Here is a 107475-nt window from a genome sequence, read left to right on the forward strand (position 1 = left end):
GTTTAATTTATGTTTTTGTTGCAAATGCTGCTTATATGATGCTATGTGCCTGTGATGCTGCTGCAAGTAAGCTTTTCATTGCACATCCAGACTGCATGGTCCTGTGAAAATTTTGTAAGTTTCAATTTGATCCTCTTTCATTCTTCTAGGCTCTAGTAAACTCTATTCTACTAATCACCTTGAACTTGCTTCTTCTGGTTTAAAACCCTTCTGCCAATGGATAAAATTTCTCTTTATCATGACCAGACCTATAATGATCTAAACACTTCTGTTAATTTAACTCTCAATATTCTCTGTGGAGAACAATCAGCTTCTCCAGACTAGCTACATAACTAATGGTTTCATCCCAGGAACAAAATCTTTTTTGCACCTTGCCCTTTCCACCAACCTCCTTTTACGTTTATCACTATCCTCCTCACTGTTACCATGTCTCAAAGGATGGTGGAACCAGATCCAATCATTGCTTTCAAAGGGAAATTGGATTGCTATTTGAGAGGAAAATTGCAGGGACATATGGATGGAGTTGTGGAATGAAACTGTGGATTGCTTGTGCCGAGAGCTGGCATGATCTCTGTGCCCAATACATTACTTCTATGTGGCCGTGATTTTAATCTATGACCAACTTCTCAGTCCTAAACTCCTCATCAATTAAAGCTTATATATAAATGAGCTCATTGCACCAATCAGAAACATCACAGTTACTTCAAGTGAAATAAATGATTTTTAAAATGCAGTGACCAAGTCTCACAGCAAACCCCTAAAGATATTAATGTGATGAATAACCAATTGCTTTTTTTTCTGATGGACTTTACATCTTTAGTATTGATGGCAACATTGAACCAAAACTTTATACCCTCATGGATAGAAAGATCATCAATGGGACCTTTCCCTTTCTCAAAAGAATACCTCGGCTCAACTGCTGGAAAGCTGAATGGGTGCTTAATTTATCCTGGCCTTCAGAACTGCAGAATCAGAGAAATGATAAATACTGGTAAAATTAATCAAAATATAAAGGAAATCATTGCTTTTGGATATGTGAACATTATAGAAGTTTGACATAATAATTATTCAAATCCAGAATAATAGTGCTCCCTCTTTACCTATGGAAGTACTCCAAATGAACTAAAAAGGTAATGGATGAAATATAAGACACACCTGCTGGTCTTTGATTGTTTTGATTTTTTCTGCATTCGATATTTGAAGAGTGGTCCATTTTTTCTCCTTTTCTTCCCAGAAAACATTTTCAAAATTGCTTTTCATATTTTCCAATCTATACAGGTTCTTTATAAGTAAGAGAAAGTTAACACTATAAATGATATTACTGACAAAATACAGAAGTGCTACCTAAGTTAATGTTGAGGGCCTTAAATGCAACTGGAGTTTATCATAATATAAAATTAAGGTAATTTATCAACTAAAGAGGTTTTATAAACCAACCATTGTTTCTGGGACAACTAATCAGCTTATAAATGAAGATTTCAATTAGTCATATTAAGAAGAACATTTTCCTGACCATCTACAGTGTCTGCTTCTTTGTCAAAGTTAAAAATAGCTAGGTGGCTTGCTAAGCTATTTCAGAGGGCAAGTTAGAGTCAAAGATATTGATGTGGGATAGAAGCTACAAGGAGGCCAGACTACTTTTCCTCTGCTAAAAGAGATGAATAAAGTAGCTAAGTTTATGATGATGTAATGACTTGTTTTTATTTTCCAGGGAGAGGTGCCCAGCGATCTCAGGGGAGTGAAAAATCTGTGCCATCAACCTGGGTCCACATGATGCTACTCACACAATGCAGAAAAAGACAGAGTATTTTTTAATCTCAGTTGTTAACTGAAGTAGCCAATCTTAACCAGGAATGAAAATCAAAATATAACTGTAGAAGCTGGAAATCTGAAATACAACAGGAAATTATGGAAACATTCAGCAGGTCTGGCAGCGTCTGTGAAAAGAGATGAAAAACACGATGATCTGGAGGAACACAGCAGGCCAGGCAGCATCCATGGAGAAAAGCAGGCGGTAATGTTTTGGGTCAGGACCCTTCTTCAGATAGGAAAAGGGGAAGCCCAACATATAGGAGGGGAAGGCAGAGCAGTGATAGATGGACAAAATGTTGACCGTCTGCTTTTCTCCACAGATGCTGCCTGGCCTGCTGAGTTCCTCCAGCATCATCGGGTTTTTCATCTAGATTCCAGCATCTGCAGCCCTTTGTTTCTCTGTGAAAAGATAAATTGTTCTGGTGAAGGGTCTCAGACTGGAAACGTTAACGCTATTTCTTTTTCCACAGATGCTGCCTGTCCTGTTGAGTGCCTTAACAAAAAAAAACCAAAAAAAAACCTCTTTATAGGATGTGGAAGTGTTGGAAAGGGTGCAGAGGAGATTTACCAGGATGCTGCCTGGACTGGAGAGTATGGATTATGAGGAGAGACTAAGGGAGCTAGGGCTTTACTCTTTGGAGAGAAGGAGGATGAGAGGAGACATGACAGAGGTATACAAAATATTAAGAAAAATAGATAGAGTAGACAGCCAGCGCCTCTTTCCCAGGGAACCAATGCTCAATACAAGAGGGCATGGCTTTAAAGTAATGGGTGGGAAGTTCAAGGGAGATATCAGAGGGAGGTTTTTCACCCAGAGAGTGGGTGCATGGAATGCGCTGCCTGGGGTAGTGGTGGAGGCAGATACGTTGGTCAAGTTCAAGAGATTGTTAGATAGGCATATGGAAGAATTTAAAATAGGGGGATATGTGGGAGGAAGGGGTTAGATAGTCTTAGGCGTGGTTTAAAGGTGGGCACAACATTTTGGGCCGAAGGACCTGTATTGTGCTGTATTGTTCTATGGTTCTATGGATGTGTGAAACAGTGCAGCAATGTTCTCATTGTACCCTCTATGAGTACCCAGTTAAGCAGAGTCAGATAGTCTACTATTCAAATAGACCACCTGGGAACAGTAGTAGGGCTGCTATCTTGAGAAATAAATGAACCAGCCTACAGACTGAATTCAAAAAGGGTTTCAGTCACATTGTGCTGCCTATGCTAATCAATTCATTCAGAATTTAGGTTTGTCTTATATACAGTTGACATTACAGACGAAGGATGGAACAAAGAAAAAAGATCCAAGTTCAAAACTCAGACTGCTAATTCTAGCCTCTTGTGCATTGCTGATTTCAATCACTCTGCTGTTGGTGGCCACACCTTCAGTTGCCAAGGTCCTGAGCTCTGGAATTCTCTCCTTAAACCGCACCACTTCTTTCCCTTCCTTTCAGGGTTCCTCAACATCCATCTCTTCAACTAAGCTGTTGATGATTTGCTCTAATATTCCCTTAAATGATTTAGCATCTATTGTTCTTTGTTTGGCAGTTTTATATGATACAGGGGTTAAGTAAATGAAAGTTATTGCTGCTAAGCAACAACCCCATTGTAAAGATGTGTTTGGAGTCATCATCCCATTCTATGGGCAGCTGGGGATGGTCAATAAATGTGACTGCCAGCATCATTCATATTCAGTTGACATGTTTTTAAGAAAATTGAGCTAAAAATACAAATTTAAATTATTTTCATCTTTCAGTAGTTCCTATTGAATACTCACCTTTTCAAGATTCAAAAATCTCTCTTCTATTTCTTTCCGAAGCTGACCTTCTTTCTGAAATAACTTGTTGCTGATATCTTCTATGTGTTGAGCTACTTTGTCCTGAAAGAAAGTGTTAAATTGTCAACAAAGCAACACTAATTAAGAAGTACCAAATGACATAAAATAACTTGGCTAACTAAGCCTGCTCCATCTGCATGCAGCACAACTTTACCTATCCCCAAAATATATTACCCAATGAAGAGTTCTGTTCAATACCACCTTATTGATTCACAAGAATGATCCTGGGAATGAAAGGCCCAACGTATGAGTGGCTTTTGATGGCCCTAGGCCTGTACTCAAGGGAGTTCAGAAGGATGAGGAGGGATCTCATTGAAACCTAACAGATACTGAAAGGCCTGGATAGAATGGACATGGAGAGGATGTTTCCATTAGCAGGAGAGTCTAGGATCTGAGGGCACAGCCTCAGAATAAAGGGACGTTCCTTTAAAACTGAGATGAGGGGGAATATCTTCAGCAAGAGGATGGTGAATCTGTGGAATTCATTGCCACAGAGGGCGGTGGTGGCCAAGTCATTGGGTGTATTTAAGGCAGAGGTTGATAGGTTGTTGATTGGTAAGGAGGTTAAGGGTTACAGAGAGAAGGCAGGAGAAAGGGGTTGAAAAAAAAATCAGCCACGATTGAATGGTGGAGCAGACTTGGTGGGCCAAATGGCTTAATTCTGCTCCTACACCTTATGAAGGAAGTACGACAGAGCAAAATATTTTATGTCTCGGACAAGTCAAGGAATGATACATGTCTTTTAGTGGAGGTGAATGTACAACAAAGAGTGATAATTAAATTTTGCCAACTTTACCTTTCACAGGGAAATAAATCCCTGATCATCATGTTTTATAATAAAGGAACAGATATCTTGATCGATTCAGATTCTTTCATTGATGTTTCAAATTCATTATTCTTGTTATTCTCTCATAATAATCTCTCCAAAGAAAATATCTGAAAGTGACTACCACATTGTTGTTATGGGCTCACTAATGATGTACAATGATGTGTACTGATGTATTTGCTGATACAAAATAGATAATTAAGCAAATTGTGTGGAGATCACAAGGAGCTTGCAAAGGATATCGATATGGTAAGTGAGTGGCTAAGAAGTTGACAGATGCTGTAAAATATGGGAAAATGTGAGGATAGCCACTTTGGAAAGAAGATTGAAAAAACAAATTCTGATTTGAGTGTTGTGAAACTACAATATGTTTTAGTATAAAGGGACTAGTACATGAAACACAAAAAGTTAGCATGCAAGTAGCTAACTAGGAAGGTTAGTGGAATGTTGTCCTTTATAGCAGAGTCTGGAGTATAGTGGTAGGAAAGTTGTAATGCAATGTTACAGGATACTGGTGAGACTGCACCTGGAGTGCTTGTATAGTTTTGATCTCCAGCTTAAAGGAATGATATACTTGCATTGGCAACAGTGCTGAGAAAGTTCACGAGACTGACTCCTGGGAGGATGGGGTTGGCAGGTGAAGAAAGGTTGAGCATGTTGGGCCGATATTTATTGGAATTTAGAAGAAAGAACGGTGATCTTACTGAAACATGTAAAGTTCTGAGGGGGATTGACAGAGTGAATGCTGAGAGCATTTTTCTCCTAGTGAGGGAATTTAGAGCTAGGGGACATAGATTCAAAATAAGAGGTCCGACCATTAAGATGGAGGTCAGGTGAACTTCTCTCAGAAGGTCAGGAAGTTGTGGAATTTTCTACTACAGAAAGCTGCAGAAGTAGTGTCATTAAATATAGTCAAGACAGAGACCGGACAGGCATTTACACTAAAAAGGACATCAAGAGTTATAGAGAAAGCTCGAGTAAGTGGTGTTGGACGCCAAGATTGGATCAGCCATGATCTTACTGAATGGCAGAGCAGACCTGAACTATAATCAAAAACTCTTATAAAGCATCCTGACAATTAACAAAAAAAAATCAAAATCACAAATTACATATTTCTGAATAATCGACCCATGTTTTTATTCCTTCACCTATTCTCTTCCTCCCAATTTCCTTCCTCCCAAATCATATTATGCCTTTCCTGATATCTTCCACCATTAATCTGTTATCAATGTGTGAAATACTTTTCCCTGAATTCTGTGTTTCCTACATTGCTATTTTTAAAATTAAAACTTCAAATTATAGCTATTTGTTATTTTGGATAATTCATGTGCCTATTTTTTTAAATGTCCTTGATAACTTTCAATTTTGAAAACATTACTGGATAATTAATAAGCATCTTCTTCTCCTCCAATTAAAACAACACAAATATCCTTAGTTTGGACTCTTGAAATCCAATTGCAAAATTTAACATTGTTCAACTTAAAGGCCTAGCTTTGCTGCCATCCCAAATCGATGAGTTTATTTTTGCTTCTGAAAGCTGCCCCACAGATTCTGCAATCTCAGTGGACTGGATGTCAATGTTCCAAATGTCACTTGTTGTGAGGCCCAGTTCTTTAAGATTGTCATCAAGCAGACTAACCAGCCAATCATTTTGAAGAATTCTCACATAGAGAAACCATAGAAAAAAAAAGTTTGATTATTATTTTAATGATTTTGCAGAGTATGGATGAAAAACTGGAACAGGTACCAGATTCAAGTTTAGGATGAAGTATGAACAAATTTACAAGGAAAATAATATTAAACTTATTCTTAAAGCACCAGCATTGTCCTTATGACATCCTACATTTTTTTAGGAACAGATTTATCATTAACGGTAGTTATTAAAAACTCACTTCCACCTCATCCACATTTTCAGGGCTTTTTTAATAATTGATATTTATTAATATCAGCTTCTTGTCAGCTCACTGATTCTTGAAGATTATGCCCGTGAAAGAACTAGAAATCATCAATACCAATTTCTTGATGAACACTTTAAACTACATATTTGCATTCTGCAAGAGTTGCAGTTTTTTTTAAGTATTGTTACAGCAAACACTGGCTGTTTCACTGACATTACAACTGCAATATTTGGTCCAATATAATTTCTATCATCCTGCTTCATCCTATCTCTAGTTCAGCCTGTTTCCATTTCCTTAACATTGTCCAACTCTGGTCCTGCCTCAATTTATGTTGATAGAATCTTCACCTATGAATATATTTCCTCTAGAAATGACTATTCCAATAAATTCCTGGTCAGCCTCCTTCATTCTACCCTCTGTAAACTTATCCTAAATTTGTTGTCGATGTCCGAACGTGCATTAAGTCCCTTTCAACCACTACTCCATGCCAAATTGAATTCTTTATCTCTACCCAATGAACTGCTAATTGGTTTCTACTTTTTTTTTCATTCTGTTGCAATGGAAAATAAATAGAAATCCTAGGAAACAAATTATGAAATAATCCACTGATCTCTTGAAGGATCTGCTTGATTTTTTTTACCCTGCATATGCTTAATTATATATTGCCATACAAAAAACAAATAACTAACATTGCATGGTATACAAAAAGTTCCCTTAAAATAGCAATGTTGTATAACAACCGAGACTGACAGATACATCACAGTTATGTTTGAGGATTTAAGATATACACGCAGGGAATCATTACTTATGCAGCTACATAAATGTGATTAGTAAAGAGTGCAATGCAATTGGTAATTATCCAATTTATAGCAAAAGTGCAGCCAATGACAGAAAAATACCATTGATACTTGGTACCTGAGTTATTATGGCAACTAATAACCTGAACGTTGACATTATTCTTTGCTTTTTGTTTAAAAAAGTATTGCTTATTTTACTCCCTAGTTTTCTTTGGGTCAGACTCTTACCAAGGTAAAGAGGCAGACAAACAGTTTTCTCTCTACCGCATGTCTAATGACATTTAGAGTCAGCTGCCAGGAGATGCTTGATGGCAATCAATGGATTATTTCCTGTTGTTTTTATTTCACTTATGTGACTCACCTGGACTCCATTTATCAATCCGTCATAATACTATGTTCCTCCCTGCTTACAGCAGAGTAGGAGATTAAATCTAGATCCCAATATCCTTTGGCAAATGTTAGCTATCCAAAAGGACTGCACTACCATATATGATATAGTGCAATGTTAAAATACCTGCACTAACATACAGAATCATAAAATCATTGTGGCACATATGACCCATCAGGTTCATGCCAGATTACTGTAGAGCAATTTACTCTTTCCCTTTCTCCTGCCCTTTCCCTGAAGTCCTGCAAATTATTTTTTAAAATTTTTTTAAAAATTTTATTTACAGCGTGGTAACAGGCCCTTCCAGCCCAACAAGTCCGTGCCGCCCATTTTAAACCCAAATTAACGTACCCGTATGTCTTTAGAATGTGGGAGGAAACCAGAGCACCCGGTGGAAACCCACGCAGACACGGGAGAATGTACAAACTCCTTACAGACAGTGACGGGAATCAAACCCCGATCGCTGGCGCTGTAATAGCGTCATGCTAACCGCTAAGCTAACGTGCAATATTTATGCAATTCTATTCCACCACCCTTACAGGCAATGAGTTCCAGATCATAACTACTTCTGCATAAAAATATTTTTTCCTCACATTTCCCCATGTCTTTGTTCATCAATTTGAATCTATCCTTGAACCAACTGCCAATGAAAAAAATTCTCCCTAATTACCCCACCTAAACCCATCATAACCCTGTACACTTAGATCAAATTTCCTCTCAACCTCCTTTACTCCAAAGGGAATAACTCTTACTTAGTCATAGAATTATCGAGAGATACAACACAGAAACAGGACCTTCGGCCCATCTAGTCCACACCCACCATCAAGCACTCCAGGTAAACCTGTATCCAAAATCCTTCATCCCTAGAACAATTCTGGTACTGCATCTGGATTCTCTCTAGACCCTTCACATCCCAACTAAGCTGCGGTGACTAAGTTAGTCCAGCAATTCCAATAGAGCCATTATTCTAGATTCTGTTTTAGGATTTTTCTAGGTCCTTATTAAAATGTGCAAATATTTAAAAGGAAATATATTATAATTTTTTTTGTAAGTAATAGCACAACAAAGTTCAATACGTTTGAAGTTACCTGTTCACTTTCTGTTGGATGGTTGCTTTCCAATGCAGTCGGATGCAATTTATACAGATCTTGCTTCCTCTTGTGGTCTTGTTGAGCTATTGCAGTAGTCAATTCAGTAAGCCTTTGACATAAAGAAACAGAGTTTCCTTCAAATTGTATCCAAAATGCAATGCACCCAACACTAATTCCATCCATGCAGAGTCCAACTATTTTAAACTTCTCCCTGTAAAGAAAAAAGAAAACCTACTCAAGGTGTATTGGAAGTATTTTGAGATTGTCTGCTATGGAGAGCCAATTACCCAAGATGATCAGTTATGTAACTTTAAACTGGATGTCAGTTATCTAAAGCTTCATCAGTCTTTATGCTCTTCTGTGGCAGAGTGATAGAATTAACTTATCACTGATCCAAGAGAGGCTTTTGGAAAATAGCAATATGAAAGTCAGAAGCACGCAGCCGCTCCTCCTGTTGGTTCCCCCTGCCAGCCAGTTCTTGACTTTCTACTTCAGTTCCCAGTGTACAAGTCTGTCCTTGCCCAGATGGAGTTGGATTAGTGTTTGATGAGGCCCTCAAGGCCTCCAAATCCCTGATGTCATAGGACTAAAATATCTCAACAGTCAGTGCATGAATCTAAGCAAATTGGCTTTCCCTTTGGCAAGACCACACACAATTTCGAAGAAAGTGAAAAAGAGGAAATTAAATTGGCTTAGTCATAGAAGGCAGGGTAGTAGTGATCTGTTACCACAAGGATCAGTACTGAGACCTCTGTTGTTTGTGAGATCTATATATTATGATGAAAATGCAGATAGTCTGATTTGTAAGTTTACAGACAACACAAAAACTGCTGGAATTGTGGATAATTAGAAAGGTTGTTAAAGAATACAGATGGAAATTTGGGTGGTGAAATGGCAGACAGATTTCAATCCAGACAAGTGTGAGGTCAAATGCAAGAGAAAAGTGTACACTAAATGGCAAAACCCCCTTGGGAGCATTGAGGTACAGAAGCATCCTAGATGCAGGGCCAAGTCCATACCTCCCTGAAAGTGGCAACACAAGTGAATAGGATGGTAAAGAAGGTATACAGCATGCTTGCCTCCATTGGTCAGGGCATTGAGTATAAAAGCCACAAAGACATGTGCAGCTATATAAAGCTTTAGTTAAAGCCACATTTGGAGTATTGTATGCAGTTCCGATTGCAACACTGCAGGAAGGATGTGGAAGCTTTGGAGAGGGTGTCAAAGAGGTTTACCAGGATGTTGCCTGGATTGGAGAGTATTAGCTACAAGGAAAGGTTGGACAAACTTGGATTGTTTTCTCTGGAATGTCGGAGGCAGAGGGGTGACCTTTTAGAAATATATAAAATTATGAAAGTCATAGATAGGGTAGATAATCAGAGTCTTTTTCCCATGATGGAACTGTCAAATACCAGAGGGCATAGCTTTAAAGTGAGAGGGGGAAAGTTTAAAGGGGATTTGCAAAGTGAATTTTATTTTACACAGAGAGTGACAGGTGGCTGGAACATGCTGCCTTGGGAGGTGGTGGAAGCAGATACAATAGCAACATTTAAGAGGCATTTAGTCAGACACATGAATAAGCAAGGAATAGAGGGTTACGGACAATGTACAGAGGGGATTAGTTAGATTGGCATCATGGTCAGCGCAAGACATGGTGGATGGAAGGGCCTCTTCCTGTGCTGTACTGTTCTATGTTCCATGTTCTAAATAAGTTATAATTCACCAACAGATGTAATTCATATAAGAATAAAACAAAATCCTAAGTTTTCATATTGCTACATAAATGTCAATGTTAGCATCATGTAAACACCTTGTGCATTATTGTATGCTGAGTGCCAGCTTGGTTTATGATGAAGGTTGATGCATGTTGGGACCCATTGGACAGTTGGATATGTGTGTGAAGGACTGTTTTATGAAAAGAAAGGGAGGGGGGTTTTGTTACTTATTCTGTTTGGAAGAACTGACAATCCCACATCTTCATATTTTTCATCCTCTTCAATGTATTCCTTGTCCAGGGATCTACTGAGCACGTATGGTTAGGTTATTATCCATCTATAATCTCTGCTGTGCCATGTGAAGTATGACAGAGCACACTACTACTTGATGAGTACTGAAAATACTTCCAGATTGACCCAGGAACCTGAAGCACAACCTCAACATGTCAATAACTGCTCAGCAACACACCTGATGGTCATGTGCCTGTCACTATAAATCTCTTACACCTAACAACAGTCATAAACCACATATGAGAGGGTACATTATGTAACCATTAGACAGCTCTTTCTGGACTACAAGTGCCTCCTGGGACATCAGCCCCTCAGTCAATCTCCTCCCTGAAGTTTTATACCTCTTCCCTGTCTACCTGTAGATTACACTCTAACATGCCATCATTGCTATGGATACTTATTGATACTCTCATAATGTAGTTACAAAGAAATCCATTGCACCCCTTGTCTTCCTATTGTCCATTTTAAAGCTTCCAAACTTTCCAAAAATTTCAATATTGACAAGAGTTGCTACTTAAATCTTTACCAGAGGAAACTGTCAAAACAGCTACAACTACTAGGCTTTCACTGAGAAATCTTAACCTTGAAGTCAATCATGAAGTGCAGATCAACCTCACTTCTTTTTCACTAATAAGATTTACGAATGCTAGGAAATCTGTTGCCAAAGGTATTAAAGACACCTACGTTGGACTATTGTTTATGGACTACAGCTCTGCCTTCAATACAATAATCCCAGGTAAGCTTGTCACCAAACTCTGAGACCTAGGACTCAACACCTCCCTCTGTAACTGGATCCTTGACTTTCTAACAAACAGGCCGCAATCAGTGAGGATAGGCAGCAATACCTCCGGCACGATTATTCTTAACATTGGTGCCCCACAAGGCTGCGTCCTCAGCCCTCTACTCTACTCCCTATACACTCATGACTGTGTGGCCAGGTTCTGCTCTAACTCCATCTACAAGTTTGCAGATGATACCACCGTTGTAGGCTGTATCTCAAACAGCGATGAGTCGGAGTACAGGAAGGAGATAGAGAGCTTAGTGGAATGGTGTCATGACAACAACCTCGCCCTCAATGTTAACAAAACAAAAGAGCTGGTCATTGACTTCAGGAAAGGGGACGGTGTACATGCACCTGTCTACATCAATGGTGCTGAAGTCAAGAGGGTTGACAGCTTCAAGTTCCTGGGACTGAACATCACCAACAGCCTGTCCTGGTCAAATCACGTAGAAGCCACAGTCAAGAAAGCTCACCAGCACCTCTACTTCCTCAGGAGGGTAAAGAAATTTGGTTTGTCCCCTTTGACTCTCACCAACTTTTATTGATGCACCATAGAAAGCATCCTATCTGGATATATCACAGCTTGGTATGGCAACTGCTCCGCCCAGGACCGCAAGAAACTGCAGAGAGTTGTGGACATGGCCCAGCACATTACAGACACCAGCCTCCCCTCCTTGGACTCTGTCTTTACCTCTCGCTGTCTTGGTGAAGCAGCCAGCATAATCAAAGACCCCACCCACCCGGGACATTCTCTCTTCTCTCCTCTTCCACTAGATAGAAGATACAGGAGCCTGAAGGTACGTACCACCAGACTTAAGGACAGCTTCTACCCCACTGTGATAAGACTATTGAACAGTTCCCTTATACAATGAGATGGATTATGACCTCACGATCTACCTTGTTGAGACCTCGCACCTTATTGCACTGCACTTTCTCCACAGCTGTGACACTTTACTCTGTTCTGTTATTGTCTTTACCTGTACTTCATCAATGCACTCTGTACTGACTCAATGTAACTGTGTAATGAATTAACCTGTACAATCAGTTTGTAAGACAAGCTTTTCACTGTACTTCGGTACAAGTGACAATAATAAACCAATACCAAATTTTAAAATATGTTTTTTGTTTCAAAAGCATTTTAATGTCATTTATCTGTAATTTCATTTTCATGAAATTACAGTAAAATTCATTTTCATGAAATTACAGATAAATGACATACTATATGCCTATTTTAGAAGTCCTGCTTCCCTCTCTGGCAGAATTTCGGTGCCCTTTTTACCCCGTTCTCCTTTGTTGCTTACTTAGAACATAGAACATAGAACAGTACAGCACAGAAACAGGCTCTTTGGCCCACAATGTTGTGCTGAACCAATTAGTAATAAAATGCACAACTAAACTAATCCTTTCTGCCTACACAATGTCCATATCCTACCATTTCACTCACATTCTTGTGCCTATCTAAGAGCTTCTTAAATGCCCCTGTTGTATTTGTCTCCACCACCACCCCATGCAGCACATTCCAGGCACCCACCACACTCCGTGTAAAAACCTTGCCCCACACATCTCCTTTGAACTTACCCTCATCACTTTAAGTGCATGCCTTCTGGTATTAGACATTTCAATCCTAGGGAAAAGACACTGGCTGTCTACTCTATCTATGCCTCTCATAATCTTATAAACCTCTATCAGATCTCCCCTCAGCATCTGCTGCATCAGAGAGAACAACCCAAGTTTGTCCAACCTATCCTCATAGCACATGCCCTCTGATCCAGGCAGCATCTTAGTAAACCTCTTCTGCACCCTCTCCAAAGCCTTCCTATAATGGGATGACCAGAACTGAATGCAATACTCCAGATGCAGCCTAACTAAAGTTTTATAAAGCTGCAGCATGACTCTTGAACTCAGTGCCTCAACTACTGAAGGCAAGCACGCCATATGCCTTCTCTACAGACCTGTCAATCTGTGTAGCCACTTTCAGGGAGCTATGAATTTGGATCCCAAGATCCCTCTCTCATCAACACTGTTAAGTGTCTTGCCATTAACAGTGTACTGTCTCTTTACATTTGATCTCCCAAGGTGCAACACATCGCATCTGGCCGGGTTGAACTCCATCTGCCATTTCTCCACCCATATCTACAACTGATCTATATCTCGCTGTATCCTTTGCCAGTCTTCTACACTATCCACAACACCACCAATCTTCGTATCATCTGCAAACTTACTAACCCACCCATGTACATTTTCATCCAGGTCAGTTATATACATCACAAACAGCAGAGGTCCCAGTACGGATCCCTGAGGAACACCACTAGTCACAGACCTCCAGCTAGAAATAAGTCCCATTGATCACTACCCTCTGTCTTCTACGGGACATGTTTCTTCTTTCTCCTTGGGCAGGCACGGTAGTGTAGTGGTTAGCGTAATGTTATTACAGCACCAGTGACCCAGGTTCAATTCCGGCTGCTGTCTGTAGGGAGTTTGTACGTTCTCCCCGTGTCTGTGTGGGTTTCCTCCAGGTGCTCTGGTTTCCTCCCACATTCCAAAGACGTACAGGTTAGGAAGTTGTGGGCATGCTATGTTGGTGCTAGAAGCATGATGACACTTGCGGGCCGCCCTTAAAACACTCTACACAAAAGATGCGATTTACTGTGAATTTTGATGTACATGTGACTAATAAAGATATCTTATCTTGTCTTATCTAAAATTCACAATCACGCTCAATTATCTTTCCTCCACAACCCTCTGCAGTTTCAATATGTTTCAGAGAACTATAACAAGTTCTATCCATTGTTTTGGGCCCATTCAGGATTCTATCTCTCAGTATTTGTTGAACCATTGCTCAATGCCCAGTACAATCACTGTTTTCAACAATTTTATCGCAGTAATCTCAGTCTGCAGTTCCACTTTTGTACCTAATCCAAAATGTTCCCGGTTTTGTTCATCAGCCTTTCAGTAAAAAGGATCACAAGCTTAGCAACTCTTCCCAACTTCCCACTCAATCCTTCTCCTCACTGCTGTCTTTTCACTATCTCCTCCACTGTTTCCCATTCTGTCCTTGAACAATTATCCCTTAGTAAAAGCCTCAACTTCATGTCTTTAACACCCACCTCATTGAAATTTGAGGTTGGCATACTCCTTATCTCTGTAATGACTTCTTTGGCCATGGTTCTCCATTGGAAAGCTGATCCTTTCCCCATTGTCAGACTTCTCATTTCCTTACATCATCCTTACTGAACGTCTGTCATGACCCTCAAAAGACTACACTGGATAGTGTTCTTTTTCTGTAATCTTTGCTGTCGGTTTAAGATCGGGGTTGTGTTCACTAATTACTTCTTTCAGATTACTTATGTTCTGTTTGATTTTCTTGCTGGCTAGGTTCTCCACCTTCTCAATTACTCCATAATTCAATCAATGTATTTAGCGAATCAAAAGCTTTTATCATAAAAGACATTGGCACTTTCCCTGATAGATTAATAACTGATTGAGTATCTGCCTTTAATCATGGGTGCTGCTGTCCCACAATTTTGGCAATTTTAAATGCCAGCATACTTCCTGACCACTTTGACACATTTATTATTGAGTATGTTAATCTTTTTCATCAACCCTATAGATATCAGTGACCAACTATACCCATTGCTCCAGAATGTGAAATTGGTATTTTCCTTTGTATTCGATTAACTTTTTTTCTTTCTTTTTATTAGTTTTCAAATTAATACAGATTGATATATAGCATCAATGTTTATACATGTAATACAAAGAGATCAGGATAACAATGATGGCATATATAATCATAAAAAACAATAAAATATAAAAAAATCTGTAGATCCAACGATCTCTTAGTAAATGAATATAATATAAAAGAAAGGAAAAAAAAAACAAATCAATAAGAAAAATTATAAACAATATAAACTAAACTAAACAAAAAAATTTCAAAAAAAAACAAACAACAAAAAAAAAGAAAAAAAAAGACTGGGCTAAAATTTCTCAGTAGAAACAGAGCAATATTATGTCGTCAACTCCGTTCCTCTAAATTGGAAAGTTATTGAAAAGGGATCTACATCATGTGAAAATATCGAATAAATGGACTCCAAAATCTTCAAATTTAAGTGAAGGATCAACAGTACCACTCCTAATTTTTTCCAAGTTTAAACATGATATAGTTTGAGAAATTAACTTTTTTTCTGTGACTAATTTTGGACTAGAGTTGGTCCACTCTGTATTTTTTAAATTTTTACTTCACTGATGAGGATAGCTTTGCTTTCAGTTTTCTACTTTACAAAATTGTTTGATCTTATTTTTGACTATATATTGGAAAATCTTCCCTCATGCACTTTAATAAGTTAATTATAATTTATGATCTTTGGACCAGTTTCATTGGAATTTTTTCCAATTTCAATTAAGCATCATCTCTAATGCACTTGTTACATAGGTAGCACATATTTTCCTATATTGATAGATTCCCTACATATTTTCACACCAGCTGCTCCTTCCTTGAGAAACATGGCTTTGATTTTACCATCTCTTACATGGATGTTTTTATTGAATAGGATTAAGATGTCCCTGCAGTGCCATATTCAAAAGTCCTCTCTTTGTCTTCCATATTGTACCATGACATTGTGTTTCATAGTCATGATATAAACATACTATATATGCCTGCACCATGACTTTGAAACACAAACAGGTCCTTGATTTGCAATATTCTATACAGGTATGAATATTCATTTGACTTATCTATTAATATCTCAGGCTTTTTTATTATCTACCTTCTCATACACAGATTATGTGCCTACTAATTTTTAATGTGCAGTAAAGTATTGACCAACATTTTAGCCGTTCAGTTCTCTGATATATACATCACTGCATGTTACCTCTATTTTTCTCAGTTTTCCAAAACATTTCCTATGAGTCTCAAATGTTGTGGATATTTTAAACATTTTCAAGTAAAAAAATATTCCATTAAAAAAACATTCTCAGGAGACTGAGTTTATTCAAAAATCAGTTCATTATCAGACTAATCATTCATTCAGCACAGTTTGAACGTAATGTGAAAGACATTGGAAATAATTCAATGTTGGTAATCCATGACTCACAGGATTTCAGAGATCATTTTGAGGAGCCTTTGATAAGGATCCAAGCTCCGATTTTCTTAGACAGAACTATACTGTGACAAAAAAAATTACCTCACATCAATCCTTTGCTCCAGAATCTTTTCTTCTGATTCAAGAAATGTTTGTCTATTCTGAAGGTAAGACAAGATATCTTCAATTTGCCGCAGCCTATAAAATTTAAATACATTTCATTATTGGTTTTTTGAACTAAGTTAATCAGGTCAAAAGAACATATGAGAAAATGTGTTTACTTTTGGAACACTGAATAAAATGGCACCCTGACCATAATTTTACTATGCTTGGCCACATCAAGCTGGCTTCAACCTGCTGGAATTATAATAAAAAAGTTTTCAAATGTCTTCAGTAATGGGGAGGAAATGATTTTAAAAACATTTTAAAAACATTGATGAAAAGCACATTAATACATGAAGAAATAATTAAGATATTATAATTAAATAAAATAAATTAACTTAAAATAAGTAAAATAAAAACACTTAAATACCTTTTTTCCTCTTACTTTCTGGGACAGGATTTTCCATTGAGATAAATTTAGACTCTGATCCTGTGCCAGTCTGAGTGACATAGGATTGGAGAAGTCCACTCCCTTCAGTAAAGCTATGGGAAGTCCAACAAAACAAGATGCCTCTGTTGCTCTCCACCACTAGTTCAGTGACACAGTCAGTACCAGATGCATTGGCATCTATTGCCCACTGTATCCCAGACTAACAGCAATCAATGTGGATGCCATTTTTATTGTCAATTAATTACACCATTTGCTGCAAAGCTTAATGAATGTATTTTATTTTCAGGTTCTTCAAAAAAAGGTATTTTCACTCAACGACACTATTTTTTGCTCTTGAACAAACTTAATACATGACTACACAAAGTAATTTGCTCTTATTAAATGTGAAAAACAATTCAAACAGCTCCTACTATTTTGTCCATAACATTTGTTTCCAAAAAATATAAATATATATATATTTATAGAACAAAATGAATATTAAAACCAGACAGCAGGAGAGACATCACCATAAACATAAAACCAAGAACTTTAAATTTGCAAGCTTCAGGATGATTTTATTTCAGGCACTTTACTTCTCAACTTTGCGCTGTGTCTCTTGGAAGAGAGCTTGCAATCCAGAGTTACTCTGTGGTAAAATAAATTTGAGCAATGAGAGAGAAGGAGCTGTTCCTGTTCATGTTTAGTTTTTTATTTGCATGACAATAGAAATTTAAAATGATTACTGGCTTCATTGCAAAACTAAACAAGATAAAAACATAAATAATGGGAAAGGAGAAAGGTAATATTTTGACATTGGAGACAAAGATTGGATTGCAATAAATTTTTATGCTCTTTGTAATATTTTTGTTCACAGACACTGCAAGGGAAATTAAGTGGTAATTACACATATACCTGTGTTCAAATGTAGTCTTTATTTGCTTAATTGACTCTTCAGCATATATTTTGGCTTCATTTTCTTTCTGTATGCTGGGCAACTGTAAAATATATAAATACATTCTTAGTTTCTTTACAGAGGAAGCCCATGTGAAAATTACAAGATCATTTTTCACTGTCATGGTAATTATAAACCATTTCTAAATATGGATATTTACCTGGCAAAAGAATGTTTGAAACTCTTCAAAACATACAAATAATTTATATTTACTTCCAAAGTTATACATATACTGGTACTGTATTTATATAGCAATTAAACTAATCAAAGTAAATTTATTTCAGCAGAAACATAGAAAAAACTACAGCACAATTCAGGCCCTTCAGCCCACAAAGCTGTGCCGAACATGTCCCTATCTTAGAAATTACTAGGCTTACCCATAGCCCTCTATTTTTCTCAGCTCCATTACCTATCCAACAGTCTCTTAAAAGACCCTATCGTATCCGTCTCCACCACCGTTTCCGGCAGTCCATTCCACGCACTCACCACTCTCTGAGTAAAAAACTTACCCCTGACATCTCCCCTATACCTACTCCCCAGCACCTTAAACCTATGTCCTCTTGTGGCCACCATTTCAGCCCTGGGAAAAAGCCTCTGACTATCCACCCGATCAATACCTCTCATCATCTTATATACCTCTATCAGGTCCCCCCTCATCCTCCGTCGCTCCAAGGAGAAAAGGCCAAGTTCCCTCAACCTGCTTTCATAAGGCATGCTCTGCATTCCAGGCAGCATCCTTGTAAATCTCTTCTGCGCCCTTTCTATGGCTTCCACATCCTTCCTGTGGTGAGGTGACCAGAACTGAGCACAGTACTCCAAGTGGGGTCTGACCAACTATATAGCTGCAACAATACCTCTCGGCTCCTAAATTCAATTCCCCGATTGATAAAGGACAATACACCATATGCCTTCTTAACCACAGAGTCAACCTGTGCAGCCGCTTTGAGTGTCCTATGGACTCGGACCCCAAGATCTCTCTGATCCTCCACACTGCCAAGAGTCCTACCATTACTACTATATTCTGCCATCATATTTGACCTACCAAAATGAACCACTTCACACTTACTTGGGTTGAACTGCATCTGCCACTTCTCAGCCCAACTTTGTATCCTATCTATGTCCCTCTGTAACCTCTGACAGCCCTCCAAACTATCCACAACACCCCCAACCTTCGTGTCATCCACAAACTTACTAACCCATCCCTCCACTTCCTCATCCAGGTTGTTTATAAAAATCACAAAGAGCAAGGGTCCCAGTACAGATCCCTGAGGTACACCACTGGTCATCGACCTCCACGCAGAATATGACCCTCCAACAACCACTCTTTGCCTTCTGTGGGCCAGCCAGTTCTGGATCTGCACTGCAATGTCCCCTTGGATCCCATGCCTCCTTACTTTCTCAATAAGCCTTGCATGGGGTACCTTATCAAACGCCTTGCTGAAATCCATATACACTACATCTACTGCTCTCCCTTCATCAATGTATTTAGTCACATTCTCAAAAATTCAATCAGGCTCGTAAGGCAGGACCTCTCCAAATGTTCATAAATCCTGCCTCTCAGGATCTTCTCGATTAGCTTACCAACCACTGAGGGAAGACTCACTGGTCTATAATTCCCTGGGTTATCTCTACTCCCTTTCTTGAATAAGAGAACAACATCCGCAACCCTCCAATCTTCTGGAACCTCTCCTGTCTCCATCGACAGTGCAAAGATCATCGTCAGAGGCTCTGCAATCTCTTCCCTTGCCTCCCACAGCAGCCTGGGGTACATCTCATCTGGTCCTGGCAACTCATCCAACTTGATGCTTTCCAAAAGTTTCAGCACCTCCTCTTTCCTAATATCTACATGCTCAAGCTTTTCAGCCTGCTGCAAGTCCCCACTACAATCCCCCAGATCTTTTTCCGTAGTGAATACTGACATAAAGTATTCATTAAGTACCTCTGCTATTTCTTCTGGATCCATACACACTATCCCACTGCTGCACTTGATAGGCCCTATTCATTCACTTCTTATTCTCTTACTCTTCATATACTTGTAGAATGCCTTGGGGTTTTCCTTAATCCTGCCCGCCAAGGCCTTCTCATGTCCCCTTCTGGCTCTCCTAATCTCCTTCTTAAGCTCCTTCCTATTAGCCTTATACTCTTCCAGATCTCTAACATTACCTAGCTCTCTGTACCTTTTGTAAGCTTTTTTCCTTTTAACTAGATTTATTATAGCCTTTGTACACCACGGTTCCCTTATCCACTCGTGACTCCCCGTCTCATTGGAACATGCCTATGCAGAACTTCACACAAATATCCCCTGAATATTTGCCACATTTCTTCCGTACTTTTCCCTGAGAACATCTGTTCCCACTTTAATCTTCCAATTTCCTGCCTGAGAGCCTCATAATTCCCTTTACTCCAAGTAAGCACCTTTCTAGTCTGTCTTTTCCTATCTCCCTCCAGTGCTAACATAAAGGAGATAGAATTATGATCACTATCACCAAAATGTTCACCCACTGAGAGATCTGACACCTGACCAGGTTCATTTCCCAATACCAAATCAAGCATAGCCTCTCCTCTTGTAGGCCTATCTATATATTGTGTCAAGAATCCTTCCTGAACACACTTAACAAACTCAACAAACTCCACCCCATCTAAACCCCCCACTGTCTGGAGATGCCAATCGACATTTGGGAAATTAAAATCCCCCATCACAACAACTCTGTTATTCTCACACCTTTCTAGGATCTGCTTCCCTGTCTGCTCCTCAATATCCCTGTTATTATTGGGCAGCCTATAAAAAACACCCAGTAAAGTTATTGACCCCTTCCTCTTCCTAACTTCCACCCACAGAGACTCCGTAGACAGTCCCTCCACGACGTCCACCTTTTCCGCAGCCGTGACACTATCTCTGATCAACAGTGCCACTCCCCCACCTCTTTTGCCTCCTTCCCTGTCCTTTCTGAAACATCTATAACCCAGCACTTGAAGCAACTATTCCAGTCTCTGAGCCATCCAAGTCTCCGTAATGGCCACCACATCATAGCTCCAAGTATTTATCCAAGCTCTAAGCTCATCCGCCTTGTTCACAATACTCCTTCCGTTAAAATAGACATATCTCAAACCTGTCTGAGCACGTCCCTTCTCTATCACCTGCCTATCGTACCTACTACTAGCTTTCTCTATTTGAGAGCCAAACACCTCTTCCCCAGTCTCTCCAGTTCGGATCCCACCCCCCAACAATTCTAGTTTAAACTCTCCCCAGTAGCCTTAGCAAACCTCCCCGCCAGGATATTGGTCCCCCTGGGATTCAAGTGCAACCCGTCCTCTTTGAACAGGTCATACCTGCCCCAAAAGAGGCCCCAATGATCCAGAAAACTGAATCCCTGCTCCTTACTCCAATCCCTCAGCCACGCAATTAACCTCCTCCTCCTTCTGTTCCTATACCCACTGTCACTTAGCACAGGCAGTAATCCGGAAATTACTACCTTTGAGGTCCTGCTTCTCAACTTCCTTCCTTATTCTCTATAGTCTTTTTCAGGACCTCATTCCTTTCCCTACCTATGCCGTTGGTACCAATATGTACCACGACCTCTGGCTGTTCTCCCTCCCCCTTCAGGATATCTTGGACGCGATCTGAAACATCCCGGACCCTGGCACCTGGGAGGTAAACTACCTTCCAAGTTTCCTTCCTGCGTCCACAGAATCACTTGTCTGCCCACCTAACTATAGAGTCCCCTATCACTAGTGCCCTCCTCTCTCCTTCCCTACCCTTCTGAGCCACAGGGCCGGATTCTGTGCCAGAGACACTGCCACTGTTGCTTCCCCCAGGTAGGTTGTCTCCCCCAACAGTACTCAAGCAGGAGTACTTGTTGTCAAGGGGTACAGCCACAGGGGTACTCTCTGGTAGCTGAGTCTTCCCCTTCCCCCTCCTGACTGTGACCCACTTGCCTGACTCCCGTGGTCCCGGTGTGACCACCTGCCTATAACTCCTTTCTATCACCTCCTCATTCTCCCTGACCAGACGAAGGTCATTGAGCTGTATCTCCAGTTCCCTAATACAGTCCCTCAGGAGCTGCAGCTCGACACACCGGGTGGAGGTGTAGCCCTTCCGGAGGCAGGGAGACTCCGGGAACTCCCACATCTGACACCGAGTACAGGAAACCGCACTCATACCCCTTCCTTAACTCAAGTCACCTACCTCTCCTCGCCCCTTTACGCCGAAGCCCCTTGAGCCAAAGCCCAAAACACTCTGCTACCTCTCACTCCGCTGCCCACTCTGAAACTGAGTAATTCGATTAGTTAAAATAGTGCAATCAGGGAAAGCAATAACATTGACCACCACTACACAAAGACCCCATGCCAGAAACAAATGTACAGATTTCACCTCCAAAGCGCTCACGGGGAAGGCTCAATGATAACAATCAGGCAATGACACCAACAGGTTCCCAGCTTTTGTTGAATTGTATCCCATTAAGAAAGTCAATACTACAAGAGAGGTGTTGAGGATTAGTAGGGTGGGATATGCAAAATTTGAAAGGCAAAATGATAATTACACCTACTAGTAGCAGCAATAGATAAAGGGTGCTTTTGGTCATTTCACATTATACGTAAATAGAAATAAAGACAATTTTATTCATTGTGCAAATAATCTGAATTTACTATTAATACATGACATTCAGCATGACTATTAGCAGCACTTTGCAGTTTATACAATACCTTGAACTTAGAAAAACATCCCAAGGAGCTTTACAAAGATTTACACAAAGAATTTGTCAATTTTTTTCAAATAACTCTCCTTTCCTCCCCTCCACCTTATTTACATTTTCTGTAATTACTTAAATATTTCTCTTGTTAATTTTTTGCAATCCCAATTCAAGATCATTGATTTAAAATGTTAACTCAACTTTTCCCTTCCAGAGTCGCTACCTGACCTCATGAGTATTTTTGGTATATTTTTAACAAATAAAAATATAACATTCTAAAGATACTCAGCAGACTTCCAGCATCTGCAGATCTTTACTTCTGAAATATTTTTATTTAACTCTGTGTTTCCTCATTTGGAATAATTTGAATGGTACAAAAATTGGATTATTGGTTTAATGTATAAAATAACCACATATTATCAATATGTTTTGATTATGGATTGACAAAATGAATGCAGGAACTGGGATTAAACTGGATAGCTCTGTCTTGACTAACACAAACTCCATGGGCCAAAATGCTTCCTATATCATATATTTTCTATAATCCTATGAATTCAAGGAGCAAGCAGCATTTATCAAGTGAGCAATTAAGATCATCATGATTGTAGGATGAAATTAGCTTTTGCTAAATCAGTATAACTGGAAATGAAAGTTGCACATTTTAGTTGGTAAGAAGTCTTACATAAACTTCAGCCAAATAATTTGCATATAAAAATGAATTAAGTAAAACTTGAGTCACCAGAATTTTTGAAAAGTATTTAGCATACAAATTTACTCATCAATGAAAATTCTGCAATTTTAAGGTTTAAAGCATTTGACATAATCCTAAAATTTAAAATATAATTTCAACAATACTGACTGTGCCCTTGGGATCCTCAGCCATTCTCTTGGAAATATGTTTAATCTCTTCTTTGATTAGTTTAAGTTCAGAGTCCTGCAGTTCCATTTTATCCTTTTCCTGTCCTAGATCATTTAGCAAAGTAGAAACCATTTTCTCTGTCTGGACTTTTTGATCTTGAATGTCCTGCACCACAGTTTGTAATCTTGCTAACCTAAACAAAACAACTCATTTTAACAGAATAAAATTGAAATAGGCACCTGGGATTAAAAGTCACAAAAGATCTTAAAAAGAAAAGCTTTATAGAACTTCATTGAAATTTGGCAAAAAAAATCACATTAAGCAAAGCCAGGCAATGTTATTGAAATGTTTATTGGTGTCCCGTTGCAAGGAATAATCTGAATTACCTAACCCACAGTTTCCCAAACGTTTCTGCAGAGCTCCCTCCAACCAGACGAAGGGATGTGATATACTCTTTATATAAACAGTTCCATCAATAGTTCAAAGATATGTTTTGGGGATAGTGCAAAATATATGAAATATCATTTATAGCATGAAATTTTGAGTCTACAGTAGAGATTTAATTAGGTTCAGCATTAACAGTAATGCCTATAACTGAACAGTGCAAATTCAAACACCATGCAAGTTCAAAGCAGTATACTGCTCAATATCTAGTTAAACAACTGTATAATGTGAGGATTATAATAAAGGCCTCATGGGATTGTGATATTACAGCTATTATGGAAACACAGTTGAGAGATGGACAGGACTGGCAACTCAATGTTCTGAGGTATTGATGCTTCCAGCGAAACAGAGGTGGAGGTAAGAGAGGAGGGGGAGTTGCACTATTTGACTCGGTAGAACATCATGGCAGTACTGGATATCCTGGGGGAAACATCCAGTGAAGCCATATGGGTAGAACTTAAGAGAAAAGCTTGACAGAAATTTTAGAATTTCTCAGAAGCTACAAAACAGAGTGGAAGTAAGTCATCCTCAATACTGAGGGACTGCCAAAGAAGAGGTATTAGTAAAATCTGCAATGTCGATAAAGTTTTAATACTCTAACAGAGTATGCATTCTTTAAAATTAGAGGCACTTCCCTCATCTTAACAACTATTTTATCATGTCAGCTATGGTTTGGGGCAGAATAGATGCCAAAACATCAGAAGGTTATGGGTAAAGTCCCGTTCTACAGACTTGAACAGCAATTTAAGTTTCTACTTTAGTGTTGCTCCAACTAATGAACATTTTAGAATTGCTTCGTCAGAGTTGCATTCTTAACAACCATGCTCACCTGCACTCAAAATTATTCCTTTGTCTTTTCATTTCTTCTTCAAGGCCAGTGACAGTCAGATCTAACTGTTTTGTTTGATTTAACAATGTAATAATTGACAATTTCTCAGAGTAAAGCGTCCCTTCTGCTTCCTTTAAACGTGACACAATCTTTGAAATCATGTTGTTGCTTGCTTCAATATTGTTCATAATAGCTGACCATGAGTTACTCTGCCCTTGGAAATTGGTAGCTTCAGTTCCTATATGGCTGAGTTCATTTTGAAGTTTTACGATCTCCTTTTGTAAGGAATAATTTGCATCTTCTACTGATTTCACTCTGGATTCCAACAAAGGTATCATGGCACTTTTGCCATTATTGGGTAGAGACTCGGCCTCAAGAGAAGGCAGCTTATTTCTGTTACTGTTCTGGATATTGTGCCCTTGTTTAACTCCATAATTCTGTTTCTGTCTGTTTGGATCTGACATGTGGATATTAGGGAGAATGCCAACCTGAGGAATATCTTCATCAGACAACCTAAAAAGGTATTTAAAAGTCACCTTTAAAAACGGGTTACTATAATTGTAAAATGTTTTGAAAGGAGACAGAAAATTGTATTTACTGCTTACTCGACGTGAGTTGATAAATGGGTTTTGTATTTTTTATATAAACTTGTGAATGCATTCCAATGATGATGTAAGTTAAATGTGTTCTAGCTTTCTTTTTTAAAAAGAACTCCCGATTCTATCTGCAGTTGTAATATATAGCATATATATTTGATTATGCAAATTTGTTTCACAGTGAACTTTTGAAAAACTCATTAGTTATGATTAAACATTATTCTATGGGGAAAAAATAGGCAGCACAGAGATGTAGCAATTAATGCTCCTAACTCACAGCTCTGGAGAACTGAGTTCAATCCTGACCCCAGGGGCTGTCTGTGTGAAATTTGCATTTCCTTGAGACCACATGAGTTTTCACCAGGTAATCCGATCCCCTCCCAGATCCTAGTGTTGTTCTGATAGATTAGCCTGCTACTATAAATTATTCCTTAATGTAGTTAAGTGGCAAACTAAGAGAATAATTTGCAATTGGTAGGGAAATAAGGAGAAGGATTTTGGAACTGATGGAATTTCTCTGAGTTATAAGAAGGTAGTAAATATTTATGAGACTATGGGATCAAATTTATTGAAGCATTATGATCTTCATAAAACCAAATGAAACAAAAGATTAATATTATTGTTTTGTGTGTGAGAAAAAAGCTGAACATGAAAATACAGCTTCTAATGCAAATAAATTAAGTTTCTTTACCATTAAGACATAAGGAATACTGCATGGGTTACATTATTTCTAGAAAATGTTTTGTCAACTTGCAATCTACTTAGTTTAAAGGTTCACCTGCAAGATAATTCAACAACTAAAATACAAATTTTGAAATGACATAAATTTCATTGTGTCCATTGTTTCCATTTCCATGCACTATTTACCAGCTAAGAGGTCTAACCAACGCAGTTAAACTCCAGATCATCACTCCTGAAATGCAATGCATTAGACTGGAAGAAGTGCAACTGAATCGCTACTTCACCTGTAAGGACTGTTTGGATCCCTGAACAGTGGGAAGGGAAAAGGTATAAGGATAAGTATTGCATCTCCTGCGCTTTCAGGGAAAAGTGGGATGCGAAGTAGTTGGCCAAAATGGATAAGCAGACCAGGAAGTCACAAAGGCATCAGTTCCTTTGCAATGTTGAAAGGTCTGATGAAGGGAATATGTGTCTGGTGGTGGAATCTCATTGCTGGTGGTGGAGATTGTGAAGGATGATTCATTGAATGCACTGGCTGATGGAATGACTGTTCTCTGGTCCTTACAGGTGCCTGCAGTTTGTATGGTATTAACAGCCTCTCCAGTTGAAAAAGACAAGACCAACAAAGCCCTGGTCCAACAATCACCTCATATACCTCTGGAGGTCAAACACTATGCTAACTGGGTCATGTACCTCTCTCCTTCATGATCCCCAGGTCGATATTGTGGATTTCTTCATCTAAACAATGTCACAGAAGGCCTGCAACAGTTCAAAAACTGCATCACCACCAACATAACCCTACTGCATATCCACCCCAACCTCCCATCCAACTGGCTTTCTTGAGGCAATTAGAAGTGGCCAATGAAAACAGTCTTCACTGAATCCTGGGAATCTCTGCCCCCTGACTCTTCAAAGTGGAGTTGGATTGGGAATGGTATTGATGGTATTGGATTGGGAATGGTACAGATAAGGGAATTGGATTGAATGGTATTGATAAGCTTTTATGCGTTCCTGATCCATGAATCAGGAAATCATAAAAGCCCCATGCAACCGGAGTGCACTACACAACAAACTACCAACTCACCCAACCCATCAGGAATCTCCTATCCCATCAGTCACCTCAGAACTAATGGGATGTCAGGCATGCTTGATCCCGAGGGGCTGCCTCAGAAGAACATTTTGGCTATGCATCCTATTGTTCATTGAAAGCGCTATTGCACCTTGAACAATTGCAGCTTCCAGAAAAGCGAGCCATTCTCTAAGCTGCAGAACGTGACGGTGGTCCGTAATCCAATGTCTAAACCCACCACCTTCACTACAGGAGCCCAATCCTCCCCGCAGCAAGTTGCATGGGGTGGGAGGGGTCGGTCCTGCACAATGCAAGGGGGATAGGTACCGTTCATTGCAGCAATGGGTAAGTTTATCATCTGCCAGAGGGAGGTCGCACATTGTCGCGGTAAGCGGCTAATGGTGGCACCAGCCTGTGTTAAGCGGCAACCCCTCAGCTCCCCTGCTACACAACGACGAGGGCAGCCAGGTTACCTGCCGCCACTCATGGCGCCCCAGCTTTCCGAGCATCGCCTGCGGCGGCCTGGCGTCACAATGGGCTCCCCCAACGTGCATAAAGGCGCCCCCAGATGGTCTGTCCAGGCGTGTGCAGCTGGCTGCGTGGATCAGAGAGGTCAGGAGCGCTGGGCAGATAAATCTCTGCTCGCCCCATGACTGTGTGTTTTCAAAAATAAATCGGTTTTAGGTTTTGCTTCCATTACACTCCCTTAAATCTCCAAGTGAGTGAAATTATTTTCCTTTGACGAGCTTAGAATGTCATTTAATTATCCATTTCCCAACCAATTCCCCGGTTTGTTAATTCGTTCACAGAATGTAGGTTGCACTGGCAAGACTACCATTTGTTTGCATCTCTCATTGCTGTTGAACAGGATAACAGCTGAAGGCGGAAACAATTTAGAATCAACCACGTTACTGTGGGCCTGGAGTCACACATACCAAACCAGCTGCACGAGTAAAGAACACCAAGTTGCTGTCTTTACCACTAAACTTCCTTCACTCAGAGATTGATGAGCCTGTGGAATGTGGATTTGAACCCAGTCCATTTAATCAAAGGTTCTGATTTTGGCTGGTCAAGAGTTGTAAACAAAAATCTGGGAAATCTAAGTGTAGAATCTGGACAGCTGCAGATCTCATTCAGAGGTCACAAGATTGGCTGTTGTGGGCACTAGGGTATCATTTGGACAGCAGGCGAGGAGAGTGCAGGATGGAATACTCAGTTGTGATTCTTGCTCAAACACCAATCTCAGATTGCAAAATTTCAAATTAGAAAAGATTTATAGCCAACAGTCCCAACACAGGCTTAAAAAAAAACTGAATATATTTCATTGTTAAAACTTATAAATCTATATGAACACAACCGAATAGATTAAAAACTTAAACATTTATTTGTGCATGAAACAAAATTCACAATATTCCTTGAAGTTCATGAGCACAAAGATATCTTAAAACTTGAGAGAAAATATTTAAATAGTACCCAAGACTAAAACATGTTACTGTTTCATTCATATAGCCATCAAAGACTTAATGGTTCAGATGTTCATAAAGCAGAATAAAACAAAAAGTTAAGTATGATAAAATACAAGTCACCATAGATGGAAGAACATTGATTAGCTACAAAAGAACTAGTTTTGTCAAACCTTTTGTTGGTTAGTGGAACATTATTTTACTTTTTACTTGTGCCCATTATGTTGTGTCATTTATTTATTAATATCAATTTTTATGTAACATAACAAGTTAAATTCATTTGATCTTGTGTTAAGTGAGGTGTGCATATCAGCAGTTTGCCACAGCAAAATTTGCTGCAGATCAACATGATCACAGATAAGCTAATATCTTCTGTACTTACTCATTTTATCACTGCACAATTACATCTTCTACTACAGAAGTCCAAACTCTTTAAAAAAAAATTGCACTCTAGAAAACTCATCTGCCATCTCTTTGTACTTTTCACATCTTCTGACACAAGAGATTCATAAAATACAAAGTTAGATAATAGAATCTATGATCTAATGATTAAAATTGTAAATATAAATTCAACCCAATAAACACAAAATCTGAAAAAAATTTACAATGTGCTCAGGGTTAAGAGTGGTTTTGTGTAAATGCAATTTCTGGTGGCCATTCATACTTGTGACAAATACCCCAAAAGTTAGATTCTGATCTGCTCCCATCTGTACAGCAGCTAAGCTGTAGGAGATTCTTGCTAGGCCTTTGCCTTTATTAGTTGCAGTGCAATTCCAACTTGGTACATATATGTATTTTTAGAATCCACTGCTCACTTTTAGATTGTCTTTACATATTCATGTTTGGGAAAAGTCAGTACTCCTGCTTGGGGTTATACAGGAGAACTTATCATAGAGTAGAGTTCTGCAAGAATATGATAACTGCATGCATAGAGCTCTCATTTAGCTGTCCTTTGGCAAGTTGCACTTGCAAGATAATTACATTCTGTTGACCATACATCACAGATACCTTGATGAAATTCGTAGCTGCAAAGTGGAATCCAACTTGGCACCTATGCATGCACAGCAAGCTGTTATTTAGGCAATTGTTCCCTCACCATCTCCATTGCCTCCTAACTATTTGACTCTGAATAGCAGCAGAATTTTCAGAAAATAACAGAAGCTCCCCAAGACAAATGTTCCATTTCAACTAATCATATAGGAGACACATTATACATGTATTTTGCATACTTAATTCCCAAGTCCTAAAGTTTACAATGATCCAGAAAGAACAACAGAAAGCTGTGCAAGGCAAACATTTGTTCCAGTTAAAAAATATACAACTGTACAATTTTAAGTTACAACAAGTTACAGTGCAAACGATCAATTCTGGCACCCTTCCAGAAAATATCCTGGTGCACGAGGCTCCATTCACATGAAGTGCAAAAAAATGATGGCTGTATAAAAAATGTTTTAACTAGAATTTTTCAAAAGTTAAAATTCCAGCAAGTCAGAGTCTCCGAAGCAATGCATGCCATGAAATCACGTTTGTGCCATTTCAAGTTCCTCCAGTTGTCCTTTATGCAAACGATATCTGGCAAGATCTTTTCTGGTAACAATTCCAATTACCTATATGCAAAATATTTAGCACATTAATTTAGGCATTAAATCTGTTACTCAACACAAAACTGATTTATCAAACAGACTGATAATGGTTGACTTAAACCTTGAATTATATTTAATTAAAATACACTCCCAGGTTGTCTCTTTTGGAAGATATTTTAGAAAATTCTGTTACAACTCCATTTTCTTAATATTAAAAGGCATTTTTCTTTTCCTAGTAAACCTGATATCGGGTCTTAGATGTTGTCTAAATGCCGATCACTTTTTTTTAAACAGACATTTTCCTACTTCTTAATTCCCCAACTGAATCACAAACAGAATGCAGAAGGACAACAATATTTTTCTCAAAACTTATTTGTTTACGAGATATGGATGTCACTGGCAATGCTGACATTTGTCTATCCATGAATGAGGAGGCACTTAATGGTCCAGACTGAGTAAGGAGGGCAGATTTCCTTCCATGAAGGACATGGACGAACCAAATTTATTTTTAGAAATTACAGTTACTGTTAGTTACATTACAGTTCATGTTACTACAAATAGCCTTTAAAAAATATCAGAATTATATAGTTACTCGAATTTAAATTCCCCTGCTGTCCTGGTAGGATTCAAACTCTGTCTCCAGATCAATGACCCATAACTCTGGCCGCTGGTACAGTAACTTATTTATCACACTACCATACCGTATCTACCTGTATCAACATGCATCTGACATTTTTTGAAGGCAGTTTGAGAAAATATTTGAAGGGGTTCACTATGAATTAATAAGTTCATTATTTTACAAATGAACATATTAAACAAGGGACACATTAAGACTTAGCTAAATCTGGAAGTTTTTTTTTGACATTTATATATTGGGTAAGATTCTGTGTTGGGTAGCAAACAGCACCTTCAATTTAAAATAAAAGATCAACTCAGCTGTCAGTTGTGTCAGTGGGAAGTTGCAGAAGCCACTGGGAGGATTTTCAGAGGCAAGGCCTTTGCATCTTGAAAAGACCTTCTATGTCATAAGGGATGTGATCCATGATGGCCAGAACAAGCCCTGCCTACAGAAGACGCAAATATAACTGACAGGAGACACAAGAGACTGCACATGCAGGAACCTGATGCAACAGAAGAGGCGTTGGAGGAACTCAGCTGGTCAGGCAGCATCATGGAGGGAAATGGACAGTCAACATTTCGCGTCAAGACCCTTCATCTAGACTGGAAGAAAGGGGGAGACAGCCAGTAGAAAAAGGTGGAGGGAAGGGATGGAGCATGAAATGGCAGATGATAGGTGGATCCAGGTGAGGGGGGTGAGGGTGGGAATGATGTCAGAAGCTGGGAGGTGATAGGAGGAAGTGACAAAGGGCTGAAGATGATGGAGTATGATAGATGAGGACAGTGGAGCATGAAATAAACAGAGGGAGGTGAGGAGGGGGATCGGTGGGAGGAGTGTGCGGGTGTAGGCAGATGGAGAGGGAGAAGATGGGGGAGGGGAAAGACACATGGTGATGGGAGCCAGTTGGATCAGGAAGAGAGAAAAAGAAAATAAAAGGAAAAATAGGGGAAAGGGGACAGAGGGGGAGTGGTTACTGGAAGTTTGAGAATTCTATGTTCATGCTGCCAGGTTGGAGAGTGCCCAGGCAGAATACAAAGTGTTGTTTCTCTATTTTTCGTTTGGCTGTGACCTGGCAGTGGAGGAGGCCGTGGACAGACACAAATCTAACCAACAGCCCGCTACACCTTAGGCCTAGATATTGCCTGAACTGTCAAACAATCAAGAAGTGAATGTTTGACTCAGAGACATTCAAAAAGCTTTGGAAAACTTAAAAACTGAAAACCCTCCTCAAAAATACTTCAAATGTGTTTAGGATTGCCATAGTATTTTTTAAAAAAATATAACAAGCCAATTAGATATTGTTTAAAAGAAGAAAAATGTGGTAAATTAATAATTAACACAAGTATATTTAAAGTAGCATACTTTTGCCCGAGGCTCTCACAGTTGCTCCTTTCCATTCAAATCAATGGTAGAAGACCTCTTGCATCTCTTTTGACTGGACACAAAATTTTACAAGTGTAAAACCCAGGTTTAGGATGCTTGCTCAAGTTCCCCCTCCCACTTTGAGGGTTTTTAGGGTAGAAACAACATATTACCCAGCAGCAATTCACTCACAACATCTGTGAGATTTCTACATTCACACAGCATACCTAGAGATCCCAATGTCATGACAGAGAACGTTAAGAGTTTATCCCACAAAGTCCAGGTCAACAATTATACTCTCGCTTTTGCCTCCTCAACCTGATGAATGTTTGTGTTCATATCATTGCATTTAAAAACTTTTCTCCCTTGAAAACTCTTTCTGCATCTGATTGCTAGGGTATTTTAAAAATCTTCCTCTGCTCTCCTCAAGCATGTCCTGGCATTCAATATCATGGCTGATCTAATCATAACCTCAACTCCACTTACTGCCCATACCCCATTACCATTAACAATCCAAACATCTACAATCTCTAGCTTAAATACATTCAATAACTCAAGTTCCACTGCTCTCTGGGGTACTGAATTCCAAAGATTCACTACCTTCCATGTTAAGTGAACCACCCCTTTTTGGAAACTATTTCCCCTAATTCAACATTCTCTCAGCATCTACTTTGTCAATTCCCCTCAGAATCTTGTATGTTTTAATAAGGTCACTTGTAGCGGCCCGGACCCGCAGAACTCGAATCGCCATCAGCGGCCATGTGCGAGAGTGCGACATAGACTAACTGCAGGGCGGGCCTTCTGGCAGGGACCTCACATCACATCCGCCGGAGAGGCTCTTGGTTCCTTTTTGCGAGCGCGCGCGTGCTTTGTTTCAGTCAGTAAAGTGTGCTCCAGTCCAGCCTTCGCATCTCTGCGTTTTACTTTTCCACCACTCGCCACGTTCGGCTACATTTGGTGACCCCGATGCTCCCAGACAGCATCTGGAACCCGAGACATGAACCTCGACCACTCGCACACGCAGTCTCACTCAAGCTCCCGACTTTCTGGGCTGCTCAACCCCACATTTGGTCCGAGCAGGCTGAGGCCCAGTTCAGTATCCGAGGCACTACAGCCGACGCCACACGGTACTACTACGTGGTCAGCGCGCTTGACCAGGACATGGCAGTCCGGATCATCGACTTCCTGCACCATCCACCTACGGAGGACAGGTACACTAAGATCAAGGCACTCCTCCTCCACACTTTCGGACTCTCCCGCCGCGAACAAGCCACGCAGCTTCTGCGCATGGACAGCCTGGGCGACCGCAAGCCATACGAGCTGATGGACGACATGCTGGCGCTCATGGATGGCCATAAGCCCTGCCTCCTAGTCGAGCAGCTGTTCCTCGAGCAACTGCCAGAGGACATTCGCCTCCTCCTCGCGGGTGAAGATTTCAGTGACCCGCCCGGCCTCTCAGCCAGGGTGGACATTTTGTGGCAGAGTAAGCAGCAGGGAGCAGCTTCCATCTGCCTAACCACGACAGCGCAGCCTAAGGCCAAGACCTCACAACCAAAACTGCCGAGACCCACGGGGGACAAAGATGAGGGTTCGGACCAATGGTGCTTTTACCAGAGGTGGGGGTCAAACGCGCGCCGCTGCCGTCCACCGTGTGCCTTTCCAGGAAGCACCAGAGCCGGCCGTCGCTAGTGGTTTCGACGGCTGGCCATCGCGACAGCCTCCTGTTCCTCTGGGACCGACACTCCGGGCGACATTTCCTGGTGGACACTGGGGCCGAGATCAGCATCCTTCCCCCCTTAAACATGGACACCCATACCGTGGCCCCAGGCCCCGACCTCACCGCCGCAAATGGCACCACTATCCGGACATACGGCTCACGTACCATCCCACTGCGTTTCGGCCCCAGCTGTTTTACCTGGACCTTCACAGTAGCAGTGATGTCGTGGCCGTTACTAGGGGTGGATTTCCTATGGGCCAACCGTCTTCTGGTCGACCTGAAAGGCCAGTGTTTGGTCCAAGCCGAGACTTTCACAGTGGACTGCCTCAAACCAGCGCATTTGGACATCAGGCAGCCTGTGAAGGTGCCCTCACTGCGCTGGCAGGGCAGGCCACCCAAGAGGGACACACAGACTGGGGGTCCCACACCCCCATTGGGCAGTTCTTGGGGGGGGGGGGGGGGGTTGTGGCCCAGACCTGCAGAACTCAAACTGCCATCAGCGACCATGGGCGCATGCGCAGGAGCACGACGTAGACTAACCGCGAGGCGGGCCTTCCGGCAGGGACCTCACGTCACATCTGCCGGAGAGGCTCTCGGTTCCTTTTTGCAAGCGCGCGCGCGCTTTGGTTTCAGTTAGTAAAGTGTGCTCCAGTCCAGCCTTCGCGTCTCTGCGTTTTACTTTTCCGCCACACACCGCGTTCGGCTACACACTTCCCATTCTTTTAAATTCCAATGATCAAAGACCCAATTTGCTCAATCATTCCTTATCAGATAATCCTTTCACCTCAGCATATGCTTCCTTAAATAAGGAAACCAAAACTCTATGCAATACTCCAAGTATGGAATCAACAACATTCTGTACATGAGAAACAAAGGACTGCAGATGCTGGAATCGAGATGAAAAAAACAAGATGCTGGAAGAACTCAGCAGGTCAGGTAGCATTTGTGGAGAAAAGCACACGGTCAATGTATTGGGTCAGGACCCTTCTTCAGGGGAAGCTCAATAAATGGGGGTCCTGACACTGTACATTTCTGACAATACTTCCCTACTTTCGAATTCAATTCCTTTTGCAATTCAAGGCCAATATTCCATTCACCCTCCAAATTATTTGTTGGACCTGCACACTAACTCTGTGTTTTGCAGACAAGATTGTCCCAGGTTTCTCTGTAAGGCAGCATTATGTAGCCTCTCCATTTAAACTGTATAGCTTTTCAGTTCCTTCTACCAAAGTGGATATCTTCTGATCTCCCACATTATATCCACCTGCCATATTTTTGCCCAAACCCCTTTGCTGACTGTGGATCCTCTTCATTATCTTTGTATTGTCAACATATCTGGCTACAATATATTCAATTCCTTTATCCAAGTTATTGATGTAGACTATCAATATATGGGGCCTCAGCACTAGCAGCTCACCAGTTATGGAATCAAGGTTACTCAAACCTCAGTAGTCAAGCTGCAGCATGCATAAGATGCATGCATTTGGGCAGACTTCAAGGCCGAGCTCCCAACATATGACAGAGTATTCCTTATACTCAACATCCAAAAGTCAAAAGCTCTCCATCAACCTGCCTCTGTTTTGCCACACTGTGCTACAACAATAAATTTTTGTAGCGAGAACCTGGAAAACATGGATCACTTTCCTCAATACTAGGGATGTTGATTTGGGATAGGCTGCTGACATTGGGTTTGCTTATCATTCCATAAAATATGGAAGATTTCATTATTTCGGGAGGCATCTCTCAGTGAAGGCAGATAAAGAGGGTGAAATTCACCAACACCTTCAATGTCCCAGAACAACCTGAAAACTCACAAAACTAAGTGGAAGTAAATCATCCTCAATCCCAAGAGATTACCCAAGAAAAAAAACAATTTGCCAATCTGAAAATAATTCATTAAGCTCAATTGTGTGTTTTCAGTTAGTTGGCCAATTATCTGTGTTAGCATATTACCCCAAATCCACAAGTTCTGTTACGTAACACTTCAGCCTGTGTTGTTTAGAAATCCAAATACACGATGCCCACAGGTTTCTCTCTATTTGTAGCTGAGTATCTGAGACCAGGGAGTTACCAATACCAAATGGAAGGTATTGATTGATGAGAAGCAATCCAATATTGTTTATTGCTTATCACTGATAAAACAGCACTGACATATGACCATTCTTCAGCTAGGTTTTTTACCTCTGAATTAACTCTTAACACAATTTTAAAAGCACATTTTCCCCCAAGTACTTTCAGCAGAAATTTGTCACTAAATTACCAAACATGACACTCCAGTTAACATCTTTTCCAGTATAATTTAAACCACTCACCCCATTGGATCCATCACAAATCACCAAGTGTCTCAAGCCAAGAGCACGAAACAATCTGAAGACCCTAGGCAGAGATGCCTCCTTTTAAAAAAAACAAATATTGGATTTAAGCTTGTAAACCTACTGCTGAATTTGAGCTTCTTTGTGAGCACCCTAACCCAGTGTGAACAAGGTTATATTGAAATTATACGTAAACTGATAAAATAGGCACAAATCTGCATATTGGGGATGATCTTCCATTGGCCTGTGATCACCAGACATCTTCTCAGCAAGGCTCCAGGCACAGCCTTCTGCTAGAAGGTCAGCAACCAGCACACCAGAGAAGCTGCTCTAACAAGAACAGCATAGATAGTGGTGAGCATTTCCTAATGATAGTTGCCAGGCTAAGTGGGCTATAATTTCCTGGTTTTGGTCTCCCATTTTCTTGAGTAAAGGCATTAGATTTTCAAATCTGCTGGGTTCTTTCCTGAATCTAGAGAATTTTGGAAGGTCACAACCAAAGTATCCACTATCTTGACATACCACTTCTTTTAAGACCTTAAGGTTTAGGCCATTAGGTCCAGGGATGTCAATCTTTAGTCCCATTAATTGACTTCTCCAGCGATGATGATTGCTCTAATTTCTTCAGCAACCCAACCCCCACTTTTTTTGCTCCCCAATTTTCTAATATTATTGGGGTGCTTTATTTCATTGAGTAGATACGAAAAAAAATCGAAGTTTCTGCCATTTTCATTTCTCCCCCATTATGAATTTTCCAGGGAAGAACACTTAGTCTAGTTTCTGGAGATGCAACAGTCTGCAGATGCTGCAATCTGAAGGAAAAAATAAACTGCTGGAAGAATTCAGGTCAAACAGCATTTGTGGAGGCAAAGGGATGGTCACTATTTCGAGATGAGTCCTTGCACCTTGACTAATAGAATGATAGCCATATATAGAAGAGGGAGGGGTGAGACAGAGGCTGGTAGGTGATAGGTGGAACCAGATGAGGGGACATGATGGGCAGATGTAACCAGGTGGGAGGGAAGGAGGGGGGAGCGTTGAGACAGAGGTTGGTAGTGATAGGTGGAATCACATGGGTGTGGTGGTTTAGAAGACCAGGCAAAAATGGAACTAGGTGAGGGTGGGATAGGGACAGAGGCTGGTAGATAGAATCAGAGAAGGGAGGGATGATGGGCAGATTGAACTAGGTGGAAGAGGAGGAGGACAGAGAAGGTGAATCAAGGAAGAAGAAACCCAGGTGGCTAGGTATGTGGGTGATGAGCAAATTGAATCAGGTGGGGCAGGGTAATGAGTCCTGGTTTGAGGGGAGGAGAGATGGAAAAGGTGAACAAAGGGGGAGTGGATTACCTAAAATTAGAAAATTCAATGATCATACCTTTGGGCTGTAGGCCACCCAAGTGGAATATGGGGTATTGTTCTTCTAGTTCAAGTTTGAACTCACTGTGGCAGTGGAGAAGCCTGAGGATAGGCAGGCCAGTGTGGGAATGGGAAGGGGAGTTGAAATGACATGCAACCGGAAGCTCAAGATGGCTGTTGTGGACTCCGCAGAAAGGTTACCTAGTCTACGTTTGGTCTAGCTGATATAGAGGAGGCCACATTACAAGCACCGAATGCAATAGTCCAAGTTGAAGAAGGTGCATGTGCTTCTCCCTTGGTTCACATTTTTATCCCCTCCCCATTTGTTTCCAACAGCCCATCTCTTCCCACCTTCCCCCACCCCCCGGCTTATCTGTTTCCACCTATCACTTAGAATCCTGTCTCACTTTTCCCTCACTTTTATATACTGGCTCTCTTCCGTCTACAATCATGATGCTGCCTGACCTGTTGAGTTCTTCCAGCAGTTTATTTTTTTGTTTAATCTCTGCCTTTTTATATACCCTCAGGAGCACTTGCATTCTGTTTTCTATAATTATTTTCTCCTCTGTTTTATTAAAATGCAAGTACAGAAGTAATGCAGTGATCAAATACAAGAATTACAAATCTGGTGTGAAAGATGTAGAGAAAGAGGACGATGATAGCAATTGCAGAAGGATTAGGATCAAGGAGCAAATTTCAGTTCAATATCTAATGTGTTGGACAATGGTCAAAGAGTTATGTTAAGTATAGATTAAATGTACTTGAATTAACACAGGAAGACTTAGAAAAGCACCCAAGAATAAAAGGTAAGCAAGATTCTTTCACTGCCTTAATAAAAAGTCAAAGCACTTTAAGAAAGATTCATCAGCAACACAAGTCTGTAGAAAGTACAATTACACTCATTATATGGTGCACTGGCAGTTTAAAGTTCTTATAGCTAAAAGCAATGCAGTGACAAAAGAATAACAACCAAACCTCTTTCAAGTGCAAGGAGTGAGCTGTGAACAAAGATCAATTTTTATGTCAAATATTAATAAGTCAGCATATCTGCTTTAACAAAAATTGCAAAATCTAATGATTAGAGTACAAGAAAGATGAGCCCATTGAGAAAGAAGCGCAAATTCAATTCATCTCGAAGGTCAACGTAATTGTTGGGTGCAGGAACTTAAAATAACACATTATTAAACTATGACAAAACTTTATATAACACATTGTTAAAAAAGTATGATTTGAAAGATCAACTAGACAATACAAATGTAAGACAGCAGTTTAAGATTCATTACCCCAGGCACACTATATGGGGTTGGGTTCATGAATTCTGTCAAGTCCATTGTACAATGTCGCTCATCCTGCGATACATGTATAGACTGGATAGGAGGGAATCTTGGGTACGCATCTCTGAAATCCTTAAGTTGAAGCTTCCTTTGTGTCAAGTTTGAGTTTGCCCTTTCCACAAACACCTGAAATAGTGAAAATAAAATTAAAGCCAAGTTTTAATCATAATTGTTATCTTCAGAATTATAGACATTATCCTTATTAAAAGAAAATAATAGTTAGATTAAATTAAAATGAGATCAGCATTTCCCAGAAAGCTTCATCATTCAGAAACTATAACTTAAGATTAGTTGTACTTTATTTCTTGAGAAATTTGGGTGAAAATAAATTACACTGGATTTATGCCAAAATATCATTGAGTACAATATTCTTCCTTCACATCACCTCAGAAAGTTTCTTGAGGTTGCACTTGTTTTGAATGGACATAAATTTACACCTACAACTTCTGGAACAGCAGACCCAAAGTCACTAGTTAGGATGTGTGGTTTTGGAAACTTGGCAGCAAGACAGAAATCAATGATGTTCCATATCTCTGCTTTCCAGAAAACTACAGGCTGGTGTTCCTGCTCTTTTCTATGCTACATCAGCCAAGTTCAGCTGGTAGCTTGCCCACTTGTATCAGGTGGCTTTGTACAAGATGTTGGCGAGGCTGCACTTGGAATATTGTGTTCAGTTTTGGTCACACTGATACAGCAAAGATACCATGAAGCTGGAAAAAATGCAGAAAAGATTTACGAGAATGTTGCCAGGACTCAAGGGACTAGGTCATCAGGGAAAGGTTGGGCAGGACAGGACTTTATTCCTTGGAGCATAGGAGACTGAGGGGTGATCTTATAGAGGTGTATAAAATCATGAGGGGCATAGATAATGTGAACATAGAACATTACAGCACAGTACAGGCCCTTCGGCCCACAATGTTGTGTCGACATTTTATCCTGCTCCAAGATCTATCTAACCCTTCCCTCCCACATAGCCCTCCATTCCTGTATCATTCATGTGTCTATCTAAGAGTTTCTTAAATGTCCCTAATGTATCTGCCCCCACAACCTCTGCCGGCAGTGCATTCCATGCACCCACCACTCTCTGTGTAAAAAAACTTACCTCTCACATCCCCCTTATATCTTCCTCCAATCACCTTAAAATTATGCCCCTTCGTGTTAGCCATTTTCACCCTGGGAAAAAGTCTCTGACTGTCCACTCGATTTATGCCTCTTATCATCTTGTACACCTCTATCAAGTCACCTCTTGTCCTCTTTCTCTCCAAAGAGAAAAGCCCTAGCTCACTCAACCTATCCTCATGAGACATGCTCTCCAATCCAGGCAGCATCCTGGTAAATCTCCTCTGCACCCTCTCTAAAGCTTCCATATCCTTCATATAATGGAGGCAACCAAAACGGAACACAATACTCCAAGTGTGGTCTAACCAGAGTTCTACAGAGCTGCAACATTACCTCACGGCTCTTGAACTCAATACCCTGACTAATGAAGGCCAACACACTACAGGCCTTCTTAACAACCCTATCGACCTGTGTGGCAATCTTGAGGGATCTATGGACATGGACCCCAAGATCCCTCTGTTCCTCCACACTGCTAAGAGTCCTGCAATTAACCTTGTATTCTGCCTTCAAATTCAATCTCCTGAAGTGTATCACTTCACACTTTTCCAGGTTGAACTGCATCTGCCACTTCTCAGCCCAGGTCTGCATTCTGTCAATATCCTGTTGTAATCTACAGCAACCTTCTACACTATCCACAACACTACCAACCTTTGTACCATCAGCAAACTTACTAACCCACCCTTCCACATCCTCATCCAAGTCATTTATAAAAAGAGCAGGGGTCCCAGATCCCTGTGGAACACCACTGGTCACCAACCTCCAGGCAGAATATGCTCCATCTACCACCACCCTCTGTCTTCTAATGAGCAAGCCAATTCTGAATCCACACAGCCTAAATTTCCCTGGGTCCCACACCTCCTGACTTTCTGAAGGCACTGTCTTTTTCCACAGGATTGGGGAAATCAGTAACTAGAGGGCATTGGTTTAAGTTGAGAAGGGAAAGATTTAATAGGAACCTGAGGGGCAACTTTTTCACACAGAGCATGGTACATATATGGAATGAGCTGCCAGGGGAAGTGATTGAAGAAGGTACAATAGCAACACTTAAATGACATTTGGACAGGAGGAGGGATATGGGACTAGCTTAGATGGGCATCTTGGTTGGCATAGAAAAAATGGTGTGAAGGGCCTGTTTCTGTGCTGTACGACTCTATGACACTAAGATTTTAGCAGACGATCTCTGTTGACACTAATAATGCATTGTTGAAGTGGCTGAGACACTAAACCATGACTGTTCAGGTGGATATTAAGTGATTTGCTTGGAATTTTGCTAATACTTGGACAAGACAGTTCTCCCAAACACTACCTTCAAGAAAAAAAAATCTAGTCATTTAATCTCACAGATGTCAAGCGCATTTTACTCTTAATAAAAGATGCCTGTTGCATTCATCAATGCATAATTCTTGAACTTCAAATTAATCCATCTCAAGTACTCTTGCCCATCTAACAAGTCAACATGGTCCCATAAGAGTGCATGCCTTTCACAGTCAAATAACAAATATTTGAAAAGAAAAACAATTTTTTTGTACATTTTCATGTGATTTTGACTCCAATATTGAACAGAGCACAAACAAATCAACGAACCTGCGATCTAGGAATAGCAAGTCAGCTGCTGAGCAGATCAAATCACTGAGTTCTAACATGCAATAGCCCTAACTACAGTACTTTCTTGGTTTCAGTGTGACTGGTATGTGACTGAAGTTATTCTACTCTAAAATTTGAAATTAAGACAATAAATAGCACATTAGAGCTTTAATTTGAAATAGAGTAGAATCTGACTACATTACACTAAAACTGCTCCATCTGACTGCTGGAGAAACATTTACATCCTATGAAAAGTGAATGCAACTCTATTCATTCTCTCTTCCACTCTGTAAAACAATCACATATTTGAAATACCACCATTTAACAACTGACATTTTAATCCATGTTTAATTTGGGTAGACTTGCAAAAATACTTAATACTTAAAGGTGAATTATAATCACAAAAATTCTGAAGGATGTATATACTCCATCCTCTTCTAAGATGAAAACAAATCAATGTATTTCTAGCATTTCATTTTCATTTCTGATTAGTAATATTTCCAGTTTTACTCTTTTTGAAAGATTACCTTATGTTTTAGGAGGACAATTAACTGGGATCGTAATATTAATCCGCATAGTCTTCCAACATTATCATATTCAGGCTGAAAAATGAAAGCATTTCATAATTATATACAGTTCTGTGTGGAAATTTAAATTAGTGAACAAGAACAGCAGTTCAAAACACTATTTATTACTCTCTTTTCCAGTTTTCAGTGGTGTTTATGAGAAACAGTAACAATATCGTTTATCTAACAAAATGCCGGATCATGAATTTGTATTCCATTTCAGCAAAATGAAAGTAGGTCCAGAAAAATAACCAGCTTCATAGATAAAGAAATCAAGCTATGTGGCTGCTAGAAACAAATACAGAAAGAAGTAAATTGACAAGAGAGTCAAAACACACTTGCATTGGAAAAACAAACAACCACTCTCTTGGGTACATCAGGTTTTCCATATGAAGTATCTCAATTTCTCTGGATTTAATAAACAGGTGTCACATGAATTGTTAAAAACTTGAACTACAGCATATCCAAGATGATTCAATTGCATTTGGCATTACAAACAGTCCTACAAAATACCTAATGTTACCATGCAGCAAGTTGCTGCATCAAGCCAAGAGGCCAAAAGAAAGCAATTTTCTTTCATCAGAGGGAGGAGACAAAAAATGCAAAATAATTATTCTGGTCACTCCAGTCACAATCCTTGATTCCCTTGCATCACAAAGATCATCTGGGTGTGAATTTACCATCAAAATAATGTACAGTATCTTAAGGAAAAGGATATCAAGGTAAGGATGGAAAAAGGGAAAACCACAGCTGTTGATCTTGTGCATTTACAAGGGCTTAAAATAATTTGAAAAGGAGTAATTAATTACAGACAGATGTTGATAACTGCACACCAATTCAACAACTTAATGAAGGATCTCAATAATGATTTTATTCAAAGACTTGGCTTGCTTAAGAATCAGGACTCCCTCTTAATGTGAGACATGACTCTATTCTTTCAGTATATTTTGCTTGCACATATTAAGACACCATTACTGTTACTCAGTTTTATAAAATTAGATTGCTACATCACAATTAAAGGCATTGTTTTTTTATTACATTCATTGTTTTTTATTACATTCTAGTCATCACTATGTACCTTTTTGCATGCTCTGTATAAATTATGTAAAGCAAAATCTATAATATTTTAATATTTGCATACCTCATGATTCTCATCAACCACTGGAAATCCATTATGATTAGTTGTCGTGTCACTGAGAATGTCCACAATGCGTCCAACCTTCTCTAGTCGTTTGAAACAAGTGACTGGGTAACTCATCACTTCACTAAAATTGAATAATGCATTTGATATTAAAATGCACTTCCATTATCATTTTATCGTGCGACATAATTCACCTCATATACAAAATTGGAACTAGAGCAGTTTTCCTTTCCCGTCCATGAAACCAACACTAACAGGATTTTAGTATGCAATAGTCTAGAGTATAAAATAAGTAAATAAAAATAAACAAACAAAAACAATCTAAAACCAAAATGAAAAACTGAATATTCAAAATTTTCTCTATTCTCAAGTATCTGGAGCAAAAATAGCTCTAGGCATTAAATATAAAATGTGCATTTAACCCTACATTTGTAGTTCACATTAAAAGTACAATAATATCATTAAGTATTATAGAGAATGAATGAACCAATAGAGCACCCAAAAAAGGAGCTTCACATTGGACAAGAGAATCAGGACAACTTCATAGCCTTTTTGCCCATCAAAATGGATGTGCAACATTAACTTGGAATTTGCATCCAAACATTTTAAAAATTTCACACATGAAATGCTATTGAATAATGTCTACAAGTTTTTTATAAATCAAAAGAACAAGGTTTAATGTAACCACCACTAATCTGCAAGTCAAACATTATTAATTTGTTAAAATTCTTTGAAGAGACAATTAAGAGCCATCCAGCAGATTAAATTTGGTTGTACACATGGAAGGTAATTGATAAAGTTCTGTATGCAAAGTAAAATTAGGTGAATATACTGAAAAGGAGAAAAAAGAATAGTAGGCAAAGAAGGACCTCCCAAATTAACTTACAGCCAATTTACTATCTCTGCTGTACATCAGTGCTGTAATGTAATAATGGTTAACAAAAGCTAAAACTAGCTGAAGTTTATCCAGTTTAATACAAAGCATTTTTCATTTAAGTGCTTCACAGATACCAAAATACTTTAATGGTGTAATCACTAGTTTAACATAGGTAAGTGCAACAGCCAAATGTTGTTGTTTTTGGAAACCTGCTGTGCTATAAAACTGATCAGGTTGGCTGCTTTTGTGATGTGAGACAGACAAACGTTGACATGATTGCTACCTTAAGTAGCATCCTGAGAAAACAGGCATGACATCAGATTATTATATCTGAAAGACACCATTTCCAATAGTGCTACACTCCATTGGTGCTGTGCTGTTCAAGTTTAATATATAATGGGATAAGAAAACTAAAATCCTAATCAGATACTTCCCAAAAATATAATAAACATTTTTGATAAGTAATTTATGCATATGGTTCAAATGCAAATGAGCATCCTAGCTATTAGTCAATATTTTTCTTACAGTCTAGCAGAGATATTTACCCAAATCCACCCATCCAGAAACCAGGCACATTACTCCTATATTCCTACTACCCTCAACTACAGAAAGCCAATGCAGGAATTTGCATCAGTTATCTTATGGAAAAGAATAGGCAAGATGTAGTGAGTGCACATGCATACAAGATGAGAAATATTACATTAGGCATACAAAAATTTGGAAGATTTTGTCAAATTTTAAATTCCATGCCCCCACGTCTTCAAGAAAGAATACTTTTCGGACAAACCTACATTTACATCAATTAGCTGATTGTATAGAAACAACATAACACTAGATTCATAAAAGGTTAAAATTGCAACTGGTTCTAATAACCTATCTTTGCTGCATCCTCAGCAACTGTATATTTCAATATATACCGCTTAATTTCATTAACAGGACTTTAATAACAATGAGAAACCACTGATTCTTTTTTATATAAAAAAAAGGATTTTGACAGAGCCCACTCCTTGCTTTTAAATTTAAAGAAAATACAATACTTGAAACAAGGATTCAAATGACAGCACAGAAATATTCAGATTCACAAATTATTTATGCGAAATGTGAAGCAGTAAAGCCACAGATATGTAACTGACAGTTCTCGCTATTGATGATGTAGGAGTAACTCCTACTACAAGGGACAAACTGGCCAATCTTACCGTGCGGTTAAAGTATGAGATTTTTCAGGAGGCTCCCAACCAAGGAAAGGGACACTCTGCAGCTTAATGTGAATATCATACAGTCCCTAAGACCAAAAAAAAATTTAGTTGTTAAACTTTAATTTATACAACCAAATTCTACTTTATAGCGATGGAGCTCAAATGTAGGATTAGTTATTGCATTGTTTAAATCATCGCGCACCTCCTTAGTTTGTTTAAGAACTGCAACACATGCTTTCAAAGTTAATCTTTTTCTGCCAAGTCTTCCAAGGCCAATACAGAGGCAAAGTACTGCAAATGTTGCAAATCAGAAGTAAACTCAAAACACGGAAACATTCAGGAGGTCAGGCTAATTCCTGGGATGAGAGGGTTGTCCTTTCAAGAGAGGCTAGACAGTTTTGGTTTGTATCCCTTTGAGTTTAGAAGAATGAGGAGTAACCTTATTCAAACATGCAAGATCGTAAGGGGGCTGAACAGGTAGACGTTGAGATGTTGCCAACAGTGGGAGAGACATAAACAAGAGGACATAGCTACAAAATAAGGGGCTGGTCATTTAGAATTGAGGTGTATGGAAATTTCTTTTCTCATAAAGTAATGAATCTCTGGAATACTCTGCCCTGCGGGTGGTAGAGACCAGATCATTAGATATATTTAAGGTGAAGATAGATAATTCCTCGATCTTTCATGTATTTAAGGGTTGATGGGAATGACACAGAAGAATTGAGGCCAGCATAGATCAGCCATGATCATACCAAATGTGGGGCAGGCTTGAGATGCCAAGTGGCCTACTCCTGCTCTTATTTTCTAGAGTTCTCGCATCTGTCAACAGAGAAATAAAGCTGAAATTTCAAACTAATGACCATTTATCAGAACCTGTTCGATTAAAGGTCACTTAATCGAAACAAGTGATTTGAAACGATAACACTCTCTCTCTTCACATATGCTCCCAACCTACTGACTAATTCCTGAATTTTCCATTTTTTTTAAATCAAAATTTCCTAATTAATGCAATAAGGTTTAATTTTTACATTCCCTGCCATTCAGTATGATCATGGCTGATCTATGCTGGCCTCAACATTTCTTCTATGCAGTTCCCCATAACCCTTCAGCACAAAAGCTTGTCAACAAGCAATCAGTGTTGCAGATACTAATTAAAATACAAAAGTGAGATATCAAAATATAATTTAACAGCATTAACATTAAATTCAAAGTCAATGGAACACATAAATGAACAAGCAGCAAACTTTCAAAAATATATTGTTAGGTGCAAGGAAGTAGAAATTACTGAGTGAATTTCAAGACTAAGAAAATCATTGTCAGGAGCACTAAAGTAGAATATAATTAGGAAATTAAAAAAGTGGTTTTAGCCCGTAAAAAGATGACTCATGCTCATTGGTTTGTAGGATTAAGATGCTTGCCTTCCAAATAAAAGCCATCAATTTTTATTTAATGTTCGATAACAATTCATTTTTAAATCAGAAATAAGATAAGTCATTATGAATTAGAGAGAATTCGATAACTCTGGCTGCAATGTAACAAATGAGATAAAGAGAATCATTATGTGACTTGCTGGACCATTTCAGAGGGAACAGTCAGCCTTAAGGATTGGGAGATGTACCTAGGTCAGAATGACAAGGATGGTAGATTTTCTTCCCTAAAGGATGGATGTAAGTGATCTACATAGGACTTTAAGTTGATCCAGTAATTTCACAATCATCAATTCTAGTTTCAAGTAAATTTAATTTCTCCAGCAATTTTCTTATAATACAAGAGTGACTACACTTCAAAAATAGTTTATTAGCTGGAGGCAAGCAGGGCATCTTAGAAGAAACCAGAGAAGTTTTTTGTTCTTCTAAATGTTACCTTGAAATTGATTAACAAGAAGCTCCATAACAAAATATTATCAAATACCAGATATTTGAGGGTAGCATAGACCTTCTATTGTTTTGTTCCATTATGGACTAGGAAATCCTGAGACCTGGATGAATGATTTAGACACAGGTGTTCCAATGGTAGCTAGAGAAAGCCATTTAGTTCAACATAATCAAAAATGGGCAATGAATGCTTGCCTTGCCACAGATCCTCATATTCAGTAACTAGGGGGAAAAATGGGAATGATAATGACTTTAATTAATAAAATGTGGAAGTAGTAACCAAGCCAAGGAAACATTTAGTAAGGCAAATCGTTAAGCCATTTAATTTCACAGCAAGTATATGATAGGAACTATGGCTATAGTTAGCTTCACATGCTCAAAAATCAGTTCAACTTGTTTTTATATATAAACATAATGAAACAAATATGCCACACCTTCCCATTTCGGTAGGTCATCTTACTTCATTTAAACAGAATAATTCTAAATTGATTTTTGGCTTTTTGGCTTACCAAACCCAAACTTTCCATCATTGCATTCTGCTCCCCATGGTCATTTTTAAATTGTTTTCATAGCAAAAAGACAGCAAGATTTACTAAAACAATGAATGTTATTTTTTTTTATTGACTGTTGAAGCAAGACTGATTCACTATTTACTGACCTTGACGAAACAACTTTGCAGTCAACTTTCCTTATGCCTTTTTTGTTTAAATATGTGAAAAAAAAATGCGCTTTATAACACAGAATCAAAGAATAGTACAGTTCCTTGATAAGGTCATTTTACTATATCAACTCTAGTGAGCTAACAGAAGTCACCCCATCCCAATCTTTCCCCACAAATTTGTATTTTTCTCCTTCAAGTATTTATCTAATACTGTTCTGAAGGTTATGGCTACATTACTTTCCCTGACCTTTTCAGTGCAATAGCAACTTTCTATTGAATGTGTTTCTCTCATGCTGTTCTTTAACTGATCAGTTAATCTGTGTTCTTCAGTTACCAAACCTTCTGCCAATAAAAACAGCTTCTCCTCATTTAAGCCATTAAAACTATTTATGATTTGGAACACTTCTATCAAGTATTCACATAACCATCTCTGGGCAAAGGGCAACAACACAGCTTCACTTCATAAGCTCCTCATTATATTTGCCATAATGTTAAATCTCTCCTGAACTCTCGAGAAACAGTACAAAAAAATGTTTTTCCAAAATACTGTCTGTAGAAAAATATTCAAACTCCAAAATATAAAAGGAACATTAGTTATAAATAGCAACAGTAATTTATCCAAATAAAAAATATTAAATACTTTGAAAGATTTAAAATGATATTATGCGCTAACGTTCAAGGTGTTTTCTCTAAGTAGTGCTGAAAAAAAACTAGAATTCAAACCAACATATACTGCTCATTTACAGCAACACAGCTTGTGTGAAAAAACTAATTAACAAAGCAACTAGTAATTGAGAAATAGTAAAAACTTACAAATTAATAGAACCAACATGATCTAATGCCTGGGCATAAGATTAAAATCCACTGACATGCCAAGTAATGCAGCTGAAGTTGAAAACATTGCTACAATGAAAAATGACAGGGACCTGAGTTAAGCAGCTGCAACTTATCAAGTGCTCAACAACCAAGGTGAGAGTCCCCTTAAGTGAATGAGATCAATGTGCTCCCCAAGGAGACGATGGATTCCACTTCCAAATGTGATCTTTATTTACTTTCAATTGTTAGTATTGGGATAAGTATTTAATTCACACTAATCCTGAAGCAAAATTCAATACTTGACAGATTGTGTTGATAAATGAACCACTCAGCACAGAGGTGAAGCTAGTAGAGCTGCTGCCTCACAGTTTCAGCACCCATGTTCAATCCCGAGCTTTGGCACTGTGCATATGGAATTTGCACGTTCTGCCTTGTGGCTGCATGGATTTCTTCTAGGTGCCCTGATTTGCTCCTACATCTCAAAGATATGCAAGTCAGTAGGTTAATTGGCCATTATAAATTACCCCTAGTATGTAGGTGAATGGTAATATCTGTGGGGAGTTGATAACAGTGTGGAGAGAATGGAAAGAGGGATTAGATTCATGTAAATGGATGCCTGATGGTCATAGGGCCCATTTCCATGCTGTATGACTATGATTAAACTGTAGAACAGCACTATTTTCAGGAGTATACATTTACAATTTAAAAATAAACCTGCTACTAATTTTTAAAGCTTTATTTCCCAATCCTTAAATGGTGAATACATTCCTTTCAAACAGGATAGAAATAGACATTTTATTTATGGTCACATGCACTGCAATACTTTGTTTATTCACCAGGATGAAAGTCAAAGCCAGTTCTAATTTAGTCAGATTTTAAGTTGTGCCGAGCATGTCACTCAATCACAATTGCTTAAATTGTGAGAGTTTTTTCAGGCAGCAAATCATCTGTGCTCATTAAATCAGTTGTGTTCAATGTATTCACCTTTGTTTCAGATATTAAGAGAACTGTTGTACATTTTTACTGATTTCCAGTTTTTCCACTGGGGAACTATGGAGTGCCCATGACATTAATAGAACAGAATTTCAAAACTTCTCCTCAGGCTACGTACAAATGTTCATGTCCTGGTTACAAAATACTAAACAGATTAATAGAGGAAAAGAATCAGCAGCTCATACTTATGTATTCATGAGAGAAAATAGTAGAAAAGGGAATAATAATGAGAAAAGGCCAGTGAATCCACTTGAATCCCATTTAGTCATCCCATCTATGTGACCTATTGTGAGGATTAAACATTGCTTTAAGTGTAGAAATGCCATAAAAAAAACTGGGGAAAGAGGCCAACATTTAACCACGACTGCCATACCTGTAATTCTGCTATGTACTGAATTACGCTGAGGAATACTTGGGAAAAGGCTCAGAACTCTTTACTCTTAATTATTTGTCAAGAACATAAACCTATACAACAAAAAACAAGAAGTATTTTTTCTCCTCCAAGAATAACTCACCAGGTTGATGCCTCACAGTAAAAGGCAGCTACTCATCCGACTTGCTTGTTACAACATGCAAGGAAGCTATTAAGACCACTGGATGTATGTTGGCTCCCAGCAGAACAATCCCATTAGTTCCATTCCCCCCCTCATTTCCCTGTAGCCCTACTTATTCTCTCTTTTGCATGCTCATCAATTCCCTTTATATTTCCTCCCCCCCCCCCCCCCCCAATTAAGGGGCAATTTACAGTCACCAGCAGAAAACTACATTGTCACAGAAAGAACATGAAAACTTTTTAAAAAAGTAACATCGAAGGTCAGTATCAACCCTGGTCCTTAGAGTTATGAGGAAGGCTGCAGCACCAACTGCTGTGTCACCACACCACAATGGTCCAATCTGAATTAGACCAACCTCAAGAGTTCTATCCCATCCTACATTGAAAACTGAAACATTTTACTTCTGCTTTGTTGCAGAACACTATGGACATTATTCCCAGTGTTGTTTAAATGACAGCACAAATGAACCTATATAGTAGAGCTTGGTACTTGACCTGAGCCTGACAGGATCCAAGTATGGTCAGGTCCGTGTTGTATTGAGTACCCAAAAAAAAATTAAGTCCATGGGACGTGGGCTGGATCAGTCTAAGCCGGTTCTTTTTAAATAAGATGTGACTGCTCACAAACAGCCAGGAAAATCAGGTAGCACAGGAAACAGCTCCCATTTCTCAATATATTACTTCACTGTACAGCATAACTGTCTAACTTGAAACGAAATTGCACGGGTTACGTATTAAAAACAAAACTAACACAACTCAAATCTATGTCCTTGGGCCTGGGTCATGTTTTAATTTGATATTCGACCACAGCTCTACCATACATATTGCAAAGGTTCTGATTGAATTTTCTTAGCATTCAATGAAAGCAATCCTCAGGTGCAAAAAAAACAATGTTTACTTTTCTTTACAAACTGAGAAATTCATTGAGAAAATTTTCACTGTGTTTATGTGACCCACACACAAACATTTGAAATATTTTTTAAAAAATAGGTACCTCAATACAGTAATCCCCAAATATTTTGGCAGTCATCAGCACCAACATGATGGGAAGTCCGTATGTCACATTTCCAGTAGCCTCCACAATGATGACCGTTAAGCTCAGTGTCATTCGTACAATACCTCCTGCCAAAGAGAGTGACAGAATACAAGCTCAGCTGCATTTTGTACGAGTTTATATACATTCACATATACAACCATACTTGGCTCCTGTCTGATTCAGCTACATTGTTATTTGGATCCTTCTTTAGTCAAAAGTGATAAAAAAAAATGACGTTTCTCTTTCATCTGCTAGACTTTTAAGCTTAGTAACTGTATGTAATTTTCTGTTCCCATGGACGAGATCCCAATTAGAACCAATTAACATGTTTCTTTGAAATAAAATCCACATTGTTCTCAAAATTAAAGAGTTTAAACATTTAATTGTTTCTTTCTTCACACTTCCATAATTATTTATGAAAATGTTCATCTTTTACAATAGCATTGAACTTCCATTTTGATAATGACTATTCTACTTATTAAAAATAATTGTGATACATGATATTTGTTTCAATTCAGACAGAAAATATATGACAGTGCTGAGAAATATTTTACCTAAATTATTCAACGTTCAGGTTGGGCAAACACTATTCATCCCAGACTAGTACCAACTGCTGACATTCAATGGCATTATCATTGCTAAAATCCTGATTATCAACATCCTGAGTGTGGGGTGGTGTCACCATTGATTAGAAACTCAACTGAGAATCTCAACCAGCCAGCCACATAAATGCAGTGGCTACAAGAGGTGGCCATCAATTGGGTTTTGTTACATGTAATCCACTTTATCAAAGCATTTCTAAAATATTTAAGGTGCAAGTCAGCAGCATAATGCCCTTCACTTAGTGTAGCACCAACAAACTCAAAAAGCTCAAACCATCCAGAAAAACCCAATCCACTTGATCACCGTCCCATTCAGCACCCCTAAAACATTTGCTTGTTAGAAGCCTTTAAATAATTTCGCTAATGCTCAATAGAGAACCTACAACATTTATGGTAGAGAGGTCATTCAGCCCATTTTTGTCATGAGCCAAAAGTGGATTTCAGGGTAATTCTAACTCCCAGATCTTGGTCTCCAGCCTTGCAGGTTACTGTTCTTTAAACATGCTCATCCAGGAACCTTTGTTTTTTTTTAAAATATGAAGAGGGTTTCTGCCTTCATCACTCTCAGGCTCACAGAACTTGTTGAATGAATTATTTTCTCAATTCCTCTCTAATCTTTTTACCAATTAACTTAAATCTAAAAATAATGAAATAGTAATCTTTAAGGTGTAACATAATGAAAAGACTAAATACTGAAATGCCAGGTTAAAAAAATATAACACAGCACATACTCTGCTCCAAGAATTATAACAATATGAATTCAGGCCACAAAATAGTGTCAAAATAGAAGTCAATGCACAAGGGATAAAGATGTGGTCAAGGCTGCTATTAAAATAGAGATGGGAATCTCAGGCTTTTAAGTCACCAAGAACCCTGCTATTCACAAGAGGTATCATTTCCTTTCCTAATCATATAATATCATAAATTCATAGCCAAGATCAATTATTCCACAAGAAACCAAACAGAAAGATGATAAGCGAGCGGGATTATGAAATAACCAAATAAGGCATATGATAAATGTTACAGACTAGGTTACTATTGGTGAATGTCCCTTTAAGATAGAGCATAGTGTGTGTGTGTGTGTGTGTGTGTGTGTGTGTGTGTGTGTGTGTGGGGGGGGGGGGGGGGGGCGCGGTTACGACAACAGAACATAAAGGATGTAATGACGTTTTTGAAGCAGTCAGTCTGTGGGGGGGGGGGGGGGGGGGGGGAGGGGGAGGGGGAGAGCAGCCTGCTAGTCCCTATCGATGGATGAAAAACAGTATCTGTGTCTGTCACTACAATCCACCTATGGATTTTTGGAGTAATCCGGTAGAGTCCACTTTGTTGCTAACCTGTAGAAGGAAACAGGTATTTGTGTGGACGGCCACAATTCGAGTGCCTTGTCGGGGTGAGGCAGATGCGGTGGAGTGGTCACTGCTGAGTAAACACTGAGGTGTTGTTTGGGTTCCAAAGTGGAACATTTGGATTTCGTAATTACTCTCTACTTTCTCTCTACATTTTGTCTTCAGTCAACGGTGGTTGTTGAAGAAGCCTTTGCTCACGTTTCACCTTACGGCTTGCTGAACTAAACTTCTGAGAACTATTCCTGGACTTGGAGCTTGGAAATTTGCCACACACACTTCGAGTTTAGTTTTTGGGGTTAATGTTTAAGATTTAACATTTTTACTTCTAACATTCTAATATTCTAATATTTTTACTTTTATTTTTCTTATTATCATAAGTAGTTATTAATAAAGTAGTTTTTAACACTTATACATGACTCTGTGTGTTTCTTTTGTTGCTGGTTTGTAACAAAAATAATTGTGCACATTGTAAGCATCAAGATGACCTCTAATTGGGAGCTCTTCCATTGGGGCAAGAGATAGCGTTCTGCTGCTTAAAGGCTTCCAGCATGTTAAAGTGGCACAAATCATTACACTAACTTCTGAGCCAAGGAATAATCCTGGGAAGGATGTGTGGTTAGGATGTGAAACTTGCTATCAGAATAAATAATTGAGGCTAATGACACAAATACCTTTTAGGGAAGCTAGATAAACACACAAAAAGATAAATAAAAAGGATATCATGATGGTGTCAGAAAATTAATAAGAGAAGTGTAAATAGTTAAATGGAACTACTGACTGAAGGGCTGCTTTCAGAGCTCGAAATATTATTGGATCATGCAAAAACTAGCAAAATAATTTTCTCTGTCCAGTTAGAATCCTCGGTTCAGATTACACTAACAGATTTTTATAAAATATGGCACGATGGGATTAATGAGAAATCTTTCACTGGCAACTAATTATCAATATTCCTGCCCAGCTCAGGAACCACACTTACCAAGCTGAGCTGCTGCTCCCATCAGAGCATACTTCCCTGGGTCAGCCCAAGTCTGCAGATTAAAATAAAAAAATTAACACCCAAACAGTCACAGGGAGAATATGCAAACTTCAAACAGACAGCATGGAAGATCAGGATCAAACCGAGATGCTCATGCTGTGAGGCAGCAGCAATACCTGTTGATTCACTGTATACGTTAGTAAGAAAACAAAATCAAGTAGTTTTTGTAATCCCTCCCTCAAATTTCAATCAATTTGCTTCAGCTTTCCCTTGCATCTAAAGGCTAGTTATATTGCCACAGATAATGGATTTTTACACAATATACTTTTGTACAATTGCTCACTGCTGCAGTATGATGTTACATATACAAACCACGGTTACATTTACTTGATCTTTCCTTAAGATCTACAATCAAAATTATGAGAAAGTTTTCTTCCTGGAAGAGTGAGAACATTCCCCAGAACGCAATTCGAGGGAAAGTCAAAACTGACGAGGAAACATTCTGCTTAAGAAGTGGACAACAACTAACATTAAATCTCTGAGGAAGGGAACCGTCATATAAAGTTTGTCAAGTTTGTTCTCGTCTCACAAGCAAAAGCCTGAAATATATTTAATGAAGTATTAATCAATTGTTAGGAGAGCAAAATGGAAGACAGCTTGGTGATGGATTACACTTCTTTGCTGCTGACTCAAATATTTAAAAGTCAGAATCAGTTCCTCCTATTGTTACCATTCAACTTTGAGGGGAAAATAAAACATCAAAATCATTCACTGTTTCAAGTAAAATAAAACTAACCTCATGACAAGTGTCAACACATATTAATATACAAGGCTTATGAAATTCTATAGCGAGCTTAACAAAAATGCTGAAGCCAACAGACATAAGTGACCTTCCATTGTTTTAAACAAGTCTTAATAATTTAGAATTTTTTTTGTTATGAACTGTCCCATGAAACATAATGTTACCTGGAACCTGCAACTAAACGGACAGTAAGAATTATACTTTTCTGAATATTGAGAATCCATTCATGAAATAAACCTTTTAAGACAGAAATGAACTAAGTATTGCTTATTAGCAATACAAATAGTCTTAAGTGTTAGGGTTAATTTGTTGGAAAGCCTGTAAATGCACTAAGACATTCAAAATTCAGCATATTGGTTTTCTCATTTAGACTTCACTTTAGAAAATACCAAAAGTTCACAGAATGCTTACTATGGTTCAGTATTATGAACCAAAATCAAACTTACAGAGTTTGGTGAAATGTTGGAAAGAAATATTCCAAACAATCTTCCCCATGCAGCACCAATCAATAAAGATGGAATGAATACTCCACTAGACACAGCCAAACCATATGTCCAACATGCCAAGAAAAAGTAACTTAATGTGAACAAGCCCAGAGTCAGAGGATTGTATGAACCTGCAAACACACATCATACAGAACAAGTAAATACTGGACTTGAACATCACAGGTTTTATTTCACAGCATTCAGCTTGCTTGCTAACTTTCAACTAATCAAACTAATTCTACCTTTAAATTCTCTCAAAAATTATAAATACAAAATATTTTGTAAACACAAGGGGGGGGGGAATTCCAAAAATCATTCCAACAGCAAAAGAAGAAACTAACTCACACAGTCTTGAAGAACAAAGCCCTAGAAAGATGGAACTGTAGCTTCCCCCCCCACTATTGGGAAAGGTAACAAGGTTAGATTCATATGCCATCATTGGGGAAGGGGATGGGGATTGGTGAGAGAGCTGTGGGGAAAAGAGATTGCACACAAGCAAATAGAACCCTAGAACACTACAGCACAGCAAACAGGCCATTCGGCCCTTCTAGTCTATAAAGGAAGGAACAGATGAAATGTGCTTTTGCATGGGAAGCATGATTTCACTTCTTATTTCACAGCATCTGCACTGAATGTTACAAGACTTGGATATTGTATCAGAATTTAGCTCAGAATTCACCAATAATAAATTCACAGACCTGGAATTTGGTTGAGGCTGGGCTTGTTTAACAATGAATGCCCAAGGCTCTAACATGGTGGCAACCTAGCCTGGCCACCCATCCATAAAGGAATCAGCTGTGGCTGTCAAGAAAGTGCATTTTAAAATAAAAATACTAACCCAAATGTACAAGTGCTAATGCCAGTTTGCTTTTCTTCCAAAGGTGTGTGCTAGAAAGGGCCATTAAATTGTGATAATGGCTTTTAAATATAGTCGCAGCATTTAAAATTATTAAGTGGAAACAGATGGTACATAAAAACTATAAGCCACCATTTAAAGGGAATGCAATAAAAAGGTAATCAGTTGGAAGTTATTAACCTTGAACCAGTTGTACTAATACCACACAGTTCAATAGATTTTAAAACAGCAGCACATAATAAACACTGACCTGGAGAATCATGAAACAAACTACGAACACTTTTTTCTGGAGTGTTAAAGAATGTTGTAGCTATTGCATTGTATTCTCCATCTGGGCAAAACAGCTGAAATTACATAAGAGTCATTATGGTAATGTGTTTCAATTAAACAAGAGAGAGCATGCATCTTTTTGGATAAATGCAATGAAACTCTACAGCTGGTTTGACAGCCAAATTCCACCTTGACCAGTCAAATTCCTTTAAAGCAATCACACACTACGTCCAAATATTTGTTTTCTTTTAAAACAGAATTTTCTGAATTTCTGGTAACTTGGATAATGCAACATTAGCAACAAAGTGTAAACTTGCTGCTAAAATTCCAAATTATGCATCTGTGTTAAGACTAGTTACCAACAATTTAAGAGGACAGTGCAATAAATTTTCATTCAAATTTTTTTTTCCCAGTGATCATCTTTCCTTAAAAGTTTTCAATCTTCTTGAGACAATGAATCCTCATTGGGTGATAAATCCAAGGAAGGCAGTTGACCTCTTCTCATTTTACTAAAGTGGCCATGTGTTATGTATTAAAGGGAGAGGAGCTATGTTATTCAACCAGGAGGGAACATAATATTTAAGCCAGACTTCAACCATGCAGACTGGACGACCATCAGATGCAGGAGAGTTGAATTAACCCCTTGCTAATGCAAGACACACCACTTAAGCAAACGTCATCCAGCTCAGTATACATCTAGAATCCAGCCTTATCAACATGCAATATAAACCACTGAAATATTAGATCAGACATATTGCTGTTTTTAGATACTGAGGGAGAAAAAATATTCTGCAAGATATAACTATTGCTGATTTTGGTTCAATGATGGCCATGATTTTTTTGTGCAATGGACAGATAAGATGCAGAAAAATTGAAACAATTCTGCAATATAAATTGCTGAATCATGCAAATTCACCATGGCTTCTGTCATTTATCTGCAACAAAGTTAAATAAATGTCCATAGCTGAGATAGGTATTGTTTACCATTGTATTCACCACAACTAAAATTCTGATATAATTACACATGGAGGTTTTCTTTTTGATTTTAGTCAATTTTCTCCTTTCTACTCATTGAGTACCCTGGATTTTGCATTATTGATGCAGATCACCCTTCAGTACCTCACCCATCTGGCTATTTTTCACATGCAAGCCCTAAATAAAATTGCCAGCTGGCTAGTTGATTATGGAAGATATCAACCCTATTTTTTTCCTCCTCAATGTTCTTAACACTATCAACTTGGATCACTGAGGAAGACCTGTACAATTTTCTGCTCCCTAACAGCAATTGTTTCAACTAACATAAACATGCAAATTAAATCGCAATATTTCCGTACCCTCTCTTTGCAAACATTCCTCCCAAAAGAGCTGTTAAAGAAAATAAAAATTGATCTCTGAAAACTGATGCTATAAACTATAAATTTTCAGAAGAAACAGAACAAAACTTACTTGGAGGGGATATTTAATAGGATCTTCTCCAATAGGCTGGCAGTCACTAGAGTACATAGCATAAATCATAACAAAAGAAACTGTAGCCGTCACTGCTCCAACTAGCATTGCCTCAATCACTTGCAGACAGGGTCGATGAATGTACCTTTTTAGACAAAACAAAAGCAGGTTAATGTTCTCTTCCATGAACGTGTATTGCTCAATAATTTGGTAACTTAATCAAAATTGATTCACGAATCTCTATCAGAATTTACTAACATGCACACTTATGGGAGATGGGAGAGAAGTGCTGGAGAAGATAAATAATTGTAACCTAAAAATTTCAAGGGCTAGATTAGCATGATTTAGCCTTTATACTCCTTACTTTAAACAAAATGAAATATCTATATAGTAACACAAGCTTTCCAATACTTGCAGATTATAAAGAAAGAACTAAAGCAGTTCCTAAGACAGCTGTGTTCCATTAACAGCAAGTACAAGATCTGATGTGGTAATGAATACATTGTTTCATTCCATACACATTCGATATGGAAACCTAATCAGACAGCAGTGGTGGGGAATGCACAGTTGCAGCTCAACATGTCCTGAAATAACTCAAGATTTTTTTTTACAGCAAACAATATTTCATTTATATGTTTTTTCCTAGTTCAACTTAGTGGTTTCAGTGACTGGGGGAAGATTATTTTATGTTTAAACATTTTTCACTAAACTTGTGTTATTGCAAAAGGAATGCACATAATTTCGAAAACAAAACAGTAGAGATAATAAATAGTAATCATGAAGTCCAAATAAAATGTTGACTTTTATCTCCATACAAAAGAAGTTAAGTTTATGCTACAGAGGTGGAGGCAGCCTTAGAAATGACACGAACTGTAACTCAAATCAGGATCAAATTATGACACCAAGGTCTCTAACAGTCTGCTTCAGTTTCAGACAGAGGAGTACAGAGTTGGTGACCAGACAATAGAATTTATGGATATGAAAGAGAAACAATTTGTCCTCATAGATGAAAGGGGCACAGAAATCAACCCAAAACTGTGGTTATATTATTTGACAATAAAGGAAGCATTCCTTCTATCTCCAACCCCAGAAAGGCAGAAATCTGAAATCCTTTCCCTCAAAGGCTGCAGGTGAATCAATTAAAATTTTCAGATCAAAAGAATTTTATTGCGCAAGGGTATCCAGAGATGTGGATCAAATACAAAAGGATAACAGTTCAGCTGCCTCAAGCTAATGGATTAGTAGAACAAACTCAAAGTTGAAATGTTTATTCCTATTCTTTTGTTGACAACTTCTTAAAATTGTATTTTGCAAATGTGCTTTTCAGCAAACATTTGTGCACTAGTTTATAGAACTTTGCTCCAAATATGCAAAACCTAATCTCTCCAAACATTCACAACTTAGATTCAAAATTGTGGATCACAAAATTACAAACCAATTTATTATCAAAACCACTACAAATAAAACAAAACTGCAAAGCTCGGTAATAACAGCAATTCTTTACATAAAGAATTCTTTGTATAAAGTGTTTTTAAACAATTCTCTATCGGAGCCACTGCTTACATTTCTCTTTCAACTTGTCCATATTAATTACATTACACAAAAATTATTTTTAGAACTTACCTGATTCTAAACATTGTAAGGCAGTAATTCAGTCTATTAAACACTGCTCCCAGTATGCCACCTGAAATATGGAGAATGCAATAATCGAATAGGCTTTTAAAAGTTATCAAAAAAGTGTGTCCAATTCTGGCTGCCAGAGCAATTACAAACAAAAACAACGAGTTACTTAACTATTTCAAAGGCATTTTCCTTACAACATTAAAAAGTCACAAGAATCAAAGCAATGAATGAAAAGAACAATTTCTCCCCGAATTCTACTGCACAAAGTAAATCAACTGTAGCTGCTGTTTAGACAAAAGATACATGAAGAAGATGCAAAAAGTATCCATAGTAATAAAACTGTGTAAAAAAGGTTTTGTAGCAAGGAAATGGCAATCCAATATTTACTGCAAGACAGTGTAGGTTATAAAACTTGCACAGAACTGGGTTCAAATCTCAGGGAGAAGTCAACAGCCTGACAGATAGAATGATGAAGTACACACCTGGACAATGATCCCAAACAGATCTATGTGGAACATCATTATAGACAGCAATAGAACTTGCTGCACAGACACAGCTATGTTCCTAGTAGGCACCAAGAAGAAAGTACTTCAACAGAAATCATGAAAGTCATTGGTGCAAACTAAATAGCTCTATTATATTCTATCAAGTGAGCTTTTCAGTTAACCAAGAAGAATTTTTGATATTGAAATAAACATTGGATTTGGTCTCAAAAACTGTAGGAACTGTGGAAACATTCATCCAGTTTCCATCTCCACAGGTACTGCATCATGTACTGATTATTTCAAGCATGTTTTGTTTTATTTCAGATTTCTTGCATCTTGTTTTGGTCTATGGTTACATTGGGAACTCAATAAATGAGTAATGAGGTAACCATAATTGCTACCATAATAGCCTAACATATGTACCAGACTCCAGCAAACAGAAGAGATAACATTGTGGAAGAATATCCAATGGTCTTCACCAGAGTCTGAAGACCCTGGCCTGAAAAATACACTTCAGGATGGTAAGTTAACAAATGGTCTAGAAAATGATAGGGTTAGCAACCAAAGGGTGAATGAAATGAGCTATGATGTTAATTACAATGGCAGCAGTGTTGAAGAAACAAGTATAAGCTGACAAACGCCCAAATGTCATCTGTTTCATGAATAAATAATTCATTAGTTAGCTGCAAAACTGACATTATTGTTAACTTCTCAATCTAATATTGGTGGTGTGGAAAGCAGAGTTGTCCATCATTCAGTTGTTAGCCTCTTAAATGTTTTATTTTTGTTTTGTGTGGGGTTTTGTTGTTATTTCATGTAAGAGATAAATATTAATCACTCCAACAGCCAGATGTTCATAGTTGGGGGAAAACTACATCCAGCTATACAAGTACCCCAATGACTTTGAAGATGAATTGAAAGGGTGCATACACAGATAAAAATTAATAATGTAGTTCAGTTACAAAAGTAAAAATCTAAAGAAAACAGTTGAGAACATAAAATACATTAAAAATATAAAACATAGCTAAAAGTAATGGTATTACAATAATCCCATAGAGGTAATTCAGATAACATCAGAAATCAGAAATATGAAATCCAAAAATAAATTTAGTCTTGATACAAGTTCCAGCTGCCTAAAGTCATACAGGCAAAAGTTTATGAGGATATTTATTTAGTTTTGAAACACTGTTACAATATTATTAATCTTTGACTGTGTATGGAATATGATGCCATAATCAAAAGGTATATTATTTTATGGGCTGCCTACACTACTAATCAGATAAAAAGATAATACTTGCCGATTGCACCCACACATATAAACACAGGGATTTCGTACCAGTTATATTGTACGGCCTATTAAGAAAGCAAAATAAATTGAAGTAAAGCAATTAATAGTACTACAGCTTTCCACACACATTTTGTTGTTCCTAGTTTAGTGAAATAAAATAATCAAGTTATTTTACAACATTCAGTAATAACCAAGATATTCAATAAATCAAAATTTATTTTTTAACTGAGATAGGTAAATGGTCAAATGAGTTGAAGGCCGATTATAGTTCATTCAATTCTACTATTATCAACCAAGAAAATATTGACACTATAAATAGAGAAGCACTAACCAAAGCAAAGCAGATTTGATAAAATGGAGAGAAAAGAAAACTTGCAAGAGAAATTGAGAAACTAAGTGTGACTAATGGATATTTTTCTTTTTCCATTTTCCATTAAATGACCCATTCTACTAAGAACCATTAAAATTCTAGTCTAAATTTCATAAATTTAAATTGCCATTACTTTCCAACAGCTTGCTCCAAGAATTCTTCAAAGTTTAAATCTTAACCACATTGATAAGAAAACGTAGTTTGTTCTTTCCAAGTCAAGCCAGAGAATTGTTTTGCTTAATTCATTTTAAATATAATATTAGCAAAAAGTCAAGTATTCAAATTAATTGTAGTTGGATGCAAGTTAATTGTACAAATAAGCTTTTAAAACTTCAGGTCAATACATTTTAAAAGGTATATTTAAAGAGTCACACAATTACCATTTTTCCAGAAGATTAACTAACCTTACCCCAAAAAATGACATGAAACATTATTAAATTACCCGAAGTTTTAATACTAAGTTAATATACTCTGTGGAAGTGAGGGTGGGTTAGTAATTTCGTAGGGACATTTATAACATGCAAAACAAAAGTAATATTTGAGGTGTCAAAACATTGCCCGTAAAAAAAATCCACAAGCTAATGTGTCCAATCTATCAAGAATATTAAAAACATACTGAGAATTTCAGGTTCCTAGTGGTCTTTGAATGAAAAGTTTCTTCCCAGTTTCTCCCCTAAATTATTAATCAATTAATATCTACAAAATTCCTAAAATGAAATTTCCAAGATTGTCTTCCTGTTGTTCCTTACATGAGAAGAAATAGCTTCTTCGTAATATAACCTACCAAAATCATTTGATATCTTAAATGTTTCATATATGTCATGATCATATCACATCTCTAATCCTATGCACTCAAAGTCCTAGCCAAATTTATGCAACTTATCCTCATAATTTAACCTTCTATCATCCTAGGGCACCTGTACTGTAAGAACGCCAAGTTTAAGTTCTTCAGATGGTGGGCAAAAACAGAAAGTTTACTCCAGAAGGTGGTCTAATATTCCATACAAATGCAATTCAGCTGCTGAGAAAAATAAAGCATTCTGCTTTTTGGACAATCAGGTTCAAACCATTCTGTATCATGGAGTCCCAAAATATCTTCACTATGCTTTGATTTCCAGTTTCCTACTATTTCAAAAATGCTATTTCTCTTTACTAGTACAGAAAGCACCACATGCTACCAAACCCAATGGGAGGAAACCTCCCCACCCCACCCAAACAAAAACAAGAGTAACTCCTGCTATTAACATGCATGAAAAAAAATCAAGTTAAATCACAGAATGGTGATTAAAATATACCCCTAAAAATTGTAACATTTTACTTTATTATATTATAGCAAAATAAAACTATAGTAATTCTCCTGCCAAGATTCTATTGGAACAGGAACAATGCAATTCCCTGCCCTACATCCCAACCATGAGCAATGCTTACTAACAATAAAAGTTTTGACATTGATTGAACTTGGATGAGCAAGGCCATGATCAAAGGCTGGGAAGCAAGATTAGTTTTGGATAATATTTTCCCCTCAGTCAGCAGGGACACAACAGCCCAAATGGCATCTTTCTGTGTCATAATTCTGTAATTCTGTGAGTAATCATTATGGAGAGGAATGAAAATAGTTCAATTCCCAAGCACAAATAACACTTTCTACACTTGTTTTTTGTTTTTAACATAAAACTGCACTTTATGCACTATATTCATAATGAGATAACTGAAAGTTTCAATTACAAAACAATACAACCATTCATCCTTTGACCTTTTCTTACCTCACTTTGAAACTGCCCAAAGTTGATCAGACCCGGGCTTGACAGATCACCTGGGTTGCCATGGTAGATACTCAGGACAAAGTTCAAAGTAAACGTTGAAATCATTGAAGCAAAGAACTGAAATAAAGATGGCAGATTTTAAGGATTAAATTCATCTTAAATAAATCAGTCTTGTAGAGTGCACTGTCAACATAAAGGAGCAATGTTTTTGGAGACTGTTCGAAATTCTGGAGTGTTATTTTTGTACAACCGACCAGAAGCAAACACACTGCAAACTGGAAATCACTCATGACAATTACATCAATCTTTGCCTCCAAGACACACTGTACAAAATCTAGAGCAATAGCATTGGCTGAAAACTGACCCAACCTGGGATTATAGCAGGAACATTTACGTTTTAAGGTTCAATTTGATAGTAGACTTCCTAAAGCAGGTGGGAACCTCAGAACCTCTGCACAAAAAGATGCATTTCACTGTGTGTTTCGATGTACATGTGACTAATAAAGATATCTTAAGATCGAAGCAGGGAGAGGTTAAAAATGTTTGCAAATACCCCTGCCAGCTGATCTGCGCAGGATCAAAGGACACAGCCAGGATCACCATCCAGGCCAGATACTTTCTGCAGGTTCACTCTCCAGAAAATTGATCTTACATCCACAATGATGACTGTAGCTTCAGGTGGATTGGAGGCTGTTAGGATGGATGGGGACATCCAATCCCCTTCTGTTCAAAACATGCAATAGAATGCACTAAGCTCATCGGTTAGGGATGCACTGCTGTCGGTGACACTACCTGACTTTGTTTTGTAGCCCATTAAAGCATGTAAGCCCTGCCACAACTGACAGCTGGTCTGGGACTCGATTTTGGAATGGTATCATTTCTTGGTATGCCTGATAGCCTTACGGAGATCATATCTTGATTTCTTGTAAAGGTCAGAATCACCTGATTTGAACACTGCAGACCTAGACTTCAGTAGGGTGTGGATCTTCCAGTTCATCCATGGTTTCCGGTTTGGGAACACCCAGATTGTCCTCTTTGATACACAGTCCTCAACATACTTGCTGATAAAGTCTACGACGATGGTGACATACTCATCTAGGCTGGCTGCTGAGTCTTTGAACATGGATCAGTCCACTGACTCAAAGCAATCACGTAGAAGCTCATCTATTTCCTCAGACCAGCACTGTATGACTTTCTGTACTGGATCCTCCCATTTCAGCTTCTGTTTGTATACAGGGAAAGGGAGCACAGCCTGGTGGTTTGATTTACCCAAGTGTAGGCGAGGGGGTGGCTTGGTAGGCATTTTGATGGTTGTGTAGCAATGGTCAAGGGTGTTTGGACTCCTGGTGGGATAGAAGACATGCTGATAGTATTTTGGTAACACACTCTTGAAGTTGGCTGAGTTGAAGTCACCAGCAATGATGAAGAGGGCCTCAAGGTATCCCGTTTCAAGGCTGTTGACCATGGAATATAGTTCATTAAGTGCTTCATTGAGTGCAGGCTTCACGTCCACCTGGGGTGAGACGTAGACTGCCATCAGGATAGCTGAAGTGAACTCCCTCACCAAATTTTATTGATGCACGATAGAAAGCATCCTATCCGGATACATCACGGCTTAGTATGGCAACTGCTCTGCCTGTGACCACAAGAAAATGCAGAGAGTTGTGGACACAGTGCAGCACAAGACAGAAACCAGTCTCCCCTCCATGGACTCCATTTACACTTCTCGCTGCCTTGGTAAAGCAGCCAGCATAACCAAAGTCCCCACCCACCCCCGACATTCTCTCTTCTCCCCTTGGGCAGAAGATACAAAGGCCTGAAAGCACGTACCACCAAGCTCAAAGACAGCTTCTATCCTGCTGCTATAAGACTATTGAACAGTTCCCTAGTTCGATAAGATGGATTCTTGTCCTCACAATCTACCTCATTATGACCTTGCACCTTATTGTCTACCTGCACTTTCTGTAACTGTAACACTTTATTCTGCATTCTGTTATTGCTTTACCTTGTACTACCTCAATGCACTGTTGTAATGAATTGATCTGTATCAACAGTATGCAAGACAAATTTTTCACCGTATCTTGGTACATATGACAATAATAAATACTAATTAAGTTTACTAATTGCAGTCCAGTTCCTGCTGCAATACTGCTCTTGAACTTGGAAGTAAATGGCCAGCATCCAATCTCCTGGATCTGCTAAAGTCATCTGGGGGAACTTATAGATAGTGACAAGGCCAAAGAAGAAACCCAGAGAAACAACAATGGCTATGTGACCAGATTGCAATGTTGTGTCTCTGCTGACTCAGATACAAACAGGAGCTGGAGAACAGCATGGCATTGGTATATTGTGAGCAGTGAGCATTGGAGAAGGTTGTAGTTGTAGATGATATCAAGCGTTTCAGAAGATGACCCAGTGTTCCAGTTACTCAGAACATCCTTATTGGCCAGGATAACTATCACTGCTGAGAGAAGGAAAGAAGTTTGATCCACTGGGCCGTGAGGTGCGGTTTGAGGAAGAATGGAAAGGTTCAGATAGAACTGTTAACAGACAGGGAATGAGTCCTTATCCAGTACCTTAAGGGGTAGTGAAGATAATCAGATACACCACAATTGCTACTGGTAACTGTTAGGTGTTCTTTTTGGAAGCCTGTCTACTTACAATACGCCAAGTTAGCATTTGGTTCCAGAAAGAAGCTCCTTCTTCCAAGCTGAAAAGAACACCACCTACAAAATGAAATATACATTATAAGGAGGCTGAATTCTAAAACAATTATTCAATCTGGCAATGGTAAACAAAATAATATTATAATTAAGAACAATAAATAACCAGATTTTGATCTATAGTTATAAAATATCTTTCATCACAAACTACAGGGCGAAGCTTTATTCCCAAATCATAACTCAAACAGAAGAATGATGTCTGGCTACAATTTGGCTGTTCTTTTCAAATAGGGAGTAGCAAGTTCAAAAGGGGGATTCAGACACATTTTCACACTTCTCCATTCTCAAAGTGCAAAGAATCAAGATTAGTACAAAGATATCATGGTTGCCAAAGCAGTGAAACCGAACATTCCCATTAATTGTGAACAAGGATGGTTTTGTGTTTAGATGCATCGTCCATAAGCAACTGAGTTGTAATGGCCAATGAATTTCCAAACAAGAACCTTACAGAGACAAAGACCATCATCCAGAGTTGGATTCCAATCCAAGCTGGAAAAGACATGAGGCTCCAGGACTCCCACGACAGCCCTTTCAAAGTATGTTTTGGATTTAAATGGGCAGCACAGACTCATTAGGCTGGAAGGGCCTGTTACCGTGCTGTACAAATATTGCTGTCTATTAAACACATCCTATTTTGATCTTTCTTACCCCTCAAGCAGTATTTTGGGTTTTCTCTTCAAGTTTTAAAGGCAAAGCTTAATCTGCATGAAAATATTCTTTTTTTGGAAATACGAAATTAACCTACACAAATTGTATGAGGTATTTAGATACTCAATGTTAGTGCATCACTCAGGTCATCCATATTACTACTTACCTACTGGGGCACCAAAAGCAGCAGAAACTCCCGCTGCAGCTCCAGCTGATACAAAATCTCTTTTTTCAGTATCTCTGCGAAAATCCTCAAATATCTGAAACATAGAAACACAAGACACTATTAACTTGCTCAGTATTCCTTCATTATTTCGGCTTGCCCACTGAACAATGACAGTACAAAATCTATCTTGGCCACAACTGCAGGGATATCCTTTCATTCAAATTAAAAGTTGAATTAATCCTTCGTTTCCAGCAACTGTTCAAAGACTACACAAATTAAAGGCCTCTTAAGTGCTAATAAATCAGTGGACTTTATTCCATCTAGACAAATATAACATACATTACCCAGTAAAAATTCTGATTTGATTACTTTCTCCCCTTTCTTTTATGTTAACAACAGTCTAGAAATACTTCAGAATATCAATAAACTTGAATACAGGTTCTTCAGAAGAATTATAGTCATTTTTCAAATCACATGCGCTCACAGATATGAATAATAATCAGAGATTTACTGATATTAACAAGTCTTTTACCACATCGTCCCTGGGAGTTTCTGCATGATATTCATCCAAAAAGAGTAATGAAATCAGGACGGAATGAAAGTGCACACCAGTTCACAGAATATTAAGCACAAGTTATGCCAATTAATACTTTTACTCCAAAATTTCCACTAAATTTTATTCACAAAGGAAGCAATCTCCATTCAACATCAACCCTGCAAAATGGCCAGTTTCTGGCCATCAGCAGTGGCCATCAGGTGAAAAGACATGCATCTCAAGATAATTCAATAGAATGATGCACTGTTGCAACATACTGTTTTAAGTCTGTTCAAAATCAGTCAACTGATCTGCCCAGTCCTGTGATCAGCAGACAACTGGAAATCACTGATGGGCCTTTTTTTTCCCCAAATGACTTGAACAAATTTTCAGTTTCAGTTACTTTAAATGTACTCATCAAGGCTCCATTGACTATGTGCCAGTTGGTAACTGATTACTGCATATCAAAGAATTACAGATGTTGGAAATCTGAAATAAAAATACAAAATGTTGCAAACAGTCAGCATCTGTCAAAGAGAAACACAAAAACCCTTCACCCATATTGGGAATTGTGGAAAACATAAGAGTTTTAAACAGGGATGGGAGTGTTGCATTGGACAAAGGGAATAAGTTTATAGGGCAAGGCCAGGGTTACCCAGATGAGATTAATGAGGGCCTGATAGAGAGAAAGAAACAAATAAAAGGACATGTTAAAAGCTGTGAAGTGCATGCCAGAGTTGCGCCTGAAACCAAAAGCAGAATGACCAGCAGACCATGCTGTACTTGTGGAGAGACAAAAACTGAATTAGTTACTTTACAGAACTGGCCAGTTCTCAAACAGGAAAAGCAAAAAATTCTGGAATTCAATCTCATCCAGAGTGCTCAATGTCTCTAGATGGAAGATGAGCTGCTGTTCTTCAAGCTTGCTTTGAAATGCTACAGACAAACAGGTCAAAGTGGGGATGGGATGGAGAATTAAAGTGACTGGCAAATGAAACCTCAACAGACTGCAAGGGTTCTATATTCAGTGAAGTGGGACCTCCATTAGGATTCTTCTGTATAAGCACACTAATCCTTAAAGACTGTGTGGCCAAGAATAGCTCCAACGCTATCGACAAATTCACCGATGACACCACTGTTGTTGCCAGAATCACGGATTGTGACGAGGTGACATACAGGAGTGAGATGGGTCAGCTGGTTGAGTGGTGTCATAACAACCACCTTGTGCTTAATGTCAGCAAGAGCAAGGAATTGACTGTCGTCTTTAGGAAGGGGAAGGCAGGCAAACACGCTCCAGTCCTCATTGAAGGGACTGAGGTGGAAAGGGTGAGCACCTTCAAGTCCCTGTGTGTCAATGTCCCTGAGGACCTGTACGTGGATGCAACTACCAAGCAAGCGTGCTAGCGTCTCTACCTTCTTAGAAGTTTAAGGAAATTTGGCATGTTATCGAAAACTCTGACAAACATCGACAGACATAGTGGAAAGCATTCTGACTGGTTGCATCATGACCTGGTATGGAAAGTTCAATGCACAAGAACACAAGAGGCTATAGAGAGTGGTGGACTCAGCCAGTTCCATCACGGGCACAGTTCTTCCCACCATCAAGGACATCTACAAGAGGCGACACCTCAGAAAGGCGGTTCCTTCATCAGGGACCCTCAGTATCCAGGCCATGCTCTCTTCTCGATGCTGCCATCAGGCGGAAGGTACAGGAGCCTGAAGAACCACACCTCAAGGTTCAATAACAGCTTCTTCCCCACTCAGATTCTGGAACCAACTGGAAAAACCTTAACTCTAACTCAATCTCTCACTATACTGTACTGGTGTCGTTATGTATGTTTTTTGTTGTTTATTTTGCACACATGTAAGTTATGTATATGTTAATTTAAGTTTATGTTAACTTATGTTTGTCCCCATCTTTTAATGTATTGTGCTGCCACTGCAAAAAGTTAATTTTTATAGCAATTATACCGTGTATGTATGCCTATGACAACAATAAACTTGAACTTGATATTGAATTCAATAACTTCAGATAACTCCTTTTTCCTTTTGGTATCAGAATTGGCCAGTTGTGTTGTAAGATTATTAATCTGTAACAGTAACTCAGTTTTTCTCTCTTCGTAGACAATGCCTGATCTGCTGGGCATTCCCAGCATTCTCCTTTTGATTTCAGTTTTGGCAACAGGTCTTATTTGTATTTCGCAGCTTTAACAGGTTCCTTTGTTTTCTGTCTTCAACTGTCCTCATTAATCTATTAAACAGACAGCTCCATATACATTGAAATCACCTACCCTCAGCCTGTCAGAAATATTCCCTTCGTTCTGTCCATTTTCCTCCCACTCCCAATCTTCTTTGCAACTTAAAATTAACTTGTTTTCTGATCTTCACAGTACTCATCAATTGTCAATTCTGTTTCTCTTTCCACAGATGCTGCCTGTCTCGTTGAGTGTTTCTGGCATTTTATACTTTTATTTTTAATTGATGTTTAATGCTGTTGCTTTCTACAACATCGAGAAATTTTACACTTGTGCATTGGCTGACCCGTGAAAGCAAGTAGCAAAACTAACCTTGAAGTCTTTCTTTAAGGTTGAGGATCTCCCCTGTGAAATACCAGCTGCAATAACAGCACCCGAATGAATCATTGGACCTTCCTACAATTAGAAAATGTAACATGTAAATTGCAGATTCAATACCTGTTGTAGTCTTAGCCACTTTTACTGAACAGTTGATTAAATGGGACCTTTAGTCAAGTGGTTTAATTACTAAACAAATAAATCAGGATTGGGGCCTAGCCTGGGCCCAATGGCATCTGACTGAATAGTGGGTTGGGATCTGGTCTGGTAAATGTTCTACTGAAATGTCACGACTTGGGTCAGGTCAAGTTGTGCTGCCCCAGCTCAGTGCTAAATTCAGGTCTGTTTGACTCTATATTAGCAGGTGACACATTTGTTAAACGGACATGACCAGGAAATAGATGAGAGACTTTACACGTGATGGGAAAGTGATTCTAAGATGTCCGTTTCAACTTAGAGACAGCAAGGAAAGGATATGTAACATTGGCCAGACTTGGAGAACTCATTCTCATCTCATTTCAAGCTGGCCTGTAATACCCACAATGTGGTATGCAGCTTGGGAGTGAAGTGTGTTTCTTTGGTATCAGTTTCCTGTCTGTCTTGGTGATAAGCTCAGCTAGTGACATCCAACAAATGGAGATGAACAAGACTTGCATGGCATTTCTAAAGATGTCAAGTCTGAGTCAGTATCAATGGCTAGGTGTGATATTCTACAAACACCTCTGGGTTGAGTTAGATCTGAATATAAGAACTCAGACTTGAATTAGGCAAGGAATGGCTGTGGTCAGGTCAGGTTTGAATTTTATACCCCAGCAGACCTCTAATCCAGAGACTCAAACCAAAGATCAAGAGAGATTGCAGTAAAAAAAAACCTACATAATTCACAAAATTTTATTTAGGGAAGATAGTCTGCCCTCCTTGCGTAATCTAGCCTGCATCCGATACTCCAAACCCACAAGTGTCCATCAACTCAAACGGTCTCATCCTGTTGTTTACCAAAATGACTGTTCATGTAGGCGACTCGCCACCATCACTGCCTTCTCAACAAAAAAAATGGGGATGAGTATTAAATGCTGACCTTGCCAGTATGCACATCCCAAGACAGAATACAAAAAGTCTGTGAGTGGAAGGGAAGTGAAAACTTTATTTCTGTTCTTGCCAGTTTCACACTGTCAGAAACTACTAAATTAGGCAGATGCTTGAGTAATATTGGATTTTCAGGAATCTAATAAAGCTAAGAAATGCCGGAAGGGTGGGCCCAGGAGTACTTGCAGTTAGATTGTAATCTTGCTGTTAAACTAAATTTTGAACTGAAATTTTCTCTTAATTAATCTTCACTCAAAGTTGATTCACAGTACTTACAGAAGGATCAGTCTGCCAGACTTAAGTACTGCATCAGAAACATTTGGCACTTGAATAATTACAGTGTGAACATCTGCTTTAATTTATAGGCCATCAAATATCTTCAACCATTCTTAGCTTGTAACATTTGAAAAGTTATAAAACTGAATGTTTACTCGAGATCTGAAAACAATGGGTCAAAAATAATTATGCTTCATGGTTATAAATTAATTGCAAACCATAACAACATTTTAATACCTTGGTCTTCATCCAAAGGAAATCTACAGTACTATTATAGATGTTAAGACCAAACTACAGCTGTAGTAAAATTATACTACTAAGAAGTCTTCAACATTTATAGCAAACAGCCATATGCAAAGTAAAACCTAAAAACATTAAAGTTATAAAACAGAACAGAATACACAGTCTAATCAAACTTTCTTCAAACTCCCAATAAGCCTCACACTGTCCAAACACAGAAAAAGAGTGCAGAATTCCAATTTTAATGTGGCAGGGTTAAATGAGAATGCTAGCAGCAAAGATGAAGTTCATCAGCAGCCAAAGCATCAAGTCTCTTTTGCTATATAAATAAAGAATGGCCAACCTCCACGTTTCCCACTGTGAAAATAGCTGTGTTCATTACTTTCCCTTTTTTGTATCAGTCCTTATCTAAGCCTCCACATGCTAGTATCCCAACTACATTACATCCAATACATAAAATCATATTTCTCAAGGGGTGCAACTAACTCAAAGTGGACAATGTTAACACAGGGAACTGTCATGGCAACATTTGAACTGGAAATTTAAAGACGACAAAATATTCTATAACCCCAACTACACGAGTGCATATTCTTCTAGTATCCAAACCACCCTCACACGTAGACAATGACTAATTTTAGATTCATTTGTGGGCCTAGTCCATTGTAAAGAGAGAAAATTACCAAAATTAACTTCAAAATTAATTCGCATAACTTACATTCTAACTATCTAAACAACAAAGAAGCCTGTGAACTCCAGACTGTTAGGTGATTGGCATCAGTTGTCCTCTTAAAAAAAACAGGTGTCATAGTTTCTAAAGGGTTACCATGCTGTGTGTAATTTTAACAAGGTGATACATTGTTATTGGTTGATTAATTTTACCAGCAATTTAATGGTCTGACATAAATATAAATAATATCACACAAAATCTAAAATTAATGAGCAATAAATTACCCACATACAAATCATTCATTACTTGTCCAGTCACTTAAAGAGATAATCAGTTATTAATGTCCAGATAGCACGGGGTTTTGACTCCACACACCGGTCGCTTCCATCAGATGCAACTGCACTAATGCCTTAAAAAAAAATGCTGTGGCTTTTGCAAAAGAAAATAAGTGCACCATTGGAGACACAAGAGATATGCTGGAACCTGGAGCAACTAACAAAGTGCTGGAGAAGCCAAGTGAGTCAGGCAGCATCTATGGAGGGAAATGGAGAATTGATATTTCAGCTTGAGACCTTTCATCAGTCCAAATGAAGAGTCTTGACGTGAAATGCTGACTGTTCATTTCCCTCCACAGGTGTTGTCTGACCCAGTGAGTTCCACCAGTATCTTGTTTGCAATTGCACCCGTCTATGGGAAAGACTTCTTGAAAGGTAGCAGCTTCCACAGGTGTGGGCTGAGTACTTGCAACTTTTCTGATGGTCATCACTTGCATAATTTAGTACAGGCTGCAGCTGGCTCGCAGTGAGCTAAGAATGTAAATTCTACCAACACATACCCTGCTCCCAATGTCACCAAATGCAAAATGGTGTATAAATTAGGCCATCTATAACATCCCATTTTCATTTCACATCTTACAATAAAAATGGAATTAATTTAGGATTAGTGTAAATGGGTGATTGATGAACGACAGGATTCAATGGGCCATAGGGCCTGTTCCCATGCTGTATCATCTCTATGATTCTCTATGACTATGAATATACCAATTGCAACTCTAACATGTCTGATGTACCTTTGTGAATATATAGGAAGAATGGATGGTAAAAATGGCCTTGTTCCAACCACAACATTCTTGCTCAGTTCTGCAAATTTTCTGCTGAATCCTGAACAATTATTTTGAAAGCTATTGCACAACTAATAAAAAGCAGTTCCCTAACTAAATCTACTTCATGAAACCAGTGAAAAAATTGTATACAGGAAATACTGACGAATCTGCACACATCAAGAGAGGAAATTGCTAGGGCCTTGACAAAGATTTTTGTATCCTCACTAGCAACAGGCAAGCTCTCGGAGGGCTAGAGAGTAGCCAATGTTACTCCTTTGTTCAAGAAGGGAAATAGGGATAATCCAGGAAATTACAGGCCAGTGAGCCTCACATCAGTGGTAGGGAAGCTAATGGAGAGGATTCTTAGGGATAGGATTTGCATGCATTTGGAAAAATATGGCCTGATTAGGGACAATCAGCATGGCTTTGTGCAAGTCAAGTTTGTAAGACCTGACCTGGCAAGAGTTTTTGTTTCCAGGAGGTGACGAAATTGATTGATGAGGGTAAGGCAGTGGATGTTGTCTACGTGGATTTTAGTAAGCCATATGACAAGGTCCCTCATGGTAGGCTGATCCAGAAGATTAAGATGCATGGGATCCACGGTGATTTGGTAGCTTGGATTCAGAATTGGCTTGCCCACAGAAGACAGAATGTAGTGGTGGAAGGGTGTTATTTTGCCTGTAGGTCCATGACCAGTAGTGTTACGCAGGGATTGGTGCTGGGGCCTCTGTTGCTTGTTGATGTATATAAATGACTTGGATGCAAATGTAGATGGGCGGGTTTGTAAGTTTGCAGATGACACAAAGATCGGTGGAGTTGTGGACAGTGTAGAGGGCTGTCAAAGGCTATAGCAGAATATAGATCAATTACAGATACGGGCAGAGAAATGGCAGATTGAGTTTAATCCGAGCAAGTGTGAGGTGTTATAGTCTGGTAGGTCAAATGTAAGGGGACAGTAAACAGTTAATGGCAGGACCCTTAACAGCATTAATGTACAAGAGGGATCTTGGGGTCCCAGTCCAGAGCCACTTGTCCAGACCTCACTGAAAGTGGCCATGCAAGCAGACAGGGTGGTAAAGAAGGCATATGGCATGCTTGGTCAGGGTATCTGAGTGCAGAAGTCAGGAGGTCACATTGCAGCTATGGTTAAGCTGCACTTTGGAGTATTGTGTGCAATTCTGGTTGCACCATTACAGGAAGGATGTAGAGGCTTTGGAAAGGGTGCTGCCTGGATAAGAGGGCATGAGCTATAAGGAACACTTGGACAAACTTGGATCGTTTTCTCTGGAAAGTTGAAGGCTGAGGGGAGACCTGACAGAAGATTACAAAATTATGAGAGACATAGGGTAGATGGTCAGAATCTTTTTCCAAGGGTAGAAGTGTCAAGTACTAGAGATATGATAGTGGCATTTAAGAGGCTGTTAGATGCATGAATATTGATATGGATCATGTACAAGGAGAATTAGTTTAATATGGCATGTTGTTCAGTGCAGACATTGTGGGCTGTAGGGCCTGTTCCTGTGCTGTTCGATATTCTATCACATGACAGAAAAATAATCTGTTTCCCCATAACTGCAATAGAAATTCTGGGACTGAGTACTTATCAGGAACTATCAAAAGACACTAAACACATTCATCACTGCATCAATACAAACACTACATGTTTTAATATCTAATTAAATTATTTTACTGACCCTTGGTTAACCACAGCATCTATTGGATATTGGAAAGTAAAAATTCAATACATGTTTGGCACCACCAGTTTGTATTTCTGCATCGTCTTACTGGATAAATGTATTGTCTTCTCTAAAAAAAAGCTAAATTCAGACCCATTATAAAAGACAAGTGATCTGGTGCAGTGCTTGTAGGATTTAGTAAACACAAATTATTTGCTGCTTGCACAAGCAGTTATCTTTGTTGCACATTACCTTTCCAACTGCCAGTCCACCAACAACAGAGAAGATAACACCAAGCACTTTGACGACCAGTGTCTGCAAAATAAGCAGAGCCATAATTCTAGAGACAAAAGTCCCTGCGAGGACGATTGGGTGGTGAGCTGAGCTTTACATAGAATAGAGAAACTTTAGAAAGATAATGACTATATACTTGTCTTATTCTTCAATAAATACATTGCTAAAAACATTATAGTAATTGAAGTTAAAGCATTCAGAATTAAGTACTATATCACTATCCATTCTTATAAATTGCATAAGGTCATAATCAAAATTTGACATTATCTAGCTAATCAATGATACATAAAAGTTTACCATCATTCCTTTGCACTCCATGCTTTTACATACAAGTTGAGGATCCCAAATGCTTCTTTAAATATTTGGTCCAATCATGCCTGTATCAAACCTTTGAAATTCAAGTGGTCCTGCTCTCCACCACCCCCACCCCCACCAAAGCCCCACAATTCATTCCTTTTCAAGTGTACACACACTCCTGCTTTGAAAGTTATCATTGAATACGCTTTCACCACCATTTCACGCAACACACTTTTCTCCTCAGAACCTAATACTTTGCCAATTATTTTACCTAAAAGTGCAATCAGTATCCCCGCATCTACTCTATCTAAAACCCTTCATAATATTGAATAGCTTTATTAAATCTCTACAGTCTTTGAGTTAAATGGACCAATCTTAGCTCACTTGAAATCTAAAAGCAAAACAATGCAGATGGAAATCTGAAGAAATGGAAAATGCTAGAAGTACTTAGCAAAAATGAAAGGTTATCAACCTGAAACATTAATTATACTTCTCTCTCACAAATGCCTCCTGACCTGCAGAGCATTTTCACCATTTTCTATTTTTATTCCTTACCTCTGTACTTTATGCTTATTTAGACAAAATTTCAAGACTGCAAATGCTTCTTTATACAGCTTTCTCAATTTACATTTTCTTGAAAGGGTCACTCAGAAACCTGCACTGTAAACCAATTTGCTAAGCAAGTGATTTGTGATTACCTTTAGTATCTGTTCATTGTGCTATGACAGGATATTTAATGGTCAAGGAAATCTATTAAACCGTGTGCACATGTCACTCAGTTTATATAGTTCAGAAAACAGGGGTTGACACCATTATGGAACTGGGGTGGCACAGTGCTACAGTAAGCGGTGCTGCCGCCTCATGGCTGCAGCAACCCAGATTTAACCCTTGTTTGGAGTTTGCACATTCTTATTCTTACCCTGGGTGCCCCGAGTTTCCTTCCACTTGCCAAAGACATGCTGGTTGGTAAGTAAAGTGGCTAGTATAAATTTGCCCCCGTGTAAGTGGTTGGCAACAGAATAAAGGGAAAATTGATGGGATGAGAGAGAAATAAGGATTAACACTTCATGGTAGGCATCGACATGATGTGCCAAAGGGTCTGTTTCCATGCAGTATAATTCTATGACTTCAGAAATGTTCTGCCTACCTTAAGTCGAACCACATGAGGCACCTTTACTCCGTTAAGGTAACATTTGATCTGTGGAATTCCACTCCCAGCTGCTGCAGGCTAAAGTAAAACAGAAAAACAGGCATCATACAAAAGAAGAATCAACCCTGCCCTTCAAGACGATAGTGTCAAATTTTAAAGGCCGACTTTGTTCAATCAAATTTTGGCAGAAAACATCTTGTGGATCATTCAGTAATTGAGATAAACAGGAGCGAGCTGTGATATAAAGCCCCATATGGGAAAACACTGGTGATGGCATGAATAATGCCAAGCTTGTATAACAGGAAGATATTAAATACTTAAATAGTATTGATGGTAAATAAACTACGAATGACAAGATTCTTGAAAACAATGGAATAAAATAGAAATCCAGAAGAGCAGAAGCTCAGATCTTCAAAATACAAGAGCAAAGAGAGAAAAATGAGGGAAGAAGGTGAAACAAATCACTGGGTTTTATGTACCATGTAGATAGAATAATTGAAATGCTGATTTTCTACAAGATACTGATTAGGCCAAAGTTGAAATACTGCATGTCACTCAGGCAAATCTACTGCAACAAAGAATATCAGATCCACAGAAAGGATACAAAATAGATTCACAAAACTAGGGGTAAAACATTTAGGAGTGAGATGAAGAGATTTTCTTTCCATTCAGTAGGTGGTTACCCTGTAGAATTCTCTACCAAAGGAGGTTGTGGAGGCCAAGCTAATGAATATGCTTAAGGATTTATAGACAAAACATGATAAAAGGTAGAGGGAGAAAATATGAATTGAGAAAGAAGATCAGCCATGATTGTACTGAATGGAAGAACAAGTTGTTACAGATCAGGTTGCTATTTGGTGAATGTCCCTTTAAGGCATAGTACAGTAGAGTAATGTGTGTGTGGGTGTCATCACGACAGCAAGAAGATTACAACAAGAGACTGACTGACTGGGAGACTGCTGGTCTCTGTAACAATGGACGAAGAACAATAACTGTGTCTGTCACTACAATCCATGTACGGATTTTTGGAGCAAACAAGTGGAGTCCACTTTGTTGTTAACCTGTAGTGGGAAACAGGTATTTGTGTGGACGGCCACATCTTGAATGCCTTTCGAGGTGGCAGATACTTCAGAACAAAGCAATGGAGATAGTTAGTGATTGAGGTGTCGTATGGGTTCCATCGTGGAACATTTGGATTTCGTAATTTCTCTCAATTCTCTCTCTACATTATCTCTTCAGTCAACGGTGGTTTTGCAAAAGCCTTTGCTCACGTTTCACCTTATGACTCGCTGAACTGAACTTTGAGACCTATTCCTGGACTTGGAGTTTGGGAATTTGCCCTACACACACACTTTGAGTTTAGTTTTGGGGATTAAATTTGATATCCAACATTTTTACTTCTCTTATTATCATAAGTAGTTATTAATAAAATAGTTTCTAACACTTGGTGTGTTTCTATTGTTGCTGGTACATAAAGTTCAAACGGTCAAATGCCTTACTCCTTTCTATGCTTCCATGTACATAAAGAATGAAAGATTAACTGAAAAGGCTCTAAACCAAAGCCAGCTATCATTGCAGCAGAACAGGTTATAGGATGAAATAGAGTTTTACAATACTGTGGAACTTTTAATGCAGCAAGCAACAGAAGATCATTTTCATTGGTTTCTCAATTAGCAGAAGGCATAAATTCTGGAAACATTTCAGTGAAATATTAGAGTAAATGTGCTACTGAACATGCAATGCTTTGTTGCAAGAGACAAGTGAAACATAAGCATCATTTAAAAAAAATAGAATTAAGCACCTACTCAATTGGGGTATAAGACCAGCATAGATGGTGCCAGTTATGGAATTAGCAGTGAAACAGAAAAGTAGTTGGCTTGATGTTTATGTTGTTTTGCTTTCCAAAAGTGTTGCCTGAACTGCTGAATACTCCAGCATGTTGTGTTTTTATCTGAAGATTTCGAACATCCATAGTATATTATTTTTGGATGTTCCATTGCTTGTGTATTATGGTGTTTACAGTGAGCTCATATTATACACAACAGTTAGCTAACGTTCAACATAGTGCTCACAGAGGGCTACATTACCAGAGATACATCTTTGTACGGGAGTTGAAGGCACTTTTTAGATTTAACATTACTTGAATATATTCAACTGGAGAAAAAGAAAGTGGAGGACAAAAAAAGGATGGAAACAAAGGATATTAATGATAAAAGAACAGTAGTGCATGAAAAGCAAGAGTAAAATCTTCCACTAGTCAAACTAAAAATGCTTTTCAAAAGTCATCAGCAGGAATGCTTCATTTCATTCAGTTATTATAGCCTTAAAGTATACTTTAAATGTACCACACAATTGTCAATATAAAAAAGGACAGTATGATATAGTTGCAAAATTATAAAAACACCATCATAAAATTAAATCTAAAAAATGATTTAAGTAATGTTAACTTAGAAATTCATAGTTTAGTGATTTTTAATCAGGTTAAAATTATTTGAAAAAACAAAGAGCCTCGAGACCTCTATGAAAGCCACCAGGAAAGAGCCAATCATCACAAAACCAGCATTCAAGGATGCCCAAAGCACAAGTGAAATGGATAATCCACCACTTTCCGTAGATTTATCAATATCTGCATGTTCTTTAAGGAAAGTCAATACAAGTTACATGGAAAACATGAACAGAATAAAAAAATGTCTCCAAGCAGTTGAAATCTGTAACAGCATTTCACAATAAGTCACATGATAAAGGATACTTCCTTTAATTAGCTGGTACTTTTTATCTGCAAGATTTTCTACAACAATATCTATAAAACAGGCAATAAGGCCAGTAAGGATTCCAATGAGACAACAGACAATCCATCTCTTGATTTCAAGTACATGAAAGCCCTAAGGAAGGGAAAAGAAACTGTAAGTAGATTATCAATACTACAGTTGCGAGCATACTATCACATGACATTGAAAAAGGTTCATATGAATTAGTGCTGAAATTGAACCAAGTATAAACTTTATCACATGTCCATTGTAAACCACAAAATACTACATTCACAGAAGGACAGTGTATAATCAGCTAATCTGTATAACTAAATTACAAAGTCAAAAACAGGATGAGTGAATGAGACTTTTCATCCTTTCCCGGCTTAAAACTTTCCAGAATTCAGCATGGCTACTAATTAAAGAAAAAGGACTTTTGACCATGCACATTTGAAGTAATACCTGCATACAGGTGATATTGATTTGATATGTATATTGACTTGGCATCAATGTCCTAAAGATCCCTAGTATGAATCTTGCGGTAAACATATATCCATTAATCAGTACTGAATAGTACTTTTGGTTTTTAATCAGATAGGTCACTGATAAATCAATTAGCTGATGAATCAAACCATGTTTTTTTTTGTGCAGTTCAGCATGTATCCCAATCATAGTTCATAGGTATACATATCAATATCTACATATGATTAAGCTTTGAATCTGTAGAATCTCACTTTCCAGGCGCTACAATGCAGTCCACCTTCCAAAGCAACTGCAAGCTGTATATTGGTTCATTTATTAACAGTCTGTAAACTGTATGACATAAAGCATTTTGGTGTGTTCTTTACAAGGGTTTGAAAAAGTAGTTGAAGGTTATGCACCTTCACCAATATTTGGAAAGCCATTATACTGTATTTGGATGGATATCACACATTTCCGAGCATGGTCTTTTTACTATGTTCAAATCTTAAAGATTTAAGGATTTGCCTTATGACTAACTGAACAAGAGCTTCAGTCCCATACCTCTGTCTTCACTCCTTCAAGCACTGCTTTAACTAACCCTTTGATGGATTTCCTCATATTGATTTCTTCACATGGTGAGGTACACCATGCTTTGATATGTAAACTGGCAGGTTAATTATATAAACTGCCTGGGTAAATTTTAAAATGAGAGAGAACTGTCTGGCAAACATTATCAAACAATGAAATCAAAATACTCCTTCACAGCCACTGCCTCATTACCAGTTTCATTCTCACTTCCTTCCAGCAACAACAGTGTGACCCTAATCCAATGTGCCACATACAGTATATATATCATGTAGAAACTGTGTTCATCACTGAAAGATCAGCAAATCACAAGAAAAGGAATTAAGAGGAAAACTTTAACAATTGGTGCATGGAATGCGCTGCCTGGGGTGGTGGTGGAGGCTGATACATTGGTCAAGTTCAAGAGATTGTTAGATAAGCATATGGAGGAATTTAAAATAAGGGGATATGTGGGAGGAAGGGGTTAGTTAGTCCTAGGCATGGTTTAAAGGTCAGCACAACATGGTGGGCCGAAGGGCCTGTATTGTGCTGTATTGTTCTATGGTTCTATAAAGGAGAATGAGAAGGAGACTAACAGACATCATAAGAAAATCAAGAACAACACGAGACAAACACAGTAGAAAGGAAAAGCTTTAATTTTGTCAGCATCAACAGAAACAAATGATCAGATTTCACACAAGTACTTACTATTTTGCTTATCCTTCTTTCTTCCTCCATAAACAACTGATTTTCACTGTTGTCATAGTCAAGACTCTTTAAACAAAAATAAACAATTTTAAAATAAATTAAAACCACGCTGCTCACTGACAAGGATTTGACAAGGCAAAATGCAGCAGTTCTTTTTATTACTAAATATCAGCATAAGCTACAAATAACTAAGAGGAATAGACTCTGATACAAGATTTTCAGGCTATGCATTGCAAGATGTATGATTATGCATGAAACAAGTTTTTAATATGTTATAATGCTACAGTGAATAAAAATGATGGCCACTTAGAAATATCATCCAAATATCAACTGGAAAGGGCAGCCCTGAACACATTCCAAGAACAAATATACATCTCCATCTCATTTGTGAATATGCCTATTCAATCACTAGAGCTCATCTCCCTCTTGTTAATCCTCCCTGACACTATATGTACATTCATCACAGTGGAAATGTAAATGATGAAATCAGCAAGCTGTAGGATCAGCCGCTCACCTATGGAAAGGTATATTCTTCAAGTGCTGCAATAGTGGAATTCAAGTTGATTACAGCAGGGTGTACATACTTCATGATTTTGTGCAGGCAGCCATACCCGAATACAAAAGTCATTCAATCTGCCCTGCAAGCAGTCAGTGAGGCAGTGACTGTAATCTGCCTCTGAAAACCTATTCCATAGTGCCAAAAAACAAGTCTATGAACTTTGTTTTTTTACACTGAAGCAGACAAAACAGTATGAAGCTCCTGTTTTCAAGGACTGAAACTTAGTTTACATTGGTGTTGTGAATGCAGTATTGAACTACCATGTGCAGAAGTCTACAATTCAAAAACTATTAGGAATTGAGAGAAGTGAAATAAACTTCCCCTTTCTGCTAACAGTACTAACATTCTTAAGTTTTCAGAAGCACTCACATTCCTGCACTGCACAGTGGACTAAACAGTTAAGATTTCAGCAACTTTCCACCATGTAAATATTCTAACTTTCCTGGGTGCTTGCTTTTCACACGTGCTGAAGATTAATGCAGAAACAATGCACAGAAATCAAAATGCCAGGATGAATCACGAAGACACCACAGATCAGCCACATGTCATTCCAGTGCTCTGGGACAAACACTAATGGAGGTTAACCTCACCACCCAGACAAGAGAAATCAGAGGTGCAAGGTCACACCACAGGGAAGATCAGAGGTCATTACAAATAAAGCATACGATTCACCCACTGTGTTTGTGGTTTCCATTATCCACCACTGTTCTGCTTTTTCCCTGAAGGTGTGCTGAACAACCATTTTCAAAAAAGATTTAGATATCATATCAAATTCCAATGAGTTAAATACATTTATGCAAATATTATTTCACATAGAGCTAAATATATGGGTTATATATAACATAAATATCTCATTGAAGGTATAATATCCTCGATGTAAGAAGAATTCAGCTTGACAGATTTTAAGGAACACATGCCGAGCATTAAACCAGTAACTAATTGGGCTCTGGTATAAGCTGCACAAGGACTATTTTCTAGGAAAGAACACAAAATAGTTCCATGACATGTTCACGGATACTTTTTAAATTCCAATTCCCAACACTCAAAAGATTGTTATACAAAGCAAATATCACAAATTCATTAAAAATCAGAGGTTTAACTTTGTGGGATTTTTGTCAATGGGCAGTGATTTATACATAAAGTCTCTTCTGTATTATATATTTCTTTGGCATAGCTCTTCAGTGTCACAGGATTTACTGGCTACAGAAGGTTTAGATCTCTTTAAATCATGGCAAACTTGGAGATATAGGGATGTGCAAGTTATGTAGAAAAGTAGATACCTTAACCTTGCATTTCAAAGAACTTATCTTAATGGTCAAGACCTTGTAAATTTTATGACCATCAGCTTGGGTTTATTCCAGTGTAAGTGAAGGTATGCCATAGTAAAAAGTAACCCTTTCATTATTACCTCTGAACTAACTGCTCTATATGAAAGGATGTACATAAAAAGACAAGCAGTGCTAATTACCTCATACTTAAGTGAAAGCAGCTTTTCATTATGTGGAATTTCTTTGGAAACACAAGTAGCTGAAACTCCATCCTGCAGAAGAAAATCACATGTAGCAAATGGAAAAATTCACTTTGCATCAGGACATAGCAGATTATTTTTTAAAGAAGTTTACCACCCGACGTAAAAGAGGGACAGACAGCAGTGATCATGACCTAGACTATTCTGTTCCCCAACATGTACCTTCATTTATTGTGGAACAATGGAGAGCTACTCAGAAATACGTTCTACTCATCAAATCAAAAAGAACCTTCAAAATCCCTTAACTTCAATTTATCACACACCATTATAAAGATTTACTGCAAGTATTTCTTTCGTCATGTACATGTAATGTTGTTAAAATTTTTAAAGTACTTACCTGGTCCTGTGTTGGATCGTCATCTAAATTCACTGTGGTCAGCCTCTCAATCCGAAAAAAGTTGGTCTGAAAAAATTATTTAAAAGAACAACTATACAATTTTAGAAGATGAACATTAGTCATATAATAAAGGAGATAGTAACAGACAGCAAAATTGCAAAAAAAAATCAGAAATGATTTGAGCAAAATATTGCAGTCCTTTTTTCTTATAGATGACTCCACTTTAGGAGGCACAGTTAAGATGTGTAATTAAAAACAGAACACTAGGAATGCTCATTAGATCAGACAGTATCCATGGAGGACTGATGAGGTCATCAACATGAAACATTAACTCAGTTCCTCTCTCCAGATGCCTTCTGACCTGCTGAGTTTTCAGATTTCCAGCATCAATAGATTTTTGAGTTCAGTTGGAATGTGTAATTCACAGCCAAAAGTTAAATCATAACTGACAGGGAGCCATTGGCTTAGATTTTGTAGTTGGCAGCAAGAAAAATAGTGCTCACTCTTACATACACTTATGGCTGCCCCCAGATTTTTTTTAAAAAACAAGGGATCTGGGACCTGTGAACAAGAAAATCAACAACAATCAAATGTAACGTCATTTTAATCAAACTGAAGAATCCTTAATGAGGTTAGGAATGCAACAGAATGGGCAAATTCAGAAAACAGATGGTTTTCCCTCTAAGGGGAGTGGAAATCTGAAAGACTCTCCCAAAAAGTGGGTTTGAAATTCTCAAGATTTGAGAGAGAGAGAATGACACTTCAATTTGATGATAGTGCCATGGAACAAGGACAGATAAAAGGAGTTACAGCCATAAGTTAGAATGGAGAAACAAATTCATTGGGCTGAATATCCTGCTCCTGTTTGTCTTTATTTTACATCTCTCTCTAAAAGCTCACAAATTTGATTTTAGCTTATTGAAATAGCACCAAGAGAGCAATTGTGAGTCAAGTGTGAGTCAAAGTTCATCTTGAGGTTAACTATGACGCTGGTGTTACAAATATTTTTACCCCATCTCAGGCAGTTGCCGGGGCAAGAAGGGAGTCAGTGGCTAGGGAACAAATTTTCTGCTAGACACTGAAGAAATTCTTGGGTTTTCCCAAAATTCAGTTATAAGTGTCTACCCATGCATTATTTGATGTCAGACAACTTAGAGACAGTGAAGGAGTCGGGAACTCATGAGGTGAGATAAGTTAAGTTGTTGTTAGCATACACATGAAAAATGTTATGGACATAGAACAGTACAGCACAGAACAGGCCCTTCAGCCAACATAGCTAATCCCTCCTACCTACAGAATGCCCATATCCCTCCATTTTCCTCTCATTCATGTGCCCATCCAAGCCCCTCTTAAAGCCCCCAATGAATTTGCCTCCACCACCCTATGAGGCAACACATTTTAGGCATCCACCACTCTCAGTAAAAAAACGTACCCCTCTCGTCTGTTCTGAACCTACTCCCTCTCACCTTAAATGCATGCCCTCCGGTATTGCTCAATAATGGGAAAAAGATATTGCTTGTCCACCCTATCGACGCCCCTCAATTTTATACACTTCCAACAGATCACCCCTCAGCCTCCACCGCTCCAGAGAAAAAAAAAGAGGCCAAGTTTGTCCAGCCTCTCCTGATAGCACGCCCTCTAATCCAGGCAGCATCCTAGTAAACCTCCTCTGCACCCTCTCTAAAGCCGCGACATCCTTCCTGCAGTGAGATGACCAGAATTGCATGCAATACTCTAAATGCAGCCTAACCAGAGTTCTACAGTGATGCATCATAACTTCTTGACTCCTATACTCAATACCTCAATTAATGAAAGCAAGCATTCCATAAGCCTTCTTAACCACCCTATCTACCTGTGTAGCCACTTTCAATGAGTCATGGACTTGCACCCCAAGGTCTCTCTGCTCGTCAACACTGTTAAGGGTCTTGCCCTTAAGAGTGTACTGCTTCTTGACATTAGTCCTACCAAGGTGCAACACCTCATATTTATCTGGGTTAAACTTCATCTGCCATTTCTCTGCCCACATCTGTAACTGATCTATATCACACTGTATCTGCTGCCAGTCTTCTACATTATTCACAACTCCACCAATCTCAGTATCATCTTCAAAATTACTAACCCACTCATCCAGGTCATTAATGTACATCACAGACAGCAGAGGTCCCAGTACAGATCCCTGCAGTACACCACTACTCAGACCCTCCAGCCCGAATAAGTCCCTGCAACCACCACCCTCTGTGTTACGGTTTCAGATGATGACAATGAGCAACAGCACGAGAAATAAAAGACAGCATAGGTAGACCCTTAGGCCCACAATTAACTATTCAAGAGTTGGAAAGGAGTTATTTTTAAATGAGAACTGAACTTAGATACATTCCCACCTGCCTGGAAGACACTTCATATTCTGCCTTGGGAGTCTCCAACCTGATGGGCTCAACATCAATTTCTCTAACTTCCAGTAACCCCACCCCTTCTCTTTCTTCCCCCCTTCCCCACTCCTTTGTCTTCCCTCATTCCTGTGGTACCTTGATGACCTGTCCATCTCCTCTCCTCCATCCTTTATTCCATGGTCCACTGCCCTCTCCTACCGGATTCCTTCTTCTTCAGCCCTTTGCCTCTTCTACCTATCAGCTCTCAGTTTATTACATCTTCCCACCCCCCCTCCCTTCCCCCTCTCACCTGAACTCGCCTATCACCTGCCTGCGTGTGCTCCTCCCCTTACCTTCTTATTCTGGCTTCTGCTCTCTTCCTTTCTAGTCCTGATGAAGGGTCTCAGCCCGAAACATCGACTGTTTATTTCCCTCCATGGATGTTGCCTGACCTGCTGAGTTCCTCCAGCACTTTGTGTATTGCAAAGCGAGAAGGGCAGTTTTGTGCTGGGGTTGGAGCAAAACAGGCAAGGACAGGCAATGACAGCATAGTCAACAGCTGTTCTTTTTTTAAGAAAGAAAGTGACAGCGGATTTGAAAGAGGGTGGGACAGTTGCCAAGGAAAGAGATCAGTGAAAGATAGAGGCTTGGAAGGGAAGTTAGGTGGCCTTTAGTATGCCTATGGCCACAGGAGCAGTAGATAGGTTAAATGGACAAGATGAGCACAGAACAGAGATGGTGGTAAATAGAAGAGAAACTATCAATGCGAGTTCAAGGTGAAGCACCAGAGGCAACTGATTAAACATTCCCAACCATTATGACGAAGAATGGAGATAAAATGGAGGTTTTAGAAGACTGCAGTACAGAAAAGCCAGGTCTTACAATTCGATTCCAGGATGAACCTGGAATAATGATCTTCATCAGAACTTTACTGGACCCACTGGCACCCTTTTTTATGCACAAGTGTTGCAATGAAAGCTGTTTTTAATGGCCTGATTTGAGTGGAAGTCCTACCCACTGGAAATTAGTTTTGTGCACTAAAGTGGGTAACTTCACCATTTTCCACATTATATTGCACCTGCCATATTGTTGACAACTCATTCAGCTCATCTGTATTCCCTTGAAGCCTCTTTACATCCTTCTCCCTACTCACAATCCCATCTAGTTTTATATCAGAGCAAGCTGGGAAATATGACTTGAAATATTAGCTGGTCAGTCAGATCATTGATACAGATAGTTGGGTGCTAATCACCAATCATAAGTGCGATATGCCACTCGTCACAGCCTGCCAAACTGAGATTAGTTTATTCCTGTTCTTTCAATGTTCTATTGCCTTTCTCCTACCTTGTTTCATCATGCTCTTTCATCTCATTATGTGTTAGCTCCAGTCACTTTCTGACCTATTAAAAGCCGAGTTGTTTGGCAATATCCAAACTTCACAACTTTTTGTCATTCTCTTGATTCTTCTTCCTTATTGTGCAGAAGCTTTATGTTGTCTCCATTCTCACAGAGAGAGAAATCACCAAATTGATTGATTTATCTTTTAAAAAGCTTACTAGGCTTTCCCCTTATTTGCTATACTAAAATGCTGCCTACGCAATTCCCAATGGCAACAGCACACAGAACTTGCAACCACTGCATCATTCCCACACTGACTGCTGGGAATAACGTTCTTCACCAATGACTGCAATATTGCAGCATAAATGTGGGCAGGAAAAACTGTGAATGGGAGGAAAAACTGGGAAGAGGGACTCATTTCTTCAGAGTCCACGTCAACAGACAGTCCTCAACCAGAAATCATGCCCTAGAATCATAACACAAGCTGCCCCAAGTTATTGTGAAGCACGATCTCATAAATCATACAGAGATCACAGCATTGATCTCTGCAGTGCAAAGCTCCTGTAAACAACCTGACACACAGAAATAATCTCCAGCATAATCAGTGCAGTGAAGATCTCTTTATACTGGCTATCTCCCCTCTCAGTCCTCATGCAGGATTTCGACCTGAAATGTCATTAATTCCTTTCCTCCCAAAGACGCTGCTTGACCCGTGGAGTTCCTTCAGCAGATTGTTTGTTGTATGATCAGTGCAGTATCAAGAAGGCATAATAATGTGCACAAATGAAAACAAAAAAGTCATTCATTCTAGGCTGAATAGCACCTGCAAGTACCTAGTCTAATTCTCAATGGGTCGAACTTCCACTAGAAACAGGCTGTTTAAAAAGGTTTTTACGCACCATTTATGCATTATAAAAAAGGGTACAAGTGGGTCTGATGAAGGTCATTAACCTAAAATTTAATTACATTTCTCCCTCCAGATGCTACAAAATCCGCTGCATATTTTCCAGCATTTTCCATTTTAGTTTTAATAGGTCCGACAAGTGATGTCAGATGCAGCTTAGTTTGAGATTCTTCTAATCTGGAAAATCCTAAATCATCCACTGACACTTGTTTTGGATGATTTTTAACTTACGAACTACTCATGTTATAAGCTTCTAACACTCATACAACAAAGAATGAAGGATGACAAACAAATAACTGGTGGAAATCAGTAAATCAAGCAGCATCTGTGGAAGCAGAAGGATAGTCAAAATTTTGTGTCCACACCTGATGCAGTTTGTTTTTTGCTCTAGAAACAGTATCTGCAGTCTCTTGTGTCTCAAAGAATGAAGGATATTGTTCTTGATGATCCTTAGTTTTTTATTTCTAAGAAAGCCATCTACAGTTTAGCTAATAAGTAAACACATTTAAACAAAGCTAGATGTCCAGAAAATAGGCAGTGATAAAGAACAAGATACTGCAGGCCACTTAAGAAAATAAATTCATGAAGTATTGGCTCACAAGGCCTGCAGAGCCTGCTCCATCATTCGATAGGATTATAGCTGATCTTGTGCCTCAAATACACTTTTCATCCAGCCCCAAAAAGTTCCAATTCCCTAATGCCAAAAGATACAGTACTTTCAGCTGTAATATGCTTATAAGACTGAATATCCACAGCTGTGCAATGTGAAGAATTCTAAAGGATTTACAATCTTCAACGAAAAAAATCCTGCTTAGCTCAGTCTTATTTCTTGCTTAATTTCCTCTCCAATTTGTGTTGCTGCAATTGCATTGCTGAAACCACTTCAACCTACCATTTTTGACACTTGTCACCACTAATTCACAGCTACTAAATAATAGCCATAAATGCGAAAAGCAAAAAAAAGAACAATAGATGCTGGAAATCGATAAAGCAAAAAGGAAAATGGTGGAGGGACTCAGACTCAGCAGGTCTGGTAGCATCTACAGAGAGAGGAACAGAATCAATGTTTCAGGTCAATTACCTATCATCAGAAGTTAAGAATGTTAATATTGACCAACTAGTTCATCTTGAAGCCATGGGATAACCGAATACAGCTTGAGTGAACAATAAATTTAGTTGCAATAGTGCCAAAATTCAATCCTCCTGCAAGCAAATGCCACAAGCCCCAGAATATACACAATTATCTTTGTCTATCTTCTTATTAAAAAGACATTTCTGCTACCAGCTGCATTTAACAATTACTCAAGATGCACTCTGTTGTACCAAGATCTCAAGATTAACCTGTTGTCAGACCACTCTAAAATAGCAACAACATAACTGTGGAGAGAATTAATCAGAAAATAAGAAAAACTTATACCAAATGGAACACAATAATCTTTCTGGATTTTAATCTTTATATGGATTGTAGATTAAATGGGCAAAACATAGGTTTAAAGAAGGAATTCATAGTGTTCAAATAAACATACTCAAAGCTACCCACAACCAGATATTAAATAGAGACAAATGTTTTAGGGTTATAGTTGGCATATAAAGTTTTTGAATCCATGAAGCAGTCAAGGGACTTGTTAAACATTTGCCAACTTAACACAAGAGAATATCAGTAAGTCATCTTGGATAAAGAGACAATGTAAAAGTGGTTTATTCAAAGTAAATCTGCCACTGTGGGCAAGCTATTTTGTGAAAATACTCCAAAAGCTAACTTACAATATTGTGATGGCACAATACTTGCAGGATAATTTTAGGATTCTAATTGAAACATATATTGTAATCTCCCAAACAAGTTTCATTCTTGTTTATCATAACCTGATTAGAGTTTATACGTTGTCATTAATGATATATAAACATTAATAGAATCCAGAGATCAGATCACAGCCTTGGACGCAGCTATTACATCATGCTTGACCTATTAAATTTCAGGTTACCCATTGCAAAAATACTTATAAAAATGAACTCCCCAAATTAAAACTACCTCTAAATTGACTCCATATTAAATCATTTTAGTTTTTTTAAATGTGTTCAAGTTACTCAGCAGCAGAACCAACTTCTGTGGGATCAGATGATGCCGTTTCGCAACCTTGACCTCAACACATTGTTCGCTTCCGAATAAAATCCCGTCAAAAGTGGAGAGAGGGGGGAAACAAACTTGCCCAAGAATGATCGGGCGCCAGAGAGAGTGAGAATAATCCTAAAATCTTTTGTTGTGGGTTGTTATCCCCAATCACAGACAGTCCTGTTCTAAATGCGCCTTTAACCGGCCGTAAACAGCGGCTTGTTGTGGATAACCAGCGCCGTGTGTTGGGTGCAAACAAACCCATACACAGCCGCCCAAAGCCCGTCCAACGCCGCTCACCTGAGGCTGCGAGGCGGTGGGCGAACCGTTCAGTAAAGGGGTCGATTCTCCGGGACGAGCCTCGTCATCCTTGTTGGACCAAGAAACTTTCTTCGCCACGTTCGCCATCTTACCGCTCCCGTGTTGTCAAGAGACGCGGGTCCAGGTCACGTGATCCCTATACGGCGAGTCCAAGGATTAGCGGCGCTCCGACCAACGCGCTTTACCCAAAACAGGAGACACAAGAGACTGCGGGTGCTGGAATCTGGAGCAACAAATAATGTGCTGGAGGAACTCAGCGGGCCGTGCAACATCTGTGGGAGGAAAGAAAGTGTCTGTCCTCCCACAGATGTTGCATGACCTCCTGAGTTCCTCCAGCACATTGTTTGTTACCCAAAACAATGACATGTTAAACGCGCCCAAAGTCCCAGGACACCTGCAACACAGACTGGACATCGAAATACTGGAGATGCTGGAAATCTGAAATAAATGCAGGACCCCAGGTGTACAGTGTCCATATCAACGATTTGGATGAGGAGATCATGTCATATGTACCAGTCTTGGGAGTGTGGGCTGTGAGGAAGATGCAGAGGGTTCAGGGGGATGTAAATCAGGAAAAAAGACTGGAAATCTGAAATAAAAAGATAAAATCCTGGGAACATTTAGTCATCCAGGCAGCAGCCGGGAAAAGAGAACCAGTTAATGACGACAAAATGCTGGGGTCTCAGGAAGTCACATTCTGGAAATAAGGGGTCAGCCATTCAGGACAGTGACAAAAACCAATTCTTCACCCAAAGGGTGGTAAATATTCAGAATTTACTGCCCAAAATTCCAGTGCTAAGTGCATTCGAGACAGAGATTGATAGATTTTTAGATATTATGTGAATCGAGGGATATAGGGTTAGTGCAGGAAGGTGGAACCAAGGTGAAAGATCAACTATAATCATGTTGAATGATGAAACAGGCACAATTAGCTGAATGGTCTATTCCTACTTGTATTTGTTGATGTGCTCAAATAGTCATTAAACCTCTGTGAAGAGAGAAAATCATGGTAATAAATGACCATTCATCAAACTGATGAATAGCAATGAACTGAAATGTTAATTCTACCTGTTCTTTATTTCTCATTCCTTAAGTGCTCGCTGAGCCATTTTATCATATTCAAGAGAATGGTTAGAAATGTGAAATATTAACTATCTTTTTGTGTCCATAAATGGTGCCTCACCTGTTGAGTATTTCCACTATTTTCTGTTAGAAAGAAATAAAATTAACTTTTCAGTTTAATGTCTTTCTTTACTTTTCAATCTTTTTATTGAATTTCAAGTTAATTCAAATTAATGTACATAACATTAATGATTATACATATGATACAAAGAGATTGGGATAACAATAATAACAGTTAATATTTATACTCACAAGGAGTAAAATATGTAATCTAGACCTCCTGCACTCTTGCTAAGTGCATATGATGGGAAACAAAATAATTGAAAAGAAATTTAATTATATAAAGGGAAAAACCCCAGATCAAAAAAAAGTATAATATTAAACAAAAGCAACCAAAACCTTCAAGGAAAAAAAACTGGACTGATAATTCTTCGATTAAAAAAAACCACATTCTTATGTTGTCAGCTCTGCTCCTCTATATTCAAAGGTTATTGAAGGGGATTCGAAAAAGGTCTGCTCATATCGTATGGAAATATTGAATAAATGGATTCCAAGCTTCCTCAAATTTAAGAGTTTAATGTCTATTCCTTCGAACAACCAGTCTGATGAAAAGGCATTGACCTTAAACTCTCTTTCTTGCTTTATAGATACCAGCTGTGCACTTCCAGAGCTTTTCTCTTATTTCTGAACAGCTCATTTGTAGTTTGAGGCTGAAACCTAAAAACAAATTTAAAGTTGCTTGGAGAAAGTTGGTAAGCTGTATTAAGGCAGCGGAAGTTCTATGTAAAAAACATGAGAATGCACAAAGTATTGCCTAACAAGCAGGAAATATTGGTGGAAGAAGACTGGGTGGAATGTTGTGCTGTTAAGAATCCAATTGTGTTTTAAGCAGTACTTTAAGCTATTCCCCACCAGATCAAAATTTCCCTAATTTTTGCTGGATCCGGTGGGGAATTGAATGCAACCAATTCTCCTGGTTTCTTGGACAATATTTATTTCTCAGCCAATATCACTCATAGTAACTGTCTGGTCATTTATCTCATTAATCCTGTCCTTGTTGCTATTGGCTGCATTCCAAAACCCAAAACTCCTCTCATTTCAAATATTGATTCTCATGTTTAAATCATCTCACAAGCTGTATAAAAACTTCATCTAAAGACATTCACCTGTATATTCCTTTAAGATTGTTCTCTCTCAATTTCCCTAATTTTTGTCGTCCAATTATGTATGATTATCACTCTATGAAATGTTATGAGGAGCTTTCAGTTAAGAGTTGATTGTTTTGTCTTATAAATGTGAAAGTGGATAAACATCCTTTAGGAGTTTAAGCTGTTCTTTTTCATGTGACTGAATTATGCTGTGGCCAGATAAAGTCTTGGGACTGTCAGGTTCCTTGTTTAACTTGTTGGTTATAAATAATACAATTCCATATTTAAATTCAAATATATCTACAAAACAACACAAAAATTTCCCCTGTTGTTCTTACTCCCAGGAGGAGATTTACTAAGACCCACAAGTATAAATGCTTGTGCGCCATTTTTGGTATAATGCATATTGTAAGCTTTACACTCCATCAGGATTTGGCTGACAATATCATTCCAGTTTACAATGAACTTTATTGAATTAAAGATAAGTCTGCAATATTGTGGCACACTAATACAGAACATGAATTTTAACAGTTTGTACACATATTAATAGCCCAGCACTTAGCAAAAGTATGTATAGTTACTTAAGACTCCATCCGTGGTTATGTCCCAGGAATAATTCAGCATGTCTTCTTCCTTCTTTCTTTTCCATTTGGTCTCTGAGTCTTTTCTTTCTTAATTGTCACACTTTATATTATTTTAGACACTGCCGAATTTTTATGTCTACCTTTCCATTGCCCAACTTCTATCCAGACATGGGTCCTTAGCAATTAACGATCCACATGAGAGGGCAGTACCCTGCCAAGATATTGCTCTTTCTCTTTCATATTGCAAAGAGCTGAACTGACCTTGTTCTGTGTTTAGTACAAGTAAATAAATTGTAGAAACGTATGTTACTAATATAAAGATTGCATATCTGTATGTGTTCTGGTTTATTTAGTATCATCATTCAATTCTATTGTAATTTTGGCCAAAATAGCCTTAGTTATTTCTTAAATTTGCATCACATTATCTGACGAAATGTATATGTTTCTGATCAATTCTACACTCATTTCTGGTCTATAAAAAAGGTGTATGTTGAGGTGGCCTGGTGACCAACAGTTCATGTTGCTCCCTCACACCTCCAAGAACCTGGGTTCCATCCTGATCTCAGATGCCGTCAGTGCAGAGCAACGGACACTCTGCTGGAAGAACTCAGTGGGTTGAGCAGCATCTGTGGGAGGAAAGAAAATGTCGACAATTCCTTTCCTCCCGCAGATGCTGCTCGACCTGCTGAGTTCTTTCAGCTGATTGTTTGTTGTTCCAGATTCCAGCTTCTGCAGTCTCTTGTGTCCCTGCTGTCAGTGTGGAATTTGCATGTTCTCCCTGTGACTGTGGGGGTTTCTTCTGGTTTCCTCACACATCCCAAACACATGTTGGTAAGTTAATTGGCTACTGTAAATAACCCCGAGTATACATTAGTAGCAAAAACAATCAAAGGGAAGTTGATGGGCATGCGTGAGAGAGTATACATTGTACAGGTGCAAAGAAATGAGGGGAAGGGATATCGGGCTGTTGGGATTGCTCCCCTGGTAACTGGTACCGATCTGAGAGGCCCAATATCCTCCTTATTGTTATTATTATTAGATAAAATTATCCCAGAGCTATCTCTGCCTTGTGCGATTCACCGGCAATGGAAAATTGATTCATGCAAATCCATCACCTCTTGCAGCATTTTTAATTGCCATTATAATCCCAATTGTTTACTTCAGAAAAATAGTAACAAGTGCTATGATGTTCAATATATTCATCAAGTATCAGTCACCACATCACTTTTAATAAATTTTGAATTAGTTTTCATTTTATTCAAAGTAAATTCCTATCAACAGAGTTTGTGTACCATAATATATTTTCAAAAATTATACTTTGTAATTTCCACTGAAGCTGCCTGATATTCCCTGTTACTTAGCTCAAGACTGTCCACATACACAGAAAACTAATTCTTTTATAATTTGATAGATCACAATCATATCCCCCAAGCCTACAATTTTCTTACATAATTTTCCAACTAAATGAATGTGCTCCTTAAGCTAATAATCATCTAAACTGTTCAATAGCTTTGATAAGACTCAAAATTGGAAACATTATTATAGATCTAGCCAGATCAGTGCCATTTGCAGGAAACAGATTCAACATCTAGTTTTATATTAAATTGTTGTATCTGTGCATTCTAGCATTACATTTTATTTGCAGTGGCCTAGGGATAATGGTCATGGACTGATTTGTGGACTAAGCTATCTTAAATGCACAGCCAGAAGACAATCATTGTAATTGGCTATAGTACTTTTGGAAAATTAAGAAAATGCAACTCAGGTAACAGTTGTTTGATATCAAATCAGTTTATGAGTAAAATATATTACAAAAATACAATGAACAAGTATAGTTCATGCACCATTTCATAAGGAGCCACCATAGGAAGCCATGAAACATTATTAGATCATAATAATAAAGCACTAAAATACACAACAAAATTTAATGATCAGTTTTCAAATTAGTATGACATGATTAATTTTATAAATTATAAGTATTGTACAAAAAATAGATTATGCAAGACTATCTTAGTCATTAAAATTGCAGTATCCTCATAATTGGTCTTATAAATATTTCTATATTATATTCTGTAAAGATCATTGCAAATATGTTGAAGTATGTTGAACTTATTTTAACGTATGTCACACAAGGATTTTCTTTGTAGTGCTTGTTTACAGCACTACGATAATCACTAAGTTAGGCAAATATTACTGTTTGATTTCTGAACTTATTAAATTCATTTTAAGTTGTAAATCAGATTGCTGAGAGATGAATAATACAGCTGAATTTCCATATAGTAAACATTGCATGTGACCACAAAAGCCATGAATGGTCAAGGTAGTGGTTAATGAATCTCTATCCAATACATTTGTTTTAGTTACAATGATCTAGGCATGTACAATTAAAATGTTGAATCGCACCATTGAGAGTGGAAATATCATTGAAAGTTAAAACTCTGCCTCCAGGTAATGCCTTTCCTGTAGTAATGCCTGAGATTTCCCCAGGAGACAAAGCACGATTCCAAATTGTGAATCCAGCCAAATTTCCCACAAAGGACTCAGTATTATCAAAGCCCCCTCCCATTTTATCCTGTTCCTGACCTATTATAAGTATTCCACCAGCTGGAATCTCATAGCCTTTTTGAAATTTGGATCCAGCTGCTATCAGACGTCTGTCTATATAGTACCAGTACTTACCCTCAAAGGAAGACCATATGATGCAGACATGATGCCAGCGACCATCTAAGAGTGGTATCACAGGAAGTTCCCTGAATGCTGGATCTCCAATTACAAAGTGTATGGTGCTTTGTTTGCTTGCATTTCTGCCGTGCAGTACCAATTTGTTGTCATTATCTTCTGTTGCATAGGATAATATGGTTCCTAAGTAATTTGACTTGGTGCTGAGCCAAGAGCAGATGGTCATTTCAAATAGCCCGGTTGAAAAGCCCTTGGCGAATCTTGCATAGTTTTCAGTAGAAGAATTGGGAAAATGTATCATTGATTTCACATTGCAGACTGTAATAAGATAAACAAATAAATATGTGTACTACGAATAACAAAAAAACATTCAGTTCAACATCAAAGCAATTATTAATTAATCCCTATTTTTCAGACCTAAGTTATGGTACTTTAGCACCAAACATGCTTGGGTGGTTAGAGTCTTTTGCATATGATTCTAATACCATGATAAAAGTTGTAAAGTTGTAAGTATTTACATCATCTGTAGTGATGCATATTTGTGTATATATTCATATTGATATTAAGATGTATTATGTTGCATTCCAGTAAAGAAATTTAAGAGCGTTAGATAGACATTTCAAAATTATGTAACATTTTGAGAAGGTGGATTGTGAAGAATTTTGTTTTCTGTTTGTGGATCTTTGAAAAATGGCATAGACTTTGGATTATTATCAGAAGACCACAGGAAAAATCTGGGAGAAATGCTCTCACAGGCGGCATTGTTCTAATATGGAATACTTTACCTCAAGACTACTAAGACAGAAATTGTTGTACAATGTATTCTGTTTGATTCCATTTGTAAAGCATTAGAAATTTTATGTGGCCTTCCATTATTTTCACGATCAATTTTTCCAAACCATTGCAGATATTACAATTAAAGCTTTGCTTTGCAAATGAAGGCAGATCTTATGGACAATATACAATTCTAAATCCAAGAGGGATTTTATAACATTCTCCTTTATCTGTTGTATGCATAATATCAAACTTGGGGATGCTTAATAAGCACATAGGACAAAACAACATTACAATAATGATAACTGGACAAATTCTCTGTGATAAATTTGTACTAGCTCAGGAATTAATGCTTTTCTCGTGTTGAGCCTAATGTATAGTATTATAATTACAGCATTACATAACGTCAATCAGTATGTATTGTTGATTGAACCAGTGTTGCAAAATTGAAGCCCAAATTCCAGCTTACACCCTCTCTTAACCTTGCACAACTGCACATATATTCAGCAACAGAAGAGAGCATGTGCAAGTGCTATTTGGAGATAATATTAATACTAACAGGTTAGTTTCTGATTGCAAATGGTCTTCCTATCATTCCAGAGGTGTGCCAAGTGCTGAAGATCGTTGCTCTCATTTCAAGAGTTGCTCGCAGGCACTTGGTTATTTTGTCCCAATCATATTGTAGAACTGGAGTGCAGGATTACTGGGAAAATTAACTGAAGGCATGCAGAGCGGGACAGGCTACTGTTACGGACTCAGTGAATGTCCCTTTAAGATAGAGAGTGTGTGTGTTTGTGTGTGTGGGGCGTGCTTACGTCGATAGAAGATAAAGGACATAATGACGTTGTTGAAGAAGTTAGAAGAAGAAGGAGAGAGAGAGAGAGAGAAGGGAGAGAGACACCAGCCTGCTAGTTTTCTCTATCAATGGATGAGAAACAATAACTGTGTCTGCCACTGAAATCCATGTATGGAAGTTGGAAGTAATCCGGTGGAGTTCACTTTGTTGCTGACCTGTAGAAGGAAACAGGTATTTGTGTGGACGACCACGATTCGGATGCTTTTCGGGGTGAGGAAGTCACTACCGAGTAAACACTGAAGTGTCGCTGGGGTTCCATCGTGGAACATTTGGATTTCGTATTTACTCTCTCTATGTTTCTCTACGTCTACGTCTTATCTTCGGACAACGGTGGTTGTTGAAGAAGCCCTTGCTCATGTTTCACCTTATGGCTTGCGGAACTGAACTTTAAGAACCATTCCGGAACTGGGAGTTTTGGACTTTGCCACACACACACACGAAGAGTTTAGTTTTTGGGGTTAATGTTCGAGGTTTAACATTTTTGAATTCTAACATACTAACATTTTTACTTTTATTTTACGTATTATCATAAGTAGTGATTAATAAAATAGTTTTTTAACACTGAATCATGCTCAGTGTGTTTCTTTTGTTGCTGGTTCGTGACACTACTGCTACTGGAAAAGGGACCCTCAGTAATGGGTTAGATTCATGCAGGATGTTCAGAGAGCAATTTTCCAACCTGAACTTCAGGGAAGAACAAATGATGAGATTTCAGCACCTCAGCAAGAACATCCCCAATGTAATGTGCAACCATGGATTGTTTTGCCAGTGGCCATGACCTTGAAGCTTATGCATCAAACTTCTTCCAAGCTAGACATCTCACAGTTAATCTTTACCAATGTAGAATGTCGTCAAAACTCTGTTTCAAGAGCAGAAGGTGGAGTTAAAGGCACCTTTGCAATGAGTTTGGATTTCTCCATGGTGCCGGGTGTCATTAACTGCAGCTATCTGATTTGCGGACACCACATGTCAACTCGGATGTACCACAACCAGTATGGATTCTACTCCCTCAGTGTTCTGCTGGTATATGACCATACACAGCACATCAGAGAATGTGTCGAGTTGGTGTTCAAAGAAGGCCAATTGTGCTTGCATGCAAGTCACTGAGAATCAACTTGCAGGTGCAATAAGTGATAGAAAAGCAAATGGTATACAGGCCTTTATGATGAGAGGATTTAAACACGGTGTCGGGAAATTTTACTGCAGTTGTATCTGACCTTGATGAGGCAATGCTTGGAGGATTGTGTGTAGTTTTGATTTACTTTTGTAAGAAAGGATGTACTTGCCAGAGAAGGACTGCAGTGAAGATTTGCTAGACTGGTTCAAGAAATGGCAAGTTTGCTGCATGAGAGGAGATTGGCACTGTATTCTCTCGAGTTTAGAAAAACAAGGCATCTCATTGAAAGACCCAAAATTCTTACAAGGCTTGACAGGCTGGATGTAGGGAGGATCTTTCCCCTAGATGCAAAGCCTACAACCAGGGCTCAGAGTCTAAGAGTAAAGGAAAGGCTGTTTAGGACTGAGGTGAGAAGAAATTTCTTCATGTTGAAGGTGGTGAATCTTTGGAATTCTCTACCCAAGAAGGCCATGGAGGCTCAATCAATGAGTCCATTCATAAAAGATATCTATTAAAAGATATGGGGATAGAACAGGAAAATAGCACTGAGGGAGATTAGCCATGATCTTGATGGATGGCGGAACAGACTCTAGGGGCCAGATTGTTTCTACTTCTTGCAAAGCAGATCCAGGAAAAGGTGGCTTCTAAGCCATAAATAGTTTCCATTGATGAAATGCCTCTTGACTCTGTGCACCATCCATCCAGATGTATGCAGCACCCTTCATCTTACCTTCCCTCTTCTGCTGACCATTGTGATATATGCATGTCCACACACAATACCTATGTAAAAGCCAACATAAAACGGACATTCTAAATCAAATTCATAAGTCAAAGCAGACCAAGTGGCACAGAAATGTCAACTAATCATTCCTTTTCAATCTCCTAGTAGCTGTCTTTCATGCATATTCTAGTGCTGCTAAACGATCTACCCAATGGCTGCAGCATAGTTGGTGGAAAGCTGTTGTCTTTCAGTGGAGGAAATGGCAACTGACCTTGGAAGGCAATCTTGAGCAGCTCTGAGCTGAGAAGACATACCTTTGGAATTCTCCTTCTCTGCATGTGACACCAATTTAGGTTGGCTGGTTGATACACAACATCAAGGGAGCTTCAAGCCCTGTGAAGGCCCCATGCTCTGATAGTAGAATACTCTATGCTCCTTTGATATTGCACCAGGCTTTCTGGTTAGCCTGCCTATACATTATGCATATCATTTTGCATACCCACAATTCTTCATTTGTAGGCTGCCCCACTGAGACCTTCATTTAAGAACTCTACAATAGAATTTGTATGTGACCTTGTCTTAGGTGAGTTGGTACTTATGTTATCCATTCCTTTTGCCCAGACTGCAGCCACCTGGGCTGGTACCATTTCACTTCCAGAAACAGTCTCAAATATGTGCAGTGCTAGTATCTGAACTGGTAGTGGGTGATAGTAAGTATTCATCTTCATTCTACTCTTGGTCTCTACCAGCAAATGGACAGATTACAGTCCTTGGCTATTTGGAATGGTATGGGGATAGGATTAATGTGAGAAAACAACATAAAATGGGCAATCTGCAATGAAAAAGATGCTGTAGGATATGGGAAAAGTGGAATGGAAGAATGAGAATTAGGTATGTGTTCACCGTCATACCCTATGGTTTGTGTTCCACCACTGGCCATGAACTCGGTAATAGTTGTTCATCTTTGGCATAGAGTGATGTAGCCATGCCTGTCTGCCACCAGTAAGCTGCCACCACTTGTGACTATCACTTTGGCTTGCAGGGGAGAGGAAAGTGTGTTAATAAGAGTCACATATTAGTTTGGGTGATATGATTGTCATGACAGTCATATTTGACTAGGTGGCGATATGGACAGCAGTGAGATCTCATTGTGAGATGTGGGTGTGGTGCTGCATCTGTGGAGATGAAAGGTCATTGACCGGAAATATTGATTACATTTCTCTCTCCATGGGTGCCACCTGGCCTGCTGAGCATTTCCAGCATTTTCTGTTTTGTTTCAGTTTTCAATTTTTTTGCTCAACTGTTGATCCTCTCCTCTCCTTTTCTTTCTGGTCCCTTTATCATTAATTGTCTGAGTCTACAAATACAATTCTTTTCTTTCAAACCTGCCAATATTTTCTATTCTACCACCCCAATGGTGTCCTGTTCTAAATTTCTGTTCATCTTCTTATTATCAGCGCTGTCAATGTTTTCTATTTTCTTCTAACACTCTTAGTTTTCAATAGTGCCCTGTTCTTCAGATGATGTGCCATGTAGAAGAGTTACCTTGATTTCAATTTCTCCAAAGCTGACAATATCTGATTGAACACTTTCAAACCTCATTTCATTCATTCCTTCCCTGAAGAGTAATTTCCCAGTGTAAACAACTTCTCCACATAACTCAGCCCTCAAATTTCCAGAATTACTATTATAGCCCTTGCTTTAATTTTTTGAAATAATTCTGCAATTTTTTTCCTGTAACACAGAAAACAAAACTTAAAATGTGTAGTACACTTACATGTGACGTCAAAGTGATCAACATTAACTCTGAATTAAAGTCACATTCTTGGGTATACATTCATCATTTTGTTCTCTCACCTGAGAACGCTGAACATATAATTTGAATAACCTATTCACCAAATCCTGCGTACTAAATGCTAGAGTGGTGAAAGTGTTATGCCTTTTACTAAACAAAATCTTTTTTTTTCACTTAGTTAACCACATAAACTTCATCGCCTCGTTATCCATCTATTGGCCATCGATCATAAATTGTTTAGTAAAATTTATATTCCGCTGCATTTACAGAATGTTAACGTAGACACTTCATGGAAGTAATTGAGCAGCAACGTACTCTGGGTTATTTCTGACCTTTCATCGTTCTGCCTGCTTGGATTCTTAAACACACTACTATTCTGGGGTTGGGGTGAGGGGTGGGGTGAGGAGCGTATTGAAGTGTCAGCGCTAAATATTAATTATAGCGAAACATCTAATCGTTCCAATGCTGTGTAAGTGGAATACAGAAAGTACTGTTCATAAAGCAAGTATCTCCTCACCCACTGCTTTGATTAAATCACAACTTGTTTTATGAAAAAATACAGCTGTGCTACTGATGTTGTGCTGATTTTCCATTCTTTTAAATCCTAACTTAAATATTAGCTATATATCACATCTCAATGCAAAAGTTAAATCCAATTGGCTTTAACCGGGTAAGAGTTGCTGCAAAAAGATTTGTTACATTTGAAAATATTTTGACTTTGCATTGGAATAAGTTAAATCAATGCAAGCGGGCATCCATTCAATTAAATTTTAAGGGATGTTTGATGATGGCTTAAGGGGGGGGGACTGAAATTTTAATTCGGGCAGATTGATGTTTGTTTAATTCGTGGTAAATCTTGAATAGCCTTATTAGCCTAACACCTCCGCCACATTGCTGCTGGAGTTTTGACATACTTGACCCTTCTTTTCTGGGCGTTCGCTGCTTGCCCCTGGGCGACTGGTTGAGGGACTTCGCACGGTGGACTCGCGGTGCTGACACTGCTTCCAAATCAACAGAAGTGGGTTTCGCCGACAGCGCGTCATTCTGTAAAGCATTTTTCATCTGTTCCTCAAACCTTGCTATTTTAATATGTTGCCCCTTAACCTCTTCTTGAATACTCTCTATTTCCTTTTGCAGTTTCTTCTTGCCCGCAGCCAAAGAGTTGATTTCATTCCTCTGGTCTTTTATTTCGGTTGTCAGGTTAGATGTGATCTCGCTCTGCTCTTTCTTGTCTTTTGACATTTGCTTGCTTCGCTCATTGAGGACTTTCTCTAAGGTTGACATTTTCAGGTCAATCTTCCTGGTTTCCTTTTGTAGTTTTTTGATCCATGATTTCAAGCTCCTGATATCGTTTTCTGTAACAGTTTGGAATCCCTGGACCGTCGCAGTGATATTATTGTATTGTTCTGTCAGTAACTGAAGGCGAACGTCCATGTTAGAAGACGCGTTGAAGTTCTCAGAAATTATTTGCAACCGTGTCAAGCTAATTTCTTGAAATCGACGGAACTGCGGGAATAATGTGGGAGAGAATACGCATTACAACAAGAAACGGAACAAACGAAGCTTATTGCAAATATTTTCACTTGGACCACTGTGGATGAGATCCCAGAAGCTCCCAGTTTAAGACAGTAAATCCGTTTTAGATCATTCGATGTGTGCATCGGGAATTGCTCCGATTCGCGTTTAAATTCTAAATATCCACAGGCAGAAATCTGAATGAGCGCGCTTCCCATTCTGCTGTGCAAGGCGACCCGACCAATTCCTCCTGCCCCACTCTTCAGAGGAACATCTGTCGTACTCTCCAAAACAAAGTTATTTTAACTACAAAGTCTGTTGGGACCCACCTGTTCCTCCAGACGTCGAAACCGTTCGAAAAACGGTTTCCTCTGTTTTACACCCTCGGTGTTTTGTGAGCAGGTCATTCGTAGGTTACAGCCGACCCACACCAGGAAAATCCAAATCAGCTTTTTGCTGAAACCCATTCTTAACATTCGGATTCCTCCGTCAACCCCTGTCAGGGAGTACTGATGACAAACCCTGGGAATGGGTTGCTGCGGCAAGCAATGTTCCTTTATATATGGCAGCTCTATCTTTGAAATGATTTACGTTTTCATTCCACCAGCACCCTTCCCCGGCTTCTGTTACAGGGTAAACGGAAATAAAGAGAGTCGCTTAACAAGACGAGGTTTCCAGACCTGACTCACTGTGCTGTCTAAATGCATTGGCATAGTTTCCAAGTGTTATCGTAACTTGGCAATTGTCAATGAAATGCGGTGTTCTTGAAGGAATGCACAGCGGACCACTCAAGGTAACGTTGTGTGCTCTGCTTGAACGGTTTTCCAGGAGTACCAAATGGAGCCTGCACATTGTAAAGTTAAAACAAAAAAAAAATACAGGAATACACAGATAAGTCAACATCTATAAAGAATCACAATGCACAAAGTGGTGTAGGATAAACAGACTAGAGCCATTTCCTTTTCTTAGGCAGTTCCTAGTATCAAGGGTGACTTGCTTCCATTCTGGTTTTGTGGGTTCTGAGGTGTCCGATGAGACTATGGTATGAACTGAATACTGTTCCATAGATGAGTCAGGAGGTGGCAGGTGAGTGGGTGGTTTGTGAAGTGGTGCGCTCCTCGCACCATGCAGAACCTCTGTGTGCTTCTGATGAATGGAGTTCTCAATTTCATCTCAACTGCACTTTCTCCATTTTGAGCGATCATGGACCAGAGATTGAAAAATCAATATAACAGCCAGTGAAGAAACCACTGGTACACTTTCATATTTATACTTGTTCATGTTTCCTTATGGTACAGAGGGAGGCCATTTGCCCCACTGAATCTATGCCAGTTTATAGAGCAATCCCATTCCCCCATTTATTTCTCGGTAACCTATTGTCACATGTATGCTCATTAACTCCCACCAATTCCCTTACAACATAGCTATGTGGGATAATTTACCAACTGCGATGCAGGAGGAAACTGGAGCATCTGAGGAAAACCCATGTGGTCAAAGGACAAATGTGGAAACGCCACATGGAAAGTACCAGAGGTCAGAATTGAACCTAGTTCACTGGAGCTGACAGGCATTAGCATTCCATGCTGCACCACTGTGCTGCCCTGAGATAAATGTTGAGGCAGCATTTTCATGTTCAGCACAAAATATTGACTCACAGTAACAAACCCATGATCAACTGTAGGATGGAACAATAAATTTCAAGCTTTTTTTTACATTTTTCATCTCGGTCAAAATTGGGTTTTGTTGCCTGTCGTGGATAGAGCCAAATGTGGGGGGAAATATTTTTAACAAAATGCTTAACTAGACATTAAGTTGGATTGAAAATACATTTGTGAAAGTAATAGTGCAGCCACCATTGGTATTTACTTAAATATCCAGACTTCCTCTCAGTCCCTCTGCTATTACCATTACACTGCTTCTCATGATTGCCAAGAAAAATATTTAATGGGCACACTAGCGTCCTAGCAGAAAAAATAAACAGAGCTTTGGCTAGGACCGGGTAATCTTGGTGGAGTGGAGGTTGTGAGACCTAATGATAATAACACAAACCTAACAATAAAGTAGTAAATGTTATTCATTCATCTTCCTTCAGCTGACACCACTATCAATTGTGTCGTTTAGGTTCTCGTACCTTCCATCCTACTATAGACCTTCCCTTTTGTTCTTGTCGCCACTCCCACCTTACTCTCTAACTTAAAGATGTTTTTATCTCTAACTTTCCCAATTCTGATGAAAGGTAATAAGCTTGAATGTGAATTCTGATTTTCTCTCCACTGCCTGACTTGCTAACTATTTCCAGCACCTTCTGTTTTTATTAAAGGTTAGGAAAGGACTGACATGTCAGAAGGGATAACCTACAGACCAGTTAATCATGGGAGGATGGTGGAGGAAGAAACGTACGGGCAAATCTTTGAAGTGAGTAGAAGATACAGAATAATAATTAAGGGAGATTTCAACAATTGTCAAATAAGATGGGAGGCAGAGATATGGAAAGTGAAGAAGAAATAGAGGTTTTTTTCTGTGCATCCAGGATGCCTTGCTGAAGCGGATCAAGGGAAGCCCAAGAAGGGGAACCAATGGGGGGAGGGGAGTGCAATGCATAACAGTAGTACTGGGAAACAAACTTGTACAGAAAATAGAGATAATAGAGATCACAGCATTATATGATATAAAATAACATTTGTCAAATTTTAAGAGAATGAGAAAGGAACTAGTACAGGTAAATTGAAAAAAATACATTGAGATAAGGCAGGAATGAGTAGTATCAAAATAATTAAGAAAATATATTCTGCTAAAAATGAGTTGGAACAAAATAACCAATGAAGAAACATGATGGAATGATAAAGAGAGAAAGCCAAAGGTAAAGGAAATTTCATATACTAAGTACATAGAAAATAATCGATAGGATGACCAGCAGAAATACAAGAATAGGAAATAAGCCAAATAAAAGAAAGCAAAAAGGGATGATGAAATTAAATTATTAAGTGATAATACAACGAATAGTGGAGTATTGTACAGATAACAAAAAAAGTGTTTGAAGAGGTCCACTGAAGGTTGCACAAGATAAACTCACAGGCAATAATGATAATGAAGGGGCAGAAATATTGAATACTCTACCTTGCCTATTTACTGGGGACACCAATAAGGTGGGATACATTTTCTGCAAGAAAAGATTGATAAGCCATTTCTCTCTCAAGTAATTTTGCACATCTAAATCTGATTATTTTCTGACTTGAACAATAACATCCTAACACATAATCAAGTTTACATTTTTGTAGGGGAATCTGAATAAGATTCAATGCCATTAATTACTCACACTGCTTATAATTTTTTTTCTATTTTTAATTAGAAAGGGGAAGATGCTAGTTTGTATTATCAGGAGCAGCAGTGGGGGTGACCCTGCCATCAAGGAGCACTGGGAAGAGAACTTAAAGTGTGACAGAATAATGATGAGGTTCAGGATCTGATGGTGTTTTGAGAGTAAACTGGAAGAATGAATTCTAAGCTTGCTGGAAAGGGGATTACAACACTAAGATTAACAAGAGAGAGATTGTTTAAATTGGTGTGTTTGGAGTGTGGGAGATCATAGTCTGGAATACTTGGGTAGTTCTGGGATTAATGAGCACTGGAAATGCAGTCTAGGGATCTGTGGATAATGACAGAGATCTTGACATCTGGAGATTACAGGGGTGGAAGTGGTGGTGTCAAAGTCGACCCGTGCTCTGTAATAAATCAGACAACAGCTGAACCAAGGAGCATACAAAAAGTTCTGTATTGTTTGACGCTAGCGGGAGTAGGGGGGTATTCAGAAGAGCAAAGAGTCGGTGCTGCTCTTCCCTGCACGTGGCCCAATTCAGGGAATACAGGGTGCTGTTTACTGGTGGAGGGGGGGGGAGGGGGAGGGAGAGGGGAGTGGGGAGAGAGAGAGAGAGATTCCCATGATCTTCTGCAGTGGAGTGATGGTGATTGGGATGTTAAATCTAGAGAAGGAAATCATTGTGTTCAGTAAGCCTTGAAGTGATTTCAGACTAATGGAGAGCAATGTGATTGTCACTAAATGTTACAGAATGTAAGGATTTTTTTCTGGTTTATAAAATTAATGATTAGAAAATTATGGGATGTGAATGTGCAACTTTCCAAAATGGACTCCCA

At 38.6% G+C, this 107475-nt stretch overlaps 2 protein-coding genes across 2 annotated transcripts; both read right to left on the reverse strand.

Annotated features, from left to right (window-relative positions):
* Positions 1-28525: 28525 nt before the first annotated feature.
* clcn7 (chloride channel 7) lies at positions 28526-91220 on the reverse strand. Its single transcript, XM_052022100.1, has 25 exons — positions 90992-91220; positions 83971-84036; positions 83574-83645; positions 81547-81612; positions 79815-79947; positions 79582-79691; positions 77063-77143; positions 75577-75639; positions 70272-70355; positions 67170-67263; positions 66294-66358; positions 63633-63749; positions 61510-61564; positions 59727-59787; positions 58104-58248; positions 56638-56731; positions 55493-55662; positions 54245-54296; positions 51279-51406; positions 45388-45473; positions 43315-43438; positions 42135-42209; positions 38854-39030; positions 36215-36295; positions 28526-30228 (listed from the first exon to the last, which is right to left on the reverse strand). The coding sequence occupies exons 1-25, from the start codon at positions 91097-91099 to the stop codon at positions 30142-30144; spliced, it is 2394 nt and encodes a 797-aa protein (XP_051878060.1). The 5' UTR covers positions 91100-91220; the 3' UTR covers positions 28526-30141.
* Positions 91221-96222: 5002 nt separating this feature from the next.
* Positions 96223-101624, reverse strand: LOC127573256 (pentraxin-4). Its single transcript, XM_052021289.1, has 2 exons — positions 101559-101624; positions 96223-96894 (listed from the first exon to the last, which is right to left on the reverse strand). Exons 1-2 carry the CDS (start codon positions 101622-101624, stop codon positions 96223-96225), a joined length of 738 nt encoding a protein of 245 aa, XP_051877249.1.
* Between the last annotated feature and the right edge of the window lie 5851 nt (positions 101625-107475).

Source organism: Pristis pectinata, chromosome 8, assembly GCF_009764475.1.
Source record: "Pristis pectinata isolate sPriPec2 chromosome 8, sPriPec2.1.pri, whole genome shotgun sequence".
NCBI lineage: Eukaryota > Metazoa > Chordata > Chondrichthyes > Rhinopristiformes > Pristidae > Pristis > Pristis pectinata.

What these genes read in the sequence shown, in the direction of transcription:
- LOC127573256 (XM_052021289.1), bottom strand. Translation starts at nt 101,624, where the DNA reads ATGAATGAAATGAGGTTTGAAAGTGTTCAATCAGATATTGTCAGCTTT. An exon ending in TTGGAGAAATTGAAATCAAG is followed by an intron (nt 96,895 to 101,558) that starts GTAACTCTTCTA and finishes TGTTATTCGTAG; the next exon opens with TACACATATTTATTTGTTTA.
- clcn7 (XM_052022100.1), bottom strand. Translation starts at nt 91,099, where the DNA reads ATGGCGAACGTGGCGAAGAAAGTTTCTTGGTCCAACAAGGATGACGAG. An exon ending in CCAACATTTCACCAAACTCT is followed by an intron (nt 54,297 to 55,492) that starts GTAAGTTTGATT and finishes TTTAATCTGCAG; the next exon opens with ACTTGGGCTGACCCAGGGAA. An exon ending in TTGGGGATTACTGTATTGAG is followed by an intron (nt 45,474 to 51,278) that starts GTACCTATTTTT and finishes TTTTGGTCTTAG; the next exon opens with GGACTGTATGATATTCACAT.